The sequence below is a fragment of the Lucilia sericata genome, unplaced genomic scaffold (assembly GCF_015586225.1).
Source record: "Lucilia sericata isolate MDLA Ls3-8-SP2 unplaced genomic scaffold, ASM1558622v1 Contig000009F_arrow, whole genome shotgun sequence".
Classification (NCBI taxonomy): Eukaryota; Metazoa; Arthropoda; class Insecta; order Diptera; family Calliphoridae; genus Lucilia; species Lucilia sericata.
This window is the reverse complement of record NW_023994049.1, coordinates 3,407-147,585: the sequence shown is the minus strand read 5'-3', so window position 1 is coordinate 147,585 and position 144,179 is coordinate 3,407. Positions and strand designations below refer to the sequence as shown.

The window sequence follows — 144,179 nt, the reverse complement described above, 5'->3', positions numbered from 1 at the left end:
TCACAACCATGTTTTTTCTCAGCGTGCTCTTACAGATAATTATATCATTGTCAATAAATCGTTTAAAAACCAAAAATAAAAAGTATTATTTTTCATTTAAAAAAAGTTCGTGTTCACCGAACTTTGAAAACCGAACAAAGTTCGGGTTCGGCCGAACTTTCAAATTTACCGAAGTTCGGGTTCGGCGTTCGGTACCGAACGAAATTTTGAGTTCGGTCGGACTCTAATGATTAGTCAACAATGACCGATAAATACATTATTTTTTATTTGTTAACAGTGATGGATTTATCCATCAAGTCTGATTAGTCAACCCTAACATTTCCATCATCGTTGATTAGTAAACAACAAAAGAGTGGGCAGCTTAAATATACATATGTTTTAAAGTCGATAGAATTCATAAGTGCAAGGGACAAGAAAAATCACATTTAGACAAATGTTTCCATCAGTTTTGATATACAGTGTTCAATGAAATAGAGCCACCATCAAGTTCAAAGTTTCTCTCCACTTAAAATCGCTCTTACAAATAATAGAGTTGGAAAAACTTACTGAGATTTTGTATTGATCTGTTATGAATATAAAAGCATTATTTTTGCGATAATTTATCCGTCGCTATTCGTAATTATAATGTAATTTTGTATTAAGGGTGTGAAAAAAATAGATCCAGTTTTCAAAAATATCAAAATTTTATAATTTGTTGTCAATTTTCAAATTGAATCGTAAGTTTCATTCTTTCACTATCACTTGAAGTGTAAAGTTGTTTTTTCATAAAGTTCTTTAAACCTTTTTATTAAAATACGGTTATTCCATTCTGTGTTTAACAACAAAAAACTCTTGCAAAAATATACATATACAAAATTCTATTAAAAAAAATTATAACAAAATTAAACGCAAACGTGTAGAAGATGTTGTTGCCTCTCAAAGGCAAAACATGAGTAAAAGGAAAAATAATAACAGTTCTCAGAGAACTGATAATACAAATTATTATACTCCTCTTCAAACAAGAGACGATGATGATAATGATGAAGTTGCTATCGAAACAGCTGTTCAAGTTAAAGTGCCACCAATAACTATATTGAAGTGCAAAATAGAACAAATAAAAGAAATGTGTCGATTACTCAACATAAAGGATTACTCGATACGTAAAATATCAATTGGTATCAAACTTTTTTGTGCCAATTTTGAATATTTTAATGGGGTTCGAAAGTCTCTCACAGATAAATTTCAATTCGAGTGGTTTACATATGCTGCTAAAAACGAAAAACCTTACAAAGCTATATTACTTGGCTGAGAAGACCCAGCTGTTATTAAAAATCGGCTCATTGAAATGGGGCTTAAATGCATCGATGTCAAAATCGTTATAAAACCTAGAGACAATACTGAGCAAATAATATTTGTTGTTTATTTTGAAAGAAAATCCATAACGCTAAAAGAATTAAGGCAAAAATATTATTCAATTGATTATATTAGGGTGAAATGGGAATACCAAAAACCTAACAAATCGAAACTGACACAGTGTTATAACTGTCAGATGTTTGGCCATGGATCGAGTAGATGTATGGTTAAAACTTTTTGTGCGAAATGTGCAGGGAACCACAAAACTTCCGAGTGTAATTCTCTAACTGAAAAATGTGCTAACTGCAATGGTCCCCATAAAGCTATGTCTTCTGATTGTCCAAGTAGGCAAACATACAATCAATTAAGACAAAGAAATCAACCAAAAAATGTCAGACAAAGTGCTCCTAAATACAACAACAACAATAACTATAATGTAAATTTCCCAAATATGCTGAGCCAAAATTATTTGCCTAATGGCAGTTCTAATATAAGTTACAATCAAGTTGTTAACCAGAATAACAATAGTCCATCCAATAATGATTTATTTTCTTTTGAAGAAATAAAAAATATGACCTTTGAGCTAATTGCAAATTTAAGAAAATGCAAGACTCGGGAAGAACAATTTGAGGTTGTCACCAATCTTGCTTACAAATTCTTATACCCATGAATACTAACTTAAAGATAGTACAATGGAATGCTCGTAGCATCCGTAATAAAAAAGATGAATTTTTCCATTTTTTAATAAATGGCAATGTTGACATCTGCTTAATTTGTGAAACTTGGTTAAACACTACCATTTCAATAAAACACAAAAATTACTACAGAAACGATCGTCAACATGGTGGTGGAGGAGGATTGGCTATTTTTATAAAAAAGAACATTCGTCACAAATTACTAAAACCGAAAAATACTTCTGTAATTGAATTATTGGTGTACAAATTTTCACTGGTAATCACACAGTTGACATTTACTCATGCTATTTTACTGGAGGTTCTGCGGGAAGAAATAGTAACAGAAATCAGATGTTCAAATCTGATGTGCGAAAACTTACTTACTCCAATAATAAGTTTATCTTAGGTGGAAATTTTAATTGCCGACACAATTACTGGGGTTGCCAACGTAACAATTGTTGGGGCAATACTCTTTATAACATGCTTCAAATGGGCCAATTTCAAATAGTTTTTCCCCATGATTAAACATATATTCCATCGGATCCTAACAAACAGCCATCTACTTTAGACTTTTTTCTTACAAACATTTCGGAAAACATGAATGCAGTAAAAGTTATCAATGATCTCAGCTCTGATCATCTACCAATTGTTAAGCTACGTTCAGACCTGTAAAATATTTGGTCCAAATATTTGTTATAAAATATTTATAAAGTTGCGTCAAACAAACGCAATATTTATTTCATGTTCAGACTTGAACAAATATTTGATGGTATTGTTTTATCAAACAGTGCAAAAATAATTTGGTTCAAACACACACATGTTTTGCAGCCACAGTATATCGTATATTTTCATGCAAGAAAAAAACAATTTGGCAATTTGTTTTAATTTTAACTATTTTTATTAGGTTTAAAATTAAATTTTTATAATAAAAGTGTATAATATTAATATATAACACTATTGAAAAAACTTTGTTTGTCGAATCTGAACATAAAATATTTCATGTTAACAAATAGCAATGCGGATGATTTTCATAAAACAAATTGATTTGCTGGCAAATAAATATTTTCTCATTGTTTCATCAATGTGAACACCAAAAGTCAAATAATTTACGTCATTTTGGTAAAATAATTATTTGATCTTGCAAACCAAATGTAAGATCAAACAGCGTCAATGACAGCTGTTCTTTGTTTATTTTCTGAAAATGAGTGTTATCACCTCATACAAAATGTAAATAGTCGCTTATATGACTGGTTTTATTTTATTTTTTATAAAATATAAATCTGAGACAAAGTTGTGACATTTAATTGAAATTCAAGCAATTGCGTAAATTAATGATAATTATTATTTTTGTTGTTTGTTTTGTTATTTATTGGTTGGTAACAACATACTATATATAGTTATGTTACATAATATATGCATCTATAGTCTAGTTTGCAGTCTAGTCCAACGGTTCCCAAATTACAATTAAATAAGAGATACTGTTATCTCGGAGTATGAAGTTAGGCCACATTTCATAATTCAAGGACAAGCTTATCACAGATTTAAGTTTGTCAAATTGTAAACAAAAGTGTTCTTGTTTGGAAGGACTAAAATAATATATTTCCGAAACAGAGGTGACTCTTTATTCGTTTTCAATACGTTAATCCAGGTAATTTTATATATAAATATTCCATTCCGACGTGATACACAGATTTTAACTTGATTTTGTTGACCAATATTATTAAATTAACATCAGAAAATGCGTAAATAGTCAAAACCATGCAGTAAAATTCACAGTACTTTCGCAAAGAGTTCAAGTCATATATTATGCGGATAACGCATTCCGCAACAATATCGAAGAAGTTCAACTTTCTTATATTATTTTCCCGAAAAATTAGCTAACATACTTAGTTCACCCGTCTGCAATCGCAAAAAATTTTTGCAACATGACTCTTTAAGCACATGTCGACGATATTTGATGAAGAAACCTTTTCGTTACTTTAAAGAAAAATGAACGTGAAAGATCTCACGATCATAAAAATGAATTTCTGTAATTTAAAGGATGTTAATGATGCTAGAAATATGAGGGACTTAGCATATAGGGCATACAGAGAGAATTCGGATTCTAGATCTTGGAAGACATACTGTAGATATAGAAACAGAGTAAAGAAAATTTTGAGAAGACATAAGGCTGAATACTGGTCTTCAAGATTTGATAGTTGTGATAATAGAGGAATGTGGAAGATTCTTAATAGTAGGATTGGTGGGAAAGATTTCAATCCTTTGGATTACCATGATCCTGATACCTTTAATAATTACTTTGTATCACAGTCTGAGAACATTGATTCCACACCTGATTTTACTTCTTTTTCGAACACAGGGTTCACTTTTAGATGTATAGAAAGAGTTGAACTTGAATACCATTTTTCTCTTGTGAAATCTAATTCATTAGGTCCTGATAATATTCCCGTAAAATGTTTGAAGAAAATATATACCTTCATTGAATGTTATCTTATACATATCTACAACACAATTTTAACCACCTCAATGTATCCTAACCCAGCAAAAAATAATTGATGTCATACTTTACAAACGACAACTTAATCACATCTAAAAATGCGATTGCATACTTTTCGCTTTTATAAACCAAACATATACTTACAAATTAAAACACAGTTAAAAATGAGAAAAGAGATGTAGAAAAGTCACTACAAACAAAATATTCGAAGTACTTCAAATTTTGATGAAATTTACATAAGCGTTTCATTGAAAGAATGTGGTTTATTTTTGACGTACAAATATCGGATTTTTACAGCTTCTAAAGATAAGATTAGATGTAGTTCAAAGTTGTCAAAAATGAACAACATCCCTCCAATGACACGCTAATGTAAAATTCATAGGTTTTTCACCTGAATTTGAAGCACTTCGGGTTACTAGTTGTGATGAAAATTCTACATCTTTTTCCACACTTTTTTTGCTGGGAATTAATGGAAGATTTCCCGTATTGTACCAGTTAAAAAGAAAATAGGGACAAATGTATTAGAAAACTTCAGACCAATAAGCATTTTGAATTCATTGGCAAAAGTGTTTGAGGCAATACTTAAGGACCAAATTATAAACCATGTAAACTCAAGAAAATTATTGGATGATAGCCATTTTGGTTTTCGAGCAGGTGGGAGTACTTCAACACTATTGCTAGCACTAACTGAAAAAGTTCGTAGTGATTTGGAAAATAAAAGGGTATCAACATTAATTTCCCTAGATTTAAGTAGGGCATTCGATACAATTAATTATAACATTTTGGTGAATAAGTTGCATTCCCAATTTAATTTTTCATCCGTATCATGTCGTCTCATTTACTCGTATTTATTTGTCAGAAGGCAATATTAAATATACAGTAAAGGAGTATGCCAGTGGATTGCCACAAGGCTCTATTTTGTCCCCATGGTTGATTTTATTGTATGTAAATGATTACTCTAAATTTATAGATAATAATAGATGTCAGACATTCATGTTTGCCGACGACATTAATTTACTGTTTAGCGGGGATAAGGAATTTATTGATGCACATGAAGTTACAATAAATTATGTGTTGAACCAGGCTCTTATTTGGGCCACCGTTAATAAACTTAAGTTTAATCCAGGGAAGACAAAAGCATTGGCATTCGGTTTAAGTAACGGATATAGAGAATATATAAATATTATTTTTGATGGAATTAATGTTGACTTTGTTGACACAATTAAGTGCTTGGGTGTAACATTAGACAGTGGCTTAAATTTTGGGCACCATATATCGGACGTTTCTGCTAAAGTCTGTTGTGTATTGCGTACTTTATATAATTTAGATTGTCACTTACCACTACGGGTAAGAGTCAATCTAGCCCAATCACTTCTAATGACACACATTCGATATTGTTTAGAGATATATAGTGGAACAACTGGAAGTCAAATTAGGATACTGCAGCTTGTATTTGATCGAATAATAAGATATGTATGTATTTAGGCTTAATATAAAAGATCATGTATCCGGTTATGCAACGTGATTTTTATCCTGCTCATTTAGAAATTTTATTAATGTTCATAATTTGACAATAATGTATCGCATAATGAAAGATAAATCACTAGAGGCTCTTTTTAGATGCTTTAATTTATCGCAGTCTACGCGAAATCCTCATATATTACTGCCCCGAATATCAAATTCCTCATTTGAGAGATCATTTTTAATAAGAACATCAAGGTTATGGAAGTCGCTTCCCATTGAATTAAGGAACTTCAATCTTTCCATTCCAGTTATTAAAAAGAAATACTTGGAGAGTTTTATGTAGCTAATTTCCAGCATAAAGATTTTATAAAATTGTAAACTCATATATATAAATGATTATACATAGTTGTACAAACATTACCAATTATAATATATTAATCATATATGGCCCTTTAGGGCTCGATTAAATAAAATGAAAATAAAATTCACTAGAAAAATCACCAGAACTCATCGAGTAAAGTGCTTACAATTCTACCAGAAAAATTACTTATTTTTGTTTGAGATGTTCCAAAAGTAAGTCAATATTATTTGGTTGGAAATAAGTTGTTTTTTAGTAGAGTTATTTATAGAATATTTATGAAAAAATAAAAATAAAAAGTCGACACAGACTGGGGTTGAACTCAGTACCTTCCGTCTGCCAGTTGGATGCTCCAGTCACTACACCACTGCTTAGTTGTTTTATTGTGCGTCAAATAATAGTTTTCACACACAAATACTATTTTATTTTCTGTTTGTCTAAAAATAGACATTATATCGTGTGCACAAAAAAAGGAAAAAAAGAAAAAGTAACTGTTTTATGTTTGTTTGTTTCTTTATTTTGATTTTTTTAGACTACATAAAACGTAACTCATTAATAAAGTACTTAATGGTAATCATTGTAAGCATAGATTTTGCTGGGTAACAATAAGCCTTAAACTTCCTACTTGTATCGATAAGTTTGAAAATCGTCTACAAATTGTTAAATTTTGATATTTTTGGAAACTCTATTCTATTTTATGGCACACCTTTTTATATAGCTTAATTTAAAATTACATTAAAATTAGGAATATTAGTATTATATTCAGAACAGATAAAAAAATTTCAGTTAGTTTTACCAACTCAATTCTTCATTGGAGAGATTTTAAGTGAAAATAAACTTTGAAAGAGCAGGTGGCTCTATTTTTGGGAACATCCTTGTACGTCTAATACAAAAAGTATAATGAGCAAGAGCATGACGTACCATATATGGTACATAGAAAAATTGGAAAAATGACTTTCCCAATATAGGTAGGTATAGGTATGTAAAATTTGGTACAAATTTATTACAATTAGCTAAAATTAAGCACAATTTATTCAATAGTAATGACCACTATAAGAAATATCAATATTATAATCATTCTTTGCTCCATTGAAATTTACTTTTAAAATTTTTTTACAAAAAGGAAAAGGACCATAATGGTATTTGTATGAACCGTTATACCGTCTAAATTAATTTGAGGCGCATTTTCCACATTTAAGCTTAATTTGATAAAATTACGCTTATTTTAAGTCATTTACCATATATGGTATGCTATGCGTTTAAGGGTTAAGAGAATGTACCATAATTTTCAAATTTCACAACATTAAATGATAAATACATCAAACTTATGTTCCCGTACTCGTATTTATGCATTGCAAATTTTTATTGTAAATCGTTCCCGTACTCAAATTAAAATGCATTTGTTTTCTGATTGATATTGACTGCAACCTGCAAAACTGACGAGTACGGGAGCATACATACATATGTACATAAAATTAGTTGAGTAATGAAAACATAGATCCAAGATGCTTGTTAAATTCTCCTTAAAAAAATGTTTTTGATTCAAAATGTACTATGCATTCCTTACTGGTGCTCGCTATTATTTTGCTTACAAGACTAACTCGTACTGTTCCAGCTATATACATACATATGTACACACATACATACATACATACAGTGTCTCACATAAGTATTCGAATTTAGGTGTCCTTTTAAAAGAAACATAGTTTAATAATATTTATTGTGTGTAAAATTAATAATTAAATTTGATATATTGCCTAGAGTCCTAAAGTTTAATATCACACTCCTTAAAATTTGGATAAATTACATTTATGTACTTAAATAAATTTAACTTTTTTTTAAAAAAGTCCATAAAATTAGTTCACAAAAGTATTCGAATTTTTCCTGTATTTCATATTTGACCATATTTTACGAAACACAAAAATTAGAATCGAATGGTCCTTTTGCTTAAAATTGTTTTAAGGGGTTACTATCAACCGAAAGGATATATTTTTGGGCCATTTGGCCCACAATTTTGGGGCATTTGTACCATCTTTTCATATAATATCATTAAAATTACGATTTTTGACCGTATTTGCCATTTTTTTCTCTTTTTCCAGAGATAAATCCAAAATTTAATATTGGGATTTAATAGATTCCTTGAGGTATCTAAAAATAATAATTTTTGTTATAAGGATCTGTACTTAAACATTCCAAGATATATTTTTGGTATCGTTCTTGTTTCTAATTGAATTATCTGGATCTTAACCCATTTACGTTCGCTGTGCCAATTTGGGAACACTTAATTTTTAAGGCTGTATTAAAAAAAGGTTAACTCTGGTTTATTTCTTTTTGCATTATTGAGTAGAGGAAAGTGCTCAGAATAAATATTAAATCAAACAATTTAACTAAATTCATTGTTATTGTTGTAATAATCTATTAAACTTCAGTGGCCAAAAATATACTAAAAACATGTTATAAAATAAATTTGCTATAATTTTTTAGACAAAGTATGCCAGTTATTAATTTCAAACAAACGGTCTAAAAATAATCTGATAACATAGTAATGCCCGTGTCTGCCATTTCACTCTGTTTCTAGTTTCTGTGATGGCTCTAAACCGTTAAAAAACGCGAGCTACATAAAAACGGAAATTCCCTCTAATGTCCTAATTATTAATATTTTTTAGCATTTTTTTACGTTTCTGCTTTTTTGCATTGTTGAAAATAAATATACCTTGAAGTTTCAAAAATTTAACTTGTACTTTTTGATTGGCTGTAAATGGGTTAAGTCCCTTTTCGTACCACTAGGATCGATATTTTCCGACAAAGTTGGCTAGTATATATTATTGTAGATATTAGAACTAATATATTTTAAATTTTCAAGACATCGTAGCGGTATACAACTCCAAAACATGCCTTAAAAAAACGTCATCCTATACAGTAGATTTCAGTTTTTACTACTCATAACATTCACGATTATGTTGCCCATTACAACAACATTGTATGTGCAAAATTTTGGGTTTATTTTGATCATAGTAGATAATATTTAAACAGATATCAATATTTTTGAGTTAGACCATTATAATATGGTGACATTCAGCCTAGAGGCCATTGGTTATTAAAAGATTGATTCCACTATATTGAATGGCGTTTCTTCGAAGCATGCTTTGGAGTTGCACACTTCCACAATATATTGAAAACTTAAAATGTATAACAGCTGATACCTAAAACAATATATAGAAGACAAGTTTCCCCGAAAATTTTTGACCCTAGTATTATAAAAATGGACTTGAGTTCCTATAAATTGAATTAGCTATAGAAGAATGATTCCAATAATATATCTTGGAACGTTTAAATACAGATTCTTGTAACAAAAAATATTATTTTTAGATACCCCAAGGGGTATATTAAATCCTAATAACAAATCTTTGGGAAAAAGGAGAAAAAAAATACAACTACAACTTTTTTAAATAAAGCTAAATTAATTTAAGTAAATGTAAATTTTTAAAGTTTTAAAAAGCATGATTTCAAAGCTAAGGACTGTCTAGACAATTTAACAAATTAATTTATTAATTTTGCACACAAAATATATTATTAAATTTGGTTTCTTTTCATATTATACCTAAATTCGAATACTTATGAGAGACACTGTATATGCTGTTACAGGTCAGAAATATGACGCAATTTATTTTATAATAGGTAAGAGCATTCCTCCAGTGTTTCTAACATTTTATCCTTATACATATGAACTTACCGTTTGCCCTGGACGTCTGCCTCGGCCTCTATTACTCGATTGCTGATTTCCAGGACCAGCTCTTCCACGTGCCCGACCAGCACTTCCTGATGGTTTATCCATTTTTTATTTCAATATTATGTAGTATTCTTCCAAAATATTAATATGACGAACAGTAGTTAAATTACTAGAAACAAAAAATGCGTCATTAAAAACAGCGTCGATATCAAATTACCGTTAACTTGGAATTTTCTTCCCGAATGAAACAAATACACTTGACAACGAAAGAAATATGAATGCTGATCGAAGCAATTTTTTTAAAGACGCGCTTTTCAGTGTTGCCATTTTCTTATTATGTTTACATAAATCAGAGATGGAAAATTAACCATAAAATACTTTTCCATACCCAAAGTATTCTATGTATTCTTGAATTACTATAAGATCGATATATAGAAGCACCAATTGCCAAAACTTCCTTTGAAAAATAGAAAAAAGGCTTATATTTAAAATATGTATACCTCTCTAATTTTGAAAAAAGTCTACTCCTATAACTTCTAATTATATGTTTTTGGCCAACAAATTTTTAGTTTTGAAGTTGAAAAAATTGTAGAAAAGATTTCTAACTTTCATTTGATGTGGATATATACTAATATCTTAATAAAATGATAGATTTGGCGCTTTTAATAAAAAATGATATATAAAAAAATACTTTTTGTGGGATTGGTTCTCAATGGGTTAATAAGTATCGTTGAAAAGCTCATTCAAACCATATCTATATTGAATATATATAAAAAATTAAAATTCTGTGGCTGATAGAACTTTATGATCTGAGTGCGTGTGCAAAAATTTTTTTGTCGTCGGTCCATGGTATGGGAGTTATAGTATTCCAAATATTGGAAAAGTATATATAAAACTGTAGCCCCAAGAATCTTGATGTACAGAAAAACTGTTTTTAGGGAAGCCGGCGATGGAAATACAACAGGGGATATATTCTATGCGTCTATACAATTTTTAATTTATACGTAATGGTAACCCCAAAAGTTTTGGGATGCAAAAAGGATAATTTTAACGAAGCCAGTGTTGAATAAACCTCAGAAAAAATATTTATGAACCCGTAACTAGTAAAATATGGGTCGCCGCCAATTTTATCTTCTATTTTTAGTTCTAAATTAGATTTTTTGCAAATAACCACCAATTTAACTAAAACTTATCTAAAAATCTAATTTTATTTGCTCGAAAACAAAATTATATGCTTATTTAACAATTAAATGAAGTGTGTTATTTACACACAGTTGTCTAAACAATTGCTGTGATAACAAAAGGTGACTATAAATGATAATTTTTATCTGACAACAATTTGACGTTTAAAGTGGTATTAGACGACATGTATTTTACATATGTACTGTCAAAATTTCCATCTGTAACCCCATGTCTATATTAGACAAATATTTATTATTCTAAACGTCAAATTGTTATCATGATAAATAAATTAACAGGTACAGACGGCATTTATTAGCGTTATAACGTCGTTATGACAGTGTTGTCTAAACAATTGTTTAGACAACGTTGTCTTGATAACAAACGACATTTTATTGTAAAATTTGTTTAGAATTTTGTTTTTGTGCAATTAAAATTAATTTTTAACATAAGTTTTAGTGAAATTAGTGTTTATTTACAAAATTTGCATTTAATTTCGATTGTTTTTATAAAATATAGCATCATTTCAATAAAACTATCTGTGAGTTGTCGTGATAAAATTAGCATTTTGTTACCCTATGCATTAACATAAACAAAAAACCGACAATTTTTCTGCCGACGTTTTGTCCATTGCCGTGATAAACATTTGTGTAATATAGACACGGGGTAAATGTTGTACACATCGTCTGATACATATGAAACATTGCATATGTAAAATACATGTGGAAATACATATGTAATTTTTTCGATTATAGCGACAATAACATTTTCCTCTTTTCACGAGTTCTGTGTAAATTCAACACACTTGTGAGAACTTACTTCTCTCACAATACTTCAAAACTTTTTAGCGAAAACATCAGGATAATAGGACTTGCAAGACATTTTTGCACACACTCATAAAATTTTGTAATTTTTTTACACACTTTTACCGTATTTAACAAACCGAAATCTTTTTATTTTTAACAAACGAAAAAAAATATTTTTTTTATTTTTGACAATTAATTTTTGTGTGTTGAAATTAAAATTGAAAAAACGAAGTTGTAAATTTTAGTATAGAAAATAAAAAATATTAAAAAAAAACTAAATTTAAAAAAAAGAGATTTAAAGTCTGAAAAATATATGAACTAAATATTTACTAATCAGATGTGAACTAACCAAATTTTAAATCTGCGAAAGTAGAAATTTAAATGTAATATATTTTTCCTAAAATTTTTAAGTACGATCTTATGCAACTATGTTCGGTATATTCCGATGTATTTAAGAAAAATAAAAAATTCTTTTACATTTTGGCAAATGTTATGTTTTGAGAAATATAAATCATAAGACATCGTTTTTCTATTCAAATAAATAAAAACTTTTTAAAAGAAAAATCAATCTCTTTCATTGAATAAGAAAATAATAAATTGCTTTACGAAAGGGTATTTTTTGCTTTATATATTCTATATAAGTCTATCTGACATTAAATATGAACTTTTTATGGATGACTATTTCGATATGTTTGCCCATTAATCTCCTAAAATGGATAACTGCCACCGGATGCATCCTGTGTACTTGTAGCAGGGTAGGTAAAAATATCGCTCGCGATCGCTATTTTATTTATATCGCTCGTTTTAAAATTCAAAATCGCAAATTTTATTTTTTAACACGCGAGCACAAGTTTAATTAAAGTTTTATGTGTTTTGTATTCGCTTCGTAAGCGATATTTACATGTTTTTGTTTTTTAAACTCGCTTACGAGCGCGTGGAAAACGAGTCAAATTAGAGCCGAAAATCAGCAAAATGTGTGTGCAAGAAAAAGGTTAACCTTTTCCTTAACTATAACTATAGTTATGTATGTACATTAGAGTGATTCAAGCTTGTATGAAGGAAAAACATTTAGTCTCACAGGCCGTCCCCCTCTAGAATTGTTCTATGGTTTGTAAAACTATGTCATACAAAAAATTAGGCTGATTGGATAACGTTAACAGGTGCCGCAACGGCTCTGAAGTTTCCAAGTGCATTTACAGGGGGGAAATATCGATTTTTTTCGGTTTTTGCTCAAATTTGTTTATGTATGTATGTATGTATGTAAACTACTTTTCAAGGCGTGAAAATTGTGGCCGTTTATTTAAAATATTTAAATTATTTTAGTTAAAGTGGATAAATCATCTACAAGGAGATAGGACGTGCCTACATCGATGTAGGATCTAAGTGGTACCAACAAAGAAAAGATAATATTTCTAGCATTGTCATCCATGTAATCGTTGACGACCAAGTAGACGATATTGTCGTCCAAAAATCATTGATAATAAAGTAGACGACATTGTCGTCAATATAATCGTTGACGATATTTTCGCCTATATATTCGTTAACGATAAAGCTGGGAACATTGTCTCTCATTGAATCGTCCGCGATTTTCGCGACACCTGTTCGAAAATGTCGTTGACGATTTGTTCCAGCTATCCTACATTTGTCTTCCTGGACTTTACACTGTCGTGTACCCATCGTTTGGGATGTCTTAAAGACATGCCCAACTGGGTATATAATGGCTTGCATACAATAGGTCTGTTCGCGTACTCGATAATTTGTAACAATTTGCAACAATTGTTACTGGCAGTGTTGCCACTTTGGTTATTTTTAACCAAAATTGGTTATTTTTATTTTGCATGTGTACATGTGAATTATTTTTCGTTTTGGTTATTTTTTGCAAGCAATTGAACTAAATGCTGTTTGTTTTTATTCTAAAAATAAAATTTAAAAAACTCCTTTTATCTCCAGTTTTAAACCAACTGTGTATGTAAATATACATATCGTCCCTGTTTTGAATTTTGGTAATATGTGTAATTTTTTTTTTTCTATTCGAAATTTTTTTATTACTGCAATTTGTACATCTACTTGTTATACTTATGTGCACAAAGGTATTTTTCGATATCTTAATTGGTTTAGGATGCGTTTTCCACATATTAAATGAGTTGATTTAAATTATAACAACACCGTAATATTATTCTATTTACACTAGCCAATCTAACACCCTGAATAATGGAATGAATCACTTTTTGGGTCGATTCAAACTCGTCCGTCCTTCCGTTAATATTTCTATTGGAACTTTTTATTTAAGGAACTCGCGGTACTTATATGAAAAAACGAAGTAGGCTGTATTTCGCATTTCGATTTTTATGGAATTTGGTGGGAATACTCTACGCACTAAGTAGATTATGTCCTCCAAATTAAATTAAAAATTTAAAGTATAATTGCAACTTCCTATACCTATTTGAAATTTTGCATAAACAGATACTGTGCTAATTTGTCGAAATTCTAAGATAAATGATTTAATAAGAATTAATAAAGTATTTTCTGCTAATTGATGCAAGAATAGTATCACAATATCTTTAAAGTATTAATCAACAGATATTTTTAAGTAACACAGCTAAGGAAAATGAATTTGTATTATCTACAAAACTTGTAATAACATATGAACTCGTACGACGAACAATAATCGCGATATATGCAAAGATTTGACCTTTGACTTCTACTATCTCACCATGACTTTTAGTTCTTTATTTACATTTTCAAGATGATGTTGTATACTAGTTTTTATTTTACCATCTTAAATTCTAAATTTTGTCAATTCAATTTGTCAATTTGTCGGATAATTTGGATAGATTACGTTTACAAATATTGCTGAAGTTATGAATGTAATGCAAACACCCGCTACATGGTATTATAATTTGGTCAAATATACCCCTTAAACCCAAATTTCGAACGAAATCTAAAAATCTGTATATAAAATGGGAAGAATATTTTAATTTAAAATTGTTTTCCAAAAAGTCAAATGTGAAGTATTTTTGAATTGCGCTAAAACGCGTTAAAAACTTATTTTTTAATATAAATATTAATTACTTTTGTTAACGAATCCGCGAAGAGACATATATTTATTGCTGAAAACACGATAGAGTCGAAAAGAAACAAGATAGAAAAATGAAATATTTTGCCAAAATATTTTTAGTTTGATTGGTATCGAAATATCGGTCAACTATTTCACCTAGCCCCCATATTATGCCCTATTCAAAAAATTACTATATTGCTTAAAAAAAGCATGTATAGCGATGAAATTCAATATAAAAAAGTTTTATTGGAAATGTATTTGTCAAAGTTTATGAGGATCGGTATATAATTGACTCTATCCCTCATAAAAAGTCTCCTCAGAAAATGACTTTAAAGCTCATAATGTACTGCAATATAGCAACAAAATTCAACATAATCAAGTTTTAAAGGAACTAAAACTGAAAATTACTTTAACGTCATAACTGTCTTCATAATACCAGATTAGCGACGAAATTTAACATAGTTACAAGTTCCACTTTAGAAAATGAATTTGTTATTGTAATGTCCAAATGTAAGCATGAAAGAAATAAAAATTATTTTGTTTACTTTTTTCTTAATTTGGTTATTTTTTTATTGGAATTTTGGTTAGAAAAAAAATTGTTGTGGCAACACTGGTTACTGGATTCCGTTCGCGTACTTTTGAAAACTTGAAACGAGAGAGTAAGAGAGCGATTAAAATGACAGTTCGTTGATGGAGAATTTTTTGTCTGTATACCCTGTGATGTAGATCCACTAAGAAGGGATTTTTGGAAATTTGTACATTTACGGGTAAAAAGGGAAAAAAACGGGTAAAACTGGTTTTCTTAATTATCTTACACAATATTAGTGATACAAGAAAAATTCTAAATGCACCTGTATCTACTCTTAAAATGAGCAGATGGGTGTCTGGTACTTTTTTGAAATTGTCATGCAAAATTTCATAGAGACCATAAAGTTGGTTCCAAAAATACACTGTATGACAAATTTCTTGAAATTTTTGGAACCAACTGTATGGTCTCTATGAAATTTTGCATGACAATTGTTCTATAGTAGAAGGTTGGGTTAGTTTGACGAAGAGAATGTTAATTACATCAAATTCGAATAAAGATACCTATACCACTAACTTCGGGCCTGTTGTGATCTTAATGAAATGCAATGACCTTTTTCCATCCACTTTTTGTTACATTTATAATGCTAAAGATCATGATAGTATATGAGAGTTATTAATTAAATACATTTTCAATCAAACATTTATTTTTATTTTAAAACTCTAAAATCTTTTTAGATCCTTAACTAACTTTACGATTAGGTAAAATAAAAATCTGTCATCAATTTAATTTATTATAAATTTTTTTTCGTTGACTATTACAATAAAACCTTCATTTATATAACCATTTAACATATCATATTATAAAATTACATGATCCTCAATTATGAAATTTATTTTATTTTTCTACCAAACATTTGAAATTATTCCTATAAAAATTAATTTATTTTTCAAATTTGTAAACATATTTTAATTAAAATTTACTCTTTTAAAGAGTAAACAGTGTGTGTGTTCTCAAATTAATATTAAAAATTAAAATTAAATAAAAACAAAATATATGTTATTAAAGGTAAGTATAAATGTGAATTTAGAATAGCAATTGCGTTTCCTATTCCTTTCATTTGTTTAGTTAAATATACTTAAAAGGGCGCCTTTTCTTATTTGAAGAAACAAATTAAATGTATATTTGAGTTTAATTGAAATTTTTACTGTGACGTCATTGTTAAAACAAAAAAAGTTGAAGTTCAAACATGTATTGCTTACTGTTAAAGTATATTTAACTTATACTTAGTTAAATATACTTAAAAGGGCGCCTTTTCTTATTTGAAGAAACAAATTAAATGTATATTTGAGTTTAATTGACATTTTTACGTCATTTGACGTCATTGTTAAAACAAAAAAAAAAGTTGAAATTCAAACATGTATTGCTTACTGATTCTATGTATTATAAATATTGAACTTTCAATATTTATACGAATCACTTAATTTTTTCAACATCATTGTTGAATATGCCATTTTTCTCTCTAAAACGCCACAGAGCGTCATTTGATAATAAGAACTTGAAGATTAAAGAAGTGTAAGAAACAAGTAATTGAAATTAAAATAAAAAACTAATTGAATTAAAAAAAAATAAATTTTCTTATAAAACTATGTGCACAGAAAAAAGTTCCAGCATAAATATTATGAACTGCTTTCATTGACTAAAGTTAATAATATTTAAGAATAAGTTCCTAAATTGTATGAATTTTTTCATTTTTATATTTTTAAACATAATCTAGAAGCCTTGACTTAAAATATTAAAAATTTTCTTTATATTTTTCTATTTGTTAAAAAATGTTTGAAATTTTCTTTGGAAAATTTTTTATTTCTTTATGATTTTTAGATTGAAAACAATGAAATATGCGCGTAACATGCAGAATTTTCTGAAGAATGGATGTTTAGCTATATGCTGATGTTTTTTTATTTCATATTTTGTTTTCCAACATTTTATTTATTTATCATAAAAAATCCCCAATATGTGATTATTTTCTAAAAAATGGAAAATATTAATAGGTAACGCGGATATTTATTCCAATTTTTTATGAAAATCAAAAAAAAATGAGCAAAAAAACAAACAAAAAATCTTTAATGTACAAATTCATACATTTTATTTACTTTTAATATTCTGAATGAAAATGGTTTGGGAAAAAAAGTCATGTTCGATTCATTTAATTTATTACAAAATTCATTCAAGTTATGTATTAATTTTTTCTGTGTGAGTGTAAAATATAAAAAGTGATTATTTAATTCATAAAGTATAAGAAATTTTCTATTTTTACATATTTTATAATTTATCTTTTTAATTGTTGTAAACATATCTTTTTTGTGAAATGTCACAAAATTATTTTTTTTAATATCCATAGTCAACGAGTAATTCTAATTTGGATGTATTTTTCGTGTCCGCAGAACAACAGAATCGTATACCAGACTCTACACCGTTTGATCACCTTTAATCAGTTTTTAGCAGAAGTACCACTTAACAAGGAATAGGTATATCGACATTACAAATGTTAGCAGATCTTCCATCAATATATGTAAGTAATAAACATATAAATTACGTAATTAAAATCATATTGATTTTTCTAGATTATTCTTCAGTTTATACTGGCTGATGGAAATTTGTAATTTTGATTAATTGTTATTTTAATTAAAATTATTTTTTGTTGGTAATAAAATGATTCCTTTAAATATTCGATGTTATTAATGGGGATAATATAATGGTAAATTAAAGAACAAATTGTGGTAAAATTAAAAATATATTATGATTGTAGTGATCATTTTATAGTACCTAAAATTTTTTCCAAAACTTTAATCATATTATTATTGTAGGAATCATATTATAATTGTTATAGGAACAATAATATGTTAACTTATCACAACCTACAAGATTCTTGATATTATGATCTCCAAAGGGAAATATTTTATATGGTTGTCCTAATTACAATTCCAAACATTAATGATAGTTTCAGTTTATGGTAGCCCTAACCATATTTCTTCTTTGGAAAATATATTTTCCACGGGAAAACTATTTTTATTTCAAAACCTGTAATCGGCTGTATATCCTCAGAAAATAACTTTTAAAACTCAATCGGATGTAGTTTCCTATGATCGCGAAAATATATATAAGCTATATTAGATCTTGAATGAATGTCTACGATGCCACATTTGTATGCAGAATTAAAACTATTAAACAAAAACGGCTCCTAAAATAGGGTAAATTATATATTCATATTACATTTTTAAATTCGAATTTTAAATCGGCTGTGGTTCCTTATATACACTTAAATCTACAAATATATCTAGAAAATCATTCATATCTCCCCTTAAAATTTCTATTTATATAACCCTTTAAAAATTGACTTTAAATAGCTCTCAATTCGAGCAAACAATAAAAATCCGTAATTACTCATATATTCCATACAAATTGAGTTTTATATCAAAAATATAAAATACAAATTTATTGTTAAATCGAGATAAAAATAAAAATCTGTGATCCGTTAAATATAAGATTAAAAAATTATCTTGATATAAATTCGGTTGCCATTTTTTAATGCAGCTCAAATATAAAAAACCAAATCTACTCATTAGAGTGTCCCGAAAGACAACACTTTTGAAAATCTTATATAGGTAGACCTCTCAGACGATGCATGTAAAGCATTATTCATATAAAATTTGGATGAATTCATTTTTCGATTACTTTTTATACTTTTAGAAAATTACCCACCAAAAATTCTGCAATTTTTTCTGTATGTAGCGCCGTATTTATTCCAACCTTTTTAAATTAAATATTCCATTTACCATTAACAAATTCCGAAATTTTTTTAATTAGAGGAAGATGTGGTTATTTTAATAAGTAAAATTATTTGGGTATCTTTTTGTATATCTAACGATATTTGACCTTTTATCCTTTATTTCTTCGGATTTAATAAGTAGTGACTAAATCCAGTCAAAACTTTAGTGTGGATGCATAAAAGCTAATGAGTAAAAATTATATTTTTAAACATACTTTTGTATAAATGGATGTATTTTTGAGAAAGAATGACGAAAAATCGGTGGTTTTACTATTTAATGAACGACTCAAATTTGTTTGTCAAATTAAGAGTTGTTTTGTTTTCTCTGTTAAGATTCAAGTATTATTCATACGGAAAAAATCATAATTTTGTTCATTTTAAAGGAATTTGAAATCTTCCAATAAGCCTGAATTTTTCATGATTTTGTGCAGAATTTTTCATAATCATTTCAGAGTTTTTTCAATTGCAAGAAAATCGCTTGAAATTATTTTACGTATTTTTGTAGTGAATAAAATGCCACCAAAGATTTTTGCCTCTTTACACCAGGGGCACTACAATTCAAAAAACAGTGTGCCAAGTTTAAACTGAACAGTTCTTTAAATCTACTGCATGTGGGAAAAATAAAACAAATAATTTGAAAGTGTCCTTAGTTCGATGCCAGTGACTGAAATGCTGTATAATTTCTCAAAATATGTTTCTTAAATTTTTCTACAAATTAGTCAAAATTTCCTAATTTAAGCTAATTTTTAATTTGTAACATGTAAGAGTGCTATATTCGGCTGTGCCGAATCTTATATACCCTTCACCATAGTGCATTTAAAAATTCATTTTCCCGACCATATCATTATTATAGCAATAGCAAAACATAGTGAACAACAACAACGCTAAACGATATAAACACACAAAAAACAAAATACACAAGGCAGTAAAACCAACAGACATCCAAGTACGAAACGAAATACAGAAAAAAACAAAATACACAACGCAATGAAACCAACAGACATCCAAACATACGAAATTCAATACACCAAGAAAACAAAAACAATATACACAAGGCAATGAAACACACAGCCATCCAAACATACGAAACGAAATACTCAAAAAAACAAAATACAAAGGCAATGAATAGGCAGTGTTGTTGTTTATTTTTTATGAAATTTTCAGAGGTTGTCTCGGATTTTAGCTTATATCTCCGTTGTTTATGAACGGATTTTGCTGATTTTAAATAGCAAACTTCTCGAAAGCATGTCTGATAGAATTATTGAAGATTTGGATCCCGATGATATCTGGGGATCCAAATCTGATTTCAACAGACAGACAGACGGACTTGTCTTAATCGACTCCGCTATCTATAAGGATTCAGAATATATATACTTTATGGAGTCGGAAAATTATATTTTGGAAATTACAAACGGAATGACAAACTTACATATACCCTTCTCACGAAGGTGAAGGGTATAAAAATTAAGTTTGAGCTAGTTTGAGTATATTTTTGAATAAAACAATGCAAAAAATTCAGTCTAGAAATTATTTTTCAAAAGAAAAACTTAAATTTTTTCAAAAAATTATTTCTTGATTATAAATTAATACTAAATTATAAAATTATTATAAAAAAATAAAATGTATATATGTATATAGGGGGTTATTTTGTAAATCCCTTCACCTCACTTCACTTCATTATACCCTACACCACTTTAGTGGGGAGGGTATATTGGATTTGTGCTGATGTTTGTAACATATAAAAATATTCGTCCTAGACCCACCTTAAAGTATACCAATCGGCTTAGAATCGTTTTCTGAGTCGATTAAGCTATGTCCGTCCGTCCGTCCGTCTGGCTGGCTGTCCATGTAAACCTTGTGCGCAAGCTACAGGTCGCAATTTTCAAGATAATTGGATGAAATTTGGCACGCACGTTTTATTTGACCCAAGGACGAAGCCTATTGAAAATGGTTAAAATCGGTCCATTATTTCACCTAGCCCCCATAGAACAGAACCCCCCGAAAAGGGCTTCTGAGCTCATAATTATGTTAAATATACAGATATATCGATAAAATACGGCATAACTAAGTTTTATAGAAGTCTTGATAACCCTGCCAAATTTCATAAAGATCGGGCCCCATTTGACCCTAGCTCCCTTACAAAGTCCCCTTCAGAAAATTACTTGAATGTCCCAAATTAACTTATAAACACAAATATCGCGATGAAATTCAGCACAATAAAATATTATGTAAATATAAATATATTCACAAAATTTTATCGGGCTTGGTCCATATTTGCCCCTAGCCCCCATATAAAGCCTCTTTCAGAAAATTAGTTTTTCATCCATAAATTGCTTAAATGTATCGGAACAAGGGAATATTGAAGATAAATGCGATATTATGAAAAATAAATCACATTTAATATTCATAACTGGTGTAGGGTATCATATGGTCGGCCACGCCCGACTATACTTTCTTACTTGTTTTTCATATAAATTGTTTTTGTTTTACAAAATAAGGGGGATAATCTATTAGTTGTAGAACTTTTGCCATTGTATTGTACTTTTAACCAGAGACAGTAACTGTTATAAGTTTTATTATAAAACTTAAAATTTAATAATTATTTTTCAAGAAAAATTTGTTTCCTCAAAAATAAAACTTAATGTTAAGTTTTATTTTTTTGTTCAAAAATAAAACTTATTTCTTGACTTCAACAAAGGACAAAAAATTGTCCGTTGTATTGGGGTCCGGGAGTTATGGTCCTCCAAAGTTTTGATATATAATTGAATATATCTCGATTACTGATTAACCAATATGGGTATCATTGCAAAGGTCTATGAAAGAGCTTTCCATTGATGTATAAAATTACATACACCGTTAACCCATTGAGAGCCAGGGTCAAATTTTATGTTTTTTTATTTCGACTTTTTTACAAAAGTACCATTATTTCATAAATATATCGATATAAGGGTACCTCATCTTTCATAGAACTTTCCAATGATACCCATTTCGACCATATCGGTTAATTAGTAATCAAGATATATTCAATTATATATCAAAACTTTGGAGGCCCATTACTTCCGGACCCTAATAGAACGGATAATTTTTGTCCTATGTTGAAGTTACAAGGAAATGTGCTATCATGTGGTATAAACAAATTTTTAAAATCAGCTGGATTAGAACGCTAGATTTATGCCCATTCCTATTTCGGTGCGGATCAAAATTTTTTGTTTGCACAACAACAAAACATTCTTGTTTGCCCTACTATAATTTATTTGGAAGTATCCTTCTGTGTATGCTTTTCACATAAAATTAAGTAAACAAACATATTTTTTGCAAGAAAAAAGGAAAAAAGCACGACTTACATTGAAAAAAAAAAACAAATCAACAAGTAGGACCGAGCAAAAGAACAGAAATAAACGCATCATAAACAAGTAAGAGTGCTATCTTATATACCCTTCACCATGGTGTATTTAAAAATTCATTTTCTCGACTATATCATTATTATAGCAATAGCAAAACATAATGAACAACAACAACGCTAAACGATATAAACACACAAAAAACAAAATACACAAATACACAACGAAATACAGAAAAAAAACAAAATACACAACGCAATGAAACCAACAGACATCCAAACATACAAAACGAAATAATAATAAAAAAAAAAACAAAAACAAAATACACAACGCAATGAATAAGCAGTGTTGTTGTTGCTTATTTTTTATGAAATTTTCAGAGGTTGTCTCGGATTTTTGCTTATATCTCCGTTGTTTATGAACGAATTTTGCTGATTTTAAATAGGAAACTTCTCGAAAGCATGTCTGATAGAATTATTGAAGATTTGGATCCCGAAGATATCTGGGGTCTTCAGAAAACTGATTTCAACAGACAGACGGACAGACAGACCGACATGGCTTAATCGACTCCGCTATCTATAAGGATTCAGAATATATATACTTTATGGGGTCGGAAAATTATATTTTGGAAATTACAAACGGAATGACAAACTTATATATACCCTTCTCACGAAGGTGAAGGGTATAAAAAGCACAAAATTGTTGTTTTTTACCAGTCTTTGAACATATTCTTATTTCATTCTTACATACAAAAACACGAACACTCTCAATCTCGACATTTTACATTTATTTCTCAACAGAACTATAAACAAATTTTACATTGCATTTTAGAATGCTAGTGCAAAATAAAACTTTATTCTCTTTCAGTTGTGAGATTTTTACAAACAGTTTATTTCTCAAAAATGTCCATGTGCATGAAAAAAAGTTTTTCTTGTTATCTCAATATTGTACGAAAATAAAAAACATTACTAATAGTATCATGAAAGAATGAATAAAGCAAACTTTTATTATACCCTACACCACTATAGTGGGAAGGGTATTATGCGTTTGTGCTGTTTGTAACGCACTAAAATATCAGTGCTATACCCACATTTAAGTATAGCGATCAACTCAGAATCACTTTCTGAGTTGATTTAACGATGTCCGTCCGTCCGTTCGACCGTCCGTGTGTCCATGTAAACGTTGTTATCAAAGTACAGGTCGCAATTTTCAAGATAATTATAATTAAATGATAAAATTTGGCATGCATGTTTCTTTTGACCCAAGGACGAAGCCTATTGAAAATGGTTAAAATCGTTCCATTATTTCACCTAGCCCCCATACAACTGAACCCCCCGAAAAGGGCTTTGAGCTCATAATTATTTATAATATAAATGTATCTCGCTAAAAGTTCACACAACTCAGTTTTATAGAAGCCTTGATGACCGTGCCGAACTTCTAAATGATCGGACTTCATTTGACCCTAGCCCCCATACAAAGCACCCCTTCGGAAAATGACTTGAATATCCGCAATTCACTTATTAACACTGTTATTGCAATGAAATTTATCACAGACATTTAATATATAATTAGAAATCTATCCAGCCCATTTTATCGGGATCGGTTCACATTTGCTCCTATCCCCCATATAAAGCCTCTTTCAGAAAATTAGTTTTTCGTCAATAAATTGCTTAGATAAATCGGAATCAAGGTAATATTCCAAATAAATGCTTTATTATGAAAAATAGATCACATGTAATATTCATAACTGGTGTAGGGTATCATATGGTCGGTCACGCCCGACTATACTTTCTTACTTGTTTTTGTTTGTTTTTGTACACGAATGGAAGATAAAAAAACAAAATTTATTTGTTTTTTTCATGAGCGTGAGTGATAAGTGATTGAATATTTGGAACCCTGTTTTTAAGTTTTATATTTTTGCTTGAAAAATAAAAGTTATTCTTGAGTTTTATATTATTTTCTTCAAAAATAAAACTTAATATGAAAATATATTTTTACAAATAAATGAAATTTTGATTAAAATGTTATTACAACATTAGAAAGAAGTAGTTGTGTTATATTCAGGCAAGCCGAATCTTATATGTATTGTCACCATCTAAACGTATCTAATAAACTTAAAGTGAGTTTGGAAGGAGGTCTTAAGAAAATTATTGTGTATCGATCTATTCGGTAATCTTTATTACGTACTATATTATGATATATCGAAACAATATGAGCATTAGGGCGATTTTCGAAAGAGTGCCTTTTATGAGACTTAAGTTATTTATGTACCGAACTCTGCGTTCAAATAACTTTTTCAACTTTTCAAATGAGACCTCATTTTCGCCACATTTTACATGTGATTTCGGACTACTTATACTCTTGGGTATTATTTGATCACAATTGCTATATAATAAGAGTTTAAACTTTATTCTGAAAGGACTTTTCAGAATAAATTTCAGCATTCTTGCTTTTCCCGTTTGCACTATACAGTGCATCCAACAGACAGACGTTAGTATTTGACTACATCGTCTTAGAATATTATAAGGACCCAAAATATATGTATGTGTGAACTTATGTGAGTCTACGATTACGATGAGTTATAAACGAAATGACAAAATCAAATTACCCCAATATTTGTGGGTATAAAAAGAGATAATGTATCCATAACCGAGTGTTTATGCAATCCGAAAAAACTTTGACATAGACATAAAAATCCGAATTGGAAACTAAACCTTATATTGGATGCGCATATTCCATATTGAAAATTTTATAAATATCAATATTATCATAGCTATGCGTTTTAGATAGTGAAGAGTTAAAATGCATACTTTCCCTTTTTTTAATTTATTAAGAAAAGCTTAAAAACTACATTTAATTTTATAAAATGTCATTTCTCTAAACATTTTATAAAAGAAAATGTTTTCATATTGAGTTTTATTTTTGAAAAAAAAAAAAAATAAAATTGATTTTTATTTTTCAATGAAATATATAAAAATCAAAAATAATCGTTATGATTTGAACAAAAAATAAATAGAAAAATTATTATTATTTGAGTAATATATAAAACTGAAAGAATAATAATTAAAATTAAGTTTTTTAAATAAAACTTAAAAAATTTAAATCATTGTTTTAACCGATAATGCATCTTTAGAGAAAACAAATGGTATATTCAATTAACTTTTACTCTTAATCCTTGTATTTGATTTTTTGTTTTAAATTTTAAGAATAATCATTATTTTCTGTCCCTGCTTTTAACCATATATGGCCAATTAGGGTTTGTTTAAATAAATGAATAAACTATAAAAAAATTAAACAGTAAGAGGAAAGAAAAATTGAAAAGCAAATTTGTTTAAATTTTAAAAAGTGTAATACTCCATTTACATATACACGAAATCTAGTACTAATGAGATTTCGAGCCAAATCTTGTTGATTTTAACTAGATTTTCCATACAAAACAAAATCTAATTCGTAACTAGATTTCGTTAAAATCTACTCAAAATCTAGTTCTTTTTAGTGATGCAACTCTTTTTCCTAAATAATACTAAAAATACGATGCTGCACAAGGGAAAAAGAGAAAAACAAAACAAACAAAAAAAAAAAAATTAAAAGGTCAGCAAAATTTTAATAAATTGATAAACATGAATAAAAAGTTTACTTAAAATAGAAGGTAATGTTATATTTAAATATATATTTTTTATTATAAATAAAATTTTAATGCATATCCCATTTCTCCTTCTTATTTTTCATATTAAACACAATTTCAAGAAATATTAACAAAAATGAATGAAATCTTCCTAAATATCAAAATAGTAAGTGCAAAAACGGTCTAGATTTGTAAAAAGATTTTAAATGAAATCTACGAGATTTCGTGCATGTGTAAGTGGGGTATAAGTGTATTAGTAAAAAAATAAACATGAAAGGTAAAACTCGTATAACGTCCTAATTAAAACTGAAAAAAGAAAAGTTGTAATTTTTCGTATTGAAAATTAAAATAGTATATATAAGTTTGTTTTATTTTTCCATTAGTGCAGAAAAAATAACAAAAAGACGTGTTTATAATATGTTTTAAGGTAATTCACTAGTATATGAAATCCCATCAATATAATTTCGCCAAATTTGTATAAATTATTAAAGTGTATTTGTTACACATATTTACTACAATATTTAATTAACAAATATTTTAAAAATAAACATATTTAATGTTAAACATAATAATAGAAACAACATTTAAGAATCAAAAAAATGGCGCACGCCTTTTGAGTCTCCATCTAAACGTTCATTATTTTACGAAGGGCATTTAAAAGAGAATTGAGAAAAACCCTGCAACATGCCCCCTCAGCTAAAAGTGCTCTAACACACAAAAAATATCGTACCAAAAATACATTTATTATTTAATACCTTTTGAACAACTGTGTTTATTTTTTTACATTCTCACCTGTTAGGTCTTTGGCATGGGACTTCGGTCTTTGACAATCCCTTTCGTCTAAAGGGCCCAAGTGTACAAAGTATACAAGTAGTAAGACTATCACATACACGAAATTCTTCCTCCACATTTACGGGTGCTGTGTGAATTCAACACCTTGGTGAGAAATATTATTGTGTCAAAATACTTAAAATTTCTACTTACATACATTTTCGAATTAATAGAAATATTATTGTGTTAAAATACTTAAAATTTCTACTTACATTTTCGAATCAGACTGTGTGCCAAACGGCATCAAAGTTCTGTGGTAAAATAAAATTTTCTTATGGTGGAAAATATTATCACTTTTGCTGTGCCAAACGAAATCTTTTTGGATTACATTAAATTTTGACAATTGTCACTAATTTCACAAGAAAATCTGCATTTATTTTAATAAAAGAAACACTTTTATTGATTTTTTTTTATTAATTTCTACAATCACAAATGTATTACAAACTAAAATTATAAAATATTTTATTTTTTGTATTTTCAAATTTTTCTTTTCAATTGTCAAAAATTTATGTAGCCAGATGAGCTAGTAAAATTTTATTCACCTCATACCTATCTATCAAAAATTTACATTTTCAAGTAAATTGTTACCGATTGGCACACACTCTTAATAGCGAATTAATACGCGAAATCTCACCCGTCCACAGAAAAAATAAAATTTTTAAAATACTTTTACGATTTTTTTTTAATTAATTCTACTACCGTTATCTCTAAAATATCGCTACCGAATTGCCGTTATTTTATATTATTTTTAAATAATTTTTCCTATATTTAAAATACCCTTTTATCTCACTACCATTACCGCTAAAATAACGTTACCGAAATAATCCAAATACCATTACTCTTATCTTTTCATTGCTTCAAAACTATTGCCAACCCTGCTTATTTATATATACATGTTTCTAAGTTACAAAAATTAAATAAAACATCACGTAAGCGCTTTTTTAATTATTTTTTTATTTTATCGGGAATTCCCGGTTTCCCGGGAATGTGAATATTTTATTCCCGGGAATCAAAAAAACGTCGGGAATTTGGAAACCCTAGCTCAAATGCATGTACATTTTTGTTACTAATATAACCCAATAAACATCGATTCAAACCTGTGAATATTTTTGAAAATTTTCTTAACTAAATAATGTATTTTCCACATTGTTTTCAAATTTTAAAGTTTAGCCTTTGAAATAAACATGATAATTTCAAAAAACGTTTAAAAAAATATAATGTGTGATATTTATAAAATTTTCAAAGTTTTGTTTTAAATGAACTTAGAAAAGTTTTTTTCAAAAAATAAATTATTTTAGAAAAATAAAAACAGAACATTTTTTCTACAGCAAGGGAGCGAAAAAACGTTAAATATAGGAGAAATAATCGGAGATATAAACGAAAAATATGCTAAAATAAATGTATGAATGTTTTATTTTCAGGTGATGTAAAAAAATATATGAATTTTGCAATAGTTAGCATTATAATTAGGGTTTGAAATATGTATGAAAATAATAATAAAGAATACTTGAAATACGTTTGAAATTTTTTTTAGTTTCAAGCTTACCTCTAGCCTTTTTTTACATTTGAAATACATTTGAAAAATACGTTTGATTTCTAACTGCCTTTTTGTTTGAGAAGGCCATAATTTTCCATTTGAAAACAAAAATTTTCAAATTTGTTCTCAAAGGCTATGTATGAAATTTTAATAGGTTTTCAAATACATATTTACATCATTTCAAAGGTTTTTGCTTATTGGGAACACATTTCACTAACACATGCTTAGAGTTAGGTACTGCTGTCAAAGAGTCGGACTACTTGTTATACTTTGGCTGGTACCTTGTTAAGTATACCGTGGGCCCTTCAGACGACCACACTTTACGTACGACATGTCTAATGAAAAAGTAAAATGAAATTCCATCCGTATGACAAAAAAGAGAATAAAAGTCGTATGATTTATATTTTTTGTGTTTATACGATTGATATAAAACAATAACAGGTGAGTCAAGATAGCAACGATTAATAGCAACGGAGGAAATTAAAACGAAAGAATTCCCAAAATATTTTGCGGGATTTAGTGGCAGCACCACGTTTTAATTAAGCAAATATCTATGATAGGTGGTCAGTTCCAAGAGATGCTTTCCGTGCAAAAAAAATCCCTGGCCAGATCCTGAGAAATCTCTATTCCTCTAAATTGGTCAATATCAGAAATGAATTTTACTACTGGATGACTTGTGGTCAGTTCCAAGGGTGCAAATGTATGGAATATGATAATATAGACTGTAAGTATTAGAAAAAACTTTCCGTGCGAAAAATCCGCTGACCAGATCCTGAGAAATCTGGATTCCTCCAAAATGGTCAATATTAGAAATGAATTTTACTATTGGATGACTTGTGGTCAGTTCCAAGGGTACAACTGTATGTAATATGGTAATATAGTGACTTGCTTATTTTTTAATAATTTCAAAAATGAAGAGACACAAAGAGACTGTCAAATTTTCCATCCGTATTTTCTCTCAATGTGTGATGATTTCATTACATATTGCATTTAGACCAAATTACGAAGATTTTCGGCAATTCACACGTATACTACCTGATCGCAAACAAAACTCACAGCAAGTGCGTAAAAATACAAAAAAATATCTTCAGTTGCTTCACAAAGTATACAGAGGTGTCACTTTTGACATTTAAAAAAGTCTAAAAGCAGCTTTTGTTTGATTTTGAAATTGTTTGGTGAGAAGAGGTATATAAAATACAGCAAAAAAAATTATTGAATTCGTTTTGTGCGAAAGAGAGGGAAATAGTTTTTTGCTCGTGACGCCTCTGTATACCCTGTGGTTGCTTTACAGCATTCAACAATGTAGGTTGATGTCGCTATGTTTCAAAAATTGTAAAAACAATTTGTAAAAACAACAACACAATTTGTAAACAAGAGAATTACCAGTGTACACTAAACAGGTATATGCAATCGAACAGCTGATCATTTTTTTGTTTTCTTATTTGCATACCTTCTCTGTCAAAATATGTTTTTGTTTATTTGAAACAAAATAAAATTTTAATAATAAAAAATTTAAAATGTTTAGTTTGTAAAAAAATAATATTGTTTGCACAAAAAATACATTTCAATCATCTTCCGCATTGCGCCCTTTGTGAGGTCCGCTGTCTTTAGCCAAACTTCATCCGTTTAGAATAGAACTTTAATGACACAAATCAGGTCATTCCATATATCAACTATCCCCCGTATTGCGCACGTTGCGAAGGCTGTTGTCTTTAGCCAAACTTTGGTAGCCACAACACAACTTTATTGGCACAGGGTATACAGAGGCGTCACGAGCAAAAAACTATTTCCCTCTCTTTCGCACAAAACGAATTCAATAATTTTTTTAGCTGTATTTTATATACCTCTTCTCACCAAACAATTTCAAAATCAAACAAAAGCTGATTTTAGACTTTTTTAAATGTCAAAAGTGACACCTCTGTATACTTTGTGTTATTGGCACAAATCAGGCCAATTCAGATATCAACAATCCTTAGTATTGCGCCCGTTGCCTGGCCCCACTTTCGTTTGCCAAACTTTTGTAGCTAAAGATACAAATTTAGTGGCATAAATCAGGTTATTCCAAAATCTTGCTTTTGCAGGTCCTCTGTAACATTTACCAATAGCATCCAGCGTAATATAAGTATATAAACATGCATATCCCTTAAAATTCCATTTAAAATCACTGCATGTTTTTTGAAATAAAATTAAGATTTTTTTAAAGACAAACATCAAAAAATATTTTAATACATGTTGTTTTTGTATTGTTGTAGTGATGCATATACCTGTTTAGTGTACCCTGAGAATTACTTGCAAAAAACTCGTACACTCCAAAAAAAATTTACTAATGCATAAGAATGAAAACACATAAAAACAGTATTTTTAATACTTTTTTACACATTTTAAATAAAAAACTTTATCTTTGTGAAGAAATATATATTTTTCTTTTCTTTGAATATGTTTATCTGTAAAATTTACTATTTTACTTGTTATGGCAATATTTTTTCTAAGTCTTTTTTAGTATTTTCTCACCACTACAATAACAGTTTCTTAGCCCATCTGTTCTGTACACAAAATTTTGACAAATCATATTACATGTGTGCTCGTGTGAAGGGGGCTTAAATGCTACTATATGTAATATCACAGGCAGGGTGTACTGAACTGGGTGTACTGTAGCTGATCATTGTTTACAATTTTTTATACATAGACTTGTATACAGGCTTAAACCGCACGTTTGTCAAACTCCATACAAAAAAATTTGGCAATCGTGTGTTTGATCTCAAGTGCTGGTACCTTGTTAAGTTGTTGCGGATAATCCGAACCCATAGCAAAGGGTATATAGCAGGGTTGGCAAAATTGGTACAATTGTACTTTTTTGGTACAATTCCATCCTCAAAAGTACAATGGTACACCAATGACCCATTTTGTAAAATTTGAAATTAATTTTCTTACTGAAATAATAATCTAAAATTGTACTTCTGACATAAAGTTCAAAGGTAGGAAGTCCTTCTATAAATTCTGAAGAGGAAAAATATAATTCTTGTTTATATTCTCTCATATTGTTTAGAAACCTGAAAGAAATTACAACCAGACAAGCAGAGTAATAATTTTCCACAATTATTTATTATTTATTTAGGACTTATTTTATCCGATTTTAAATAAATTTAATAGACTTTTAAAGTACATTTTACTATACTTTGGTGTAATCTAATGAAATTAGTCTAGGGACTAGTCTATGAAGTAGCCTTTGCGTTATTTACCGACTGTCCTATTATCTAGTATTTAGAGTATAGTCTATAGGCTATTCTATTATCTAGTTTATAGACATCTCTATGTATTTGCCTTTGGACTAATATATAACATTATAATCTATAGACTAGTATATTGTCTAGTCTATAGAGTACAATAGACTACTCTATTGTGTAGTCCATAGGGAGTCTATAGACTCCGTATTAGTCTATGGACCAATCTGGTGACAAAATGGACTTGTCTATTTACTAGTCTAATGACTAATCTAGCCCATAGATACAGATGAACTGTTAATTTTGAGAGTACTTCATATTGATATATAATTTCCAAAAAAAAAAATGATTTGGTACAAATGGAATCAAAAAAGTACAATTGTTAATGCTGTTTTGTACAATTTGAAAATTCTATTTGCCAACACTGGTATACAGAGACGTCACGAGCAAAAAACTATTAAGCGACACGGCCACACATCAAATTTGTTTGACTCAAACGGTAAGTTTTTTGATTGTGTTAGTGAAAAAACTCACATGTATATACCCTGCCAGCAATTTTGTAGTCGACTACGAGAAAAATTCACTTCTAGTTTACTTTTACAGACTGACTATAAGCTAACTACAATGTAATGCAGAGCTGTCCCGAAATTTTGTATTTGGCAACGTAAAGAACCGACTTTTAAATACTAACTATAAGCTAACTATAATGTAATGCAGAAGTGCCTCAAAATTATCTGGAGAGAATTATTTGTATTTCAACATGTTTTCTCTTGTTTCTCTATTATTATGATTTTATTTGTTAACTTTAGTAGACTGACTATAAACGAACAACAATGTAATGCAGAAATGTTCCAAAATTTGGTATTTATTAACGTAAACAACCGACTTTTAAAGACTAGCTACAAGCTAACTATCATATAATGCGGGAGTACCCCAAAATTATCTGGAGAGCATTTTGTTTCGACATGTTTTCTCATGTTTCTTTATTATTTGGAATTTTGTTTTACATTTTTGTCATTTTCTTGTATACGTTGTGAAATTAGAGTCAGTAAATTGGAAAAATTAATTATAAAAGGTTAAATATTTCAAAGCTCGGTTCTGCTGATTAATACTGTAAATATAATACATTAACAGTTAACATTACACATAACATTTTAAAATTTATTTTAGATTTGGATCAAAGGGAATCATGGAAATAATGAACAAATCATTTATATTTTTTTGGATACCGGCAGTGTTGCCACTTTGGTTATTATTAACCAAAATTGGTTATTTTTATTTTGCATGTGTACATGTGAATTTTTTTTTAGTTTTGGTTATTTTTTGCAAACAATTGAACTAAATGCTGTTTGCTTTTAGTCTAAAAATAAAATTAAAAAAAACTTATTTTATCTCTAGTTTTAAATCAACTATGTAAATATACATATCGTCCCTGTTTTGTATATCTGCTGGTTATACTCATGTGCACAAAGGTATTTTTCGATATCTTAATTGGTTTAGGATTTAGCAAAAGTACCTATACATTTTCCACATATTAAATGAGTTGATTTTAATCATAACAACACCGTAATATTATTTTATTTACACTAGCCAATCTAACACTGTGAATAATGGATCCTCTCTCTCCTTTTGGTGCATCCATGAACTTAAAATCGCTTTTGGGGTCGATTCAAACTCGTCCGTCCTTCCGTTAATATTTCTATTGGAACTTTTTATGTAAAGAACTTGCGGTACTTATATGAAAAAACGAAGTAGGCTGTATTTCGCATTTCGATTTTTATGGAATTTGGTGGGAATAGTCTACGTACTTAGTAGATTATGTACTCCAAACTTAATTTAAAGTATAATTACAACTTCTATACCTATTTGAAATTTTGCATAAACAGATACTGTGCTAATTTGCCGAAATTCTAAGATAAATGATTTAATAAGAATTAATAAAGTATTTTCTGCTAATTGATGCAAGAATAGTATCACAATATCTTTAAAGTATTAATCAACTGATATTTTAAGTAACACAGCTAAGGAAAATTAAATTGTATTGTCTACAAAAGTTGTAATAACATCTAATCTCGTATGACGAACAATAATCGCGATATATGCAAAGATTTGATACTCATGACCTTTGACTTCTACTAAATATCTCACCATGACTTTTAGTTCTTTATTTACATTTTCTAGATGATGTTGTATACTTGTTTTTATTTTACCGTCTTAAATTCTAAATTTTGGTCAATTTGTCGGATAGTTGACCCAGTTTGCTTGCGAAATATCGGTCAACAATTTCACCTAGCCCCCATATTATGCCCTATTCAGAAAATTACTATATTGCTTAAAAAAGCATGTATAGCGATGAAATTCAATATGAAAAAGTTTTTTTGGAAATGTATTTGTCAAAGTTTATGAGGATCGGTATATAATTGACTCTATCCCTCATAAAAAGTCTCCTCAGAAAATTACTTTAAAGCTCATAATGTACTGCAATATAGCAACAAAATTCAACATAATCAAGTTTTAAAGGAACTAAAATATCTCTGTCAGATTTTATGAGAACTGGTCCATAATTGACCATACGTCTCATATAAGATCCCCTACAGAAAATTACTTTAACGCTCATAACTGCCTTCATAATACCAGTTTAGCGACGAAATTTAACATATGTAGTTACAAGTTCCACTTCAGAAAATGAATTTGTTATTTTAATGTCCAAATGTAAACATGAAACAAATAAAAATAATTTTGTTTACTTTTTTCTTAATTTGGTTATTTTTTATTCGAATTTTGGTTTAAAAAAAAATTTGTTGTGGCATCCCTGGATACCGGTGTTATTATTAGTTCCCCTGCAGAAAACTGATGTCTATTAATTTTAACGAACTAATATCATAACTTGTATTAAAGCGAAATGTAATTTAGATAACTAGTAGTTAAATTTTAAATATATTTAATTAAAATGTAATTAATTAATACAGTAGGGAATACAAAAGAAAACTATTACTTGACTTTTCTGCAACTAACTTCAAGTTAGTTAATAAAGAGTTACCTTTAAGCTAATTTTTTAGTAACTAACTTTAAGCTAGTTGAGAAGTCATGCAGAGTCGGACAATTGACTACTGCGTAGGACATCGCAATGTTAAAATAGTCAGTTGGCTCCATTAAAAATAATCCAAGAATCAACCATAACTAGTTGATGAAAAAGTCGGCTTTTAATGCATTTAAAGTTAGTTGAGTTGCTGGCAGAGTTGCTCTCTCTGTCGCTGTATTATTCTCTCTTTAGCTGCATTTATTATACCTCTTCTCGCCAAACAATTTCAAAATCAAACAAAAGCTGATTTTAGACTTTTATAAATGTCAAAAGTGACACCTCTGTATACTTTTTGCACAAAGTAGAACTGCTCATGGTATATTAATTAATATATCTTGAAACTGCCTACACTGTGTTTTGTTTATGTTTCATCTGTTGTTTATTAGTTATTTTATTTAAATAATTCAATTTGTTTGTTGTTTTGTCCTATGTGTTAAGCCAGTTGATTTCGTTGCTAATCAAGGCGAATATTCAATCAGCTGATAATTTTTTTCTTAATTCGCCTGGTTTACGTAGCTGTCAAAGTTTGTTATTGTTTACATTTTTATATTTAAAAATGTCCGTTAAACGGAGAAAAACTTCGTTAATATTTTGAATTATTTATGTAAAAAATCTAAAAATACCAAGCATCTCGTAAAAAAATATCATTTTATTTAAATAATGGCATAATTGGTATGTATATAAATATGTTATTTAGGAAAATTTTTTTTTCTATTAAATGTTATCATATTAAACAATATTGTTTTATATTTTATATTAACATTGTGTAGATAACGTGATTAACTAAAAAAATCTCTTCCGGAACACTTTATATAAAGAAACACATATGAAGAATTTAGCCGAACAGCGGCAGCTTACTTTTACATATGGCTTAATTTTGAAATCTATTAAATGTTAACAAATTAAACAATATTGTTTTATATATACACTATGTAGATAAAGTGATTAACTAAAAAAAAGTCTCTTCCGGAACGCTTTATATAACAAAACCCATATCAGGTATTTACCCGGCCGGCGTCTGCTACATTATGGCCCAATTATTGAAAATTACTCCGCCGGAGTAGAATTATCAATTCGCAACAAAGATTCATTCATTCCTTCTATATATTTTTTCGTGAATATGTACTTTTTTATGTTTATTTTTCACAAAAAATTAAGTTTTACTTAACTTTAGGCATTCACTTAAATTTTGCTAATTAATCTGCCGGAATAGAATTTTTCCTTTGAAACAAACATTATTCAATTCAGAATATATTTTCCTCACAAATTTTAATATCTTTATCTTTATTTTTAAATAAAATATAAGTTAGTTTGAAAGGAGGATGTATATACATCAAATACGAAGAAATACACCTAGGCCTCTATCGGGCCTGTTGTGCGCTCCTTAACCAGTGCCTCAGGTGGGAATCGAACCCACCACCTCCGGTCTACCAGACTAGAACACTAACCACTAACCTACCGGAAAAATATAAAATATAAACATTTTACAAAAAATTTTCATCAAATGAATTCGCCGTACTTATGGTTTTTGACATCTACGTAAACCAAATGCAAAAACAAAATACATGTAAAATGTTGTTGTTGCAGAACTGCCACCACCTTATCTGAATTCGCCTTGTGTCAAACTTTGTTTACATTTCGTAAATGTCAAACTTTGTTTTCATTTTGTTAATGTCAAACTGGTTTCATTTTGTATATGTGAATTTTGTAATTAAAGTGAAATTGTGTGATTAGGGTATATTTTTGTGTTTTTAATCTTTAAAAGTTAAAACATCAAAATAAATTATAAACAGATTCTAATTTATAAACATTTTTTGTTTAATTTAAATTCGCTTTGATTTATTTGTCAGCTGTTTTTGAAATTTTTCCCTTACAGCCAATTCGCCTTCAAGTGCAGGCACAATGTCAAACTACATATAAAAAAAATATAACCAATTCGCTTTGTATTCTGAATTCGCCGATGACATTACCTTATAAAATTAATATACCTTGGTGGTGGCAGTTCTGCAACAATAACATTTTACATGTATTTTGTTTTGCATTTTAAATAATATTGTGTAATATGTTAACATTTAATAGAAAACATATTTTTCTTAAATAACATATTTGTATACATACTAATTATGCCATTATTTAAATAAAATGATATTTGTTTTTCAGATTTTTTCATAAATAATTCAAAATATTAACGAAGTTTTTTTCCGTTTAACGGACATTTTTAAATATAAAAATGTAAACAATAACAAACTTTGACAGCTACGTAAACCAGGCGAATTAAGAAAAAAATTATCAGCTGATTGTATAACACCACCTTATATGAATTCGCTTTGACCACCACCTTATCTGAATTCGCCTTGTTATGTACGTCTGAAAACAAAAGAAAACAAGTTAGAAAGTATAGTCGGGCGTGGCCGACCATATGATACCCTACACCAGTGATGAATATTATATGTGATTTATTTTTCATAATAAAGCATTTATCATCAATATTCCCTTGTTCCGATACATTTAAGCAATTTATGGATGAAAAACTAATTTTCTGAAAGAGGCTTTATATGGGGGCTAGGGGCAAATATGGACCAAGCCCGATAAAATTTTGTGAATATATTTATATTTACATAATATTTCATTGTGCTGAATTTCATCGCGATATTTGTGTTTATAAGTTAATTTGGGACATTCAAGTAATTTTCTAAAGGGGACTTTGTATGGGAGCGTTTCGCTGTTCTAAATTGATATAATCAGCGTTACCGTTGGAAAATTTCGAAAAGTCGCATAAAAAGGGGATTTTTCGGAAAAAGGTCGCACTGAAAGTAGATTTTTAACGCAAAAAGTGTCAACGTAGGTAAAATCATTTTATTTGTATTTAAAAGTGCATTAAATTGGTAAATAAATCAAAATAATAAACCACATTTTAATTAGCAATAAAATTATAATAATAATGCTCAGATATAAAATAAAAATTCAGTCGATACACCCAATATCAAATTATTTACCCCCATTTTCTTTATTTATCGTCGCAATATTTTTCCGAAATAGAATAAACGAGGCTGAGAAGAGACATAAATTTGTATTAAATCAACGATTTTTATATTTTCTAAGACGTTTTCTAGCTCTCACCTTAAGGTTTCAGTATATTAAGGAAATTCATAAAATATTTTTCTAGTTAGACAATTCACCAATTTTGAATATCATACTGGGGGCTTAATCTGTAACTCGATTCTAATGAAAAAATGATCGAATTTGTATGTTAATTGTTTGAATGTTAAATTAATTAACATTGTGTTCGAAAGATTTTTTTCAAATCGAAATACACCTCCCATGCTCACTATTTGTGGGGCGTTTCATCCTTAGAACAGTCAAATAGACAGAAATAGATTTGTATAAAAGCCTAAATAAAATCGTTGAGGGTCTTCTACTTGTAAAAACATATTTTTTTATAAAATTGATGGGCTCATGGCTTAACCCCACATAAGCGATTTTCGGAATTTAATCCTATATTTGACCACAGTTTAATTATTTATACTAAATTTCATTATCGTATATCAATAGTCACATGAACATCAATACTATTTTCGGCATAGTGCATTCAATGGGGGAATGAACATTTATAGACCGATCCACAAAAATATTGGTAAGAATATTTTGGTTTCTTTAAAATTTATTTATGTCGAATTTCATAGGTATAACAACAGTAATGATTGTTAAAGTAATTTTCTGTAGGAGGTGAAGGTCCTATGGGTGTAGTGTCAATTATAAAAAGATCTTCATAAAATTTGGTAAAAAGATTTTGGTTCCTACATAATTTGTTTATTTTTTATGGGTTTATTATATCTCGATCCTCATAAAATTTAGTATGCAGTTTTCGGATTCCATAAAAGTTAAAGACTGTTATGAGCGTTAAACTTACATTTTGAAGGGGAACCTCTATATGGAAAAAGGCAAATTATGGACCGATTCATATAAAAACTTAGCAAAAAAATTTCGGTTAATTAAAATGAGTTTTTGTCAAATTTCATTACTGTGCTGTTTTTCTGGGTGATATTCATACATTTTTAAAGAAAGATACATATAAACAGGTATTTGTATGAAAACTTTCAATCTACCGTTTCGATAAAATATAACCAGACATTGAGAATATGGGGGTATGTCTGTTTAAGTTGTTTTTCGGAGGGTACTTGTATGGGGGTATGCAAAACGTTGACTAATATTGTCCATTTCAAATACTAAACAAACCTACCCATAGGAAACATTTGTGTAAAATTGCAAAACCTCTAGCTCTTTCCGTTCGGTCTCTATCATGCTTTCAACAGACGGACGACATGCCTAGATCGTCTTAGAATTCAATAAGGACCCAGAATATATATACTTTTGTAGATCCATGTCCTACATATATTTCGATGGGTTACAATTGGAATGACAAAAACAATCACCATTTTTTTGATGGTGTGCACGGTGGTAAATTCCGGCCTAAATCTATAACTTCTTTATTTCTTTCAATAAATAGCTTATAGGTAAGATTTGTTTGGTAATGACTAAGAGCAATTTCGGTTGAAGATTTCGCCTAGCCCCCATACAAGTGACCTCCAGAAAACTCCTTAAATACGTTAAATATGAAGCAATTTCCATGAAATTTAGCACAAGTCAGTTTTATGCACCCATAAATTTTACGGTATAGTATGGCGGACATCGGGTCATATTTGACCCTAGTCCCCGTATAAGGTTCTTAAATGCTGATAATTGGGTTAAAAATAGTAGTAAAGCAACGAAATTTGACACAAAATATTTTTATAGGAACCTAAACTTCTCGACCAAATTTTCTGGCAATCGGTCCATAATTGACCCTACCTACCATATAAGGTCCCCTTCAGATAATTACTTTAACTCTCATTACTGGCTTAAAAATATCTGCATAGCAATGAAATTCGACACAAACAAGTTTTATAGGAACCTAAATATGTGTATCAATGTTTATGACATTTGGTCCATAATTGACCGTATTCCCTATATAAGGATTCTTAAGAAAAAGGATTTAACTTAGTGATAAATATCAGCATAAACATAAGTATAAACATAAACAAGTTTTATAGGCGGTAAAAACCTTCTATCAAATTTTATTTAGTTCAGTTCATAATTCTTCCATTTGATTTTGTACTATTGATAATATGTAGTCCCGTTTGGCAACACTGGATATAATAATATTATATTTCAAAAGTAATGTTAATTTAAAACATTTATGTTACTAACACAACATTTAAAAAAATGTTGTTAATAACATTTAAAAATAAACCTCTTTTATATTTTTTCATTTCAGAGTAGAAATACAATATTGCGGCTGCGGAGACGGATATTTTTATACCCTACACCACTTTAGTGGGGAGGGTATATTGGATTTGTGCTGATGTTTGTAACATATAAACATATTCGTCCTAGACCCACCTTAAAGTATACCAATCGGCTTAGAATCGTTTTCTGAGTCGATTAAGCTATGTCCGTCCGTCCGTCCGTCTGGCTGGCTGGCTGGCTGTCCATGTAAACCTTGTGCGCAAGCTACAGGCAGGGCTGCCAGATGAATTTTTGAAAAAATCGTCAATTTCCCGATAAATTTTTAAATAATCGTCATTTTGGTTTTAAGAAATCGTAAAGAAAATCGGAGAATATGAAAAGCTTAAAATTTTTATAAAATATTAAAAATATTGTAATATTTTAAGATGAAATATATTTAAAAATATATTATATTAATACATATTTATGTAAAATTTGAAAAATACGGAATATTATTGCTCAAGATTCAATAAACTTTGAGTTTTGAAGAATATTCGACAGTAATGTTAATTCTTTTCTAATGTTCTCATAATGTTTTCAATGTTCTGGCATTTTTAAAAATATCAAACATAAATACTGCTAAAATTACATAGTGTTCACATATAGTTTTTAGGTATAGAAACTTGTTCATCTTTTTCCTTAAATTTCTCAAAGTTTGTTGCATCAAAATATTGCTTGTTTTGGTGCACAAGGAATATTTTAATCTTTTTAAGCATAAAACTGTTTGTAAAATTTTTTAAAGTTTTCTGTAAACAAGTACTTATCCAACAAAAAATATTCTTGATTTGGAAGCAATAAATATAACTACTGCATCTTAAACTCCTTCTTCTAATGCATCTTAAAATTATTGCCTTACAAAAAAGATTTTGGAAGGCATAAATTCAGCAATTATTGTTTGTGGTGTAGAAATTTGCTTCTCAACAGCTCTAAAATCACGTAATTTTTGCATCTTTCTAAATTTAAATCAATGTTCAGTGTTGAAAAATAATATTAATTCACTGAAATTAGCGCAATTTCAACAATATGAAATATGCACATTTTGGATTCCTTAGGCAGAGCCTCTACGAGAGGAATCCCATATAAAAATCATATATTCTTTTATAACAAGTGGAAGCAGTAACAACTGCTCTCTGCCTTACAAATCTGCTTCAGAGGATGCACTATTTTTTGCTGGGTAGATATAAAAAGAATAAACTTGGTGAGATTTCTTCGTAAAATTTAGTTCTTTTACAAAACTTGTTTGTACTGGATTTAACTTATACAGTGTGAAAATTTGGTTCAGATCTGTTGATCTCTTCAAAAGTTATAAGAAATAATGTACATAGCATACACATTTAGATGTAAAATATGTTTAAGCTTTGAGAGCTTAAAACTCAAAACACACTTTTTCGACTTGTGAATGTTTTATAATAGAATTTAACTTCTAGTTTTCATTATAATATAAATTCTATTTTTACTGAATTCCAAGTTTAATATTAATTTCCTTTTTTTCACTGTAAAATAAAAAAAAAAATAAAATCTTTAATTTTTTTAATTTTTCAAAAATCGTCAGTTTCAAGGAAAAAATCGTCAAATCGTCACTTTGCTATTTTTGAAGCGAAGAATCGTCAAAATGACGATAAATCGTCAAATCTGGCAGCTATGGCTACAGGTCGCAATTTTCAAGATAATTGGATGAAATTTGGCACGCACGTTTTATTTGACCCAAGGACGAAGCCTATTGAAAATGGTTAAAATCGGTCCATTATTTCACCTAGCCCCCACAGAACAGAACCGCCCGAAAAGGGCTTCTGAGCTCATAATTATGTTAAATATACAGATATAACGATAAAATACGGCACAACTAAGTTTTATGGAAGTCTTGATAACCCTGCCAAATTTCATAAAGATCGGGCCCCATTTGACCCTAGATCCCATACAAAGTCCCCTTCAGAAAATTACTTGAATGTCCCAAATTAACTTATAAACACAAATATCGCGATGAAATTCAGCACAATAAAATATTATGTAAATATAAATATATTCACAAAATTTTATCGGGCTTGGTCCATATTTGCCCCTAGCCCCCATATAAAGCCTCTTTCAGAAAATTAGTTTTTCATCCATAAATTGCTTAAATGTATCGGAACAAGGGAATATTGAAGATAAATGCGATATTATGAAAAATAAATCACATTTAATATTCATAACTGGTGTAGGGTATCATATGGTCGGCCACGCCCGACTATACTTTCTTACTTGTTTTATATTGAGTTTTAACAACTTAAATTGTTGAAGAAATCCGCACCAAATTAAAATTAATTTTAATTTTTCACGAATCTTCTCTCTTTTACATTTAGAGTTGCCATGCCATTCATACTTTCCATGAACAAAAATCATGTGGTGAATAAATAAACTATGAAATACAAAAACAAAAAACAATAAAATGGCTACAAAATCAGCAACCGCAGCCGCACTCCATTTAATTTACATTTTCTCTTGGAACCAGAAAACGCAACCGCATCCGCAGGTTTGTATTTCTACTCTCAATTTAGAAAAGCAAACCAAAACAATTACACTACACAGCAAAATTTAATAAATCTTTATTATATTATACATTTTTATTAAACATGTTAAATTTAAAATTAAATAATAAACAATCTTAATTTAATATAAATTATGACTAATTAAATAACTTCTTTTTAATCCACGAAAAGTTAATTAAACATGTAGTTAGGGAATCATTATAGGGCTATCAGATTTTTTTTAAAAGATAGTAAGGTTGGGAGGTTCAAGACAAAGAAGAAATCTTCTCTTGACATTAAGTTCAAACTTCTCTTATTTTTTTTAGTTTTTAGTTAATATTGAAGCAAGCTACCTTTTTAAATGAATGTGCGGTTCTTAGCCTACCCTATGGAGACAAGAACACCACCCCAAACCCTGAGCACGGTCGGAATCGCGTGAATCGTTACAAAGGGTAATAGACACATTTAATACAGCCAGGGCTGCCAGATGAATTTTTGAAAAAATCGCCAATTCCCCGATAAATTTTTAAATAATCGTCATTTTGGTTTCTTAAAACCATCAAAAAAAATCGGAGAATATGAAAAGCTTAAAATTTTTATAAGAAATTAAAAATATTGTAATATTTTAAGATGAAATATATTAAAAAATTTATAATATTAATACATATTTATGTAAAATTCGAAATATTATTGCTCAAAATTCAATAAACTTTGAGTTTTGAAGAATATTCGACAGTAATGTTAATTATTTTCTAATGTTCTTATAATGTTTTCAATGTTTTGGCACATATATATATATAGTTTTTAGGTATAGAAACTTGTTCACCTTTTTCCTTAAATTTCTCAAAGTTTGTTGCATCACAATATTGCTTGTTTTGGCGCACAAGGAATATTTTAATATTTTTAAGCAAAAAACAGTTTGTAAAATTTTTGAAAGTTTCCTGTAAATAAAAAAAAAAAATATTCTTGATTTGGAAGCAATAAATATAACTACTGCATCTTTAACTCCTTCCTCTATTACATCTTAAAATTATTGCCTTACAAAAAAGATTTTGGAAGGCATATATTCAGCAATTATTGTTTGTGGTGTAGAAATTTGCTTCTCAACAGCTGTAAAATCACTTAATTTTTGTATCTTTTTAAATTTAAATCAATGTTCTGTGTTGAAAAATAATATTATTTCACTGAAATCAGCGCAATTTCAACAGTATGAAATATGCACATTTTTGATTCCTTAGGCAGAGCCTATACGAGAGGAATCCCATATAAAAATCATATATTCTTTCATAACAAGTGCAAGCAGTAACAACTGCTCTCTGCCTTACAAATCTGCTTCCGAGGAAGCACTATTTTTTGCTGGGTAGATATAAAAAGATTAAACTTGGTGAGATTTCTTCGTATAATTTAGTTCTTTTACAAAACTTGTTTGTACTGGATTTAACTTATACAGTGTGGAAATTTGGTTCAGATCTGTTGATCTCTTTAAAAGTTATAAGAAATGATGTATGTACATAGCATACACATTTAGATGTAAAATATGTTTAAGCTTTGAGAGCTTAAAACTCAAAACACACTTTTTCGACTTAGAATGTTTTATAATAGCTCCTCTAGAATTTAATTTCTAGTTTTCATTATAATATAAATTCTATTTTTACTGAATTCCAAGTTTAATATTAATTTCCTTTTTTCACTGTAAAATAAAAAAATATATAAAATCTTTAATTTTTTTAATTTTTCAAAAATCGACAGTTTCAAGGAAAAAATCGTCAAATCGTCACTTTGCTATTTTTGAAACGAAGAATCGTCAAAATGATTATAAATCGTCAAATCTGGCAGCTATGAATACAGCCAAAAAATAACATTTTTTATGTAAGAACAAAAAATATATCTTCAACATTGAAAAAATAGAATTATTTTCGCATATTCGGAAGTCTTTAAACATCACTTTCTCAGAAGGTTAAAAAATTCACTTAGTGCTACTTCTGAAGTGGTGATAAATGTCATTATTTTGGAAGTACTTCGTTTTATTTTTGCTGGGTATTTCAATTTTGGAAATTTTTTTTTTCAGAGTTGCAAAAAAGTTACTTTTTATACCCACCATCAAAAAAGATGGGGGGGTATATTGATTTTGTCATTCCGTGTGTAACACATCGAAATATTGTTCACAGACCCCATAAAGTATATATATTCTGGGACCTCGTAAGATTCTAAGACGATCTAGCTATGTCCGTCCGTCTGCCTGTTGTTGGCACGATAGCGTCTACAAAAAAAGAGATATTGAGATGAAATTTTTTCAAAATATTTCTTATTGATCAGAAATGTTTGGTATTGAAAATAAACAAAATCGGTCAACGATTTCACATAGCCCCCATACAAATGTACCCCCCGGAATATAGTATAAAGAGCTTCAAACATTCACAAATTCGTTGTTTATGAAGCAAATGCCACTAAATTTCGCATAAATCAGTTTTTTGACATCAGAAATAATATTCTGAATTATGGCGGACATAACAATAATTGGCCCTACCCCCCATATAAGGTCCCCTTTAGAAAATGACTCTAATGCTGATTACTGGCTTAAAAATGCGAATATAGCGATGAAATTCGACAGACATAAGTTTCATGCGAGCCAATATCTCTCCATGAAATTTTATGTGGATCGGTCCATAATTGACCCTACCCCACATATAAGGTCCCCTTCAGAAAATGACTTTAACGCTCATTACAGACTTAAAAATACGACTATAAATTTCACAGAAGTAAGTATTATGCGAGCCAAAATGTCTCTGTACTAAATGTTATGTGGATCGGTCCATAATTGACCCTACCCCCCATATGAGGTCCTCATCAGAAAATTACTTGCACGCTCATTACTGTCGTAAAAATGTGAGTACAACGACGACATTCAACATAAACATGATTTGTATGAACCAAAAACGTTCTACAAAATTTTAGGTGAATCGGTTTATAATTGACCAAACCCCCCATATAAGGTCCGCATCAGAAAATTACTTTAACGCTCACTATTGTCGTAAAAATGCGAGTACAACTACTAAATTCGACATAAACATAATTTGTATGAACCAAAAACGTTCTACAAATATAAATTGACTCGGCTGAGTTTTATAGGACGAAAATCGGTCCATTATTGACCCTACCATCCATATAAGGTCCCCCATACGCTCATTACTGGCTTAAACATAACTGTATAGCAATGAAATTAGATATAAACAATATATATATAACAATAACTGTACAGCAATGAAATTTAGCATAAACACGTTTCATAAGAATTTAAAAATCTCTACCAAATTGTATGCTGACCGGTCCAACTATCTCCCATATAAAGTCCCTCGACAAAGTAACATAACAATTTTTGTTAGAACATAAATATCTATTTATGAGAATCGGTCCATAACCCTACCCTCCATATAAGATTCTCCGTAAAAATGAATCTAAAATCTGAAGCTCATTACTGGCTTAAAGATAAATGAACAGCAATTAAATTCGATACAAACAATATTTATGAGACCGAAATCTCTCTACCAAAGTGATGATCAGTCCCTAATTGACAATACCAAACCCCCCCCCCTTTTTAGGTCCCCTTTATAAAATTACTTTAACGCCCATTACTGGCAACAAAAATAACTGTACTATGACGAAATTTAACATGAACAAGTTCTATGGAAACATTAATCTCTACACCAATTTGTTCGATGATCGGTCCATAAGTAACCCAATTCCCCATATAAGCTCCCCCACATAATGTAATTTTAAGGCTCGTTAACAGCAAAAAATTTAACTGACAAACAAGTTTCATGGGAACTTAAATATATATACCAAATTGCATGCTGATCGGCCTAAAATTGAATATATCGCCCATATAAGGTTCTCTCCAGAAAATTACTTCAACGCTCAATAAATAACTAAAATAAAGCGATGAAATTCAACATAATCAAATGTTATGATAAAATTTTCCCTATCTTTCATACATATAAGGTCCCCTTCAGAAAATTACTTTAACGCTCAAGAAATACATAAACAAAATAGAAATTTTCATTATAAATACTTTTTATTATTATTTTTTAAAATTTAAAAAAAAATTATAATAGAAATAATTAATTCTAATTATATAATATTAATACTATAAGTAATATATATACCGATGATATATTCTACTATAATGCTTTACTGGTAATAATATTAATAATACTATAAGTAATATATACGTAATATACAATGCTTTAGTATTATTAATAATTATGTTATAAACTATGCTAATATTCGCTAAAAAAAATTTAAAACAATTAAAAAGTAACATTTTGTTTATATTTATTAACAAATAATTCTTATTACTAATATGACATTAACTTCTTAACACTAAATTCGTAACAATTTATCAAAGGTTTATAACACAAATTTTTTTCTATAAAACTTTGATAAATTATTATGAATAATTATTATGAATAAAGTAAAAATATAAAAAACCTTATAGTTAATTTACAAATATTTATTATTAATTTTGTATTCCTGTGTATTGTAGATATGTCCTAATTGCTATGTTTTGTTCGGTCATGTTGGTAAATGCCCAATCTATCTGTGTTCCATGATTTGTTGTTATATTATCTTTGTTTAAAAGAGATACAAATCCCATGGCATTCAGCACATTTTCAGTTTCGTAATTAGAAGTTTTACGGCATAAATTGAAATCTCCAACCAACAGAATTTTACTGTTCTCCGCACAAAATCGACTCCTTAATTCATTAATTCCTTGAACCAACAATTGTCTAAATATGCTTTCAGGAAATTCTATATTTTTATATAAAACTAATATAAAGAAATCCTTATATCGAAAGACAATGTATTGAAATGTATGATTATTTCGCCTGTGATCTTTTTTAAATAGAAATTCTGCTTCAGGAAATTTAATGCTTTTAATATAGGAAATTATACCTTTTCTTCTTTTGTATCTTTCATCAACGTTTGTATTTGAATCTAGACGACAGAGAACTGAAAAGTCTGGAATTGTATGAACTTCTTCTGGAAACCAAGACCAAGTTTCAACTAAACAGATAATGTCACAACTTAAGATAGAGTTATCTGTAGTAACATCTTGGTAATGAGCCTGTAAGCTTTGAATATTTTGATAAAATATTTTAAGCTCATATGCATTACTAAAGATGAACTGGTGATTTAGTTGCAACCTTTTTTCCGTACGCAACCTTTCAAGCTCTAATTTTACTGAATCATTATCTTCAAATGGTCTTGGTGGGTTGAAAATTTCCATTATATACAATCCTGATGCCGACGTTGCTCTACTGCATGCAACGTATAATGCTGGCCTTAACATTCTACCTCGTGTATGAACAACAACCTTGGAATAAGTGGCTCCTTGACTTTTGTGTATAGTAATTCCTTCTGCAACTACTAAAGGGAATTGTTTTCTCTCAATAGTAATTTGGCGATTTTGTTTATATTGGAAGGTTCTTATACACTTTTCAATAGGCGTCCAAAGTGGTTCCGTAGCATGAGGTTTCTTGCGACGAGCTTCAACACCAACGTTTTCGTCTGAAAAGAGCATCCAGAGTGTAATTGGGTTTCGAGACTCATGTACATCTATAGCCATTAAAACGCCGGAAGCTCCATTAACTAGACCATCGTTGGTATTGACATTAACAGTCATCATATACTTGGCAGTTGTCTTTAATTTTAATTCAAGACATAAACCTTGAGTTTCTGAAGTTTTCATGTTTCGAAAATAAACTGAATTCAATAAAGTTCTTTTGCGTTCAACAGATAAGCAGTCTGATTTTACTATATCAAATGACTTTGCAGTAAATTCCTCAGTTGTTATTCTTCCTAATCGAAAGTTATTATGTACTTCAGCTTCAGCATTAGACACAAACAGATGAATTGCATCGGATGGTATGTTATCACTGAAATTACAACTCTAGATTGAATAAGTTCTATATTTTCTGTTGTCATTTCTCCAACAGTCATATTATTTAATGCTTGTGCAAAACTTAAATCTTCCCTTTGTCGCATTATTTCAGTGAGTTCATAAAACCTAAATAAATCCCACAGTGCTCCTCCGACAATGGTGCCATGTGGATTTGGAGAATTTGAACTAAAAATCCATTTATCTCCAGCTGGAAGCTGTTTAAGGTCTCCCAATACTAAAATTGATATTCCACCAAATGGTTGAGTAGTCTTGAAAATCTGTTTTAGTCTTGAATTAAGATACCCTAACATTCGTGAGCCGACCATTGATATCTCATCAATTATAATAACTTTTAAATGCATAAATTTTGTAACCAATGAGTTTACCACATCGCTACTTAAAGGTCGAACGTCACCGGAATATTGGTTTATTGGTAAAGAGAATAGTGAATGTAGTGTATATCCTCCAATACCAAAAGCAGCTTTTCCTTTGGTAAGTCTGGATTTGCCCCAGGAATGTTATTTAATCTATGTGTAACAGATTGGTAGATTGTTTTAATTAAACGGCTTTTTCCTACACCAGCTCCTCCACCAACATATTCATAGAAACACACATTTTCCATTACATTTTGCAATAAATGCTGAAGATACATACGTTGTTTATAGTTAGACTACATATTGATGTTTTTAAGTCAAGTTCGCTGATCAATGATGGTAAACGAATTAAATGGATATCTTGGTCATTATTGTCGTTATGGATATTATTATCAAAATTAATAATATTGATATTGTTATCGATTTCCGGAACAGCTAACGCCCTGATCTCATCATCTAATAATTGAGTTGCCGATGATTAGTCATCGTGATTATTATCAATGTCATTAATCTCCGAATGAACTTGTTGAATAATTTCATCTAGTTCACCTTCTTTAAAAATTTCAAACTGTATTCTATTTTGCTCAACCGTTGTTTTATGGATGGTGCAAGTTAGTTCATTATCATTTTCTAAAAGCTCTTCACGTTCATTTCTCCATGGCAAGTAAAGCATGGTTAATGATCGGAAATAATCAGATCTAGCTACTTCCACATTAAATGATGGAAATCGTATAATTGCAGGATGTGCTCTTTTCGATACATACCTTGAATTATTTCGTAAACGAAGAGGAATACCAACTTCATTGGAATTGTCGATATCGTTTTCAATGTAATCGTCCTCTCCTTCTTGATAGCGAGTATTTCGAATTGATTTTGAAAATTTGTAAAACGCCGTAAAATATGCCAAACATATATTACTTAATATATCCGGACGTTGAACATAATAATCAAGAATGTTAGTTTGAAAAATCTCTGTAGACTCAGAAGAAAGCTTTTCTAGTTCCTGCCTAGATTTTATTATGCGGACTCTTTTTTCCGGCATAAATGTGTTAATATAAACCTCCGAGCTACTACACTGAGACAAATGCATGCCTAAAATATTATAAGAAGCTTCTTGAGCTGAAACTTCAGATGCGGAGATGAATTTGTTACCAATGTGCTGGAGTCTTTGCTTTACTGTAAAATTTCCAGCTCTTATCTCTTCCATCACTTCTTGCAATATTTTAGAAACTCCCCTGTTAGATTTATTAATATAATTAACTATATAACTAACACATGCATACGCGTCCATTACAAACTGGATATCCATATTTGCCCGCTGCTTAGTTAATATTTTGGAATTAAAAGCATTATTAAATCTATCTTTGAAAGATCTCTTTAAAAATATTTTTGGCTGTTTTAATGATGACCTCAATGCCAATATATAATCTTCATGAAAAATATTTATTCGCTCATTGGACAAAAATCTTTCAAAAGAATTAATTTGCTCTTCTTCCATACTGGATAACTTAGCATTAAGCAAATCTTGAATATTTTCAAAATTGTCAATATGTCTTTAATATCGTCTGCATTTGTATTTTCGGGTAGGGGTAGCAAAATTTCTGTATTTGGTGAAGGAGGATGTGGTATTCCAAATCTGCAAATTTTTCTACCACGAATTTCCCGTTGGCACGATCTACTATGATTATGCTCTTGATATGCAATAAAATCTTTTACTTCGTCTTTAGAAGAGTCCGTGCTTATGAACTTGTCAATAAAACTAATTACATCAGGAAATGAATTATAATTAGATATTTCTAATTGAGGAGAATTTTCAATCCAATATATTCCATGAACAGGGGGAGAACATCTTTGTTGAAATTCTATCCTCCAATAAAATTTAATAACTTTGAATTCGTCGAAAATTCCACCGCTAACTTTGAAGTGTTTGAACAAATGACGTATATGTTGATCAAAATATCGAGAGCAGGTTATAGGATCAGTACGAATTAGATTATACTTTTCTTGTGTGGTGTAATTTGTAGCCTCTTCTTCTGTTATAGTTTTATTTTCAACTATTTTTGCCAAAATTACTATCAGTTCCGGCCACTGAGATTCTGCTGCTGACAATGTTGTAAAAAAAGTGGGTAAACCAAATTGTCTTATCATTGCCAATACTTTTTTCTTCTCCCCTTCCCAATGTGCTGGCGATGACCGAATTCCCCTAAGAATATGATAACCTTCATCATGTTGGATTAGATTTTGGACGAAATTGTCATCTAATACGTCTCTAGCCGTGTAACTACTGTGCCCGATTTTTTTTCTTAGACATATAGATATATTGCTCTTAATTCTGGATAATTCCAGTTTTTTGTAAGAATACAACACTTTGTCGACACGAGCACATCGTCTGTCATAACGTCTAGCTTCTGACCTTATAACCTTTCCAACAGTGGCAGTACAAGTTCGTTTACACCACAATATATAGAAGGATATGATAGTTCTTCAGAGTTTTTGTCTAAAATCATGTCCAAGGGACGTTGGCCTTCTCCTGGTGCAATTGAAATTATTTTGAGTGGAAGATTTTCCACTGGGTCACTATCAATTAAACTCTTGAGGATTTAATTCAGTGATATTGTCTGTCTGAGAATTGTCTTCAATTAATTGTTGAACTAATTCTTGATCCTCTGCATTTGAAATAAATGGAACTTCTTCACTTGACCCAATACTAGTTAGCCATTGTTCTGAAATTGTGATACCGTGTGATTTAAATAAATCAGAATTAACTAAATAACGAGCAGCTGCTAAAATTTTTGCAGGTCTAATAGTCTCCGTCATAAAGCTGTGATTATATTCCAATCTTCGTTTAAGGTGAACCTGAATAACTTTAGTTTGGTCGAAGGTTCTTGGCAAAACAACAGCTCCTCTTACAGCACATTGGCGATTGTAACAAAGAAACTACTCTCATAAATGGTATTCTTGGAGCAACAAACCGCTCTTCTAAAGGCGTTAAATTTTTTAATTCGTCAGGAATTGTAGGAAAAATGCAAGCCCTTAGAAAGGCATATCGTTGGAATTTTACCGCTATTAGAAATTTTATAACACGTATTGCAAAATTTATAAATATTGTCTTCGGATGGAAAAATTTCGGATAAAAAAATACCTCGGATAAATTGGAGTATCGTCTTAGAAGAAGATTTTTTGTTTAAAGTTCTAATTTGGTTAGGAAACCAAAGACCACCACAACATACACAGATATCAGTTGGCCCTTTCTTTACGTTAACATTAAAATCCTGCAACATTCTGTTACTATGTCGTTGCGAATCTAATAGTAGATTATTGAGTCTTAATTCAGGCGAAATATTGTCTCGATTTTCCCTATTTCTTGAAGCTTGTCTAACATTTTGCCTTGCACGATTCTCTGGTTTTATTCTGTGTAATCTCACACGACAATTTCTAAGGCGATTTAAATCGTGTTCGAGCTAGATGACGAGCTTCACGACGTTGTGCTATATTACGAGTTTGTTCTAGAGTCCGGTAGTCAATGTTTAGTCTTGCTGATCTTCTTCTCATCGTATTTATGTTTTGTTCCAAAGAGCGGTATACAAAAATGGATCTTCTATTAGAATGAGAAATCAAATCGCGTTGTCGTTCGGATTCTCGATAAATAGGGTCTTCACGGCGCTCAGCGTGCTCTCTTGTATTTCTTATTTGTTCAAGAGCACGTTGTTCAGGATCAGACCTACGTATCGAATGTTGAAACGCATCTCTTTCTCATTCAATCTGCCTATAATTTTCATTTCTTCGGCGAATAGCATGCATGTATTCCTTTCTTGCTCAATTTCACGTTGAGATAAAATTGATCGACGAATAGAATGTTGCAGCGCGTCTTATTCGCATTCAATTTGCCTGTATTCGGTATTCTATCGGCGAATTGCATGCTCTACAGTATTCCGTTGTTGTTCGATCTCCCGTATGGGCAAAATTGATCGACGAATCGAATGTTGCAGTGCGTCTCGTTCACGTTCAATTTGTCTGTATTCGGTATTCTCCCGGCGAATTGCATGCTCTAGAGTATTCCGTTGTTGTTCGATCTCTAGTATGGGCAAAATTGATCGATGAATAGAATGTTGCAGCGCGTCTCGTTCGCGCTCAATTTGCCTGTATTCTTGCGATTCTCGACGAATAGCGTGTTCCAGTGTATTCCGTTCTTGTTAATATATAATGTTGTCGGTAACTAATATCTTCACGACGTCTGGCATGTTCCTGTTCACGGAATCTCCTAACTGATGCAATGTTTGATTGAATACGTTGTTGAGTCGATTGTTTACGTAGTCGTGGCATTTTATATCAATGTCTTTGAAACAGAAAAATCTTACCAAAAACAGTGTTATCCCACAAATAATATTTTATATGAACTATTTTAAAATATACAATTTAACACTATTATTTGTATACAGAATTTTAAAATTATTAAGTTAATATATAATATAATCACAAGACTACTATACACTGTTATATGGTATATTCAATTAAATTTTACTCTTAATCCTTGTATTTGATTTTTTTTGTTTTAAATTTTAAGAAAAATCATAATTTTCTGTCCCTGGTATAAAATGTTAGAATATATACAATATCAAATTTAATCCTTTTTAAAACTCTTAGAAATATGAACTTTAAACCTCGATAAAATTAAATCTGTACCGAATTTGAAAATTTTGGAGAACTTAAATTTTGTATGTATGTATGAAAAAATGTGTACCGATTTTTATCAAAATGAGAAAATTTTCCTGAAAAAAGCTTAATTTAAAATACCGTGATCCATATTGATCAATATATATTGAACGTGTCAGTACCGGTGTTGCCACAACAAAAAATTTTTTCTAACCAAAATTCGAATAAAAAATCAACAAATTTAGAAAAAAGTAATTTACATAGTTGGTCTATTACTGGAGACCAAGAAGTTTTTTATTTTTTACATTTTAATAATAGAATAAAAGCAACCAGCATTTTGTTTGCAAAAAATAACCAAAACGAAAAAATAATTCTCATGTACACATGCAAAATAAAAATAACCAATTTTGGTTAATAATACCCAAAGTGGCAATACTGTTTCTAAGTATGGAGGATAACAAAGTTTAAATAGAGTTAACGGTTTACTCGTTGAATTAATAATAGTTTTCTATCAAAGATGTAAACTAAAGTAGTAAATCATTAGGATTTACACTTAGAGGAAAAATACCGGTAAAATTCGATTTGTACTTACAACACATAGGGTCTTATCCATATACTTTTATGAAAGGTTTATAAATCAAATTTTCATACAAAATTTGTTCTATAAACCTTTGATAAATGTTTAGGAATAAGGCAGATATAATAAAACAACAATTTATTTTTGTTTTGTTTATATTTTTTATGATCATCAAACAAGACGAAGATATCGTTTTTACTTTACAAACTTAAGGGTCGATTTTACGCACAAATTTGTATAATTATGTTTACAAAGTATTTAATTTATTTGTAAACAATCGGTTTCAAACCCGAGAAGCTTTTTTGGTGTTCTGCAAATCGAGTTTTTATTTGAACGTAAAATTCAGAAAAATAATCATAATAATAAAAAAGTTTAAAATGCCCATTGCTTTTATACCAAGTTACAATTATATTAAAAAACGCATAAAATAATTGTTTAATTTATTTGAATAAAATTAAAATCGATTTACTTTCAACTAGATTTGTGTACTCGAGTTTAAAACGAGAAAAATTATGAGAATTCGTTTTTAAACGAGAAATTTACTCGGATTCGGTTTACAGATCAGACAGGAATATGTTTTCTTTTACTACAAATTTAATAGGTACTTATTTTTTAATTACCCAGCAAAAATAAAACGAAGTACTTTCAAAAGAATAACATTAATCACCACTTCAAAAGTAGCACTAATTGATTTTTTTACCTTCTGAGGAAGTGATTTTTAAAGACTTCCGAAGAAGCGAAAATAATTCTTTTTTTCAATGTTGAAGATATATTTTTTGTTCCTACATTTTTATGAGATAAAAAATGGTATAGTTGGGCTTTTAAATGTTTCTATTACCCTTATTAATGTTAATATTATTAAAGTCAAATTAGTTGTATTCTATAATACTACAATTTCACTTCCGAATAACTTCCAAAAAAAGAGCATTAAAATTACTTCTTGAGAATGACTTCAGATGTAGTGAATTTTGAATCAAATAAAAAGGACATCTCTCCTATGACAAGCCTGTGTTAAAATCGTCACTTCTTCATGTCTTTTTCAGTACTTCCATGGAGTAAATTCTACTTCTTTTTCGCTTCTTTGGAAGTTCTTGTTTTGCTGGTTAATAATCACAAAAATTCATGTCTATCTTGACATTATTGCGATTTTTATGAATATTTTGGGTAATAAGTTTCCAAATAGGACGATATTTTCAAGTCATCAAATTTCAATTTATCCTTTTTTGCTAAATCTCCCTGTAGTCATACAAATTACACTAATTTTAAAGTGATGCGTTATTCCATGTCGTCACCTGAAATGCAAAAGGGCGTAACACTTTTAAAAATGTTATAGGAGACAAGAAACTAAATAAAATGAAAACATTTTCTTACAATTATTGTATCCCAACATCGATAAATTGTTATAAAAATATTTTCTTACAATTATTTTATCCCAATATCGATAAACACGTTTGATGACTTCCTTACTTGTGGAAATTACAAATTTTCTGTTACGCCACTTTGAATTTCATTTCAATAAAGTCGGTATTTTTGATAAGGTTTCAAAAATTTACAAGTATTTTGATGCAGTGGACCATTTTCAACCAAAAAGTCGATTTTAAATTTTTTGGTTACACCACCTTTTTGCATTTTAAGTGACGGTACATATTTTCATTCGGAAGTTTGCTTTTTTTATATTAGAAATAGTTCCATTTGCTAAATGTCTTTGTAGACCATTTAGTTGACTGATGTTTTAAGTACGCTTAACACATTTTGTTGAATTTCTATCTCATTCACATCTAATTTTCACTTTCTTAATGTTTTACATTTTAAAACATAAACACAAAAATGACATCTAAATTACTAAACATTCAGCATCACTTTTATCCAATAAACATCAAAATAACAAAAAGGACAAGGTAAATATTTTGTTTTATAAAAATTCTTAATTTTATTCCTCTAAATTAAGAAGTTAAAAACAGTTTAGGCCTCCTCCTTTACAACGGTGGTCTTCTCAGAAACGTACAAACCGTCCAAGAACTTACGGATATCCTTGTTTTTAACAGTGGTAGATTGCTGAATAAGAGCGGCAGATCCGGAAACGGCTTCAATGTCGTTACCTTCAACGATCAATTCATCCTTTTGTGCAGTTGAGTTTACAACTGTTACACCGGGGGCCATTTCGACGCGACGGATGTATTTCTCACCCAAGAAATTACGGATTTCAATTACAGTATTATTTTCAGAGGTAACACAGTTAATGGGGAAATGAGCATATACAGCACGCATTTTGTATTGGAAGCCAACGGTAACACCTGCAATAATTAAAAGAAAATGTAATCATTTATATTTCGATAATAATGTCAAACTATGTATTTGTTTACATACCCTTGATCATGTTTTCAATGTGACTGCAGACAGTGCGAACAGCAGCCAACTCTTTCTTGGCTCCAAACCATTTCTCAACTTTCAAGGTACGTTTGTTTACCATGTACATATCCAAAGCCAAATGCTTGAAACTGCGTTTCAAGACACCTCTTGGGCCAGTGATTGTGACAACACGGGCACGCACTGAGGCTTTGATATTCTTGGGGATCTTAACACACTGATTTGAGTTAATAGTCCTCATGTTTTACAACACTAAAAATAAATAAAATACAAAAATATTTTGTCAGATTTATATACGTTTCATTGAAAACAATTATAAATATTAAAAAAAGCAAATATATGTGATGTAAAGTGCTAATAGTACTTTACTATTTACTGCATAAATATTTCATATTATTTATATAAATACAATAAATGCCATAGGTTATTAACCACGAATAATTTATACAATTTGTTGGCGAACAATTTCAATTGGCAATATATAAGAGAAAATATGACTGACAACAGAAATATGTTAAAGAAATGTTAATTTATCATTTTTATAAGAATTTTCTCACACAATTTATTGTATTTAATTTCACATATTTATGATGATTTAAAATTTTATTTATTTACACGAAAAAACACAAACTTACACGCTTCGGACCGACCGGAAAAAGGTTGATGCGAAAAAGGAATTTTTTGACGTTTGCGACGGGGGTATTGCCATTTCAATATAATTTGCTTGCTGTCATTTTTGACACTGACGTTCAAATTTCCCTGAAAATTTGTTTGCAGATTCGGTAATCTATACAGAGTTGCCAGGTGTTTTCCCAATATTATAACATGAAATTATTCACATGGTCTTTATTACATGTTTTTTGGAAAACATAAAGGTGGAGGTACACAACACGCGTTGAGGCTTTTCAAACTTTTCGCGCTTTACAAGCTGCAAGTTACACACCACGCGTCATTTTGAACTTTATTTTAAAACTATTACTGTTTTAAAATTCAAAATTTTAAGTTTTTGTTTATTTTTTAATATTTTTCTTTCATTGTTGGTGAAATTTATTTCATTTTGGTTTATTCTTATTATACACAAAACAAAATACAACCAAAAATTATTTGTGAGTTGTCGTGATAAAATAAGCACTTTGTTACCCCTATGTATTAACATAAACAAAAAACTGAAAATTTTTCTGCCGACGTTTTGTCAAGTGCCGTGATAAATATTTGTCTAATATAGACATGGGGTAACGCGCTGCCGCGTACAACGCGTGTTGTGTACTTTCACCTTAAGAGTTTAAACACAATCATACATACATATTTGAAATATTTTTTCAACTATAAAATAAAATTTTTAAAATAAAGAAAATCTCTTAAATTACATATATATTTATTATATTAAAGGATTGTAAAATAGTTTAAACAACACAATTTATACTTTTTTATGATTTAAATTTTTGGTTTTAACATTTTTAAATCTAACTATGTTAATTAAACGTAAGTACGAAAAAACATCATTCATGTTCTGAAAAACATTATGTTCTTTGTAATTAAGCATGCGAATTGAAATATTTTTAAACATAAAACATTTGTAAAAAACACGAAATATTGAACGTAGTATTATATTATGTTCATATAGTTATGGTTTATGGTGGTGTGTTTTCAAAAACACAAGTGTTTAAATACAACCCTTTTCATATTTAATTATTTTGTTTTTGTTTTGAGATATTTTTCAGAAACTAAACCATACTTCATATCCCATTTACAATACAGCGAAATCTAGAGATTTCGAGCAAATCTAGTTATAGTAGAGAAATACGAAAAAATGGCATTTGAAACAAAACAAATAAAAAAATAATTTTTGAAGAAAATTTCATAAAAAATAAAAACATGAATGAAAAGTGTTTTAAAAGCAATATATAATGTATGCCTTTTACACCAACGAAAAACTAGTAGTGTTTGGCCAAGGCGAATTCAGATAAGGTGGTGGCAGTTCTGCAACAACAACATTTTACATGTATTTTGTTTTTGCATTTGGTTTACGTAGATGTCAAAAACCATAAGTACGGCGAATTCATTTCATGAAAAATTTTTGTAAAATTTTTATATTTTATTAAAAATAAAGATAAAGATATTTAAATTTGTGAAGAAAATATATTCTGAATTGAATAATGTTTGTTTCAAACGAGAAAATCTATTCCGGCAGACATTTAATAGATTTCAAAATTAAGCCATATGTAAAAGTAAGCTTCCGCTGTTCGGCTAAATTCTTCATATGTGTTTCTTTATATAAAGTGTTCCGGAAGAGATTTTTTTTAGTTAATCACGTTATCTACACAATGTTAACATAAAATATAAAACGATATTGTTTAATATGTTAACATTTAATAGAAACAAATATTTTTCCTAAATAACATATTTATATACATACCAATTATGTCATTATTTAAATAAAATGATATTTGTTTACGAGATGCTTGGTATTTTTAGATTTTTTACATAAATAATTCAAAATATTAACGAAGTTTTTCTCCGTTCAACGGAAATTTTTAAATATAAAAATGTAAACAATAACAAACTTTGACAGCTACGTAAACCAGGCGAATTAAGAAAAAAATTATCAGCTGATTGAATAACACCACCTTATCTGAATTCGCCTTGATCTCAAAGTGTAAAAATGAATAAAAAAATAGAGATTAGGCCCCGTATTTATAAAGATATCAATCGTTTATTTTAGGTTTATTGCACACATTTTTCATACAAAATTCCTACAATAAACCATCAACAACTTTATTAAGCGATTATGAATATGTGAATACGTTTTCGTCAAATATTTGATAAGTGTGAATGTATTAGCGAAAATGTAAACAAAGCAAATGTCATGAAATACAAAATATTTACTTTATGAAGATACAACACGTGCAATTGTTTTATTATTTGAAATAAAATGCAGCAAGAGGACAGTTATTTTCGAGATTATGAAAATCTTGAGGTAATTTGTACTTATTTTTATTTAATCAGGTATTAATATTAAATATTTTAGGTACATGAAATTATGCTTCGCGATCGACCGCGACAAGAAGCTTATAAAAATGCAATTTTATCAAATGCTTCACTTTTCAAAGATAAAATAGTTCTAGATGTTGGAGCTGGCACTGGAATATTATCTGCATTTTGTGCTAAAGCTGGAGCAAAGTTGGTGTATGCTGTAGAAGCTTCGAATTTGGCGAAAATTGCATTAAAAGTGATGGAGGAGAATAACATTACGTCTACAGTAAAGGTAAGTAATTGAAGCATGGATGCGAATAAGGGCGAAAAGACCACTTTGCCCAAATCGCGGTTTTTGACATAGTGTTCAACGGATCTACTTATCTATTCCTGAAAAGATAATTTGAAAAATCTAAATTTTTCGCCAAAATATTTAGCTTTAAAAGCATGTTTTCTGTAATTTTATTTTTTATTAAGGTAAATGATAATTCTGATATCAGGTATTTTTTGTTAAAAGTTGTATAAATATTTATTTTATTTGCATCAAATTTGCAGAAAAGGCAGAATACATTTCATTTCTATGAATTCTTTTATTAGATTGCAAAAATATATTATTATAACATTAATTTCAACATGGACAACAAAAAGGGTATACCTATAGGAATATACATATGTATAGCGGAAATTCTTTGTTTTAGATTTTAAGAAATATTATTTTGAAAATTAAGTGATGACGAATTTTTATTCACAAGACTTGAAAGAATAAAAATTTTGTGGTCGAGCCTTTGTAATGCCTGGAAAGAGAACAGATACGGAAAGGAGAAAAGAGCGATAGAGACAGTAATGGGTAGTATTTAAGAACTGAAAATAAAAAGAATAAAGAGATAGTAGCGAGCCTATCAGAGAAGTGAGGATCATAGTGTGTGATCAAATACACGCCCATTTCGACAGTTTTAAGAATGCTAGAATACGTTCAAGTTGAACAGTTGATAGATTGCCTGATAGCGGATCGATTCAAGGGCCGGACAATTACACAGAAGATGAGTAATTGTTTCCTCTTCTTCTTCATTTTGACAGCTCCTACAGAAGTCATTGTATGGAAGACCAATGCATCTGGCATGGTTTCCGAACTTGGAATGACCAGTAAGAACTGATAACAGAGTGCTCAGATGTGTTCTACTAAGCCCTAATATGTAGGATGTTTTATGAGGATCCATACAGGGCCATAGCAACTTAGCAGTCAAACAAGTGTGTTCTTGAGACCACCGATCTTGAGCTGAACTAAGCAAATGTTGTATATTTGTTTCTTAATGGCCGCAAGGGGGACGCAGCAGAATTGGTCTATATCCAATATGTCCATCCTCGTACCAGCTTTCGCCAAGATATCAGCAATAGTATGCCTATTATATCCCAGTGTCCTTTGACCCAAACGAGGGTAATTCTTGAATGTCTCGACAAGAGTAGCACATATTGTTTTTGGGCTTATTTGCACATATTTGTTTTAAATATTGAAAAAGAAATATGCGCTTTTTAAATAAGTTTTTAATAAAATATATACCTATTAAGGGTACAGATTTGACATAATTACATGTATATATTGGTAAATTATTGTAATTTGCTACTTTAGTTGTAAGAAAAAACATTAAAAAAAGTTTATAATTCTAAAAACTGCATAACATGTAGTGTAGATGCTAAAAATGTACAACAATAATTAGAATTATCCATCCCTGCATTAATATATTTTCGTTCATTTTCATTGCAAAAGCAAGAAACGAGAGACAACAAAACCTCTTTCAATGACAGCTCATATGAGACTGAATTGTGTTTTCTATGCGTGTGAGTAGTCTGTGTAAATTTAGTAACGGTTAAAATACACAGTGTATAGGAGTTGGCGATCGTGGGATTACACCAAAACGCGGGAGATGATCCATTTTTACGGTATTATATTAACTAGCGTAAATAAAATAATATTATGGCGGTATTATGATTTAAATCAATATAATTTGAAACACATAGGACTTTTTGTTGGAGCATTTAATATATGGAAATCACATATGTAGGGGCTTTTGCTAAATCCTAAACCAATTAAGAGATACATAGCATTTTCCATATAATTTGAAATTGATTCCACTTTGTATTTTTTCTGTTTGTTTAAATTTTCATACGATTTTGTATAAAAAAGCTTGCTTTAAATTACGTTTCGGTTAACAACTCCTGAACAACACGAGTCTCCATCGAAAAAATTTCACTAAAATATAGAAGAGAATTTAGGTATCCTCATACCATATATTTGTATAATTTTTAACACGGGGCTGTCTGACCTATTTGACATTGAACTATACACTATGAAAATTGACCTTTAACCTTTTGGAAGTAAAATAGTCTGTTTACACGATTTTAAAGACAATATCCTTGGCTTTATAACGAAAATTATTCTGTACTTAAAGGAATTTCAATGTTATGGGCAATTATACATATGTATATACTTTTAGACAATTTTAACATATTTTTAAATTTTCAAATCGCGATATTTTTGGTCTGGAACGGGATTCCGATCAAGAGGTATTTGATTTGCGGAACACTTTCAAACCATAATATGTGTGGGGAATTTCATTAAAATAGGAGACGGTAAATCCGAAAATAGATGTTTTGATATGGATTCTCCCTATAGGGCATCATTTGAAAGGGGTTTTGAAGACGCGTCCAATGATGTACTATTCATAAATATCCGTCTTCTCACAAATGTTATTTTCCAAACAAATTTATAAATTTTTCATTAATATAAATAAAATGTATGCACAATTTTGTACACCGTAAGCAGAGCTGCCAGATGAATTTTTGAAAAAATCGTCAATTTCCCGATAAATTTTTAAATAATCGTCATTTTGGTTTTAAGAAATCGTCAAAAAAATCGGAGAATATAAAAAGCTTAAAATTTTTATAAAAAATTAAAAATATTGTAATATGTTAAGATGAAATATATTAAAAAATAATAATATTAATACATATTTATGTAAAATTCGAAAAATACGGAATATTATTGCTCAAAATTCAATAAACTTTGAGTTTTGAAGAATATTCGACAGTAATGTTAATTTTGTTTTAATGTTCTCATAATGTTTTCAATGTTCTGGCATTTTTAAAAATATCAAACATAAATACTGCTAAAATTTACATAGTGTTCACATATAGTTTTTAGGTGTAGAAACTTGTTCATCTTTTTCCTTAAATTTCTCAAAGTTTGTTGCATCACAATATTGCTTGTTTTGGTGCACAAGGAATATTTTAATGTTTTTAAGCAAAAAACTGTTTGTAAAATTTTTGAAAGTTTTCTGTAAACAAGTACTTACCCAGCAAAGAATATTCTTGATTTGGAAGCAATAAATAAAACTACTGCATCTTTAACTCCTTCTTCTATTGCATCTTAAAATTATTGCCTTACAAAAAAGATTTTGGAAGGCATATATTCAACAGCTCTAAAATCACTTAATTTTTGCATCTTTCTAAATTTAAATTAATATTCAGTGTTGAAAAATAATATTAATTCACTGAAATCAGCGCAATTTCAACAATATGAAATATGCACATTTTGGATTCCTTAGGCCGAGCCTCTAGGAGAGGAATTCCTTTATAAAAATCATATATTCTTTCATAACAAGTGCAAGCAGTAACAAAATGACGATAAATCGTCAAATCTGGCAGCTATGACCGTAAGGCGCCACATTAAAAACCTTTCAAATGAAACCACATATTGTATATTTCGTTTAAGAAAAAACTGTAAAATTTAAAAAAAATAACTAAAAATGGCCTTTTGGTAACCGGCCAAGCTCATGAACGGCCATCGATAGACTCAAAATATTTTTGGAACCATCATAAAACAAAACAATGATTTTGAAGTTGGGTAAAATTTTAAATATAACATGAAAAATTTTTCTCCATGTGGATGTCAAAATTGTCCAAACGAAATCTGAAGACTCTAGCTGTTGCAGTTTCTGAGATATGCCTTCCAGACATACAGGAAGGCACTGTGAAAATTTCAAGAAAATCGGTCCTGCAGTTTAGCCGTCTATAAACTTCGAACAAACAAATAAACACGCATTCATTTTTATATGTATATACATGTTTTTATTGTCAGCTTTCAAGAGAGCAATACAATAGCGGATGCTTCAATGAAAAGGCAAATATTTTTAAAAACAATTCTAGATGCGGAAGGGAAGACAGAAGGAAAAGAAGTCAAAACGATTATGTTAGTATACTATGCATTGAAAACATCAGATTTATTCTGCAAAACATAAACTGTGATGTACCTTGAGTAATCATCTATAAATGTTATAAAGTATAAATGTTATAAAGTATGTTGTGATTTAACTCTCATAGTTGTAATAAATTATTTGAAACTGCGGTACCAATCGATTTAAATGGTTTGGTTGACATTTTGCACATGGAACACGTAACACAATTGTTTTCATTTGGTGTATTACCTTGTAATCTGCGAATAATTTCTTTTCTTTCCAATTTCTTGAGATCTGACATATTTAAATGACCATAACGCTAGTGCCATAATTATTTTTAGAAATTTCTTCTTAGCATTAAATTATCCATAATCTTCGATTTAATTTGAACCGAAATGCTTTGAATTGAAATTCTTCATTCTTAAAAAATCTTACTTATCGAAAGAAATTTAGACTTCATATTTGGTATGTATAAAACTTCCTTTAATGTATAACATTTATTCCAAAATTTTACCCTTATTTCACCAATTCCACTTAAATTTATCACCAGAATGAAGCAACTATTACACTGTTCATACTCATTTAGTTTTGAAAATGCATTTTTATTTCCATAAACATCTAGGATCCATTCATCCTGATTTTCTTCATTCATACAGGAATTGATGACAAGCATTGCACTATTTACGTTGTTTGATTTGTTCTTGGAATAACACTAAGATTTGATATGACCCTTTTTTCCACATTCAAAACATTTAAAATTTGTTGATTTATTTTCATTATTTGATCTATTCTCATTATACGATCTATTTTTGTTGAAGTTTTGTTTCTTGTTTTTAATTACAAACAATTGTTCCTTACTAGTACTAACGTTTTCATTTTTACGCTGCTCTTATTTCAAAATTTTCGTTTTCAATTGTTCCAGACTAGTCATTGCATCTCTGCTTTCAATCGCCACTACAAAGTTTTCTAAATCTTGAGGTAAACTGCATAACAGAAATATAGATAATAGTTCCTGCGGAAATTTTATGTCTAGACTATGTTTAAATAAATTGATGATATTTTTATACTCTTCACCTTCGTGAGAAGGGTATATAAGTTTGTCATTCCGTTTGTAATTTCTATAATATAATTTTCCGACCCCATAAAGTATATATATTCTGGATCCTTATAGGTAGCGGAGTTGATTAAGCAATGTCCGTCTGTCTGTCTGTCCGTCTGTGTGTTTGTTGAAATCAGTTTTTAGAGGACTCCAGATGTCGGTGAGATCCGAATCTTCAATAATACTGTTAGACATGCTTTCGAGAAGATCGCTATTTAAAATCAGCAAAATCGGTCCATAAATACCGGAGATATGAGCAAAAATCCTAGACAACCTCTGAAAATTTCATAAAAAAGACAATTTTTTTCATGCTTTGATATAAGCAACAACAACAACACTGCTTATTCATTGAGTATTTCGTTTCATATGTTTAGATGGCTGTGTGTTTCATTGCCTTCTGTATATTGTTTTTGTTTCTTGGTGCATTCAGTTTCGTATGTTTGGATGTCTGTTGGTTTCATTGCGTTGTGTATATTGTTTTTGTTTCTTGGTGTATTCAGTTTCGTATGTTTGTATGTATGTTGGTTTCATTGCGTTGTATATTTTGCTTTTGTTTTTTTGAGAATTTCGTTTCGTATGTTTGGATGCCTGTGTGTTTCATTGCCTTCTGTATATTTTTTTTGTTTCTTGGTGCATTCAGTTTCGTATGTTTGGATGTCTGTTGGTTTCATTGCGTTGTGTATATTGTTTTTGTTTCTTGATGTATTCATTTTTGTATGTTTGGATGCTGCACAGTGGTATAGGAAAAAAAAAAGAGGGAAATAATTCGGTAACTTCTAAACGGTTAATCCGATTTTAATGAAATTTGGTATGCACAAAGAGGAGGTGTTGTCGAGTTTAGGTTTTGAATTTGGACCTTATAGGCCAACCAGGGGCCCGGCGGGGGGTCCTCAAATTAGGACACCTCGGCTATGTTAAATTTTTAAAACGATCCTATTTCTTCATTTGAGTTCCGATTTAAAAAAAATTTCGTATATAGAATCTCCTCATCGAGCACTATAAAAAATGTCGTCATAGCAGTAAATTATCTCTTATAGTTTAGGAGATATTCGCATTTGAAAATTAAAATTTTAAAATTTTTACCGTTCTTACTTTAGTTTTTTGATAATAGCGGGTCCAAATATTCGCTTAACAACAAGTTTATATATCAAGCAGTGAAAGAATTATGTAAAAATCATGACTGAGTCCAAAGTTATAGGCATTTTAATTTAAAAAATTAAAAAAAGGCGATTTTTTGCCATTTTTTTGGGAAAAAAGTATCTTTTTCTTTTTAAGTTATCTAAAAAGTTTCTAAGAAGATGTATATAGAATTTATACTTTTTGGAAAGCTGACTTTACATAAAGTACGATAAATGAAACAAAACCTAAAAATTTTTGATACCGAGGGGACCAGGTCCATCCAAAAAAACCCTATTTTTTATGGAAAATTAAATTTTGAGCAAAAATTCTCAAATCGCATAGTCGATATCAAATTATAGTTACCTGTTTTATATGACCCAATATGTTCTTAATCATTTTGTAACGGGTTTCGATAACCCCGCCCCTGGTATGGATATAATAGGCAAAAAACCAAAAAATCCCATTTTTGGGATTTTTTAAAACTTTTTTGGGAATTCCGGGATTTCTAATAAGAAAATTCGAACTTTTTATTTAATTTTAGATTTTGAGTAAAAAAATCTACCTAACTGTAAAATTTCATCAAAAAATATTCATAAATAAAATTTTTATTGCAATTTGAAAAATTTGTATCTTCGCAAAAACTGAATAAAAAACATTTTTTAATTTTTTTAAAAAAAGTATTCCGCGAATTTTTTAATTTTCAAAAATTATATACAGTTTTGAAAAATAGACAAAATTACCTTTCCATTGATATATAACATGCCTACCTAATGTTTTTTAAGTGACAAATTAATTAGGGAAAACTCAACATCTTTTAGAAAATTTACCTAGCACTATTATTTTCATCCATAACGTTAACTCTTAAATTTGTTACATATATTAAAAAATTTTCAGGTATTATTTTTTAAACTGTAATGATTTTTACCCCTATAGGTCACTTTAATAGGTAGCTTATTAAAGTGACCTATTGAGGAAAAATTCATTACATAAGGATACGTTAGACATATTAGGTAGAATATCATAACCCTTTAAAAAATAATTTAATTTAAGTACCTGTAATTAATATATAAGACAGGTTTATATCTGTTTGTAATTATTTGTAATTTTCTAACCATGGCGATCGTACTAAAAAAAAATGATTTGTGCTCCATTTTATTTGAACACTCTTCAGCTCCTTTTCAAGATAAAGTGAACTTCTTATTGAAATATATTGAAACTGCACATAAAAATAAAGTGGATAAAACTGATATATGTAAAATTGAAAATTTTATAAAATCAGTTGATATAAAACTGAAGAGTGTTCGGTATTCCATTGCTAAATTTCGATCGAAATTTTCTGATTGGCTGGATGAATGTGTAGAAGTTGCTATTTGCGTATCAACTGTTGGTGCTCCCTGTAAGCAGTATGAGGATTTGAGCTCAAAATCTAAGAGGAAAAGGTTATCAACTTCACTAGAAACCTTATCTAACGAAGAAGTTTCGGACACTTTTAAAGCAATGTTAAGAAAAGAAAAACAGCCTTTGGATGCCATAAAAATTGCAAATATTCTTCCAACCGCATCACCAAGACGACTGAAAAGAATTGTAAAGAGTATACCCACACCATCATCTGATACAACGTTCACTGAGGAAGAAGCTATTGCGCTTATGTTGCAGCTGGGATTAAGTCGTGATAACTACATAACGTTAAGAAAGGCGCTATCTGAAAAAGGAGTGGATGTTTTACCATCATATGACAAAATAAATGAAAAGAAGAAAAGCATTATACCACCTCCTATTGAAATAACTGATCGGAAGGCTGTTATTGGACTCGGCGCTCTACTCGAAAATACTGCTTTAAGGATTGCTTCTGACTTTTCTTCAGACCAACTAAAAAAAATAAATTCTTGTGATCTTCAACTCATTTGTAAGTGGGGATGTGATGGATTATCAGCACTCTCGGAATATAAACAAATCAACACAAGTGAATCATCTTCCGAGTATAAAAGTGTATTTATGGCATCGCTAGTTCCATTAAGAATTCGAAAGTATGCTGACAGCGATTCTCCATCAACCAGTTTCGATGATATTTGGAAGAATTCGACTCCAGGATCCAAAGCTTTTTGTAGGCCAATAAGCTTTGAGTATATAAAGGAATCCAAAACAACAACGCAAGATTTGATAAATCGTATTGAAGCAGAAATTAAAAACTTGGAACCTATAACAATCGAAATAGAAAATTATTCGTTTAACATGTCCTATGATTTAAAACTTACAATGATTGATGGGAAAGTTGGAAATGCCATTACAGGAACATCATCTACTTGGTACTGCTACATATGTGGTGATAAAAAATCAGAATTTTCGAATATTTCCAAGCAAAGATCAATAAATGAGGAAACATTACAATTTGGAATATCCCCCCTACATGCTCGCATACGATTTCTGGAACATTTTCTACATTTAGCATATGATTTAAAGTACAGAAGCATACCGGAAAATGCAAACAAAAGTGCAAATAACAATAAGGAGTTAATGGAAATGAGAGCCAGTGAGAAACGAAGAATTCAAGAGGAATTTAAAAAGCGGATTTTTTTTTTTTTTTTTTTTTCATTTTACTTATTATTTATTGAATCTTTCTTACATAGAAATTTACAATAAGTATTGAAATCTTAACCTAAACTATAACTAACGTCGTTATTGCCACTGCAATTTCAACAAAAGTTCTCGATAATTTGATTATCTGGCAAAATCCAATGTTTCCGTTCTTCTCAGTCGTCTATGACCCTCAAATGACAGCAACTCCCTGGCAAGGGGATTTGGGTGATCCATTAGTTTCGACAGGTAGGTTAAACAAGAGAGTTTGATCTCCTCGCGTATTATGGGGACATTGAGATCCCTATGAATATTACTATTGCGAATGTACCACGGGGCACCTGTTATTGACCTTAACAGTGCTGACTGCTTTCTTTGTAATTTTTCAACATTAGATGAGGAGGCTGTTCCCCACAGTTGAATGCCGTATAGCCATATCGGTTTTATAACTGTTTTGTACAAAAGCACTTTGTACTCCAAGTCTAGAGCAGACCGTGGTCCAATTAGCCAGTACAATTGAGCTGACTTTAATTTTATTTGTGTAACCTTGGCTTCAATGTGGTGAGTCCATGTTAAGCGGCGATCAAGGTGGATACCAAGATATCTCACATGGCTTTGTTCAGGAATTTTTATATTGTTTATCTGCACGCGGATGGGATTAAATATTGATAAACCACTCACAGGATATGGAAGCACAAACGATGGTAATACCGCTAGACGTTTTTTTAAACATTTTGAAACTACTTCCGAAATAACCGGAATTAGTATGGATTTACTGCAAAAGGTCAATATTATTCTAATGGCGATAAATAGCAAGCATAAAGTGAACGCAACAAAATTTGGAGAGTATTCTACAAAAGTTTCTAAATTACTTTTGGAATTATATCCCTGGAAAGAAATGACACCTACAGTTCACAAGATATTATGTCATGGAAAGGTCATCATAGAACATAATATTCTGCCTTTAGGAGAGCTTACAGAAGAACCCCAAGAATCGAGGAATAGAGACTTTAAGCATATTCATCAGTTTAGCTCAAGGAAGTGTTCTAGGCAGTCTCAAAATGAAGATATTTTTAATAATCTGATTCTATCTTCTGATCCTGTTTTATCTACTATAAGGAAACGTTGGATTTGCTACAAAACGTTAGCATTTGAAAATATTCATGAATTTAAAGATTTACTTTATCTTTTAGATATGGACTACTGTGATACCGATTATTTTACAAAATTATATTAATTTATAAAAAAAAATAAATAAAGACTATTTTTATATAAAATAAATACTTGTTAATTTTTTTTAGGGATAAAGAATAAAAGATTAATCGTAAAAAGTGGCTGTAAAAATTCATAAAAATTTAGGTAGTAAAACATGCCTAACAAATGTATGGATGAAAATAATAGTGCTAGGTAAATTTTCTAAAAGATGTTGAGTTTTCCCTAATTAATTTGTCACTTAAAAAACATTAGGTAGGCATGTTATATATCAATGGAAAGGAATACTTTTTTTAAAAAAATTAAAAAATGTTTTTTATTCAGTTTTTGCGAAGATACAAATTTTTCAAATTGCAATAAAAATTTTATTTATGAATATTTTTTGATGAAATTTTACAGTTAGGTAGATTTTTTTACTCAAAATCTAAAATTAAATAAAAAGTTCGAATTTTCTTATTAGAAATCCCGGAATTCCCAAAAAAGTTTTAAAAAATCCCAAAAATGGGATTTTTTGGTTTTTTGCCTATTATATCCATACCAGGGGCGGGGTTATCGAAACCCGTTACAAAATGATTAAGAACATATTGGGTCATATAAAACAGGTCACTATAATTTGATATCGACTATGCGATTTGAGAATTTTTGCTCAAAATTGAATTTTCTATAAAAAAATAGGGTTTTTTGGATGGACCTGGTCCCCTCGGTATCAAAAATTTTTAGGTTTTGTTTCATTTATCGTATTTTATGTAAAGTCAGCTTTTCAAAAAGTATAAATTCTATATACATCTTCTTAGAAACTTTTTAGATAACTTAAAAAGAAAAAGATACTTTTTTCCCAAAAAAATGGCAAAAAATCGCCTTTTTTTAATTTTTTAAATTAAAATGCCTATAACTTTGGACTCAGTCATGATTTTTACATAATTCTTTCACTGCTTGATATATAAACTTGTTGTTAAGCGAATAAAAAAAGAAATGGCGAAAATCGGGAATATTTGGACCCGCTATTATCAAAAAACTAAAGTAAGGACGGTAAAAATTTTAAAATTTTAATTTTCAAATGCGAATATCTCCTAAACTATAAGAGATAATTTACTGCTACGACGACATTTTTTATAGTGCTCGATGAGAAGATTCTATATACGAAATTTTTTTTAAATCGGAACTCAAATGAAGAAATAAGATCGTTTTAAAAATTTAACATAGCCGAGGTGTCCTAATTTGAGGACCCCCCGCCGGGCCCCTGGTTGGCCTATAAGGTCCAAATTCTAAACTCGACAACACCTCCTTTTTGTGCATACCAAATTTCATTAAAATCGGATTAACCGTTTAGAAGTTACCGAATTATTTCCCTCTTTTTTTTTTCCTATACCACTGTGTGCTGTTGGTTTTACTGCCTTGTGTATTTTGTTTTTTGTGTGGTTATTTAGTTTAGCGCTGTTGTTGTTCATTTTGTTTTGCTATTGATTGATGATATAGTCGGGAAAATAAAATAAATATACATTTTATGAAATTGATATTTATTAAATACACTATGGTGAAGAGTATATAAGATTCGGCACAGCCGAATATAGCACTCTTACTTGTTTGCTCTATAAATATTTTCTAATTTTCTATGTCAAACGAAATTAAAAAAAAAAAATATTTAAATAAAAAATTATAAAAGATACATTTCGGGGGAGTTTTCCAGTTTTTTCCTACCGAGCGCGTCCCGGGTGGCGGATAGGGGGTGGTGATGGACTATCTGTCCTCTCCCAGCTTTAATTTCACTTAAGCTGAGGGAGGGCAGATTGTCCACCACCTGGGAATATTATATTCCCCGCGGACCAAAAAACTGGAAAAAACAAATATGGAAAATAAAAATAAAAAGATAAAAGTGCCGGTACTGGGTTATTTAGGCCCTGTATCGCAAGTGTTGATCTACTCGCGAGTCACGTGTCGTCGTCATCCTGCAATCGTGAGCAAAATACTACTACGGAGGTAGGTACCTTGGCCTCCGTGGCGGACAATGCGTCAAGTGTACAGCATGCCACTGGCAAAAATATAGGGGTGAAAGAGAAGGATGTACTCGGAGAGAGCTCTAAGCTACCTCAGCCTTTAAATATAGGTGAGGGTTCCGACTCTGAATCCTCAGATGATAATAATAATACCATTATAGCAAATCCCAAAAAAGATGAAGTAGAGCAAATGGTGAAAGAGGTGAGTGATAGCATAGCTAAACTAAATATTACTAAGAAAAGACTTTCTGGAGCACAGAGGAGGAAGTTGAAAAAGATGCTTCAGGAAATCATAGTTGGTCCCACGACACTCCAAAGGAAAAATCGGATTCTCACAAGATCTGAGGCAAAAAGGATCAGGTCTCCCGAGGAGTTGACAACTGAGCATAAACCTAAGAAGAAAAAGAGCTCCCCGTCTTCTAATACACAATCGAAGCCAAGCCATACTTCACTCAAAGGAATCTCAAGTGAGAATCCTTCGAGTAAGGGTGAAATCAACCTCGAAGGTAAGTGAATCTCAAAAGAAGCCCCGAAAAACGAGGAAGGAGAAGCTAGACGGAGGAAAAGGAAAAGAGCCGCCATCTTACGCCAAATAGAAGACCTGGTCAACAATAAGATAGTGGACCAGGTAATCGCTTCAAAGGGCAAACAACCAATAGAGAGCGAGAGCTGCGAGTTCAGCATGGGCGTGATGTTGATGAGGTTGGCATCTCACCAATGTGTTAGCACCCTAAAGAACTTGGTGGAAAGCATCCCTCCTCCCTGGGACGGCGCTAGGCTGGGACTGGCAAAGAAGAGCGAGCTTCCGGTGCTCTTAAAGTCCACTGTCTACATAAAAGGATGGGGCAGTAAACTGGCTAATGAACGTATACTGGAAATTCTTGGAGGTAAAAATGCTGAGCTGGCCGTGGAAAAATGGGATGTCTTTTACAGGAAAGAAGAACCTGAGGGAACTTTATTTGTAATAGGTATCGACCAGAAATCCATGGCTAGTCTTGTCAAGAATAAAGGTTGGGCTTACTTCGCCTCTAAAGCTGTCATATTCAAAATTGGGAAGGTGCCGATTGGAAGTGTTGTTACAACAAGCCTCGAAAAGGACACTAAAAAACCTAAGACCACAGCATCAGTATCCACTACTGATAACGTTGAGGAGTCAAATCCTGAAATCGAGGAATTTACCATTAACTCGCCAGAAGAAAGTGTAGTCGCCCTTTCCAAAATTGGGAAGGCGCCGATTGAAAGGGCTGTCAAAACCGGCCCCGACAAGGACACTAAAACACCTAAGACGGTACCCAAAGCATCATTAGCAAGTACTGGCAATGTTGAGGAGTCAAATCCTAAAAGCGAGGAGGAAATCACTCACCCGCCAGAAGACAGAACAGCAGTGCTCTCCAGAATTGGGAATGTGTCTATTAAAAATACTGCTATTCCTATGCCTGATAAGGACACCGCAGTGCCATCAACAGTACCCACTGCATTAATAGCCACTTCAGGCTATCCGGAGGAGTCAAATCCAACGAGTTGGGAGGTGACCACCAACTCGCTGGAAGACAGTTTAATGGATGACCATGATTGAGATTATCCAAATAAACCTCCATCGGAGCGAGACAGCTACCAACGCTCTGATGGCTAAAATTAACACAGGTAAAATACATATAGCTTTAATCCAGGAATCTATGATCGATGACACGGGCAGGAGGCTTGAAGATATGGAGGAGACAGTGAAACTCCTAATGGATTCTCATTTCCCACCCGGTATATCGAATAACATAGATGAACCGATATTGGAGGAAGGGGAGGGTAACACGGAAATAGTTATTACAACTGACATGGTTAAAGGGGCAATCAAGAGCTTTGCTCCCTTTAAAGCTGCAGGGCCGAATGGAATTTTCCCGGCACTTTTGCAGATGGAGGCGGGACTGGTTTCCGTACATCTGTCACAGATATTCACTGCATGCTTAAAATTGGCTTATACCCCAATTAAATGGCAGGATGCAAGGGTAATATTTATACCCAAACCAGGGAAACCTAGCTATGCGACACCTAAGTCCTATCGACCGATAAGTCTTACGTCCTTCCTACTTAAAACCTTGGAACGGATAGTCGATAGCATTGTTAAAAGCAGCATACCATACAAAGACCTTAAATATAAGCAGCATGCTTATGTAAAGGGACGATCGGTGGAAACCGCTTTAAACGAAGTTGTCCACTACATAGGTTAATCTTTCGATAGCAAACTGTATACACTGGCGGTATGTATTGACATCGAAGGCGCTTTCAATAACGTGCACACTGATACCCTTATCCAATCCCTAGACCAGTTTTATGTACTAAGGAACAGATGGATAAGCTGCGAGATGTACGATATAACTATCAGGAAAAAGGTATTTCGCGGTATACCACAGGGTGGCATTTTGTCACCTTTACTCTGGGTTACCACGATTAATAGCCTCCTAAGGACCCTAACCGAGAAAGAACTTAGACCTGTCTGCTATGCAGACGATGTCGTAATACTTTTAAAGGGAAAGGATCCAAATTACTTGTGTAGAAGAGCTGAGGAGGCTCTGAATACGGCCTTGAGCTGGGCTCAACCGAGAGGCCTCAATGTTAACCCGGCGAAGACGGAAATCTGTCTTTTCACAAGTAAGACAAAAATTTCTACATATACTGAACCTTGCTTCCTGGGCAAGAAGATACCGGTGACAGACAAAGTTAAGTACTTAGGTGTAATACTTGACCGGAAATTAAAATGGAGACACCACATGGAGGATAGGATCAACAAGGCACATCGGTGCTGGGTGATATGTAGGAGAACCATAGGCATGAAATGGGGTCTTAGTCCTACTATGACAAATTGGCTTTATAAAAGTGTAATTAGACCAATTCTAGCTTATGCTTCAATAATCAGGTGGACTGCTTTGGACAAAAAGTGTAATATCAAACTACTACAGGGAGTTCAGCGTACATGCTGCTTGGGTATAAGTGGTGCCATGTGTACTACTTCAACCAAGGCTCTGGAAACGTTGCTAGATATTCCACCCATTGAAACATATATAAGATATGAGGCGGCGCTCACAGCCGAACGGCTCTTTACTTTAGGCGAACTGGCCAAAAACGGTTATAGGACACGTCATCAATGTATACTGGACACATTGGAAGGTTATACACATTCATCGGACGTGCCTGATCGCATACCAGACACAGAATATGTCGGAAACTTTGAAACGCTAATCCCAGATAGAATGTCTTGGTCAAGCGGAACATTAGAGCAAATACCAGTAGGAATCCGTTGCTACACGGATGGCTCTAAATTAGGGGTGGTTCTATATTGAAGACCCAGAAACAGAAATATACCACCGTTTACCTAATCATAACACAAGCTTCCAGGCAGAAGTACGAGCAATAACGGAATGTGTAAATTGGATTAGAATAAATATGGCGCCCACAGGGCTTAATATATTTACCGACAGCCAGAAGGCAATTAGTGCGATATCAGGTGATAGAATTAAATCTAAGACCGGAGGCAATTAGTGCGATATCAGGTGATAGAATTAAATCTAAGACCGTATTGGATTGTAAGAAAGCTTTAACTGAATACTCTTCCAGAGGTAAGGTTCACATCATATGGGTACCAGGCCACTCGGGAGTAGTCGGCAACGAAAGGGCGAATGTAATAGCTTTAAAGGGAAGGGAGCTCGATGTAGTTAACCTGACAAACGCAAAACCATTCGACGCAACAAAAGCTGAATTAAAAATATGGATGAGAGAATCCCATAAGGCCTCTTGGAATAATGAAACGGTGGGTAGAACCACAAAGATTCTATGGGGTGACCCTGATGAGAGCAAGACGAGAAATCTCCTCAAAATGAGCAAGTCTGAGGTTAGTATGATGGTACGTATTCTGAGTGGACACACAGGATTACGAGCACATCTATACAAAATTGGACGTGCGGATTCAGACGAATGTAGAGCATGTGGAGAGGACAGTGAAACTCTGGAGCACTTTCTTTGCCATTGTCAGGCATTCGTCGAAGTTAGATCCAAGTATCTTGGAAGTGATGTTATTCCGGAAATAACATTCTTAACCAACACCGATTGGAAGATTCTTAGGAAACTGAGTTTCTGAACATGGAAAAATAAATAAGTGAACATTTTTTTTCTTGAATTGGAGCGCACAACAGGCCCGATAGTGGCCTAGGTGTATTTCTTCGGATTTGATGTAGTATACATCCTCCTATCAACCTAACCTAACTAACCTACATTTAAAATGTGAATATTCAAGTGCTTACGTTAAAAAGTGACTAATAGAGAGCGGTTTTATTAAATGAGACTGTTCAAGTTTGCCAGTCTAAATAGTCGCTCAAATTTGTGTTGTGCAATTCAATTCCCATACAATTCATGGAAATGGAAAAATGCACAGGTTGAGGGTTTTGAACGTTTAAATCAGTGTTAGAAAAACTACGTTGCTACCAAGTATTATATTATTGCTTTAACTACTGCTCCAAACAATTGTCTGAAGTTGTAGCAGTAGCATTTGTTTTGTTTTATAATCATACGTTTTTAAAACTTTTGCTACTTATAAAAAAGTAAATCTCAAAATATAGCAGTAGTAATAAAACAGTAGCAGTAGAAATAGTTCTAAATAAAACATAAACTACAAATGGAGTAGTAGCTTAAAAATATAAATAATTTTATTGCTACTTTTGATAAGTAGCAATAGAAATATTTGCTACTAGTTGATCGTTCTATTGCTACCAAATTATTGAAGTAGCAATAGAATAAAACAAAAAACTTCGACAAAAAAATAAACTAACAAATACACATATCTCAACGGGAAAAAGATTCAGTATAGGGGCCTTACTAAGGGCATTTTTCTGTAGACACAAGTACATACAGCCGCATTGCAAAATCGTTTCAATTTTACATGCTTACTTAAAAAGGTCTTCCGTTAAAGGCTTTTTAGAAGATTTTCAGTCGAAGGATTTGTAAAATAGCCTTATAGGAAATTGCATTAATAATTATACATTAGAACTTATAAGAATTATATAAAGCAAATTTTCATACAAAATTTGATTCATAATTCTTTGATAAATGTGCAAGAATCCTTTTAGTCGAGGAAACAAAATCCTCCTTGAATATCTTTTGCGAAAAGGCAATGAGAAACTTTCATAATATATAAATATGTCTTCAGAAGGCCCACGAATCGAAGTCCCAGCATTTTTCCCCGCTACTTGTGCCTTTTTCTGAATGTCATAATTTTTTTCGTATTTTAATAAAATTTTTATTTTTTTTTATGCTACCAAAATTTATGTAGCATTGCTACCAAAATTTTGGTAGCAAAACCAAATTTTTTATTGTTGAAAAATATAAAATCGTTTATTGCTACTTCAGGAAAATATTTACTGCTACTATTTGAAGTATTCAACTGCTACATTGAAACATTTAAATACTAATGACTGTACTATTGCTATCAAACTTTTTATTTTTTTGCTACATCTATAAATACTGCTACCAAAATCTAAAGGTATCAGTAGTAATAGTAAATGATTTGCTGCTAGTTTTTGAACATTTTCTAACTACAAAAGTAGTTATTTTTCGTTACTACAGCTACTTGTAGTCTAGTTTTTTAAACACTGGTTTAAATGAGAATCCTTAATGTTAATAAATATTCTTTTTCGTATTTTATATAAATTATATATAATTAAATTAATATTTATTTGTTACAAATTTCTGACAAACTGAAAAATATTTTTTCCAACATAATACAAATTTATCAAAAACTAATTCGATAGAAAATTTACATTGAAGATAAGTACAAGTATAAAAAACTAAAGTACAATAAATCCATTTCCAACAGTATGGTTACTGAAAAAAAAAACATACATAAAAAGTAACTTATTTCATATATTTTATTTCCGTCTAAAACAACTTTGAACAACAATTAAGAAATATTAATATTCTTTAAAAAAAATGTTCTATAAAGAAATAAATTTTACTAACATTTTCTATAAGAACTATAGGTAACATTCTATATTTTATTAAAAAAATATATTTGATAAATTTTTAATTTCATTATTTTATTTTTTAAAAAATTTTCTATTTTAATTAAAAAAAATCGGTAAATATATATTTTAATTTTAATTTAAAACAACTTTGAACAACAATTAAGAAATATTAATATTCTTTAAATAAAAAAAAACTGTTCTATAAGGAAATAAATGAATTTTCTATTTTAATAGAAATTTTTTGATAAATTTTTCGTTTTAATAAAAAAATTTTGATAATTTTTCTTTTTTAATGGAAAATTGTTGATAAAGTTTTTATTTTTACAGAAAATGTTTCCTAAATTTTCTATTTCATTGGAAATTTTTTGATGAATTTTCTATTTTAATATAAAATCTTTGATAAATATTCTATTTTAATGGAAAATTTTCGATGAAATTTTTATTTTAACGCAAATTTTTTGGTAAATTTTTTAATCAGATACGAGAAATTACGACTGAATACTTAAAATTTTAAGTATTTAAAAAACTTTTTATGTACAGAAAACGTTTTTATTGATAGAAAAATAAGCATACATTTTCGACTTCAGTTATAATTTTTAAAGTTATTTGAAGATTTCTTTGAATATTTTGGACGCGAGGGTTTGTCAGATTTGTTTATATCGATCAAAATTTATACTTTTGCTGTCAGATTGTAGAAATGCAGGAACATTTTCACACCTATTTCTAAAAACTTTGACTTTTATATGCTCCTTGCAATGCTTAATCCACTAAGATTATCATAAGCGTTGAGAACATACATACAAATGGGTTATTTCGTGTCAAGTGACTTTAAAAATCGATAACTTCCGATTTTGATAAAATTTGCACCAATTTGCGCTATCAGTCCAGAACTGCCGGACTTAAGGGGGTCAAAGTTGGACATTTTGGTCATACAGGGTTTTATTTAAATGAGTGTAACTTTTCCTAATTGGTCCTAGCAAAAATTGAGTTCACTGTTAATTTTTTTTTAAATTAAAAAAATGTTTTTTTTTTATTTTCCGAAATGGTTGTAAAAAAACTCCCATTTTTTGTTTGCTCAAAAGAAGGCTTAGAAAATTTCCTTTAAGGGCTTTATAGTCCCATAATGGGATGCGAGTGGGATATCTATCAAAACAAATTATTTCTTAACTTAAGAATAAGATTTTTTTCAATATGTGGCACTTAATTTTCCCTTTTTTCAAAATGGACGTTTTTGTTGTATTATTTTTACTCTATAGTAAGCTTAGACCATTTCTTAAAAAGCTTTATAGTTACATAGTGGGATGCAAGGGGCTTATGCAAAAAAATATATTTTAACTCAAAAACATTGTTTCAAATATTTTTTATAGATATCTCACTTGCATCTAGGGTTGCCAGCCTGGCTGGACTTGGCTGGATTGTCCAGCTTTTTTGATGCTTGTCCAGTTTCAAGCTAAAATTTAATTTGTCCAGCTAAATAGATTTTTTTGGTACACTCCAATAACTTGGGCAATAATTTTAATGTTATCTTTGTCAAATCATGTTAGCCAACACTGATAGTACCTTTGTTATACAACTTAGCTATGATTTCCCTCTTCTATCATCACTGACAACATGTCTCAACACTTGAACAGCTAATGTCGTAAAAAATATTGTTGCGAGCGATAGTCGATTTCTTTACGTACAGCTTACGTACTTATGATTTTTAAAATTTAAAAAAAATTTCTTTAATTTAATTCTTTAATTTAAAATTTCTCAGTATTTTTTTATGTCCACCTTTTTTTGTTTTGTCCAGCTTTTTAAAACCCAATGTCCAGCTTTTTGCGAATTGGAATCAGGCAACCCTACTTGCATCCCACTAAGTATCCACAAAGCACTTAAAGCAAATGGTCTAAGCTTTCATTTGACCAAATAAAAGGGAGTTTTTTGAAAAAAAAAAAAATTATTTAAAAAAATGTTAAAAACATTAAAGAAATAGCTATTTAAATTCTTTTGGACAATTTTTGCTAGGACCAATAGGTGAAAAGTTACACGCATTTGAATAAAATCCTGTATGACCAAAATGTCCAACTTTCACCCCTTCTAAGTCCGGCAGTTCTGGACCGATAGTGCTGAAAATTTGTGTCTGGGCTACTATCCAATAGTACTAACCTTGGTGCAAATTTCGTCAAAATCATGTACATTTTGAAGAGATTTCTCTCAGGGTCACCCCATAGGGTCTTTGTGGTTCTACCCACCGTTTCATTATTCCAAGAGTCCAAAAACTATAATACCATAAATTGCTTTCATTTGAGATACTGATGAATTTCTTCCATCTAGTTTGGCAGAAAATAGATCATCCACTGAAAAATTTTTTTGTTTCTACAGTGGACGTCCAATAGTACGTATACTCTTTATTACGAATATCCAATAATACGAATGGCAAAATTGTTGCATTGTCTACTCTATAGTGCGAATAAAGTCACAATTTTTCTGTTCGATAGTACGAATAACGCATTTTTTATAGGAATTTTGGTTTTATTTACGTACGAATGAAGTTTTTATTATGTTTTTATTTTATTATTTCGGTATCATTCACCTTATGCTCAGTAATTTTGAAGTTTTTTTGTATTTATTACAAGTGTTTTGTATTTTTAAAAATCCTATACACACAATTTAATGCATGTATATTTACAAAGCAACAATTATTTAGTGTTATTAATTTATTTTATTGGAATTTTGATGACCCAAGAGAAGAAATTAAATTGGATGATAACGCCAATGAGAAAAGTATTTTATTAGTTCCCGACAATAACTTTGCTGAGAACAATATTAAAGCCTCAAAAGCGCTGTTATTGAAAAAGCCGTAAGAATCATTTTACAATGTAATAAACATCGATGTTAAATGATGGATTTTTTAATAAGTAAAATGATATTTATATACATATGTATGTATGAACTGTTAATTTCCAAACAATGGGTTTAAGGATAACTATTCTAATTTTTAAGAGAAAATTATAAATTAGAGAATTGTGGTATATTCCATTCAAGTTTCTAATAAAAGTTTTATGTAATCTGAACATTTTAATACATTTTAGAACACATATGTAAATTGCAAATTGTCTTTGGCACACATCTTTTTAAAAACATTAAAATTTAAAACCTTCTACATATATCTCATTTCAACCATTGGACTCACGATACTTTCAAAATTAAATATGTCCATTTTATGCCTGTTTATGTACAAGAAATTTATTTAAAATAATACACATTTATTATATTTTGTTCCGTTATGTAATTTTTCATGAAAAATAAAACAAAAATGAATAAAGTCCAATATTTTATGTGTATTATTTGAATTTAAACATACAAAATGTGTTGTTCAATAATACGAATTTTTCGGTATTACGAAAGGGCCTGACACTATATAATTCGTACTAGTGGACGTCCACTGTATTTTTTTTTTTTTTTGCCGGTACTGTATGTACATTAGAGTGTCCCGAGGAACAGCTTTTTTAAGAATTTCATGTAGGAATACCTATCAATAGATCCGCATTAACGTACTGAACACGAAATAAATAAAAAATAATTGTTTTCGAATGGTCCTCAGTTCCCTACCAGTGATTGGAAATCTTAACCTCAGTGTAATTTTTGAAAAATAAAATGTAATGGATTTTTTTAAAATGGATCTCAAAAATTTCGCAATTTTCTGCTGATTACGGGAAAAATAATCTTAAAATTTTTGTGGAGAATTTTTGGTCCACAAAATGATTTTTAGTGGGTTGGAGAGGGTTTTTATCGAAATATGTGTCAAAATTGTCCGAATTTTTAGCTTATACAGAAAAATGTTAAAAAACAGTTTGGCATTTGGTATACTTCATGTCAGATTTTTTTTTTTAGATTTTTTGAAAATAATATGCCCCTTGTAATACATTAAAAGTCGTTTTGCGGTCCACAAATACACTAAAAAAATTTCAATCATTTTTCCCGCGATAAGCTCAAAATTATGAAATTTTCGGAAAGATTGCATAAAATTATTTTTGAACATATTGTACTGAGATCAAGATATTCAATCGCAGGTAGGGAACTGAGGATATTTAAAAAAAGTTTTTTATTTTTCTCGTATGTAGTACATTAAAACGCATCGTTTGAGAGGTATTCATCCAAAAAAGTGGTGCACGGGACACGCTAATGTACATATATGGGTCACTTCGTGTCAAGTGACCCAACTTTAAAAATCAATGTCTTCCGATTTTGATGAAATCTGCACCAAGGGATAGTAGGCCAGACACAAATTTTCAGCGCAATCGGTCCAGAACTGCCGGACATAGAGCGGGTCAAAGTTTTCTCATACAAGGTTTTATTCAAATGAGTGATACTTTTCACCTATTGGTCCTAGCAAAAACTGTCCAAAAGAGTTCAGATAGCTATTTGTTTCCAAATTTTTTTTATTTTTTTTTAAATTTTTTTTATTTTTTTTAAATTTTTTTTTTATTTATTTTTATACCCTCCATCAAAAAAGATGGGGGGTATATTGTTTTTGTCATTCCGTTTGTAACACATTGAAATATTCGTCTAAGACCCATAAAAGTATATATATTCTGGGTCCTTATTAGATTCTAAGACGATCTAGCCATGTCCGTCCGTCTGTCCGTCTGTCTGTCTGTCTGTTGAACGGAAGTAGCTAGCGAGCTGAAATTTTGCACAGATACTTCTAGTTGATGCAGTTTGTTTGGTATTGAAAATGGGCAATATCGGTCCACGATTTCGCCTAGCCCCCATATAAGGCCCCCTTCAGAAAATGACTTTATCGCTCATAACTTGCTAAGGGAAGCATCAATAGCGGTGAAATTCGGCACAAACATGTTTTAGGGGAACATAAATCTCTTCGTAGAATTTTATAAGAATCGGTCCATAATTGACCCTACCCCCCATATAAAGTCCCCTTCAGAAAACGACTTTATCGCCCATAACTGGATAAGAGAAGCATCAATAGCAGTGAAATTCGGCACAAACATGTTTTATGGGAACATAAATCTCTTTGTAAAATTTTATAGGGATAGGCCCATAATTGACCCTACCCCCCATATAAAGTACCCTTCAGAAAATGACTTTATCGTCCATAACTGGCTAAGAAAAGCGTCAATAGCGGTGAAATTTTGCACAAACATGTTTTATGGGAACCTCAAGCTCTTTGTAAAATTTTATAAGAATCGGTCCATAATTGACCCTATCCCCCATATAAAGTCCCCTTTAGAAAGTGACTTTATCGCCCATAACTGGCTAAGAGAAGCATCAATTGCGGTGAAATTCGCCACAAATATGTTTTATGGGAACCTAAATCTCTTCGTAGAATTTTGTAAGGATCGGTCCATAATTGACCCTACCTCCAATATAAAGTCCCCTTCGCCCATAACTGGCTAAGAGAAGCATCAATAGCGGTGAAATTATGCACAAACATGTTTTATGGGAACATAAATCTCACTGTAAAATTTTATAAGGATAGGCCCATTATTGACCCTACCCCCCATATAAGTACCCTTCAGAAAATGACTTTATCGCCCATAACTGGCTAAGAGAAGCATCAATTGCGGTGAAATTCGGCACAAACATGTTCTATGAGAACCTAAATCTATTTGTAAAATTTTATAAGATAGGCCCATAATTGACCCTAACCCCCAATATAAAGTCCCCTTCAGAAAATGACTTTATGGCCCATAACTGGCTAAGAGAACCATCAATAGCGGTGAAGTTCGGCACAAACAAATTTTATGGGAACCTAAATCTCTTTGTAAAATTTTATAAGGATAGGTCCATAATTGACCCTAACGCCCATATAAAGTCCACGTCAGAAAATGACTTTATCGCACATAACTGGCTAAGGGAAGCATCAATAGAGGTGAAATTCGGCACAAACATGTTTTATAAGAATTTAAATATCTTCGTAAAATTTTATAAGGATCGGTTCATAATTGACCCTACCCTCAAAAATGTGAGTACAGCAGTAAAATTCTACATAAACAAGTTTTGTCCAAGCCAAAAGTTCTTTATCAAATTTTATTAGGATCGATCCTTAATTAACCCTATCCCACTTGAAAGGCCCCTTCAGAAAATGACTTTAAAGCTCATTACTAGCTTAAAACTGCGAGTACATCGATGAATTTCGACATAAACAATTTTCGTATTAGCTAAAATCTCCCACTAAATTTTATGAGGATCAGTCTCTAATTGACCCTACCCCCCTATAAGGTCCCCTTCAGATAATGACTTTAACGCTCATTACTGACTCAAAATGCGATACAATCGTTTTAATTTTTTGAAGTATAGATCCATAATTGACTTACACGGGGGTGGGCGTATAGGGGCGCCTTTAACGATTCACTCCAGAGAATCACTTTAACGCTCATGTATGGCTCAAAAGTTCTTCCAAATTACGGTAGTTTTATAGGAACTGGAAATTTTTAACTTAATTTGATGAGGATAACTAATCAAACACCCATTTTCGGTTCCCTTCAGATAATTATTTTAAACCTCATGACTGAATTAAAGATACAAGTACAGCTACATTAGATACAAATAATTATTGTATAAACCGACAAGGATAGGTCCATAATTGACTCTACCCTCCATATAACCACTCTTACAAAAAACAGTTTATGGTTATAAATATTGGATCAAACTAAATTAAAATTTTTAATTCGGAAGAGCACGGTCCATGCTTAAGCCCTTATTAAATTCCCTCTACCAAATATTTCCTTGATGTTCATATTAATATCGACATATGATAGATCGATAATATCAAAGTTTATTTATAAGGATGATTTGATGGTGGGTATATAAGATTCGGAATGGCCGAATATAACACTCTTACTTGTTTTTAATGCTTTTTTTTGCTCATAAGAAATCTTAGTCAATTTCCTTTAGGGACTTTAAAGTCCCATTTAGAAAAATAGGGGAAAATTAAGTGCCAAATATTGAAAAAGTCTTATTCTTAAGTAAAAAAAATCATTTTTTTTATATAGATATCCCACTCGCATCCCACTATGGGACTATAAAGTCCGGAAAGTTAATTGTCTAAGCTTTCATTTGAGCAAAAAAAAAGATGGGAGTTTTTTGAAAGAAAATTAAAAAAAAAAAAAATTTAAAAAATAAATATTTAAATTTTTTGGAAACATTGAAGAAATAGCTATCTGAACTCATTTGGACAATATTTGCCAGGACCAATAGGTGAAAAGTTGCACGCACTTGAATAAAACCCTGCATGACCAAAATGTCCAACTTTGAACCCCTCTAAGTCCGGCAGTTCTGGACCGATAGCGCTGAAAATTTGTGTCTGGTCTACTATCCAATAGTACTAATCTTGGTGCAAATTGGGTCACTTGATATGAAATTGGCCATATTTAAATTTTCCTAATTTTTCATCTCTTTAAAACGTAGTACGACCGTCACGATGAAAATACCCATATGTAATTTGTAGTGACTTTTCTCATTCATCTCTTTCCTCACTTTTAACTAAGGTTTTATTTGTAAGGAAATACTTGGTTTATAAAAGAGACAAATATGTAATCGCATTTTTATATGTGATTAAGATGTTGTTTGTAAAGTATGACATCAATAATTTTTTGCTGGGTATATATATGACAGGGAAATAAAACATTTATAATTTGTTTGGAATAACATTTAAATTCATTAAGAGTAAAAATAGCCAATATCTTGTAAAATCCGATAAGCAGTCAGCAAACTTTGTTTTTTCCTTCTCTTATTTAGTAAGAAGTTAAAATGGACTTAATATTATAAATTTTAACAAATATTAAATACAAAAATAATGAAATATTAAAATTCTTATAGCAGAGTTACATGAGTGAAATGGTTACATTTTTTTTTTATTTATTTTTATTGAAAGTCAAAATATACAAAGTTTTATATAAAATCGAATTAATGAGTTGCTATCTAGTTAACAAACATATTTCATTATATTCAGCATTAAAAACATAAATAAAAATAAAAGTACAAATAAGCATATAGAAAATTTTTAAGGGAAAAAAATGACAGAAAACCTTTATTTATTATCGGGATTTGGATGAATCTGCAGAACGATATATCATCTTTAACCCTTGACACCTTAATAGTTAACAGAGTAAACTACTAAGTATCCATGGATAAGTTTTTTATCAGTTCATATACACTGAGTGTGTATTATGTCCTTAATGGTTTGTTGTCCAAATCTAGCATGTAATTCATGGGTGCGGTATAAAAGTGGGAGTTTGAGTATCATCTTTAAAACTTTATTTTGGACTACTTAAATATTTTTGACATGTGTTTTACTCCAAACTGAGCACCCATAGAGCAATTACTATTTTATATATGATTAATATATTTTTAGAGTTAAGGTGAGACCTCTTATTAAGCAATGGATAAAGAGTTCTGAAACATTTGATAGCTTTGTCCACAATGTGTTCTACGTGGGCTGCAAATGTCAATTTTCTGTCGAGCCATACCCCAAGGTATTTAAAAGTACACCTATCCCTCGTTTTGTACGATACTTGTTTTGTACGATATCGATTTAACACGATTTTTTTTATTTCTCGTGTAAATCGAGGGATGAAAAATACCTCGTTTTGCACGATTTTTTTTTGTTTAAATGAAAACAAGCTTTTGACACAATTTATAGTAAGTAAATAACTAAAACAACATATATTTACTGATATTTAACTATTTTATTAAAAATGCAGATGATAAATATTATTCTGGCAACATTAATAATGGCATTAAGAAGGGAATTTTCCGTTTATTTACTTAAACAAAACAATATAAATTTACTACAAGTAATTTAACTGTTTTTTTTTAATAACAACAATAATCAACGATATTTAAAAGGGATTTCCGCGATTATGTAGGTACATATACTAAAATTGGTTGAAAGTAACTTGTTTTTTTGCTTAATAGTTTATGTATTGATTTTTTGCTATAATATTTTTATATGTATATTTTTGAGTTTTCTCCTATTTGTATTGCATTTAATTTTTAAGTTTTATAAATTTTATAACTACTTTGGTTGTTAAATCAAATTAAATTGTTTTCTTTTGTTAAATTGTTTTCTTTTGTTTGCTTTGTTACGTTATTCACATTAAAACAAATAAAATTATATTAAAAAAAATCTATCGTGCAAAACGAGGGACAGGTGTATTACTTAGAGCTATATTAACGTTCTCAATTTTGAGAGAAATAGGCGACTTATTAAAGGGGAACAATATTGCCTGAGTTTTGTACAAATTAATTTTAATTTCCCATTTATTATAGTATTTATTGCATTTGTGTAGACTTTTCTGGAGTTTATTAATAACCACATTTGAAAGATTGCCTTTGACAGCCGTATGTATGTCAGCATACAAACCTATTTCAGTACCTTTTTTAGTTACAAAGTCCGATACAAACAGTTTATTTTGCTGTTTATTTTGCTAGTTCGTGAAGATATTTGAAATTTTTCTTCTACAATATATTTTTACGACCATATTCTAAACCGTTATATAAAAAGAATTTAAAATTTTGCATTATTTGCAAGATTATTCACACATTTATATCAGATACATTTTTTATTTGATTTAATAGCAATAAATATTATATTTTATGCAATTTTATGAAGTATCAAAAACCAAATTGTTGAAAAAGCAATAGATTATAAGGTTTTGGTCCAAAATCAATGTTATATACTTAAACACTACAATAAAATTTATCAAATTAGTATTATAATGAGCGATATCTCGAAAACTATTAAACCGATTTTAAATATTTCTTTTGCAACTGAAAATTATCCAAAATAATAGAGTTTGAAGCAATTTTTGGATAAGATAGAGAGTTTTTCATTCAGAATTTTTCTTTTTTTAAGATAGATAAATTTAAAAATTGCTATAAAACTGTCAAAAAATAATCTTTTTCTTTGAAATTTATGTCACTGATGCGGGATAGTTTGCTGGATATTTAGCCATCAAAATCTTATTTTCATGAAAATGACAGATAGAGTGATCTAGCCATCTTTTCCGCTTGTCCTCATTTACCAACCTGTTTTGGAGGTCATTGCAGTTGAACTGAAATATGGATAATATCCCAGGTCTCCGGAGTGCACGGCGACGGTAATTGTTGTTGCTGCTGCTGTTGTTGTGATTGCAAGGGAGAGGGCGGAGGGGTAGCGTAGGGAGATGACGATGTTGTTGTCGATGACGCTGATGAATCTCGCCGTTGTTGTAAGCAGCATGGGGCGACGAAATTTTCCGACCACTCTCGATGATCTTTAAGTCCGGAGCAGTTCCTGAGATGACACCAGCCCAAACAAGAGTTGCACCTTAATTGAATGGACATATGGTGCAGTCGGTTCTGGCAAACTGTGCAGAACCATTTAATTCAATTCCAGCACGGACCAAAAGGATGCGGGGCAGCAGAAAATTGTATTGGTGTTGCTGGGGTTGACAGCCCTTGGCCGAATAATTCGGATCATTCCGGTACGTAGAACCGGCTGTCGGGAAATGAGTTACCTTTGTAAAACATGTCAGTTACTATGTATGTTTAATGTCAATTATATTTATTTGTTGTTTATCTGATTAAAATGAGTGACCAGAAAAAGTGTGTAAAAAAATTATTAAATATTTTCAAAAAAACCCAACTTGGTCCTACAAAAAGTTGGCCAAGCATTCAAAGTTTGTTCTATAATACCGAAATTTACATCAAGAAATGTTTACAAAAAATGCTGCTTCCATTCATAAGACTTCATAATGTGACCATTTATTTTTGGCCTGAATTGGCATCCTGTCACTATGGTAAACAAGCCCTTGAATGGTACAAGAACAATAATGTGGTATTTATACCAAGAGAAGCAAATCCTCCAAACTGGAGCTAAGGCCAGTGGAGAGATATTGGGCTTTTGTTAAAAGAGAATTGAAGAGCACAAAAAGGTGTCCAAAAAAGCACTATAAGAACGTTAATGGAAGGGTTTCCGAAAAAATTTCGTCACTAGTGATTAAAACTATAAAAATATTTTTTTGTGAATTGTAATAATAATTTCAATCAAATAAAAAAATTAAAACCGTAAGTCTAGTAGTTTCGTTTTTATTAACATATATGTATGTATATATGTTAACAATTTTTCGATCTCACTCCTTAGTCCCTATTCTTCAAGCCGTGCTCAACACAACATAGCACCTCATGCAGTGCACTCTCAAGAGATTTTTACCCTTGAGATAGGCATGCTGTGCGCCACAAATTAGGTGATTATTAATATTGTTTCTAAAATGTGGATCTATCGGTCTCTCAAGTATCGTCAAAGAAAAGAAGATAGTCTGATATGTCTAAATTCCTTAGGCTTTGAGTGGCTTGCCTTACCGGCCTTGGGTATGAAAATAACCCTAACCTCCCTCCACCTCTTTGGTAAATAACTACTACCGAGGCATCTTCTAAAAATTTTCAGCAAAAGAGATAAAGCGTCTGAGATACGTTCTTTAGGTGACTTGAAGGGGTCGAATTAATTAACCGCCCATACTAGCTTTTTCCTAGTGACGAAGTCCCATTTGTCGTCAACCACATCTTCAGTTGCAAGACATCCCGGAAAATGTGTTTACGTCAGTAGAGCTAGGGTCTCAGAGCTAGACTCAGTCCATGAGTTATCACTCCTTTGGACATACCCTATGACCCTTGGGTCCTTGGATAATATCCGTCGGAATCTTGATAACTCGTTGACATTGTCAATGGATTCACAGTACTGGGACTTATTGAAACACATTTTTTAGCTGTTCCAGTCAATTTCTTGACCTGTAAGCTTAGCCCTATTAAACAGTTTCCTGACAGTCTACCTTTGAATTCTAAGTACCTTGGTCCACCACTTAGGTTGCTCTCCCTTGCCCAGAAACGTAACTGGACAATATAGCTCATAACTTTCCTTAAGTAAGTCTTTGAACTTATTCACAACCCCCTCTAAATCAGTTGGCGAAAAATTGCATAAGGCCTGTTGTGCCAACCCAAACTTTACCCTATCATCAAAGATTCCCCAATTTGTTTTCCTAGGATCCCTCAAAGGTGCACTCCTAGCCAAATTAATTAAAGTTACAGTCACGCGCCTCCGAGCCGGGTGGGTCTGAGTGTGAGCTTACGCTTATCTTTGGCTTCTCTGTTTATTACGCTCCTGAAAGAATGAGAAATGGGAAAACCTAATTCATTCTTTGCCAGGATACAAGTCCTTACCTTTTCCTCAGAAGACGGAATCCATGTCGAATCCATACTGTCACTATCAGTGTTGCCAAAAATCCCTCAGAATAAATTTTGCACAAAAAGTGCAAATTCAAATCAAGTTTTTAAAAGTCGATTAAGCCATGTCTACCCGTCTGTGCGGCTGGCTGTTTAAGTAAAACTTAGGCGTAATGTACAATGAGATGTATTATGTGAAAAATTAAAAAGACTATTTAAAATTGATCCATGATTTGACCATCCCTATAAAAATATCCCTTTACAAAATCGATAATGGGTAATTTCAAAAAATTTCGAACAAAAAAGTAGGATTTTGGACATGAGCCTCACCGATTTCGATGAAATTCGGTACACACAAATTCGTTACGGTCCAGATTTTATCGAGGTTTAAAGTTTAGTTTTTCAAACTAAAAAAACATAGGTTTTAATTAGGAACTAAAACGATTAAAATCGAATAAACAGTTTAGAAATATACGATATCAAATTTAATGCTTGTTAAAAAAAATCTTAAAAAATATGAACTTTGAACCTTGATAAAGTCTAAACCGCAATGAATTTGGAAATTTTGGATAACTTTGAACTTCGTATTGATACAAAGAATGTGTGTACCACTGAACACCAAGAAATGAAACTGTGGCGTTTTTTACACCAATAACGTTACGCTCTTCTCACAGACGAGTTCTGTGTAACTCCAACACACATGTAAGAATGTCACCCTCTCTCAAAACTTTGTCGCGAAAATTCGTGGCTTATAGCACTTTAAAGTATTTTTTATCACTTAAAGCTATATTTTTTATTTTTTTGCACAATTTAAATACATTTAATAGCCCGAAAAGAATCTATTTTTTACAAACGAAAAAAATTTTTTTTTTTCTTTTTTTTTTTGACATTAAATTTTTGTTGTTAAAATTAAAACTGAAAAAAAGACAATGTTCGTATGGTACAAGAAAAATATATTTCAAATAAATAATTTATTTTTTCAATATTGCAGATTAAAAAGCCAACATACATTCTTCTAAAATGTTTATAGATAAATTATGTTGCAAAATATTTAAAGAAATATTTTAAAATTAAATTTTAAATGTGATAATTTTTTCAATATTTTTAAATCCGACTTTTTGCAACTATGTTGGCTTGAGAATTCTACTAATACATTCATAGAGTTAGGTACCGACTGACAGTAGACTTGGGTACTTTTTGACAGCGTTTCACTTCTTGATGTTCAGTGGTGTGTACCAAGTTTTATCAAAATCGGTAAGGGTAAGGTACAAAACCTGTTCGAACATTTTTTAAATGCCCCTAAGAATATATACATAAACGTATGTTTATTATGCAATAATTGTAACAAATATTTGAAAAAGTGAGCTAAAAGAGCATTGTTTTGTTTAGAATTTGGTGTCACTACAATGTAGTGACTACATGCTAAAAAGGCTAATACTTCCAAAAACATTTTTTTAAATCATTAAAATTTTAAATATCGTTAGCTTAGTACGCAAAAGTAACAAGTCCACTTTTTATAGAAATTGAGATTTTAATACAGAATGGTAGTATAACTTGAAATACACATGTTACAATAAAAAAAATGACCTTAGTTTTACTTTAAACATGTACTTTTGCTGTGGTATGCAAACGTGCTAAGTCCTCAAAACAATAAAAATATAAAAAAAAATTTGCTATTATAAACGCATTAATTAGTCATTTAAAAAGAAATATAAAACATTTTGTGCATGCATCAACGTCTAGGAAATAGCTATAGTTTGTAAAATCGATTCGATTGAGTAAGAAATCATGGAATTCTTTTTAAAATAAAATAAAACAAGTAAATATTTCCAAAAAAACTTATTTTATTTAATAGGGATGATATAGAGAATAGCGTAAATTTCTTTACTAACATAGTAGTTAGTAAAGAATTTTTGTTTCCTTTAAAACTTGTTTACGTTGAATTGCATCGCTATACTTCTATTTTAATCCAGTTGTGCGCTTTAAAATCGTTGGGGGTAGAGTCAAATATTGTCCTATCATACAAAGTTGTAAATAGTTTTTGGGTCCCATAAATCTTGTTCATGTCGAATTTCATCTCTATTCTGGTAATTTAAAAACAGTTATTAGCTTTAGAGTAATTTTTTCAAGGGTACTTTATATGGGAGCTATGGTAAAATATGGACCGATACTCATAAAAATTAGTGTAGTGATTTAAGTTCATTAAAGTTTTGTCTATATAGAATTTCAAAGCCAATGTACACGGCGTGCGGCTTCAAGCATTACCAGATTTAACGGGGAGTTTTCCCGTTTTTCCTACCGAGGCGGATAGGGGGTGGTGATGTCCTCTGTCCTCTCCTAGCTTTAATTTCACTTAAGCTGAGGGAGGGCAGATTGTCCACCACCTGGGAATATTATATTCCCCGCGGACCAAAAAACTGGAAAAAAACAAACATGGAAAATAAAAAGATAAAAGTTACGATGCAGGGCCTAAATAACCCAGTACCGGCGGCAAGTGATGACTTACTCGCGAGTCACCTGTCGTCGTCATCCTGCAATCGTGAGCAAAATGCTACTATGGAGGTGGGTACCTTGGCCTCCGTGGCGGACAATGCGTCAAGTGTACAGCATGCCATTGGCAAAAACATAGGGGTGAAAGAGAAGGATGTCTCGGAGAGAGCTATAAGCAACCTCAGCCTTTAAATATAGGTGAGGACTCTGAATCCTCAGATGATAATAACAACATCATTATAGCAAATCCCAAAAAGGATGAAGTAGAGCAAATGGTGAAAGAGATGAGTGATAGCATAGCTAAACTACCTATTACTAAGAAAAGACAAAAATTTCTACGTATACTGAACCTTGCTTCCTGGGCAAGAAGATACCGGTGACAGACAAAGTTAAGTACTTAGGTGTAATACTTGACCGGAAATTAAAATGGAGACACCACATAGAGGATAGGATCAACAAGGCACATCGGTGCTGGGTGATATGTAGGAGAACCATAGGCATGAAATGGGGTCTTAGTCCTACTATGACAAATTGGCTTTATAAAAGTGTAATTAGACCACTTCTAGCTTATGCTTCAATAATCTGGTGGACTGCTTTGGACAAAAAGTGTAATATCAAACTACTACAGGAAGTTCAGCGTACATGCTGCTTGGGTATAAGTGGTGCCATGTGTACTACTTCAACCAAGGCTCTGGAAACGTTGCTAGATATTCCACCCATTGAAACATATTTAAGATATGAGGCGGCGCTTACAGCTTAGGCAAACTGGCCAAAAACGATTATAGGACACGTCATCAATGTATACTGGACACATTGGAAGGTTATACACATCCATCGGACGTGCCTGATCGCATACCAGACACAGAATATGTCGGAAACATTGAAACGCTAATCCCAGATGGAATGTCTTGGTCAAGCGAATCATTGGAGCAAATACCAGTAGGAATCATGGCTCCAAATTGGGGGACAAAATGGGCCTGGGGTTATATATTGAAGACCCAGAAACAGAAATATACCCCCGTTTACCTAATCATAACACAAGCTTCCAGGCAGAAGTACGAGCATTAACGGTAAATTGGTTTAGAATAAATATGGCGCCCACAGGGCTTAATATATTTACCGACATTCAGAAGGCAATTAGGGCGATATCAGATGATATAATTAAATCTAAGACCGTAATTGGGTGTAAGAAAGCTTTAACTGAATACTCTCTCAGAGGTAAGGTTTACATCATATGGTTACCAGGTCATTCGGGAGTAGTCGGCAACGAAAGGGCGAATGTAATAGCTTTAAAGGGAAGGGAGCTCAATGTAGTTAACCTGACAAACGCAAAACCATTCGACGCAACAAAAATGATTCTATGGGGTGACCCTGATGAGAGCAAGACGAGAAATCTCCTCAAAATGAGCAAGTCTGAGGTTAGTATGATGGTACGTATTCTGAGTGGACACACAGGATTACGTGCACATCTATACAAAATTGGACGTGAGGATTTAGACGAATGTAGAGCATGTGGAGAGGACAGTGAAACTCTGGAGCACTTTCTTTGCCACTGTCAGGCATTCGTCGAAGTTAGATCCAAGTATCTTGGAATTGATGTTATTCCGGAAATAACATTCTTAACCAACACTGATTGGAAGATTCTTAGGAATTACGTCCAGGAAACTGAGTTTCTGAACATGGAAAAATAATACATTCAGTGAACAATTTTTTTTTCATGAATTGGAGCGCACAACAGGCCCGATAGTGGCCTAGGTGTATTTCTTCGGATTTGATGTAGTATACATCCTCCTATCAATCTAACCTAACCTAATAAAATTAATGTGTTTACAAAATTTTCCATATAAGAATATTGACACATTACGAATATTTTGATTTGGCAATGATAAGCGACGCGGCAATGCGGCAAAGTTGAATATTGTTCGACTTTTCCGCACGACTGCTTGAAAATCAATTGTCATACAAAATTTTTTATTTTAAGATTTTTAAAATCAACAAAAAGGAAAAAACAAAATAAATTTTAAAACAAAAAACATTTAAATAACAAATAAAAAATTCGTACATTGGCCCTATACCTTTACTGATATGTTTAATGCAATTTATGAGCGTTAATATAATTTATATCAAATTATCTTCAAAATAGAACCTGTATGTAAGGAAAAAGTTATAAGAAAATGTGTTAAGCAAAAAATAAAAATTCAGAAAATGAAAACGAGCTAAGTCCTAAAAAAAACCGGCATAAGTATTCAACAGCATTATTTTTAAATTGTTTCACAACTGATATTAAAAAAGGAGAAATCTAAGAAGAAAACTGCCTTTACGGAATTTAAAAATATTAAATACAAGAAAAGTTGTGAAGTTATTTTCTTCTCCTATAATATCTTCAAAATAGGACTTGTTACGTTTGCGTACTAAGCTAACGATATACAACAAAATAAAAATGTATGTACAGTTGCGTTCAAAATAATAGGAGTGAAAAATTGAAAAATTTTGAATATAAATTTTTTAGCGAAAGATTTAGATTTTTAATTAAATATTTTTATAATTTATTTATTTAACTTTTTCTCTAGTTTTTATAATCTTTATTTAAAATATTTAAGAAATTTATTTAAAAAAATCTATTGTTCAAAATAATAGGAGTATTCGATTTAAGTTCAACTATTTTTAAAATAAAAACAAAAACGAAAGGACTTTTATCTAAAATATTATGAATTAATGTGTAGCAGTACAACATTAGTCATTTTTGTAAAGATTTTATTTAGAATTTGGGTATATGAGCCTCCGGAACTTAATGTCTTTCCGACAACGGTTTTGAGGGGCTTGATGACACATGTCGTGGCCGATTACCAACAAATATGCAGTAATTTATTCAGAAAGCCTTAAAAGATGTTATGCGCAAGGTCTTTTAACGTTTTGCTTTAAGGCCCAACTATAATGTGAATAAGCAAGCTTAAGTTAATGACAAAATCGAACGAAAAGTCTCTCAAGTGCTTAAGAAAATCCAAGGAAACTTTTAGGTGGTTATAATGTACTTACGTGCATTCAAAACATTTTAGCTCCATTTGCACATTTATGTGCCACACGTAATAAAAAAAGTACATATTTCATAATATTTTATTGAAAAAAATTAATTTTCTTGAAAATTTTATTTTTTTTAATTTTCTTTGTGTACAATAAACAAACAATTGATTCCGTACTGAATGTGCTGTCAGTATCGCTCTTTGCTTATACAAATAAAATTTGACGAAACTTAACGAAACTCTCTTAAGTACATTATAGTTTGTCACATACGTTTTATATGTGTTCGCACAGTTGCTTAAGCTGACTTCAGTTTATGTAAGCATATTATAGTTAGGCCTTTCGAATCAGTAAGTCGACAACCATGTAATGGCCTACTTCCTATGGAACCAATTTGGAATCAATAATGTTTTCATACGACAACACAGCCACGATACCATTTTACAATTTATTAGACCATACCCTTTTTGTCAAGACCCATCATGAATCATTCCTATTATACAACTTCCTTGAAATTTGGTTTTAGCTTAATATTTTTCGATTAATGGACTTCCAATATATTTTCTGAATTCATTTAGATCTAAAAATGTAATTTGTTGTCGTATTCATGCATTAAAAGGTCATCTATTTATGAAACCACCTCTAAATGTGTTACTTGACAAACTTTATGGGTTTCACTATATGCTTTATGGCCTGAAATTAATTTTTTTCAAAAAAGATTTCTTTAAAAATTGATCTGAACTAACTGAATATGGATCACGATGTTTAATAACTACAATTTGGCTTAGTTTCACTAATTCGGGACGCCCTAATGGGATTAATTTAAAAAAAATGATAAGCGCTTATGCTATGTTTCCACTGAGGCGTTTTGAGCAAATCTAGTGGATTTGGGCAAAACTAGTTGAAATCAGATTAGATTTGCCATACATTTTTGACAAATCCAAATGTACTTAATCTACTAGATTTGATTTAAAACATGTCGAAAATTTATTTTTTCGAACAAGATTTGCTAATACAACACTGCGTTGTGTCTATGATAAGCAAATACAACTAGAGGATATCCATTCAAGTTGAATGTTTTCATCGAAAAAGTGACTTTTCATTTTCAAATAAAAACAGAAAAAATTATAATTTTAAAATAAGTGGCATTTAATAATAAAATGTATATTTTTACAACTGTAATTTTGTATTTTTAATGTTTATATTTAAAGGATATTAACATTACTATCGTTGTATCAAAATAAAATGACGGGATTTGTTCGAATATCGGATACGAGTAAGCCCAGTGGAAACACCTTGAAGAGGTTTAAGCAAACCTAGTAGATTTCAAGCCAGTGGAAACAAAGTATTATGGGAAGCTCTTATCATTTTTGAATAAAATGTTTATTTTTTATGAGAGATTTTAAAACATTTGACTTCCTAAAGTATTCAAAAAATCTTTTAATGAAATTACCATGAGAATTTTCATATTTTTTTCGCGATATTTTTATAATTTTCAAGATATTTGAACAAATTTCATTTTCGTCAATTCTGACATTTTCTTTCAGGATTTTAAATGAAATAATTGTGAACTGAGCTCAAAATTATCTAAATATAACAGTTTTATATTATATTTTTAATATTTACTACGAATAAAGAAGCGTTCACAATGTTAGCAACAATTTTGTTTTTTATCCATCCCTTTCTTGTTAATAGTTTTTCATATATTTACCTTTCATTTTTAGTACAAAAATGTAACTCAAGTTCTGTGAAAAAGTTGAACATACTTGAACTTCAGTTTCATTTTGTATGATTTTATAATAATTTTAAAATTATCAATTAAAATTTATACAAATTATATAAAAAACTATTAAAATATTAATAAAAATGTGTAAAAGATCAAATAGTGATATTGCGGCCGAAAAATTTGAAAAGAATTGGTTCTAGCATTGTGAACGCCCCCTGAAAATGAATGCTTCTTAAAGGAAATTAATCTAACTTAGGTTAGATAATATACGGTACTCCTATTTTTTTGAACAGTCGTAATCGGATATGGATTTCGAAAAAAAGTGAATACCAAAAAAACGAATGAACCTAGATACAAAATTTCATTTTTTTTTGTATTTTAAACACAAATATCGTGAAAAATATTGGATTTCTGTAAATCGTTCTTTTTTAAATTAAGCTGCACAATTATTTTTAAGTCTCACTCCTATTTTTTTAAACGCAGCTGTACATGTAAAAACAGGTAAAAGTTCGGGAATGCCGAATCTTACATACGCAACAACCCAGCATGTTTTACCAAGATTTGCTCATTAATAAGATTTATGCTAAAATTTTATTATCGTGTATCGGTTTTATTTTCGGAATACGATCTTAATGGTTATCCTAACCTAAGACAGACCGAGAATTTCATCGCTATACATGATTTTAAACAAGTTATTTATGGACGCTAGTATATAATATAGACCGATTCTTATGGAATTTGATATAGACATTTAAGATCCTTTAAAACTTATTAAGGTTGAATTTTATTGTTATACTAGTATAGCTAGTTATGAGTGTTAAAGTAAAAAACGATTCGATTCTCACAAAATTATGTAGGGAAATTTATGTAACTATTAAAATTGCTTTTGTCGATTTTAATTGCTATACTAATATTTTTAATATTTCTTAGAATTTAATAAGGATAAAGTGTATATACTTAAGAAGAAAATTAAACATCAATTAAAATGAAAAGTAGTTTAAAAAGTGTTTCAAATTTAGTAAAAAATCAACTAAATAAATATGTATAAAACTGAAAAGTACTTTCAAAATTGGTATAAAGCAATAAAAATTCTAAGATAAGTATTTGTTGATAACACTATTCGACAAAAATAAATACCTAGAAAGTGATACTATTTTTCTGAATGATGGATCCGAGTAGAAAAAGAATATGTTTTTGAAATTTCCCAAACACCCCCAAAATCTTGAGATACGGGTAAAAAACCGGGTAACTTAGTTGAATCTCAACCGATTTTAAGTTTTATAGTGACATATATGATTTTTAAGCAACCTAGAAAACGGTGGGTGCATTTCATCGGCAAACATGTTTTTGATTTTAGCTTTGTTTAGAGATGTTTTTTGAAAGTATTTTATATAGGAACCGTACTATTTATTAATTAATTATAAGCCTATGTTTATTTAAGAGCAAAGTATAACAAGTAGTCCGACTATTTGACAGCAGTACCTAACTCTAAGCATGTGTTAGTGAAAAAGTACCTAACTCTAAATATGTGTTGGTAACAAAAATGTATATGACTTGGTGCATTCTGAACACACAGAGTTTTATAAAAAAAATTACAATTTTAAATTTGTTTGAATTTTCTATACCAAAAATTGAAACTCTGTTTGTAAAATAAAATTCAACAACAACAAAAATGAAATGTCAATAATTAAACAAAAATGTTTTTCCAGTTCAAGAAAATTAAACAAAATTCTTAATCAAAAGTGCGTTAAAACTATTTTAAAAAATTGCAGTTTTTTTGTGAATAACTGAAATTTCGCGTGCGATCCTTGAAAGTGGCCGAAAAAGTAAGTTAAACTTTTGAGCGTTTTGACAAGTTTAAATTTCTCACAAGAGAGTCGAATTCACACGGCACTCGTAGATGTGAGAGAGTCGGACTACTTGTTATACTTTGTTTAAGAGTAAAACGCAACATTGATTTTAAAAATCCGTTAGCAATTGACGACGTTATTGACATTTTTCTTAATACAAAATTGTTCAAAAAATTATTTTCTGAAGGATGCTTTATATGGGGGATAGGGTTAAATAGACTCCTATCCTCATTAAATTTGGTGGAACTATTCATGTTAATATACAAGTTATTTATTCTGAATTACATCCTGATATTAATATAATTAAAATAATTATGGAATTAAAGTAATTTTTTGAAGGAGGATTTGTATGGGGGCTATTGCCAAACAAGGTCCGATCAATACAAAAATCGACATAAATGAGATTGCTATAATCCTTGATGATACTGCCAATTCTTTAAATAATACGGACTTATTTGACCGTAGTCCCCATACAAACCCTCTTTCAGAAAATGACTTGAATTCCATAATTATCCTTTTAATATCAATATCACGATGAAATTCAGCTCAAATAACTTTTATATAAACATAAATCCTCCCACCAAATTTTATGAGGTTCGGCCCACATTTAGCCCTATCCCCCATATAAAGCATACTTCGGAAAATCAGTTTTTGAAAATTTTGTATTTAGAAAAAGATTAATAATGTCGTCAATTGTTAACTGATTTAAAGAAACACGCTTGTATTTATAAAAAAATCTTTTTTTGCTTTTAATGCACTCAATAGTTAAAGCACACTTTAGCCTTAAAAACCAATTATAAAATTGTGATATTCATAAACAAATAATAAACGTATATTAACTATTGTGCTGATTTATGTTTAAGTTGGCAGCACTGTACAATATGGCTGTCATTTTATGTGTTAGTGTTGCGTACAATTAGGATAAAATATTCGTTGATTCGGTTTTCTTAATTTCATATTTTTGTTTATAATAGATTTTTGACAATAAAAACAAACTTTTAAGAAAAATAAATATATATATGGCTTTAATAAATGTCTATTTAGTTCAGATGTATAAATATAACATATAATTTCTAATTATTATTAAAAGTATCCGAATAACGGATATTTTGCGACAAAATATACATCACTATGACACATTTTCTTATTTTTACTTATTTTCCTTGTAATTTTTGATAAATTTTTGCAAATATTGATAAATTTCTTTGATATTTGACTAATTTTAATGCCGGCGAATATATTTTGCATTAGTATAACACTAATCAATATAATTTACGTGGTTAATTACTTTATGGCATTATATTTAACCAACAAACTTTGAAAAAGCCAAATCAAATTATTTTGTCCATCATTTGGTTGACAGACGGGCACTTCCAAATTGCCTAAAAATAGTGCTGGACAATTGGAATATTGTCAAATATTCATGCATTAATCCAATAATGCCTAGATTTGAGTTTTTTCCTCAAAATATAATCGTTTAAAAATTTTCTGGGATTTTATTTACAAATTTGTAAACGTTAAAATTAGAATTTTTAGATTTTATTTTAAAAGAAACCATAATTAGTTTTCGCAATCAACCTAAAATTACCGGAAAAATCTTTATCTGAGAAAAAAATTGTTAAAAATCAACTTATTGTTGGCTTAAAGAAGGGTCGAGCCTACAATAAAATTCTTCTAATTGTCAATGGTTTATTGAAGGTGTTTTAAGCTATTTCACGTTTATAAATACGATTTTCCTGAATTTTGCCTAAAATTGTTTAATAAACCTAAAATAAGTTTTTATAAATACAGCCGACAAAGTTTCGCTTTTCTCATTAACACACATAGTATTCTAATACATTAATAAATAGTACGGTTCCTATATAAAATACTTTGCAAAAACATCTCCAAACTTTAAAAACGGTGCAAAACTAAAATCAAAAACATGTTTGCCAATGAAATGCACACATATTTTTCTAGGTTACTTAAACATGATATATGCCATTATAAAGGCCTCAGCTTCTGCTTTCTAAATCCGTTCAGAACCTTAAATCGGTTGAGATTCAACGAAGTTACGGTTTTTTACCCGTATCTCAAGATTTTGGAGGTGTTTGGGAAATTTCAAAAAAAGGTTTTTGTTCTACTCGTACATAGCCCTTTCCAAAAAATATATGTTTCACTCGATAAGCAAAATGAGACAAAATAAACGAAAATCGAAATATCTGGGAAGTCCGATGGTTAATTAACAATTTAATTTTTTTTTTCTATACGTCAAAATTTTGAGACAAAGTGGTTTTAATTTTGTATAATTCTTCAGGAGTGCTGGTAAATTTGGAGGAAATGAGTAATGATTTTGGTATGCTTGCGCTACTTTTGGGAACCTAACAATCAACTCAGAAAAAAAGATTCAATAATACCAGTTCTTTTTACTCTTACAAAAATTTCTGAAATTTTTTTGTTAAATTTTTTTAAAAAATTAAAAAAAACTAATTTCGAAAATATTATTGACAATTTATACCATATATAATAATATAACCCTCATAATTAATTTGTTACATTAATATTTATATTGTTTCCTAAAAACTCTTGGAAGTATGAGTATTAAACCTGACACCTATTCACCGAGATTTAAGATTATTTCAACTGAATTTTCAATATTTTTGCGATAAGAATACCTTTGCTAAAGTGTTGTGAATAAGACCCATAAAAAAATAACTAAAACTGTAAATATTAATTTTTTCTTTTGATTTAAGCCTTTTTTAGCATTTTATTCTTAATGAATAATTAAAAATTTGACGTCCTAGATTGTTTAAATACTTTTTCTGGACTTAGACGTCCTAAACAAAGAAAACCATATAGATTTTATATCCTAAACAAAATCGTTGTTACCTAGTGTTATTAGTTATTTAATATACATAAATATTTAAAACTATTCACTTCTTAGTTTAATTTATAATTTAAATTATAAATTACAATAAACATATGCAAAAAGTTTTCGTGAGAATTTCTTAAAATTTCACAAAACATCTCAAAACGATGCAAAATAGAAGAAAAAATTACAAAAATGCACTTTTAATGCTAAAAATTTCTAGCAAAAGACGAAAAAGTGCTAAAAAGCATCTAGCACTTTTTTCTAAAAAATAAGTCCAGCTGACAAAAAAAGCGCTAGAATTGCACTTTAAATGCCGTTATGGCAACACTGGTCACTATTGACCGTACTGGCAGTTCGGAAGCCTGTATCACCTCAAGCTTTGCTTGGATTTATGGATTTTGTTGATTTAAAATAGGAAACTTCTCGAAAGCATGTCTGACAGAATTATAGAAGATTAGAAGACCCAGAATATATATCGAGGGACTATATTCAATAGTCTCTGTCATTTTCATGAAAATAAGATTTTGATGGCAAAATATCCAGCAAACTATCCCGCCTCAGTGACATAAATTTCAAAGAAAAAAATTATTTTTTGGCAATTTTACAGCAGTTTTTAAATTTCTCTATCTTAAAAAAAGAAAAATTCTTCAAACTCTATTATTTTGGATAATTTTCTGTTGCAAAACAAGTGTTTTTACTAATTTGGACATGCTGAAAATCCGCCAAAATATTTAAAATCAGTTTAATAGTTTTCGAGATATCGCAAAACTTGTATTATTTTAGATAGAGACTATTGAATATAGTCCCTCGATATACTTTATAGGGTCCGAAAATTATATTGTGGAAATTACAAATGAATTGACCCTTCTCACGAATATAAAGGGAATAATAAAAAAGCTGAAAAAATTTTCGTCAAGAAATACATATGTATGTATATATTTGTAGCCTCCGGTAGGTTAGTGGTTAGTGTTCTATACTGGTAGACCGGAGGTGGTGGGTTCGATTCCCACCTGAGGCACTGGTTAAGGAGCGCACAACAGGCCCGATAGAGGCCTAGGTGTATTTCTTCGGATTTGATGTATATACATCCTCCTTTCAAACTAACTAACTAACTAACTACTATGTATATATTTATTTTTTCTTTACAGGTAATACATTCAAAGATTGAGGAATTTATTTTACCATCATCAGCAGTAAAAGTTGATATTATTGTTTCTGAATGGATGGGTTTCTATTTACTTCATGAGGGTATGCTTGATTCCGTATTATATGCAAGAGACAACTTTCTTAAACCTGATGGTTTAATGTTTCCCAGTGAATCTACAATTTATGTAGCTCCATGCGCAGTGCCATGTCTCTTTGATGACTGGGAAGAAGTTGATGGAGTCCGTTTGACAGCGTTTGGAACTATGCTAAGACAACAAAAATCGACTAAACCTGAAATTGCACTAATTTCTCCAAAGGATTTACTCCACAGTGGTGTTGCAATGCACTGGATGAATTTAATGGATGTTACTCTTGAAGACCTGAACAGTATTGTTTTTCAAGAAGTTATTCCTGTAAAGAAATCTGGCAAACATCAAGGCTTTTGCATATGGTTTGATTGTAGATTTCCTGCAGAATCCTATGAAGATTCTATTATTTTATCTACAAGTCCTAATTCTCCAGCCACCCATTGGAAGCAGTGCGTTGTTGTGCTGCCTGAAACGGCTTGTGAAGATTTGGAGGAAAATGCTCCAGTATCATTTAAAATATCAATGAAACGTAATAGTGAAAATAATCGTAAATACGATCTAGAAGTTGAACTTTTAGATCCCAATGAGGTTGAACATCCAGTACCTTGTGAATGTCATTTAACCAAGTGTATTCTTATAAAAGCTCACTTACAAACAATGGACACGTCATAAATAAATTATATGAAATAATTTTGTTTTTTTTTTTTTTTTAATAAATTAGTTATTTCTTTCAATGGAGTTTATGTTGTTATTAGTCTTTTCCTTAAGTTTAGTAAATTTACAAAATAAAACACGGACACCAAAAACGTCTTTCTTATTCAGTGGTTTATTAAGAACTTAACTACAAAAATCAGTTGAACAAAAAGGAATGAGAAATCCAGTAGAAACACAAAAACAATTATAACGGTTATAATACGAGTAAAAGGGAGAAACATAAATTAGGGTTGCCGCTTTCCATTACCTCTCGATCAATCAAATCATATGGAACATTGTCATACTCATTTTTCGCATGGTTTTCTTCATTAAACTACATTTCTCTTCTTTCGACCACGTCACGTTTACTTGGGTTGTACAGTCTATACGCCTTTGATGTTAACGAATAGTCTACCGTATGATATTCTTTACTTTTAGTTTTTAACTTGCTGTCAAGGGCCACTTCTTGACTACCAAATGTTATGAAATGCTTAACTGATAGCACTTTACCGCTCTAAACTTTATATGGCGTTACTCTTACTAAAGCTCTAGTCGGTGAACGATTACGAATGTAGACGGCTGTCTCAATTGCCAGTCCGTAGGAATTCGCTCATGTTCGAATGTATGAGCATACTTCTGGCCATCTCTACCAAAGTCCTGTTTAAACGTCGATCTGAGCTGGACATTGGCATCTGGGAATGCATTAAATTTACCATTGTCACTTCTAACCTTCTTTAGTTTTCGGCCAGTTAGTCGTTCTGCCACATCTTTAAATATAATAAATTTACCAAAAGCCTGATCCTTTGCCAAAAAATAAACAAAAACTCTTCTAGACTTAACGTCGATAAACGTTATAAAATATCTTGAGCCAGAGATGGATTGTTTTTCAAAGGGACCTCAAACATCCATATTTCCCAATCTAGTAGATTATTTGCTCTGTTAAGTTAAACAAAATACATTACTTTCTAATTTTTATCATAATTTTGTTAAATTTTAGTGCGAACTTTTATGTTAAAAAAAGTGACTTGAAACTGAAACGAAATCGACTCATCAAGTAAGTATTAAACAGGCGGAACAGTTTCTTCCGAACGGGGTAACTTTTCATTCACTCAGATTATATCAAATTAGATTGTTTTAAACTTTAAGCTGTTACGTAATGGTCACAATTTCAATAGAAATTGTTGGCAGGGTTAAAACTTTCGCCATCCATACCAGTAACAATCTTCTTAACATCGCATAAACTATTATAATTTAAATATCCATACCTGTTATGCTGCTACATGACCATGCATGCCACATTTAAAACAATTGCCAATTGTTGCCATTCCTTTATTCCCTCTACCACCATCAGTGGTGATAGAGAGTATAGTATATAAGTTTGTCGTTCCGTAACACCAAGAAATATTCATCTAAGACCCAACAAAGTATATATCGTCACCTGAAATACAAAGGCGCCCTAACTAACCAAAAATCGATTTTATTGCTGATTCTAATGTATTGCATTAAAACAAATGTCCACAAAAGAAATTAGACTCCTCCGACCAAAATTAGCGATTGTATTAACAAAAAACAAAAGGCCCTATCTACAAAAACATTTAAATATTAAAGGTAAAAAGTTCCAATTTATCCATTTTTGAGTACGCCATTGTCAACTATCATAACAAATCATAGGTTTCACTATTAAACAATTTGTTTATTTTATAAAAATAAATCGCGCTGATAGAAACGAACTTTTCAATTTAAATAGTTTTGTGCTTCTCCTGCAAAATTTTAAAAATGTTAGATAGGTCCGTTTGAGTTTTAGGTGACGATATGTATATTCTGGGACCTTATGAAATTCTGAGTCGATTTAGCTATGTCCGTCTGTCTGTCTGTGTAAAACACGCTCACGTTAAAGGAAATAAACCAAATTCACCCAAAATATTTATTATTATCCTAAGCAGTTTGGTATTGAAAATCAGCAAAATCAGTTATGAGAAAAAATTTCAGACTGTTACGTTTTTTCCTAATTCTTAAGAAGGTTTCTCAGAAACTACCAAAGATATTTCAATGAATTTTGTCACACATTATTTTCAGGGCAATGATCAATTATGTTCAAAATCTTTACAATCGATCCAATATTTCCCATAGCCCTCATACAAAGGTATATATTCCCGGAAATTAGTATATCGTTAATAACTCCCTCAAATATATTGGTATCAACACAAAATTCTGACCTAAACGCACATATTTCATTGATAAATAAAGCTATTGTGAACAAATCATTCCACCAATTTTTTACGGATCGGTCCATTATTGATCATAGCTCCCATATAAGACCCACTTCCGAAAATCACTTACAAGCTCATATTTCATTGTCAAATAATGCTACCGTGATAATATTCGACACAAAGATGTTTTGTTTAAATATGAATCACTCTACGATATACGGATAGGACCATAATTGGCCATAGCTCCCATATAGGCTTGCCAGACGTACTGTTTTCAGCAGTACGCGTACTTCTTTTTAGTAATTGTACTTTTAACTGCATAGCTATTAAGGACTTCAGAGATACATAGTTTGAAAGTGGATTTACTAAGCTCAGAAAGGCAAATTCGACTATAAGAGGTTTCGATGCATTTGTCATGCATAAAATAGTGCGTTTATTCAAAATGCTTTAAAGTTGTTAAATTTTGATTTAGATATCACTGTAATGAAAGTTTTTAATGAATTTTCGGCATAAAAAAAGACTGCAAATGTGAAGGACATGTTTGAATGTTAAAATGGTCCATAATGCTCCGTCGTGTAGGTACCTATTCGATAGCTTTATCCAGTCCCGCTGTGGAACGATTTTTAAAAAACTATACTGTCATTCTTATTTTTCGTAGCAGGGTAGCTAATTTTTCGAAAATTAGGTATCTGAGGAAGTTTGAAGAATGACGAATTTGAATAACAGAGTAAAAGTTGTAACGTTTTTGTAACAGTTAGACATAGACTACTCATAGACTGGAATCAGCTGATTTTAGCAATATGGCGGAGGCAAACAAAAAAATTTTACGAAAAATCAACAAAAGAAAATGTAAAATGAACCACGGGAGATTTAAAAGAGGGGCAAATATATAAAGATATATTTCCATCTCTCTTCACCTTACACTTAATTTTTTTCAAATATAAAAAACAAATTGCATTACAGTCAAACCCATTTATAACTTCTTCTTGCTCTTTACGAACTCATCTTAATTACCGGAATTTTGATAACTATTTAATACAAAAACATATTTTATAAAGAATTCTTGGTTAAAACGAATTACTATTTAGTCCCATGAATAATATTTTATACATTTATCCTTTTTTATATCGAACTTCAAAAAATATGCGTTGAAATCAAATAAACGGGTTTTACTGTACATGCAAGTCAAAAAATTTGTTTGTGGTGTTGATAGTGTATTGAAAAGTGTTTTATAATGAAAGAACAATAAGGAATAATTAAAAAACAAATCCAATACACTTTCAATTAGAATCTAAGCAAATATTTAATAAAATAATAGTTTTCTTTTTAATCTTATTTTTTTGCAATTCTTCTTCACATACAATTTCTTCGATGTTTACATTTTTTGCTATTTTTTTTTCAAACAAGCGATGAAAACAATCATACAGCTCATCTCACACACTCATCGATTTTTTAATACATTTTATTTTTTCTTTTGCTCTAAAATTTTACCTAATGGCGGAACTCAAAAATGGTAAAAAAAAAATGTAAACAAAACCATACGGTTCGAATTTACTTTTTTGACAGCTGTCAATGGTTTCTTATCTGGTTATCTGTGCAGTTAGAGATAGAGAATTTTTATATTTTACTGGACATTTTTTCTCCATAAAAAGATATCAAACATATGTTCACAACAAATGGTTGATATTTGAAAATATTTGAACCAAACGAAACTAAAATTTAGGGAATTTTATACTTTTCAAAGAAAATATATAAATTAATAGCACACTAATATTAAAAAAATTATTTGTAATTGGATTAATTTTATTGTCATAAATTAGTTTTATATAAGTTTTTTTTTGTGAAAAATCATAGCAACCAATCTCAATATAGCGTTTTTAGAACAATTTAATTTATTTTTTTTGAAAATAAACAATTGTACTTTTTTTATTCAATTGTACTGCTTTTTTAACTACGATGTACGTTTTTTGTTGATTTCAAATCTGGCAAGCCTACTCCCATATAACAAAATTTTGTCAACTTATCTAAAAATTAGATAGTTAAATATGAGCTTGTAGCTTGTTAGTGGAGGATATTTAAGATAGCCGAATATGTATGTTATATTCCTAAAACTAATATGTATTTTGTGCAAAATTCCAAATATTTTTTAATATTTGGAATGTCTGCTAAATTTCTATAAATTTTCTTTACAAATATGAAGATTTAAAGATTTTCATATATAAAATAATTAAATTTATATAATCCCAAAATATCCCGGGATTCCGGGATTTTCAAAATACCGAATCTTAGCGGCACTGCTGTAGACATATGCCCAATAAATTCCTTTAAACTTGGATCTCAAATATATAATGACTATATTTATCTCTTTAAGATACATCTGCAATAAAATTATAACTGCCAACACCCGCCGAAATTGAGTTGTTTCCCTTTTGAAGTATTTGGCATAAACCTCTTGTGATTTGTCATTAAATTGCCAAAGATTTATTTTGGCATAATTCACTTTTGACCTAAAAGTATTCCATTTATTATTTTTCCCAGATTTAATAAAATTCATGTTCACAAAAACTTTACATCGAAAGGTGTCATTCGAACGATTGCTCGTTATCGAATGCCATCATAAGAAATTTCGATACGTTTTATTCGTTATCGAATAAGAGAATCCAAAAAGCAAAAAAATCGTACGATCGAATATAAATTCGTACGTATACGAATGTGAGAATTAGCCCCCTGAGATGTGAGTTTAAGCTTGTTTAAACAACGAATGTTTATTATCATTATTCAAAAAATCCGACCTTAAAGGAATCTTTTACTGAGCAAATAACTAAAGGACATGAAATATGTACATATATTGTCACATAAAATGCAAAATAAGGTATCATAGTTTTACAGGAGAAGAGAAAAAAACGTTATAAAATGAAAATTATTTAAAAAAAAGTAATATTTTATATTTATGTATAAACAATAATGAAATTATAGTCGGGCGAGGCCGACCATATAATACCCTACACCTGTTACAAAAATAAAATGTGATTTAGTTTTCATAATAAAGCACTTAAGTTGAATTGCACCTTGCCTTGAATTATACTTAAGCCATTTATTGTTGAATAACATTGTGGACATTTAAGTCAAATTTTGAAGGGGGATTTGTATAGGGGCTATGGTCAAATGAGACCCTATAATCATAAAATTCATGAGAGTCATCAAGGCTAGTACAGAACTTGGTTTTGCAGCTTTTTGTCGAGATGCGAGTATATTAAACACAATTAACTTAAACACAATAAACTTAAAATCCCTATTTGTCGGGTTCAGTTGTATGCTTTCTAGGTGAAATAATGGACCGATGTTAACCATTTTCAGTAGGCTTCGTCTCCGGTACCGTAGAAGATCATGTGCCAAATTTCATTGAATTATCTTCAAAATTGCGACCTGTAGTTTAATTAAAAGGTTTACAAGCCCTATTCGGGGGATCAGTTGTATGGGGGCTAGGTGAGAAAATGGACCGATGTTAACCATTTTCAGTAGGCTTCGTCTCCGGTACCATAGAAGATCATGTGCCAAATTTCATTGAATTATCTTCAAAATTGCGATCTGTAGTTTGATTACAAGGTTTACAAGCCCTATTCGGGGGTTCAGTTGTATGGGGGCTAGGTGAAATAATAGACCGATATTAACAATTTTTAATAGGCTTCGTCCCTAAGACAATAGAAGATCATGTACCAAATTTCATTGAATTATCTGCAAGATTGCGACCTGTAGTTTGATTACAAGGTTTACAAGCCCTTCTCGGGGGTTCAGTTGTATGGGGGCTAGGTGAAATAATGGACCGATATTAACCATTTTCAATAGGCTTCGTCCCTGGGACAATAGAAGATCATGTGGCAAATTTCATTGAATTATCTTCAAAATTGCGACCTGTAGTTTGATTGCAAGGTTAACATGGACGGACGGACATAGAAGTATTTATCAAGTATAAGGATGAAATTTTTTATATCTCGAAAAAGAAAGAAAATATAGCAGAGACCTTTACTTTAAAGCCGAAAGATTGGACTTTCAAATGATATAACACATTTTGTAAATGAAGTTAACTTCGCGCTGTGCAAATATGGCCAAAAACTGTTTTTTTCAAGCTTGTGACATGATATCTGGAAAACCCGAATTGATGGATAAATTCTGAGGCCAAATTCCGATTCAGCGTTGCTCAATCTTTAGAAAATATTGTTCTCTGGGTTAAACATTTTTTGGCCTGTGTTATTATACACTTTGTTCAAATTTCTTAAATATTTGTGATGATTGTTTTGCTTTATGAAAATATTGTTTTGGATCTACTTAAGCCATTTTGGTAATTTTTTTTTTAATATTATTATTCGCAATTGCCTTCTCTGTCCCTTCCTTTCCCCCATATAATTATTTTCAAAAGAAATACATTTTTGTTCAGTAGTTCATCGGAGTTTTTATAATGAATTGTGGTCCTCAATTAATCCATTGGTTTTTAGATGCAGCTTATTCCAATTTTTCAGTTTTTTTCCTACAATAATGTTATTTTTTAACTTCATTAAGTGCTTAAGCTCATTATCTTGAAGAGATATAAATTTGCACAAGTCCATTTTGAAGGCAGTGCTCTTTAGATTTGACTCTAATATGCTCACATTGTGTTCACTAGACCTTTTTTAATAAATTTCCCTAGGTTCCACAAACCTAATGTTAAATATATGACATATACGAACTGAACCATACCTTGAATCATACTTTAATATTATATTTGAAATGCATTATTGAAGGTACAATGAATTAATTTTTAATATTGAAATTAATTTTTTAGTGTGATATTGTTAAAAATGATATATTTAACAAAATAAAACATTTGTAACCAAGCAAAAAATAATTGATGTCATGCTTTGCAAACGACATCTTAATCACATCTAACAATGCGATTGCATACTTTTCGCTTTTATAAACCAAACACATCCTTACAAATGAAAACACAGTTAAAAATGAGGAAAGAGATGTCGAAAAGTCACTACAAACATCATATTCGAAGTACTTCAAATATTGATGAAAAACCTATGAAATTTGCTTAAGCGTTCCTTGAAAGAATGTGGTTTATTTTTGACACACAAATATCGGGGTTTTACAGCTTCTAAAGATAAGATTAGATGTAGTTCAAAGATGTCAAAAATGAAGAACATCCCTCCAATGACACGCTAATGTAAAATTCATAGTTTTTTTCACCTGAATTTGAACCACTTCGTGTTACTAGTTGTGATGAAAATTCTACATCTTTTTCCACACTTTTTTTGCTGGGAACTTATCTTGAATTAAATTAAAATTCATTCAGAGTAAAAAACTTTATATATTTTAAAATCCGTTAAGCAGTATGCCAACTTGGTTTTTTCTTCTCTTATTAAGCAAGATGTCAAATTAATATTAATATTACTAATTTCAATAAATATTAAATACAAAAATCTAATAAATTATATGTTATTTTTAATATTTATTTGTATAAAATTCACGTTTCCTTTAAATCCCAAGATTTAAAATAAAGTAAAATATTACAATTCCTATAGTAGAGTTACATGAGTGAATTAGATGCAATTTTTGATGCCTTCACTTATGACAAATTTATTAGAATATAGAAATGTAATTAAAACGCAAAAGACTACAGCGGAGGTGGGTACCTTGGCCTCCGTGGCGGACAATGCGTCAAGTGTACAGCATGCCGTTAGGATAAGGATGTACTCAAAGAGAGAATTCTAAGCTACCTCAGCCTTTAAACATAGGTGAGGGTTCCGACCATAGAAAAGGTATACATAGAACTGAAACTGAGTATGACAAAACCTAAGTCTGCTGTCAAAAACCTAAGTCGTGAGAATGTATTAGTTGAAAATTATGTAACCCTACAAACTCTTTCGTTTAAAAAGTTTTTATATTTTTGTTTGATATTATATTTCGATATTTTATGAAATAATGTTTTGAATTAGCCATTTTTATTCAATATCAGTTGACAAATGTAAGAAAGATCTTCATTAAAAATTATTCTTAATTTTAAATAAACTCTTTGTGTTTGCTGGGTTGAGTCAATATTGACACTTGAAAATTATATTAAAACATGATACAACCATAGAAAGGTAGAATCAGTAGAGAGAGTTGTCAATTCTCTGCCTTGTTAAGTCAAACAAAAAAGAACTATAAAGAGAAAAACTTAAAAATCTTCAAATGAAAACCACGAAAAATACCATGAAATGATTCTTGAACGGCACACGCAAACAGCATTCCACACTTCTGTATCCTGTTTTTGATTTTTATTGGTTTTACAATCTTTTTGATTCAAATTATTCAATTTTATTTTCTTAACAAAAATTTTTCAATAATTTTTATTTGATGTTTTTCTTTATATTTTTTAATTTTCTTTTTTGTGACAATTCAAGGCATGTAAAATTGAGAACGTACTTTTCTACTGATTCTACCTTATTATTGTTTTATTATGATATTAAAAAAATAAAAACGATTGAAAAATTAGTTTTTTTCTGAAAATGTTTTCAATAATTTTATAGGAACAACATAACTTTTAGCAGTGTTTATTGCAGCAGCAGGGGCTATTTTGCCAAAGGAATTGTGCAAATGCTAAAATTAACGCTTGATATGAACGATTATTGTTAATTTCAACGCAGCCCAAATGCAGTCAAAATACACCCTACACCACACTAATGGGAACGGCATTTTGTTTATGTCTTAAAGTTTGTAACACCTGCGTATAGGGTATTTATAAAATTCGACTCAACAAATTTTATATATACGAAATTTTGACTATATATTGTTATAATGAGTAGTACATTCATTAATTAAGCAAACATCAATCTCTTGAATATAACTTCTACATTAAAAAATACTAAATAACTTATTGCTACTTACTCGCAATGTGGTAGGGTATGATGTATTCGGATACATTTTGTACTTTCATATTTTTGTTATTTTATGTAAACAAAAATAAAAATACTCATACAATTGTATTAAATTCACACAGAACCTGTACATGTGAGAGAGTAATATTTCTTATTCTCAGTCTCAGTCCTATTTATTTTTCTATGGTTCCGACTCTGAATCCTCAGATGATAATAATAACAAAACCATCATAGCGAATTCCAAAAAGGGTGAAATAGACCAAATGGTGAAAGAGGTGAATGATAGCATAGCTAAACTACCTATTTCTAAAAACGGCTTTCTGGAGCACAGAGGATGATTCAGGTAATCATTGTGAGTCAATCTCATGATACTCCAAATGAAAAATCAGATTCTCTCTCAATGTCTGAGGCAAAGAGGATCAGGTCTCCCGAGGAGTTGACAACTCAGAATAAACCTAAAAAGAAAGAAAGCTCCCCGTCTTCTAATATACAGTCGAAGCCAAGCCATACCATTCTCAAGGGAACCTCAAGTCAGAATCCTGCGAGTAAGGGTGACATCGCCAAGCCAGATATTCCGAAGACGAACACGTCGGCGAAATCAACCTCAAAGGTAAGGGTATCTCAAAAAAAGTCCCAAGAAACGAGGAAGGAGAAGCTAGACGGTGGAAAAGGAAAAGAGCCGCCATCTTACGGTAATCCAACAGGCAAAATTCCAATAGACCAGCAGAATAAGGTGGAAGATCTGGTCAACAATAGAATAGTGGACCACGTAATCGCGTCAAAGGGTAAACAACCAATAGAGAGCGTAAGCTGCGAGTTCAGCATGGGCGTGATGTTGATGAGGTTGGCATCTCATCAATGTGCTGGCACCCTGAAGAACTTGGTGGAAAGTATCCCCCTCTCTGGGAGGGCGCTAAGCTGGGACTGCTAAAGAAGAGGAATCTTCCGGTGCTCCTAAAGTCCACTGTTTACATAAAAGGATGGGGCAGTAAATTGACTAATGAGTGTATATTGGAAATTCTTGGAAGCCAAAACGCTGAACTGGCCGTGTAAAAATGAGATGTCTTTTGCAGGAAAGAAGAACCTGAGGGAACTTTATTTGTAATAGGAATCGACCAGATCGTACGAGTTTTTTTTACTTTTTTGGATTCTCTTATTCGATATCGAATAAAACGTATAGAAATTTCATATGATGGCATTCGATAACGAACAATCGTTCGAATGAAACCTTTCGAGTTTTTTTTTCGAATGCAAAATTGCTTTCGAAGTAGTTTTTGTGAAAAAATATTGAGAAAACATGAATTTTATTAAATCTGGGAAAAATAATAAATGGCATACTTTTAGGTCAAAAATGAAATATGCCAAAATAAATCCTTGGAAATTTAATGGCAAATCACAAGAGGTTAATACCAAATACTTCATAAGGGAAATAACTCTATTTCGGCGGGTGTTGGCGGTTAAAATTTTATTGCTGACATTGCTTGGACGTTTCTTTAAGAGATAAATATAGTCATAAATATATTTATAATAATTATTATTTATTTAAGCACTAAACATATTTTTAAACAAAACAAGTAAGAAAGTATATTGGGGCATGGCCGATCATATTATACTTTACACCAGTGTTTAGTGTGTAAAAAATGTTAATTATTTTAAATAATAAACCATTTAAGTTGTTTATTGGTTTAAAAAAAGTAATTTTCTGAAAGAGAGCTAATAAGGGGGCAATGGTAAACATGGCCCTATCCTTAAAAATTTTGATAGATGGATTTAGGTCTACATTAAAGTTATTTATGCAGAATTTCATCGTGATATTAGTGTTTATAGACGAATTTTGACCTTCAAGTCATTTTCTGAAGGGGATTTTGCATAGGGCTAGGGTCAAATGATTCGCGATCATTACGCAGTATCATTTAGAACTGTATAAGACTAAGTATTGTCGATTTTAACAATAACATTTAACATAATTATGTGCTTTAAAGCCGTATTCGGGGGGGTACGATTGTATGAGGGCTAAGCGAAATAATGGACCAATTTTAACACTTTTCAATAGGCTTTGTCCTCGAGTCAAAAAAAGAGTATGTACCAAATATCATCAAATTATCTTGAAAATTGCGACCTGTAGCGTGAGCATACTTTAAGGAAGGTGCAGGACCAATATTTTTGGGTGTTTTAAACATCAGCACAAACGCATAATACCCTCCCCACTATAGTAGTCTAGGGTATAAATATGATCCAATATTTGAATTTCTCGCTATTCTCTCATGAAACGTCCATTTGACAAACCCTTTATTTATCCAAATTCAGAAAACATAGATTTTTAATTTTGTCCACCTAGATTTTGATTTGGAACTACAGTGCAACGATGGGAACAAATCGCTGCTAAATTAAATGTTTGTGACCCACCAACAAAAGATGTCTATAATCCAAAATGGGTCCAATCAATACAGCGCATATCTGCCAAATAAATAAAAGTTAATAACTAAACAAACATCCATGTTGTATTTACATATCACTTAGTATATATTTTGCATAAATACTCCTCTCTGCAATTAAACTCCATATTTATATTTTAATTTATTTTTTTAAATTTTGCTTTAAAGTTTTGAGTTTTAATGAAACATAAGAGTTTTGTTAACATTTCGTTGAGTATTGTAAAACATATTATGAAAGTTTTTTACAACACTGAAGCAACAACACGATTCGTTTCGTATCGAGTAACATCATGAGAAAATTACGCGTTATCGAATTTAATTTCGATTCGAGTTTTATTTCGATCACCACTGCGATCACAACCTAGTGGCCTCAATGTTAACCCGGCGAAGACAGAAATATATCTTTTCACAAGAAAGACAAACATTTCTGAGTATATTGAGCCCACATAGAGGAAAGGATTTGCAAGGCACATCGGTGCTGAGCTCTATGTAGAAGATGTTGGAAATCCAAAATGTACTTTATAAAATAACACTTTCCTAAACAAAATAGTTTTGAATCACATAACTTATGTTTTGTATTTGCAATACTTTGAAATATTGTAATAACATTTTCACTCTGATTTTTATATGCAAACAAACCCATGTTTGAATATGAATCCAAATGTAACACTAACTAAAGAATTGTGTCCACAATCTGAGGAAGTTAAGAACTTACCAAATCAAAATCTCATTGGATCGCTAATGTATTTAGCTGTATCAACAAGACCAGACATAGCACATGCTGTAAGTGTTTTGAGCCAGTTCAACACAAGTTTTGGAAAAGAACATTGGATAGCAGCAAAAAGTGTTCTCAGATACTTGAAAGGTACACAAATTTGGGGTCTTACGTTTTCTAAATCAGATAAAGGATTAGAAGGATTTGCTGATGCTGATTCTGTTGCATCAGTAGATGATCGTCGTTAGTATCAGAGATGGGGGTAGTGCTCTAATTTTTAACTATCACTAATAATAATAAGTATGTCAAAAAGACTCAGAAAAACGCTAAATTTTGAAAAAAGTTTTCACGCATAGACATACAAACTAATCATGAAAAACTAAATATATATGCATAATAATTCAAATAGACTCTAGTTTCATGTATTTATTTACTTTTATATGCGTGTGAGTTTTGTTTTTTTAATTTAAATAATCAAAAATCACCTCAGAAACAGTTTAAACTTTAAAATGCAATATCTTCTGATTTTGATCCAACTTTTTAAAACGGTCACTAGATTCTACGACCGAAAATTAAGTTCACGTGTTTCGGCGTTTATTTGTGTCTTTTTGAAAGTTGAAATTTTACGTACAGTGTAATTAGTGGTAGTTCAAAATTATTCACTACTTTTATTTAAGTTTAATGATAAATTCAAAAATATAAGCCTCATTCAACAATAGTGATAGTGATATTTTAAATTTTTAACTAAAAATATTTTAAAAATAGTTAAAATATTTGTTTTTACAGCCTAGTGAAATATTTTTTTCTACACTAAATTATTAGTTCAAAAAATATTCCTGCACTATTTTTTTTTTTTCAATGGAGAAATGTTTCACTAAATTGAAAGTTTATGTTAATAGGTCAGTCTAGAAATGGTTCAAGTCAATGAATAAAAATTCATTACTTACAAAGTTTCCAAGTTATTGCTTAATAAAAACATCCAGTAGCCACATCATTTTGGCAACGCAGCTGTAGTAGAAATCGAGATACTTAATCGACCTATTAATTTATTTCTCCGAGGAGAGTCCACCATTCCGTTAAAAAAAATAATCGTTCTACTGGAACGGTTTTGGAATTCAGGTGTTTCATTTCTTTTTAAAGCATGAAATGTTTTTGGAGTCCATTATAGTGTCATCGCTATCAAAATCTGTATTTTCCATTTTAATAGATGTTACTTTGAAAAAATTTAATTATTTATTGTCTTACAAATTCTTTAATTTTCATTTCAAAAAAAATTAGCTCAAAGAAAATTATTGCAGCCTTTTGTTAGTGACTGTTCAAATGTTTAACTAATTGAGTGTAGTGCTTTTTTCTACACTATCACTCAATTGAGTTATAGTTAAAAAAATAAAATTATAACTAAAAAATATTAGTGCTAAAAATATAAGCTTCACTACCACTAAGCTGATGAAAATTAGTGAAAAATATATTTTTTGAAATAATATTTAGTGCTAGTGAAATATTGATTTAACTAAATATTTAGTGCACTACCCCCTTCTTTGGTTCGTATACAGGATACGTATTTAAGTTTGCAAATGCAGCAATAAGCTGGTATACCTATTAAGAAAACAAACTTTTTAACAAACTTTTTTCACTTTTGGCAAACTTTTTTTCAGAGTTGCAAAAATGGTACTTTTTTCCGCATGCATGTGTTAAAACTACATAAAAAATGTAAACAAAAGAAAACAAACCATAACAAAAACCAATGCTGTATTTATAAAATTTTTTAAATGTTGAAATAAATTGAAAACAAAAGACTGTGCAACAAAATGGACAATAGTGATCGATACGGACTCGATCCCTGTATTGACTTTTTTGTGGGGTGCTTTCTATCGAATGCTGTGTCGTAACGAACTTTGACAAATTCACAAATCTAAAGAAAATGAGAAAAATTTTTTTACACAAAAAAGTTTTAAAATATTCCGTGTGCACCAAAACAGACAATAGTGGTCGATAGTGAAGCGATTAAGGAATCGATCCCAATATTGATTTTTTTCGGGGTACTTTCTATTGGACGCTGTGATGCAACAAACTTCTGCAACTTCACAAAGAGAGAAACAAGTTTTCATCCAAAAATATTTTAAAATATTCCGTGTGCACCAAAACAGCCAATAGTGATCAATAAAGAATCGATTAAGGAATCGATCCCAATATTGATTTTTTCCGGGGTACTTTCTATTGCTCGCTGTGATGCAACAAACTTCGGCAACTTCACAAAAAGAGAAAAAAGTTTTTTTACAAAAATATTTTAAAATATTCCGTGTGCACCATAACAGCTAATAGTGATCAATAGAGAAAGAGAATCGATTAAGGAATCGATCACTATATTGATTTTTTTCCGGAGTACTTTCTATTGGACGCTGTTACGCAACAAACTTCGGCAACTTCACAAAATCTGACAAAAAAGAGAAAAAAGTTTTTATGCAAAAAAATTTTAAAAAATTCTGTGTGCACCAAAACAGGCAATAGTGATCGATAGAGAACCGAAGGACGAATTAATTTCTGTATTGTTTTTTTTCGGGGTACTTTCTATGAGAAGCTATAACGTAACAAACTTTCACCAATTCACAAAGTAAAGGAAAAAGTTTTTGTACTATAAAATTTGAAAATACTCTGTGTGCACCAAAACAGCCAATAGCAATAGATAGGGAATCGATTAAAGAATCGATCACTCTATTGATTTTTTTCTGGGGTACTTTCTATAGGATGCTGTGATGTAACAAACTTTGACAAATTCTCAAATCTAACGAAAAAAAAAGAAAAAGTTTTTACATAAAAAAAATTTAAATATTCCGTGTGCACAAAAACAGTCAATAGTGATTGATAGGGAATCGATTAAGCAAACGATTATTATATTGATTTTTTCCTGGGTACTTTCTATTGGATGCAGTGACTCAACAAACTTTGACAACTACAAACACTACAAAATTTTAATTGTATTCTGTGTGCACCAAAACAGCAAACAGTGATCGATAGGGAATCGAGTAAAGAATCGAGTAATTTGGTGATCGATTCGATTGATTCTTCATCGATCACTATTGGCAGATTTGGTGCACACAAAATATTAAAAATTTTTTTCAGTATAAAAACTTTTTTCTAAACTTTGTGAATTTGTCAAGGTTTGTTACGTCATAGCATCTCACAGCAAGTATCCCGGAAAAAAATCAATATGGGGATCAATTCGTCCATCGATTCCCTATCGATCACTATTGACTCTTTTGGTGCACACAGAACATTTTAAAATTATTTTTAGTTAGATTTGCGATTTGTCAAAGTTTGCTACGTCACAACATTCGATAGAAAGTACCCCGGAAAAAATCTGTAAATAGATCGGTTAGGTTAGGTTGAGAGGAGGATGTATACTACATCAAATCCGAAGAAATACACCTAGGCCACTATTGGGCCTGTTGTGCGCTCCATTTCAAGAAAAAAAAATTGTTCACTGAATGTATTATTTTTCCATGTTCAGAAACTCAGTTTCCTGGACGTAATTCCTAAGAATCTTCCAATCAGTGTTGGTTAAGAATGTTATTTCCCGAATAACATCACTTCCAAGATACTTGGATCTAACTTCGACGAATGCCTGACAATGACAAAGAAAGTGCTCCAGAGTTTCACTGTCCTCTCCACATGCTCTACATTCGTCTGAATCCGCACGTCCAATTTTGTATAGCTGTGCACGTAATCCTGTGTGTCCACTCAGAATACGTACCATCATACTAACCTCGGACTTGCTCATTTTGGGGAGATTTCTCGTCTTGCTCTCATCAGGGTCACCCCATAGAATCTTTGGGGTTCTACCCACCGTTTCATTATTCCAAGAGGCCTTATGGGATTCTCTCATCCATATTTTTAATTCAGCTTTTGTTGCGTCGAATGGTTTTGCGTTTGTCAGATTAACTACATCGAGCTCCCTTCCCTTTAAAGCTATTACATTCGCCCTTTCGTTGCCGACTACTCCCGAGTGGCCTGGTACCCATATGATGTGAACCTTACCTCTGGGAGAGTATTCAGTTAAAGCTTTCTTACAATCCAATACGGTCTTAGATTTAATTCTATCCCCTGATATCGCACTAATTGCCTTCTGGCTGTCGGTAAATATATTAAGCCCTGTGGGCGCCATATTTATTCTAATCCAATTTACACATTCCGTTATTGCTCGTACTTCTGCCAGGAAGCTTGTGTTATGATTAGGTAAACGGTGGTATATTTCTGTTTCTGGGTCTTCAATATAGAACCCCAGGCCCACTTTATCCCCTAATTTAGAGCCATCCGTGTAGCAACGGATTTCTACTGGTATTTGCTCTAATGTTCCGCTTGACCAAGACATTCTATCTGGGATTAGCGTTTCAAAGTTTCCGACATATTCAGTGTCTGGTATGCGATCAGGCACTTCCGATGAATGTGTTTTTGGCCAGTTCGCCTAAAGTAAAGAGCCGTTCGGCTGTAAGCGCCGCCTCATATCTTATATATGTTTCAATGGGTGGAATATCTAGCAACGTTTCCAGAGCCTTGGTTGAAGTAGTACACATGGCACCACTTATACCCAAGCAGCATGTACGCTGAACTCCCTGTAGTAGTTTGATATTACACTTTTTGTCCAAAGCAGTCCACCAGATTATTGAAGCATAAGCTAATTACACTTTTACACTAATTCACTAAAATCACTAAAATTTAAGACCCCATTTCATGCCTATGGTTCTCCTACATATCGCCCAGCACCGATGTGCCTTGTTGATCCTATCCTCTATGTGGTGTCTCCATTTTAATTTCCGGTCAAGTATTACACCTAAGTAGTTAACTTTGTCTGTCACCGGTATCTTCTTGCCCAAGAAGCAAGGTTCAGTATATGTAGAAATTTTTGTCTTTCTTGTGAAAAGACAGATTTCCGTCTTCGCGGGTTAACATTGAGGCCTCTCGGTTGAGCCCAGCTCAAGGCCGTATTCAGAGCCTCAGCTCTTCTACACAAGTAATTTGGATCCTTTCCCTTTAAAAGTATTCCGACATCGTCTGCATAGCAGACAGGTCTAAGTCCTTTCTCGGTTAGGGTCCTTAGGAGGCTATTAATCGTGGTAACTCAGAGTAAAGGTGACAAACTGCCACCCTGCGGTATACCGCGAAATACCTTTTTCCTGATAGTTATATCGTACATCTCGCAGCTTATCCATCCGTTCCTTAGCATGTAGTTGATCCAGTTACGGAGCACCCGGCCAACATAAAACTGGTCTAGGGATTGGATAAGGGTATCAGTGTGCACGTTATTAAAACCGCCTTCGATGTCAATGCATACCGCCAGTGTATACAGTTTGCTATCGAAAGATTCACCTATGTAGTGGACGACTTCGTTTAAAGCGGTTTCCACCGATCGTCCCTTTACATAAGCATGCTGCTTATATTTAAGGTCTTTGTATGGTATGCTGCTTTTAACCATGCTATCGACTATCCGTTCCAAGGTTTTAAGTAGGAAGGACGTAAGACTTATCGGTCGATAGGACTTAGGTGTCGCATAGCTAGGTTTCCCTGGTTTGGGTATAAATATTACCCTTGCATCCTGCCATTTAACTGGGGTATATGCCAATTTTAAGCATGCCAATTTTAAGCATCTGTGACAGATGTACGGAAACCAGTCCCGCCTCCATCTGCAAAAGTGCCGGGAAAATTCCATCCGTCCCTGCAGCTTTATAGGGAGCAAAGCTCTTGATTGCCCCTTTAACCATGTCAATTGTAATAACTATTTCCGTGTTACCCTCCCCTTCCTCCAATATCGGTTCATCTATGTTATTCGATATACCGGGTGGGAAATGAGAATCCATTAGGAGTTTCATTGTCTCCTCCATATCCTCAAGCCTCCTACCCGTGTCATCGATCACAGATTCCGGTTGGACATGAGTTTTGGATAGGAATTTTTTTATCTTCGATACGTCATTTACGCTATCTACCTGTTCACAGAAAAGTATCCAGGAGTCTCGTTTAGCTTTTCGAACGATTTTCTTATATTCACCCAGTATACTGCGGTCTTTTTACGCCGTGCCCGGTTAAATAGTTTGCGAAGAGTCTTCCCAAGGTTCCGGATCTCCCCAGTTACCCAGGGTTTTTCCTGGACAGATCTCCGCTCTCGCAGAGGGCAGTTGTCCTCGAACGATTCAACCAGGGCACTTTTTATTTCGACATTGAAAAGTGTCCTGACCTAAACGGTTCTTTAGTAAGGTCCCGAACATTGTCCAATTAGTTTTAGACTTATTCCGAAACTTTATCGGCTTTGGTGGTGGCCTTAGTATTTTGAATCTTATGTACCGATGATCAGAAAAGGAGTGCTCGTCCGAAACTCTCCAATCCTGAATTTCGTTTATAAGCTCTTCTGAACATATAGTAATATCTAATACTTCTTGTCTGATTCTATTGACGAAGGTAGCTTTATTACCTAAGTTCAATGTTATCAAGTCTTTAGTATTAAGGAAATCCATGAGGGCTTGTCCCCTGCGATTAGTGTTTGTACTACCCCAAGCTACATGGTGGGAGTTGGCATCACAACCTATTACAATTTTCTTATTTTTTCCTTGTGCCTCTTCAACCAGTTTCATCAGATCCGACGTTGGTGGTAGTGTCGGAGAATCGAAAGGCAGGTAAACAGATGCAAGGAATATGTTGCTTCAGCACCGTTGCATCCGATGTTGATAATCCTGTTGAGAGGAGAAAACATAAGTTCTTGTGCATAAGATACATGTTCTCGGGCGAGATCCTGTATCAGCGTAGAAAAGTTGGAAATTTAGTGATTTAATCCAGAAACCTTGTTGCGAATCGTCCAAGGTTCCTGGATTAAAGCTATATGTATTTTAACTGTACTGATATTAGCAGTTAAGGTGCATACTGAATAAATACAACTTTTTTAGCATAAAAACATTTTTGTTAGATTTGTGTATTTGTTAAAGTTTGTTACGTCATGTCATCCAATGGAAAGTACCCAAAAAAACAAAATAGGAATCGATTCCTTAATCGATTATCTATCGTTCACTATGGGCTGTTTTGGTGCACACCGAATATTTAAAATTTTCTTGTATAAATACTTTTTCCACTTTTTGTCAGATTTGTGAAGTTGCCGATGTTTGTTGCGCCACAGCATCCGATAGAAAGCACCCCGGAAAAAAATCAATATAGGGATCGATTGCTTATTCGATTCTCGATCGATCACTGTTAGCTGTTTTGGTGCACACGAAATATTTTAAAATTTTTTTGTATAAAAACTTTTTTCTCTTCTTTTGTCAGATTTTGTGAAGTTACCGAAATTTGTTGCGTCACAGCGTCCAATAGAAAGTACTCCGGGAAAAAGTGCATATTGGGATCGATTCGTTAATCGATTCTCTATCGAGCACTATTAGCGTCCAATAGAAAGTACTCCGGAAAAAAATTAATATAGGGATCAATTCCTTAATCGATTCTCTATTGATCACTTTAGCTGTTTTGGTGCACACGGAATATTTTAAATTTTTTTTGTATAAAAACTTTCTCCTCATTTTCGTCAGATTTATCAATATTTTAAAATTTGTTGCGTCACAGCGTCCAATTGAAAGTACTCCGGAAAAAAATTAATATAGGGATTGATTCGCTAATCGATTCTCTATCGTTCACTATTAGCTGTTTTGGTGCACACGGAATATTTTAAAATTTTTTTGTATAAAAACCTTTTTCTCATTTTTGTAAGATTTTGTGAAGTTGTCAAAGTTTGTTGCGTCACAACGTCCAATAGAAAGTACACCGGAAAAAAATTAATATAGGGATCAATTCCTTAATTGATTCTTAATCGATCACTATTGGCTGTTTTGGTGCACACGGAATATTTTAAAATTTTTTTGTATAAAAACTTTCTCCTCATTTTCGTCAGATTTGTCAATATTTCAAAGTTTGTTGCGTCACAGCGTCCAGTAGAAAGTACTCCGTAAAAAAATGAATATATGGATCGATTCGTTAATCGATTCTCTATCGATCACTATTAGCTGTTTTGGTGCACACGAAATATTTTAAAATTTTTTTGTATAAAAACTTGTTTCTCTTCTTTTGTCAGATTTTGTGAAGTTACCGAAGTTTGTTGCGTCACAGCGTCCAATAGAATGTACTCCGGGAAAAAGTGAATATTGGGATCGATTCGTTAATCGATTCTCTATCGAGCACTATTAGCTGTTATAAAAACTCTTTCCTCATTTTCGTCAGATTTGGCAATATGTCAAAGTTTGTTGCGTCTTAGCGTGCAATAAAAAGTACTTCGGAAAAAAATTAATATATCGTTAATCGATTCTCTATCGATCACTATTGGCTGTTTTGGTGCAAACACAATATTATCTATTTTTTAAGTATAAAAACTTTTTAATCTGTTACTCAAAGTTTGTTGCATCACAACAGCCGATATCAAGTACGAAGAACAAAAATCAATACGGAGGTCGATTCATTTTGCGATTTTCTATCGATTACATATTTCTGTTTTATTGCACAAAGCATATTTAAAATGTTTTTAACAAAAAACTTTTTGTTAAATATCTAAGAGTTTGCTGCTTCATAACATATAATAGCAAGTACCCAGAAATGAAAAAAATACTGGAATCCATTCATTTTCCGATTCCCTATCGATCGGCATAGTTTATTTTGGTGCACAGTCAATATATTTCATTTTATATCAATAATTCAATATTTTAGAAATAAATCAATTAGTTTGTTATTGTTTGTTTTCTCTTTGTTTACGTTTTTTACGTATTTTTTGCTTTGTTTACATTTTTTATGTACTTTTCCACGTGTATACACAAAAAAGTACCTTTTTATGCAACTCTGAAAAAAGTTTTCCAAAAATCCCCCTATTTGTTTTCTTCTTGTAGGTACCAAAAATGTTGACATCCGTCATCATTTTATACGAGAAACCATTGAAAGAGGAGATATAAATATTGAATATTTACCTACGGAAATCCAAAATGTACTTTATAAAATAACACTTTCCTAAATAAAATAGTTTGAATCACATAACTTATGTTTTGAATTTTCAATACTTTGAAATATTGTAATAAAACTTTCACTCTGATTTTTATATTCAAACAAACAACAACGTACTGTTTTTAATTACCAAGAGAAGAGCCATAGGCATGGAATGGGGCCTTAGTCCTACTTTGACACATTGGCTCTATAAAAGTGTAACTTAGGATTGGTCTAAGTTATGCTTCAATGACCAAGGCTCTGGAAACAATGATAGATATTCCACTCATTGAAACATACATATATAAGATATGAGGCGGCACTTACAGCCGAACGGCTCATAACTTTAGGCGAACTGGCCAAAAGCAGTTATAGGACACGTCTTCAATGTATACTGGACATATTGGAAGGCTATACACAATCATCGGACGTGCCCGATCGCATACCAGAAACATACCTGGAAACTTTGAAACGCTGATCCCAGGTAGAATGTCTTGGTCAAGCGGAACTTTAGTGCAAATACCAGTAGGAATCCGTTGCTACACGGATGGCTCTAAATTGGGAGACAAAGTGGACTTGGGTTTTTATATTGAAGACCCAGAAACTGAAATATACCACCGTTTACCTAATCACAACACTAGCTTCTGTAATGAACGGTTTTTTATAAAGTAGTATCGCTATATTTAAATATATATTTAACCAAATGATCTGAAAACTTTTTGCTCACACTGTAAAATAATTGAAAATTTTTTAAATACAAAATTTTCTTCAAACAAATCTTGGCTTTATTTTTAAGGGTTAATAAGCTAAAACCTTTGAAATAATGTAAATATGTGTCTGAAAACATATTTGAATTTCATACCTTGCCTTTAATAACAGATTTGAAAGAATTTGTTTCTAATGGAAAAATATAGCCTTTTCAAACAAAAAAATCAGTTATATATCAAAATTAATTCTGGAATATATTTCAAAGTTAAAAATAGGTTCGAGATAAGCTCACGTATACATACTTTTCAGAACCTAATTATTAATTAATTTAATTAATTTTTGCAAAATCCATAAATTTTTTTCGGTGTATTTCGTTGACATGTAACATAAACTTCTGTCATAAAATATGACAACTCTACTTATACAAATTCCCATCTGGCAATGTCATAATGTGGATCTTCCAATTTACCTTTAACCTATTTTTTTTAAATTCTAACGGGAAAATCAGGCGTTCTTTCTTTTTCTTTTACATATGTATATTCTTTAAGCTTGTTTTAAAGAAGAATTTTGTCATCCAGATTATTCGGTTAGTAGCCGTTGAAGAGTTTGGTCAAACAATAAGAATAAATACGAAAAAAATGGAAAAACTTTAAATCCTAACAGAAATTAAAAAAAAAGTAATTTTGTTTTAAAAAAGGAAAAAAACTTTAAATCCTAACAGAAATAAAAGGAAAAGTAATTTTGTTAAAAAAAAAAAACAGACAATTGTGTGTTAAAAAAAGAGACATAATTAACACGATTATGTAACCCACCACGTGGACTGTACCCATTATAAATTTTTCCTTAAAGTTTATTGCAAAATGAAAAAAAGAAACTTCCTTGGTTAATCGCCGCCAGAATTAGAAGAAAAAAATAGTGAACCATTAAATTTAATTTATTAATTTGGATCAGAACTGCAGGACCTGAGCTAATTTAACGCAGGGAATTGTTAAACCCCAAATCCGTAAAAATATAAAGGAAATTCTGAAAAAAAACCCAAAATCCCTCCACGAAAAGTGTCAACTTCCAGGATAATTGGGAGAAATGGAAGACCAATAAATCATAATTTACCAGTAAACCAGAAAGGAAAGGAGTTCTCCTCCTAGAATGAACAAACATCCTACATCAACTCCAAATTTAACCTCCAGTTACCGAGATTCATCCCTGGGAGATAAAATCCAGCCACCCTAAGTGTTACTGTTACAATTTTCTTATTAATTGCCTTAGTTTTTATACCCTACACCACTTTAGTGGGGAGGGTATATTGGATTTGTGCTGATGTTTGTAACATATAAAAATATTCGTCCTAGACCCTTAAGTATACCAATCGGCTTAGAATCGTTTTCTGAGTCGATTAAGCTATGTCCGTCCGTCTGGCTGGCTGTCCATGTAAACCTTGTGCGCAAGCTACAGGTCGCAATTTTCAAGATAATTGGATGAAATTTGGCACAAGGACGAAGCCTATTGAAAATGGTTAAAATCGGTCCATTATTTCACCTAGCCCCCATAGAGCAGAACCCCCCGAAAAGGGCTTCTGAGCTCATAATTATGTTAAATATACAGATATATCGATAAAATACGGCATAACTAAGTTTTATAGAAGTCTTGATAACCCTGCCAAATTTCATAAAGATCGGGCCCCATTTGACCCTAGCTCCCATACAAAGTCCCCTTCAGAAAATTACTTGAATGTCCCAAATTAACTTATAAACACAAATATCGCGAAATTCAGCACAATAAAATATTATGTAAATATAAATATATTCACAAAATTTTATCGGGCTTGGTCCATATTTGCCCCTAGCCCCCATATAAAGCCTCTTTCAGAAAATTAGTTTTTCATCCATAAATTGCTTAAATGTATCGGAACAAGGGAATATTGAAGATAAATGCGATATTATGAAAAATAAATCACATTTAATATTCATAACTGGTGTAGGGTATCATATGGTCGGCCACGCCCGACTATACTTTCTTACTTGTTTTTAAATTAAAATTTTTCCAATTTGAATTAAGTGCTGAAAATTAAAAAAAAAAAGAGAAAGAGAAAATGAGCAAAAATATGAGCAAAATCCGAGACAACCTCTGAAAATTTCATACAAAAGACAATATTTTTCATGCTTTGATATAAGCAACAACAACAACACTGCTTATTCATTGAGTATTTCGTTTCATATGTTTGGGTGGCTGTGTGTTTCATTGCCTTGTTTATATTGTTTTTGTTTCTTGGTGCATTCCGTTTCGTATGTTTGGATGTCTGTTGGTTTCATTGCGTTGTGTATTTTGTTTTTGCTTTTTTTTTGAGTATTTCGTTTCGTATGTTTCATTGCCTTGTGTATATTGTTTTTGTTTTTTGGTGTATTCAGTTTTGTATGTTTGGATGTCTGTTGGTTTCATTGCGTTGTGTATTTTGTTTTTTTGTGTGTTTGTTTCGTTTAGCGTCGTTGTTGTTCGTTTTGCTAATGCTATAATGATATAAACGGGAAAATTAAATAAATTAAAATTTTATAGAATTGATATTTTTTAAATACACTGTGGTGAAGGGTATATAAGATTCGGCACGGCCCAATATAGCATAATATAGTGAAAGATTTTTTTTTGGCAATGTAGTGCTTTGAAAAAGAAAAAAAATGTTACCAGCAAATTAATAAAATAATCTTAAAAAAATGTTTATAACTGGGTGAGCTAATTTCAGAAAAAAAACCAACGTCACATTGTTCATTGAGATCCGGAGGCCTTCGTGAACTTGGACACAACAATAAACTGGTGAGTGTATCCTTTCTATACTGATTATATACATTTTTTTGTAAAATTAGATTAAAATTTAGATTTTTTTCTGAAATTCCAATTTCATGTTTTTTTATTTCATTTTTCATTATTTTTTTTTTTTTCATTTTATTATTATTTTTTTTTTAATCTTCATTTTTTTTCTTTTATTATTTTTTTTTTTTTTAATTTTTAAGTTCTTTTTATTTTGTTTCATTATTATTTTCAAAATTTTGTTAATTTTTTTATCATTTTTGTTACAATTTTTTTTAAATATGTAAATTTCAAATACTAATTTTGTTGCCTTTTTTTAATTCTTAAATTTAATTATTATTTTTTTTTTAAATTTTTTTTTATAATTATGATTGGTTTTAGTTTCATTATTATTTGATTTAATTTTGTATTACAGTTTTTTTTATTCGTTTTTTTTTGAATTCCCCTAAATTTTTTAAAATAATATTTAGTTTGTTTTGTTATACAAAAGATTCCCTATAGTTGTAGAAAACATTTGTGTTATTTACTATTTCAAATTTTCAATTAAATCTTAAGGCCATTAAAAACAAAAGAAACATCAATGTAAAATTACAATAAGTTAAGAAGGGTTATTTAAACCATGATATTGTTAAATAAAAGGATTTTTATTTGTTATAAAATAATGGAATAAATGTAAATCTTTCTTATCTTAAGGTTGGTAGAGTCTAGGTGTTCATTTTTGGGGTCTTGATCAATATTGGTCCTCAAGACATAGGAAGAGGAAGGGTTTAGAGACCAAGCTAGTCAATTACACCGTGGCGAAACTATTTTAAAGGATACAGTCGGTAAAATAGGATTCGTAGTAAATTTTTTGAAAACTCATTTGACCATAAAAGGGCAAAGTATTTATGGTCAGCCTGGCCCAATATAATTTCATCTTCAATAAAATAGGGAGTCTACAATATACCAACTGTTACATTGTGTTTGTTTAAATGAGGACCGAACTCCCCCATGCCGGACTGTTAGCTAGTCAATGGCTCCCGTAGTCCTCATTCATTCATTAAAAGAGAAAGTGTTCTACAGTTTCCTCTTCTTCCTCACTTTGACAGCTCCTGCAATAATCATTGTATGGAAGATTTACCCCCGTATACATAAAGATATTAATAGTTTATTTTAGGTTTATTACACACATTTTTCATACAAAATTCCTACAATAAACCATCAACAACTTTATTAAGCATTTATGAATATGTGGGTTAGTCTTCTTGCATGCGCACCTATAGTACAGTGCCCTGTTAGGATGGCTACCAGTTTGCGTAGTCTCATCCTTGGAAGCCCCATCAGACAGAAAGACCTTCGCTCATCATAGAGAGGCTAGGTCATTCTTGATGTAGAGCAATAGGTCAGTGATGACCATCTGGTCCGAGCAGACCCATAGAGTTCATGCTGAATAAAAACCTTACAGCATGAAAGCGGAACACCGACTAGTGTGTCAGTGTCCCCTATATGAAGGCGGGAGCCAGTTTTTGGTAGTTCGTCCGCTTTTCTGTTTCCGGGAATATTAGAATGACCCGGTACCCAGAGTAGTTCCAGGCACGAATGGTTCGCCATCTCGTCAAGACATTCGCGAACCAGTCTGGATGTCGTGTAGACACCAGTTAGAGACTTTATAGCGGGTTTACTGTCAGTACAAATTCGGATATTAACATTGTATATCCTATAGTACCTCATCCAGTTAACCGCTGTTTTTATAGCTGAGATTTCAGCCTGTAGGACGCTGCAGTTATCGTTCAGCTTAAAACATACCGCTTTATTTAAGCGGGAAATAAAGAAACCACCACCCACGCCTGTAGTGGACTTAGATCCATCAGTAAAGATGTCAAGTGTTTCGCCTTCTGAGAAGGATGGTTCATTTGACATCCTAACTGTGAATCTTTTGTCCGGAAGGAGCTTGGGAGAGCAGTAATCTATATTTTCGGGGATGTAAGTCATACTTCCCAGGATAGAAGCATGACCATGTCAGTTTGGCTTCCATATTCCGGCAGCATGAAGTCTGACTGCCGAGTTTAATGCCAGTTGCCTGGCCATCAGATCGGCAGGCAACCAATGGATAAGTGTGAACAACGCCTGTGATGGCGTACTTCTAATCGCACCGGTGATCATTAGTGCAGAAGCTCGCATTATTCCTTCAGTATGATTGCAGTAGGTGGATTTTTCCAAAGCATTCCACCAGACAAGCGCTCCATACATCAGAATAGGCTTTATAACCATGCCGAAGATCCATTTTGCAGTCTTGGGACTAATTCCCCAGTTCTTACCAATGGCCTTCCTACATGTGTACAACGCGAGAGATGCCTTAGAGGCTGTCGCTTTGATGTTTAGATTCCATAGTAGCTTAGAATCGAGAATGATACCTAAGTATTTTGCACTTTCGGAGAATTTAAGCTCTACCCCATTCAGGCGAGGAAGAGGAAAGGAGGGAATCTTGTATCTGTTCGAGAATAGAACAAGTTCGGTCTTCCCAGGATTGACACTGAGACCACTGTTGTAGCTCCATCGACTCAGTCGGTTCAGTGATTGTTGCAGGCACTGTGAGATGGTGGGTAGATGTTTGCCAGAGACAGCGACCGCCACGTCATCCGCATATGCAATAGTCTTGCACTTCATGGAATCGAGTTCCATGAGTAGTGAGTTAATGGCAATGTTCCAAAGAAGAGGTGATAAGACTCCTCCTTGTGGAGTGCCGCGTTTCGCCATCCTGTAAACAGTGTCATTTCCCATGGTAGAAATTATGACTCGATTAGTCATAAGTCTACTAATAAATTGGGAGATCGGCTGGGTAACACCCAGCCTAGCCAGTTCCAATAAAATTGATTCTGGTAGTACATTATTAAAGGCCCCTTCAATATCAAGGAAGGCCACTAATGCATATTCCTTGTGCTCGAGGGATTTTTCAACAAAGCCTACGAGTGAGTGAAGTGCAGTTTCAACAGATCTACCTTTCATATAGGCATGTTGAGATGCAGATAAACGGTCAGAATCGATCGTACTTCTAATGTGCAGATCGATAGTCCTTTCCAAGGTTTTCAAGAGAAAGGACGACAGACTGATTAGCCTGAAAATCTTTCGGTTTTGTATGAGAGGCCTTCCCCCCTTTGGGGATAAAGACCACCGTGCATCTGGTCCAAGATTCAGGAATGTAGGACCATTCAAGACAGGCCGAGTAGATTCTAGTCAGCCAGGGGATTATGACATCCTCATTGTGCTGGAGATCAGCAGATATTACACCATCAGGACCCGGTGATTTATACGGGTCAAAGCTCTCGAGGGCCCATTTCAGCTTATCCTCATTAATGAGATTGTTTGCCTCCATGCGCGTATCAGAGAGTTCATTGGAGAGCTCCCCCGTGAGAGGCGAGTTACCAGGAAAATGGGCGTCAAGGAGGACTTCTAGAGTCTCCTTACTGCAAGTTGTCCATGAGCCACAGTCCTTTTGAATGTAGCTAGGAACAACCGTCGATGTAGACAGTATTTTCCGCAAGCGGCTCGTCTCAGAAGATCCCTCCACGCCGCTACAGAAGGATAACCAAGACTTGCGTTTTGCATTCCTGACCAGGTTTTTGAACCTGTTCACTGAGGCTTTATACTCCGACCAGTTTCCTAGTCGTTTGGCCGCATTAAACAATCTGCGACACGCTTTGCGAGTGTCTGCTATTTCGGAGGACCACCATGGTGGTTTACTCATACCTTTACAGACCTTTGGTCTGCAAGATTCTGTAACGATTCTAAAGGTTTGGTGTAGTTGGTATGGGAAAGATGCTACCTATAATACGGCCGTGCTCGTCGGTGGGGTGAGTTCGTTCCCATAAAAAAAAATATAATAAAATGGTTTATAGAATGCGTTACCTAGACTTCAAATTAGGTAGCCATACATAAATATAATCCATAAGGTATACTAGAAGTGGTAAAATGTTAGAGTGTAGCTTTTGATGTCGTTCGCTACACTTTTCCTAAGCCCACCCTCCATGCTGACGGAATTAAAGTTTGTTGTCAGCCCAAAACAAAAAAAAAAATGATAACAAAACAAAACCTTATCCTACATACCCCATACTCTTAACTTCACCTTTCATAATTAAAAGATTCAAAATTTCATATTTCAATTCATTATAATATATATTATTTAAAATTTATTAATGTGTTTGAAATCAAATGGTTAAAAATGTGAAATATGTATTAAGAATAGGTCACCATTAGTTAATTTATGAATTATATTTAAAATATTAACGAATATTAAAGGATAAAAAAATTATAAAATTTTAAAACGATATTTTTTTTTTATATCAAAATTGTATTAAAATTGTATGTATGTATAATGTAGGGTGTCCAACAAAAAGGTATTATGAACAATTCATATTATAGTATGAAGGTATCAAAGAAAACAAATAAAAACTATGGCAACACTTGTTGCAATTTAAATTAGAGTAACATTTAAAAATTGTTCATATCAGATGTTAATGTATTCTTAATTGATTTTTTTTTTTTTAATGTGGATTATATTTAGATACATAGATAAAACAAATACAACACCACTTACATTAAATTATTGTCCCACGATGTCAGCGGCGCCGGATGACAGAAGATGGTTGCGTGTTGAACTTAAAAAAAACTTTTAAATATGTACCTAAACAGAGTTTGTACTGTATATATGTGTGTGGATTGTATATTTAATTATAAAAAACTTTTATATCCATTAAAGATACAATCCACATGAGCTTAAGTGTAGACTTTAATTATTATTTAAAATTAGATTTTTGTTTAGTAGATTTATGTATGTGTATTGAATGTGGTATGTGGAATGTGGATTATGTTTTAAATTAAATTATAAATTTTCATCTAATTCAGAATCCACATTCTATTGAAATTGTTTTGTCTTATATAATTATAAGTTAAATATTAAGTTCCAAAATTTTATATAGTATACTTTTAGGATGTCAAATATAAAACACTATTTATCCTAGGTGACCATAAGGAATTTAAACAATTTCAATTTAAAATTACAAACAATGAATACGATAATTGATTAATAAAAAAAAACAAGTCCAAAGAAATTGTACGATTTTAGAATTTAAAAATTAAAAGAAAATTAAATCGAAATTAACAAGAATGTTGTCTAAATTTATGTGTAATTATGTTTTGATGTCAAATTTAAAAAAAAAATCTCGGCTTATTGAAACGGGAGCAAAAAAAAATCGTTCAAGTAAATGAGGGTATCGTATCCAACGATATTAGAATTTCTCTTTTATCTTTCCACTTTTATATAAAAACTGGCCACTTTATTTGTATAAACTAATGTATCTGGAACTTCCCTTACAGGGAAGTCCGATTTCAACGGCAACCACACAAAAAAAAAATAATATGGATTGTATCCTGAGACCAAAATCTTGAATGTTGTTATCCACAGAATATTGATAAAATGAATAATTGACCAATTAGGATGAACAGGTTAAGAAAAAAGATAGTAAATTCCGTAGGAAACGGTGACAGTCTTCCAACAATATCTCAGGAAAGATAAATCCTAAAATAAATGCATATTGCCTTTAACACCTAAACATTAACCAAATCCTTTAATAATGTCCTTACCTTAGCGAACAAAATGAACAGAAATTCTCCAATATTTAAAGTTTTCCAATCCAAAAGTTTGAAAATATGAAAATAATTTAAATTTTCTCTGACTTTTGAACTAACACCTTTTAAAATTATTTTACAAATGACGAAAAATTTTCTATTTTCTGATAATTCATAAAACAAAATCAAGGCTATCTATGAAACAAAACATAAAAATAAAATTCTAATAAAAATTTGAATATTTTTACAGCCAAAGCAAAATTTAGTTGAAATTAATAAAATATTATTTTGAATAAAACTAATGAAAAGTAGACACCCTCACAAAGCAGATGAAAAGCAAAGCATGCTGCTGAATTTCATCTGAAAAAAAGGTGGCACAAGTACTATTGAAATTTGACAATCTAGAAGAAATCATATCCATATATCCTTGATATGGTAAACTGCAGTATAACCACCATTTACGTCCTCCAGCCATAATGCACATTGCCAATTCGCTTTCTTACAATCGTCTTAACACCAGTAGGTTCTAATTTGATATTAAAGTTGTTAGCCAATGAGCTTTGAACAAAATTGCGGCGTATTACCGTTTGACCGATGTTAAACTCCCGTTTCCGCGATCTTAAATTATATGACTTCACATTTCTGTCATAAGCTTCCTTAATCTTTGTCCGAATAGAGTCGCGTAACAATGTAAAGTTGTCCTGTCTTTCAAGTTCATTGTCCGTTTCCTCTAAAGTTTTAATTTCCGTAAAATTTTGTAGTCCTGTCCATGAGTTATCATTGTCTGTCCAAATAAAAGTTCGTAAGGAGTCCGACCTGTTGTCTGATGGATGCTACTACGGATGGCACAATTAACACTTGGTAAATAAGTATCCCATTGACGTTGATCGTTGCGAATATATGATCTCAACGCCTCGTTTATGGATCGATTGACTCTCTCGCTCGCGTTCGATTGGGGACTATGAACTGCTGTGAACTGATGTTCAATACCAAATTGGTCCAAGAGCTTTTTAAATTCAGAAGATCTAAATTGACTTCCATTGTCAGATATAATTATCTCTGGGACACCAAAACAAGTAATATTTCGTTCTTAAGGTACTCAATAATGGGCTTAGTTACAAATTTCTCAATGGCTTTAAAAATGTAAATTTACTGAAATGATCTAAAATAATCAAAATTCCTATCTTGCCATTTTTTGTACGTGGAAAACGTACAAACGTTGGAGAGGCCTTACAGTTTCCACCATTGGACCCATAGGTGGTTTGAGTGTAGTTGTCGCGGCTTTAGAGGTTTTACATAATGTACAATTCAAAACAAATTCTTTGACATCGGCTACTAATTTAGGCCAGTAGAAAAATTGTCGTATTCTATGAACAGTTTTGGCAATACCACCATGAGCTGCGTTCGGAACGTCATGCGATGCAAAAATAACATCTTTACGTAGTTCGTCCGGCACATAAAGTTTCCAACTATCCGATTCATCAAGGTTACCTGTTGTAAAATGTGTCCTTTTATATATAAATTTACCGATAGTTTTGAAATCGGGTAATTCCGATTCTGAAAATTCGTTTCTCAACCGTGTGTATTCAGGAGAATCAAATGCATTGGAGTTTAAATCAATGGAAGGCAATGTTTGTAACTCTAATTCAGTCATCAAAGGCACGTGACAAGGCATCCAGAACAACGTTATCTTTACCCTTACGATGCTCTATGGTAAAGTCGGACCCTTGTAATTTCAGTGCCCACCTGGCTAATCGTCCCGATAGGTCTTTCTGCCTCATAAGCCACTTTAGACTGGCATGGTCGGTAATAACTTTAAACTCGTGGCCTCTCGTCAAGTTGGGCTAAAACTGCTCCTACACCAACAGTGCTGGCATCACATTGGATGATGAATGGTTTGTCAAAGTTCGCATGTACCAAAATGGGCGCAGTAGTCAACTTCTCTTAATGGTCTCGAAGGACTTTTGAGCATCAGACGACCATGCAAATATTTTCCTTTTCGACAAGAGTTCCGTCATAGGAAACGTTATTGTGGCATAGCCATCGATAAATCGACGATACCAACCCGCCATACCGAGAAACTGGCGGAGTTGTCGGACACTTTTAGGCACCGGAAATTGAGAAATAGCATTTACCTTTCCCGGATCAACCTTCAATGAACCTTCTCCAACAATATAACCAAGGTACTGAACTTGGCGAAGACAGAAACTACTTTTCTTGACGTTAATTGTCAAGTTAGCCTTCCGAAGTTGTGTCGCCACCTCCTTTAAATGTCCCAAGTGTTCGTCAAAGTCTTTTGCTATTATCAGTAAGTCGTCCAGGTAAACGAAAACGTTCGTCTTTAAGTTATACGGAATGACTTGGTCCATTAGTCTACACATTGTCTGTGGTGCATTGCACAATCCAAACGGCATTCTTGTAAATTGATACAATGGCCGATTAGGTATTGTGAAAGCTGTCTTTGTCTTGAGTTTTCGTCCAATTTAATTTGCCAAAATGCATCTTTCAGATCCACTTTGGAAATATAAATTGTAAATTGGGGGAAGTTTCGAAATTAGTCCGTCTATGTTGGGAATGGGATATGCGTCCTTAATAAATTTCTCGTGCCTACGCACAGCACGTCTTAAATGAGCAACACGAGTGATCTCCAAATGTAGTATTTCGTGTCTAACTTCCGGTTTCAAATTGCGTTGTATCGTCTCGCATAATTCATGTTCTGATAAGGGTGTTCGAAGTTTATCACACAGAACCATGATCGCCTCATAAAATTCGTCAAAAGTCTCGTTGTGTCTTTGTTTTCGTCGAAGTATGTCGTCCCTAATGTCAAAGTCAGTATTATCGTCTTTATACTGGCATTTCATTGCAATACACAAATCGTCCCAGTCCACGTCCATACAACTCCGATGGAAACGCCAAAACCACTTCAAGGCCTTATCTTCGAAAAGAATATGAGCATGTTCACACAATAGATTGAAATCCCCCCTAAGATTGGCGTTAGTGAGTATATTAATCCTATAGATGAATTCATCCACTGTAATCTCCGAAGGATTAGCAGTGAAACGCACTCTCCAATTTCGGATTATATTCAAAACCCTTTCAGAATTCCGATCAAAATGTCCGTCCAAGTTCTTATTTTCGTTGTTCCGATGGTCTCTAGAGATGTCGCTACGATCATCTCGATTTTCGTGTTCATTGCGCTCCGTAGCTAGTCGTTCAGTCCGACTTAATATGTCTTGTTCTAATGGTCCTTGATTAGCTAACGTCAAATTTCTAAAACTGTCTGCAATCATGTTCGCCATTTCAGTCCTAAATTCTTGTAATGAATTGTCAACAATACGACGAATATTTTCGTTGACAGTTTCCTGTTGGTTAGCTTCCCTACGTGTTTGCATACGAGTTAAAAGGTCTTCTGATTGGATTAGCAGGTGTCTGTGCGTCACCACCAGCTCCCTGATCTACTGAAATGTTATCAGCATCTCTATCAACCTCAGCTGGTATATTTCCGGCACTACGTACCAGAGGCATTTTTCAATATTATAATGACAATGACAATAATAACAAGTAAGATTGTTATATTCGGCTATGCCGAATCTTATATACCCACCATCAAACCTCGTTTGACTCGAATGAAACTTACTTATGTCTAATTTCATCTATATATTCGTATTTTTAGGCCAGTTATAAGCGTTAAAGTAATTTTCTGAAGGGGACATTATATGGGGGGGGATAGGGTCAATTATGGGTCGATCCTCATAAAATTTGGTAGACAGAATTTGGTTCGTATAAAATTTATTGTGTCGAATTTCATCGCTACACTCGTATTTTTAAGTCACTAATGAGCGTTGCAGTCATTTTCTGAAGGGGACCTTATATGGGGGGTAGGGTCAATTATGGACCGATCCTCATAAAATTTTGCACAGTGATTTTGGATCACAAGAAACTTACTTATGTCGAATTTCATCGCTATATTCGTATTTTTAAACAAGTTATGGCTGTTAAAGCTGCTTTTCTAGGGCCCACTTGTATGGGGGCTATCCGAAAACGTGGACCGATATTGCCCATTTTCAATACCAAACAAACCTTACCTATAAGAAATATTTATGTGAAATTTCAAGCCTCTAGCTCTTTCCATTCGGACTCTATCGTGCTTTCAACAGACAGACAGACAGACAGACAGACAGACGGACGGACGGACAGACGGACAGACGGACAGACGGACAGACATGTCTAGATCGTCTTAGAATTTAATGAGGACCCAGAATATATATACTTTTGTGGGTCTCTGACCAATATTTCGATGTGTTACAAACGGAATGACAAAATCAATATACCCCCCCATCTTTTTTGATGGTGGGTATAAAAATATGAAAATCAAATCTGTTGTATTTGACAGATAATGAACGTCAGGTAAATATTAAGTAGAATCGAGAAAATCTTAAGGTCAAATTCAGAAAACTGAATGAGTTAAAGAAAACTCTGTATAAATCACAAAGAGTTATAATAAAAGCAACTATGTTCAATAAAAATTTATAAAACAACGATAAAAATTATCACTACTCGGTGAAGTTATTAAGTAGGGGTATTGTTTCCTTGAAATATTTCCTCGAAAATATTGGGGTTGAAAAATAAAAACACAAATTAGTTTTATTTTAATAATAAGAAAAATGGGGTTTTATTATTGGTTTTTCTCGGGTTTTAATTTGGGATTTTGTACGTACCGTACGCTTCGGGGTTACAAATGTAAGTAAGTATTACAACTTTAAAAAAAGGGAGAAAATGGCTAAAAAGCGCCAAAGAATTAAAAACATAGAATGGCCAGTGAACAGTAACTGGCCATATACACTGTGCGCATAAACATCCCGCCCCCTTTGCTATACTGCAACAAGGAAGGCTAAGGATACTGCGGGGTAAAATGAGCTGAAAACAGAGTTAAATAAAATGGGTAACATTTTTTTTTCAAAATAACAATTCATTTATAATAAATTCATTGATAATAATAACAATAAAAAAATGAAAAAAAAACTTCAAACTATACGGCCAGACATAACATTTATGACAATAGTGGCTGGGGTTTGATGTTGCTGGCCGTATGGATGAGGTGGTTGCTGCTGATACGGCTGAAGCTGTAGTTGAGGGTAGTGCTGCTGTGCTGGTTGCACATAATGCTGGGGTTGTTGATACTGCTGCTGTTGTGGTTGCACATAATGCTCAAAGAACTCCATCGGCGAATTAAATGGAAATATCCGCAAAGGGACTACAAAGTCGGAGATTTAGTTGTGATCCGTCAGGATAATTTGCCCCCGAATGAATGGCGTTTAGGTAGGATAGAGAAGACCCATGTAGGCCATGACAGCAAGGTCCGCACAGCGGACGTGAGAACAGCTTCGGGCATTTTACCCGCCCCATTGTGAAGCTTGTTCTCTTGCCAAAGTCAGAAATTGACTAATTTGTATTCTTTGTCTCTTTTTTCTTCTCTCTCTCTCTCTTTATTTTACCATAGCAAGATGTCAAGTGTGAACCGGTGATTAGAAATCCACCGCAAACCCGTCGAGGCCCCCGGTACGTCTAAGGATGCAAAAACCACCTGTGACGAGATCCTTCGGGACTGTCGCTTATGAAAAAGCGAGCATGCCCTGCGTAAATGCTGGGGTTGTTGTTGTAGGGGTAGTGAGCAGCAATGATGTTGTTGTGGCTGTGTGGCGACCTTTTTTGGTGTTCTGATTTTTATTTCTCCTTCTTTTGGAGGAGTTTTGATCCTTGGGACTGCCGCTGGTGTGGGTTTGTTGTTGGGCTGCGGGTTTGTGCCCCTTTTTACCTTATGAAGGTGGAGGAGGGTATGGTGCTCTGACATGCACTCGATGCACCGCTCTCTGCTGGTGCATTTGTCTTTCATGTGGAAGTGAGCCAGGCAGTTGAAACAATAGCGATACTTCTTCAACCGTTTCCAATCGCTCCTCCACCGACATCTTGCGGAATTTTGGGCATTTACGCAGGGCATGCTCGCTTTTTCATAAGCGACAGTCCCGAAGGATCTCGTCACGGGTGGTTTTTGCATCCTTAGACGTACCGGGGGCCTCGACGGGTTTGCGGTGGATTTCTAATCACCGGTTCACACTTGACATCTTGCTATGGTAAAATAAAGAGAGAGAGAGAGAAGAAAAAAGAGACAAAGAATACAAATTAGTCAATTTCTGACTTTGGCAAGAGAACAAGCTTCACAATGGGGCGGGTAAAAATGCCCGAAGCTGTTCTCACGTCCGCTGTGCGGACCTTGCTGTCATGGCCTACATGGGTCTTCTCTATCCTACCTAAACGCCATTCATTCGGGGATAATTATCCTGACGGATCACAACTAAATCTCCGACTTTGTAGTCCCTTTGCGGATATTTCCATTTAATTCGCCGATGGAGTTCTTTGAGGTATTCCTCTTTCCATCTTTGAGCAAACCGATGATGGAGCACTTTGAGTTTTTGCCATCTATTAGCAATACACAATGAAAGATCGGAATGATCGGTTTTAGAGGTTTTACATAATGTACAATTCAAAACAAATTCTTTGACATCGGCTACTAATTTAGGCCAGTAGAAAAATTGTCGTATTCTATGAACAGTTTTGGCAATACCACCATGAGCTGCGTTCGGAACGTCATGCGATGCAAAAATAACATCTTTACGTAGTTCGTCCGGCACATAAAGTTTCCAACTATCCGATTCATCAAGGTTACCTGTTGTAAAATGTGTCCTTTTATATATAAATTTACCGATAGTTTTGAAATCGGGTAATTCCGATTCTGAAAATTCGTTTCTCAACCGTGTGTATTCAGGAGAATCAAATGCATTGGAGTTTAAATCAATGGAAGGCAATGTTTGTAACTCTAATTCAGTCATCAAAGGCACGTGACAAGGCATCCAGAACAACGTTATCTTTACCCTTACGATGCTCTATGGTAAAGTCGGACCCTTGTAATTTCAGTGCCCACCTGGCTAATCGTCCCGATAGGTCTTTCTGCCTCATAAGCCACTTTAGACTGGCATGGTCGGTAATAACTTTAAACTCGTGGCCTCTCGTCAAGTTGGGCTAAAACTGCTCCTACACCAACAGTGCTGGCATCACATTGGATGATGAATGGTTTGTCAAAGTTCGCATGTACCAAAATGGGCGCAGTAGTCAACTTCTCCTTAATGGTCTCGAAGGACTTTTGAGCATCAGACGACCATGCAAATATTTTCCTTTTCGACAAGAGTTCCGTCATAGGAAACGTTATTGTGGCATAGCCATCGATAAATCGACGATACCAACCCGCCATACCGAGAAACTGGCGGAGTTGTCGGACACTTTTAGGCACCGGAAATTGAGAAATAGCATTTACCTTTCCCGGATCAACCTTCAATGAACCTTCTCCAACAATATAACCAAGGTACTGAACTTGGCGAAGACAGAAACTACTTTTCTTGACGTTAATTGTCAAGTTAGCCTTCCGAAGTTGTGTCGCCACCTCCTTTAAATGTCCCAAGTGTTCGTCAAAGTCTTTTGCTATTATCAGTAAGTCGTCCAGGTAAACGAAAACGTTCGTCTTTAAGTTATACGGAATGACTTGGTCCATTAGTCTACACATTGTCTGTGGTGCATTGCACAATCCAAACGGCATTCTTGTAAATTGATACAATGGCCGATTAGGTATTGTGAAAGCTGTCTTTTGTCTTGAGTTTTCGTCCAATTTAATTTGCCAAAATGCATCTTTCAGATCCACTTTGGAAATATAAATTGTAAATTGGGGGAAGTTTCGAAATTAGTCCGTCTATGTTGGGAATGGGATATGCGTCCTTAATAAATTTCTCGTGCCTACGCACAGCACGTCTTAAATGAGCAACACGAGTGATCTCCAAATGTAGTATTTCGTGTCTAACTTCCGGTTTCAAATTGCGTTGTATCGTCTCGCATAATTCATGTTCTGATAAGGGTGTTCGAAGTTTATCACACAGAACCATGATCGCCTCATAAAATTCGTCAAAAGTCTCGTTGTGTCTTTGTTTTCGTCGAAGTATGTCGTCCCTAATGTCAAAGTCAGTATTATCGTCTTTATACTGGCATTTCATTGCAATACACAAATCGTCCCAGTCCACGTCCATACAACTCCGATGGAAACGCCAAAACCACTTCAAGGCCTTATCTTCGAAAAGAATATGAGCATGTTCACACAATAGATTGAAATCCCCCCTAAGATTGGCGTTAGTGAGTATATTAATCCTATAGATGAATTCATCCACTGTAATCTCCGAAGGATTAGCAGTGAAACGCACTCTCCAATTTCGGATTATATTCAAAACCCTTTCAGAATTCCGATCAAAATGTCCGTCCAAGTTCTTATTTTCGTTGTTCCGATGGTCTCTAGAGATGTCGCTACGATCATCTCGATTTTCGTGTTCATTGCGCTCCGTAGCTAGTCGTTCAGTCCGACTTAATATGTCTTGTTCTAATGGTCCTTGATTAGCTAACGTCAAATTTCTAAAACTGTCTGCAATCATGTTCGCCATTTCAGTCCTAAATTCTTGTAATGAATTGTCAACAATACGACGAATATTTTCGTTGACAGTTTCCTGTTGGTTAGCTTCCCTACGTGTTTGCATACGAGTTAAAAGGTCTTCTGATTGGATTAGCAGGTGTCTGTGCGTCACCACCAGCTCCCTGATCTACTGAAATGTTATCAGCATCTCTATCAACCTCAGCTGGTATATTTCCGGCACTACGTACCAGAGGCATTTTTCAATATTATAATGACAATGACAATAATAACAAGTAAGATTGTTATATTCGGCTATGCCGAATCTTATATACCCACCATCAAACCTCGTTTGACTCGAATGAAACTTACTTATGTCTAATTTCATCTATATATTCGTATTTTTAGGCCAGTTATAAGCGTTAAAGTAATTTTCTGAAGGGGACATTATATGGGGGGGGATAGGGTCAATTATGGGTCGATCCTCATAAAATTTGGTAGACAGAATTTGGTTCGTATAAAATTTATTTGTGTCGAATTTCATCGCTACACTCGTATTTTTAAGTCACTAATGAGCGTTGCAGTCATTTTCTGAAGGGGACCTTATATGGGGGGTAGGGTCAATTATGGACCGATCCTCATAAAATTTTGCACAGTGATTTTGGATCACAAGAAACTTACTTATGTCGAATTTCATCGCTATATTCGTATTTTTAAACAAGTTATGGCTGTTAAAGCTGCTTTTCTAGGGCCCACTTGTATGGGGGCTATCCGAAAACGTGGACCGATATTGCCCATTTTCAATACCAAACAAACCTTACCTATAAGAAATATTTATGTGAAATTTCAAGCCTCTAGCTCTTTCCATTCGGACTCTATCGTGCTTTCAACAGACAGACAGACAGACAGACGGACGGACGGACAGACGGACAGACGGACAGACGGACAGACATGTCTAGATCGTCTTAGAATTTAATGAGGACCCAGAATATATATACTTTTGTGGGTCTCTGACCAATATTTCGATGTGTTACAAACGGAATGACAAAATCAATATACCCCCCATCTTTTTTGATGGTGGGTATAAAAATATGAAAATCAAATCTGTTGTATTTGACAGATAATGAACGTCAGGTAAATATTAAGTAGAATCGAGAAATCTTAAGGTCAAATTCAGAAAACTGAATGAGTTAAAGAAAACTCTGTATA

General features: G+C 31.6%; 3 protein-coding genes and 1 long non-coding RNA gene across 5 annotated transcripts in view; 1 reads left to right on the top strand and 3 right to left on the bottom strand.

The window, feature by feature from the left end:
- Window positions 1–10,342, bottom strand: part of LOC119602724 (protein aubergine) — a 51,288-nt gene extending 40,946 nt beyond the window's left edge. For both annotated transcript variants that reach the window (XM_037954403.1, XM_037954411.1), the window contains exon 1: window positions 10,059–10,342. In XM_037954403.1, the coding sequence (XP_037810331.1) occupies window positions 10,059–10,160 (102 nt within the window). In that variant the 5' untranslated portion in view covers window positions 10,161–10,342. The remainder of the gene's footprint in view (window positions 1–10,058) is intronic.
- Window positions 10,343–27,020: 16,678 nt separating this feature from the next.
- LOC119602723 lies at window positions 27,021–27,571 on the bottom strand. Its single transcript, XR_005231365.1, has 3 exons — window positions 27,463–27,571; window positions 27,212–27,355; window positions 27,021–27,126 (listed from the first exon to the last, which is right to left on the bottom strand). It is a non-coding gene; the product is annotated as an uncharacterized LOC119602723 (long non-coding RNA).
- A 28,796-nt stretch (window positions 27,572–56,367) lies between these two features.
- LOC119603274 (60S ribosomal protein L9) lies at window positions 56,368–57,561 on the bottom strand. Its single transcript, XM_037955263.1, has 3 exons — window positions 57,467–57,561; window positions 56,832–57,083; window positions 56,368–56,758 (listed from the first exon to the last, which is right to left on the bottom strand). Exons 2-3 carry the CDS (start codon window positions 57,070–57,072, stop codon window positions 56,427–56,429), a joined length of 573 nt encoding a protein of 190 aa, XP_037811191.1. The 5' UTR covers window positions 57,073–57,083; window positions 57,467–57,561; the 3' UTR covers window positions 56,368–56,426.
- Window positions 57,562–59,499: 1,938 nt separating this feature from the next.
- LOC119603283 (protein arginine N-methyltransferase 6) lies at window positions 59,500–104,106 on the top strand. The gene is made up of 3 exons (XM_037955272.1): window positions 59,500–59,808; window positions 59,860–60,096; window positions 103,330–104,106. Exons 1-3 carry the CDS (start codon window positions 59,764–59,766, stop codon window positions 104,086–104,088), a joined length of 1,041 nt encoding a protein of 346 aa, XP_037811200.1. The 5' UTR covers window positions 59,500–59,763; the 3' UTR covers window positions 104,089–104,106.
- The last annotated feature ends 40,073 nt before the right edge of the window (window positions 104,107–144,179 follow it).

Excerpts from the sequence above, each read along its gene's own strand:
- LOC119603274 (XM_037955263.1), bottom strand. The coding sequence starts at position 57,072 with ATGAGGACTATTAACTCAAATCAGTGTGTTAAGATCCCCAAGAATATC. Across the intron at positions 56,759-56,831 it reads CATTGAAAACATGATCAAGG|GTGTTACCGTTGGCTTCCAA; the intron begins GTATGTAAACAA and ends TAATTATTGCAG.
- LOC119603283 (XM_037955272.1), top strand. The coding sequence starts at position 59,764 with ATGCAGCAAGAGGACAGTTATTTTCGAGATTATGAAAATCTTGAG. Across the intron at positions 59,809-59,859 it reads GAGATTATGAAAATCTTGAG|GTACATGAAATTATGCTTCG; the intron begins GTAATTTGTACT and ends TAAATATTTTAG. Across the intron at positions 60,097-103,329 it reads ACATTACGTCTACAGTAAAG|GTAATACATTCAAAGATTGA; the intron begins GTAAGTAATTGA and ends TTTTCTTTACAG.